Source organism: Symphalangus syndactylus, chromosome 18 (assembly GCF_028878055.3).
Source record: "Symphalangus syndactylus isolate Jambi chromosome 18, NHGRI_mSymSyn1-v2.1_pri, whole genome shotgun sequence".
Lineage (NCBI taxonomy): Eukaryota > Metazoa > Chordata > Mammalia > Primates > Hylobatidae > Symphalangus > Symphalangus syndactylus.
Genome location: NC_072440.2, coordinates 65919442 through 66056727, shown reverse-complemented (window position 1 = coordinate 66056727; position 137286 = coordinate 65919442). Strand labels below are relative to the sequence as shown.

The 137286-nt window shown below is 53.7% G+C and overlaps 7 protein-coding genes, 1 long non-coding RNA gene and 3 pseudogenes across 27 annotated transcripts; 5 read left to right on the top strand and 6 right to left on the bottom strand.

The window, feature by feature from the left end:
* Positions 1-12159: 12159 nt before the first annotated feature.
* LOC129467528 (uncharacterized) lies at positions 12160-23227 on the top strand (annotated as a pseudogene).
* A 958-nt stretch (positions 23228-24185) lies between these two features.
* Positions 24186-28724, bottom strand: LOC129467695 (tubulin alpha-3 chain-like; annotated as a pseudogene).
* A 5359-nt stretch (positions 28725-34083) lies between these two features.
* LRRC74B (leucine rich repeat containing 74B) lies at positions 34084-50147 on the bottom strand. Of its 6 annotated transcripts, none has more exons than XM_063623605.1 (10): positions 49880-50147; positions 48491-48633; positions 47973-48105; positions 46829-47032; positions 43397-43506; positions 42284-42399; positions 40734-40812; positions 38728-38823; positions 35376-35580; positions 34084-34201 (listed from the first exon to the last, which is right to left on the bottom strand). In XM_063623605.1, the coding sequence occupies exons 1-9, from the start codon at positions 50016-50018 to the stop codon at positions 35425-35427; spliced, it is 1176 nt and encodes a 391-aa protein (XP_063479675.1). In that variant the 5' UTR covers positions 50019-50147; the 3' UTR covers positions 34084-34201; positions 35376-35424. The 6 variants fall into 6 exon arrangements, 2 of the variants coding, with proteins under 2 accessions (XP_063479675.1, XP_063479674.1); XR_010117159.1 differs by lacking the exons at positions 34084-34201; positions 35376-35580 and adding exons at positions 39684-39831; positions 40232-40330 and having other exon boundaries at positions 38744-38823; XR_010117158.1 differs by lacking the exons at positions 34084-34201; positions 35376-35580 and adding exons at positions 39481-39831; positions 40232-40330 and having other exon boundaries at positions 38756-38823.
* A 699-nt stretch (positions 50148-50846) lies between these two features.
* LOC134731324 (P2X purinoceptor 6-like) lies at positions 50847-52376 on the top strand. The gene is made up of 2 exons (XM_063623621.1): positions 50847-51035; positions 51696-52376. Exons 1-2 carry the CDS (start codon positions 50950-50952, stop codon positions 52048-52050), a joined length of 441 nt encoding a protein of 146 aa, XP_063479691.1. The 5' UTR covers positions 50847-50949; the 3' UTR covers positions 52051-52376.
* A 1291-nt stretch (positions 52377-53667) lies between these two features.
* On the bottom strand, positions 53668-65139 carry LOC134733571 (uncharacterized). The gene is made up of 3 exons (XR_010117167.1): positions 65022-65139; positions 59107-59223; positions 53668-54321 (listed from the first exon to the last, which is right to left on the bottom strand). It is a non-coding gene; the product is annotated as an uncharacterized lncRNA (long non-coding RNA).
* SLC7A4 (solute carrier family 7 member 4) lies at positions 64662-67623 on the top strand. The gene is given in 6 exon segments (XM_063623582.1): positions 64662-65694; positions 66177-66734; positions 66737-66786; positions 67039-67147; positions 67253-67345; positions 67348-67623. Coding segments are annotated over 6 exon segments (1872 nt in total). The 5' UTR covers positions 64662-64712; the 3' UTR covers positions 67428-67623.
* Positions 67624-68466: 843 nt separating this feature from the next.
* P2RX6 (purinergic receptor P2X 6) lies at positions 68467-82970 on the bottom strand. Of its 9 annotated transcripts, none has more exons than XM_055252330.2 (12): positions 81877-82969; positions 81129-81279; positions 79155-79226; positions 74010-74085; positions 73726-73819; positions 73563-73643; positions 73341-73486; positions 73143-73232; positions 70580-70673; positions 70402-70467; positions 70149-70226; positions 68467-70058 (listed from the first exon to the last, which is right to left on the bottom strand). In XM_055252330.2, the coding sequence occupies exons 1-12, from the start codon at positions 82038-82040 to the stop codon at positions 69752-69754; spliced, it is 1419 nt and encodes a 472-aa protein (XP_055108305.2). In that variant the 5' UTR covers positions 82041-82969; the 3' UTR covers positions 68467-69751. The 9 variants fall into 9 exon arrangements, with proteins under 9 accessions (XP_055108305.2, XP_055108306.2, XP_055108309.2 ...); XM_055252331.2 differs by having other exon boundaries at positions 73143-73252; positions 73345-73486; positions 81877-82967; XM_055252334.2 differs by having other exon boundaries at positions 73143-73252; positions 73345-73486; positions 81955-82966.
* A 78-nt stretch (positions 82971-83048) lies between these two features.
* LOC129467687 (tubulin alpha-3 chain-like) lies at positions 83049-94793 on the top strand (annotated as a pseudogene).
* A 925-nt stretch (positions 94794-95718) lies between these two features.
* Positions 95719-98112, top strand: THAP7 (THAP domain containing 7). Of its 2 annotated transcripts, none has more exons than XM_055252355.2 (5): positions 95719-95796; positions 95971-96050; positions 96472-96627; positions 97096-97236; positions 97451-98112. In XM_055252355.2, the coding sequence occupies exons 2-5, from the start codon at positions 95971-95973 to the stop codon at positions 98001-98003; spliced, it is 930 nt and encodes a 309-aa protein (XP_055108330.1). In that variant the 5' UTR covers positions 95719-95796; the 3' UTR covers positions 98004-98112. The 2 variants fall into 2 exon arrangements, with proteins under 2 accessions (XP_055108330.1, XP_063479680.1); XM_063623610.1 differs by having other exon boundaries at positions 95764-95839.
* Positions 98113-98858: 746 nt separating this feature from the next.
* On the bottom strand, positions 98859-116572 carry LZTR1 (leucine zipper like post translational regulator 1). Its single transcript, XM_055252299.2, has 21 exons — positions 115361-116572; positions 114853-114915; positions 112026-112082; positions 110298-110377; positions 109763-109871; positions 109009-109092; positions 108205-108262; positions 107437-107576; positions 106135-106336; positions 105595-105750; positions 105056-105166; positions 104175-104267; positions 103910-104005; positions 103660-103825; positions 103203-103372; positions 102904-103060; positions 102057-102183; positions 101817-101966; positions 101100-101205; positions 100935-101015; positions 98859-100672 (listed from the first exon to the last, which is right to left on the bottom strand). The coding sequence occupies exons 1-21, from the start codon at positions 115558-115560 to the stop codon at positions 100556-100558; spliced, it is 2523 nt and encodes an 840-aa protein (XP_055108274.1). The 5' UTR covers positions 115561-116572; the 3' UTR covers positions 98859-100555.
* A 3-nt stretch (positions 116573-116575) lies between these two features.
* Positions 116576-133549, bottom strand: AIFM3 (apoptosis inducing factor mitochondria associated 3). 6 transcript variants are annotated; one of them, XM_055252306.2, is made up of 22 exons: positions 133528-133549; positions 132954-133325; positions 131611-131651; positions 130855-131091; positions 130177-130347; positions 124395-124608; positions 123739-123848; positions 123615-123659; positions 123290-123386; positions 123095-123207; positions 122133-122219; positions 121605-121696; positions 121373-121503; positions 121145-121260; positions 120973-121044; positions 120816-120879; positions 120136-120212; positions 119907-120024; positions 118541-118639; positions 118208-118283; positions 117798-117902; positions 116576-116941 (listed from the first exon to the last, which is right to left on the bottom strand). In XM_055252306.2, the coding sequence occupies exons 1-22, from the start codon at positions 133532-133534 to the stop codon at positions 116902-116904; spliced, it is 2484 nt and encodes an 827-aa protein (XP_055108281.2). In that variant the 5' UTR covers positions 133535-133549; the 3' UTR covers positions 116576-116901. The 6 variants fall into 6 exon arrangements, with proteins under 6 accessions (XP_055108281.2, XP_055108277.1, XP_055108278.1 ...); XM_055252302.2 differs by lacking the exons at positions 130855-131091; positions 131611-131651; positions 132954-133325; positions 133528-133549 and adding exons at positions 117165-117185; positions 124045-124154 and having other exon boundaries at positions 130177-130294; XM_055252303.2 differs by lacking the exons at positions 130855-131091; positions 131611-131651; positions 132954-133325; positions 133528-133549 and adding exons at positions 117165-117185; positions 124045-124154 and having other exon boundaries at positions 120136-120206; positions 130177-130294.
* Positions 133550-137286: the final 3737 nt, after the last annotated feature.

Here is a 137286-nt window from a genome sequence, read left to right as displayed (position 1 = left end):
TTTGGGAGGCCAAGGCGGGCAGATCACGAGGTCAGGAGATCGAGACCATCCTAGCTAACATGGTGAAACCCCATCTCCACTAAAAATATAAAAAATTAGCCGGGGATGGTGGCGGGCGCCTGTAGTCCCAGCTACTTGGGAGGCTGAGGCAGGAGAATGGCGTGAATCTGGGAGGCGGAGCTTGCAGTGAGCCGAGATTGCGCCACTGTACTCCAGCAAGACTCTGTCTCAAAAAATAAAATATAAAATAAAATAAAATAAATAAAATAAAATATAAAATGAAATGAAATGAAATATAAAACCCTGATATGGTTTGGCTCTGTCCTCACCCAAATCTCATCTCCAGTTGTAATTCATATAATCCCCATGTGTTGAGAGCGTGACCTGGTGGGAGGTGATTAGATTATGGGGGTGTTTCCCCCATACGGTTCTCATAATAGTGAGTGAGTTCTCACAAGATCTGATGGTTTTATAAGGGGCTCTTCTCCCTTAGCTCATTCATTCTCTCTCATCTGCCACCACGTAAGATGTGCCTCTTCTTCCACCATGACTGTAAGTTTCCTGAGGCCTCCCCAGCCCTGTGGAACTGTGAGTCAATTAAATCACTTTTCTTTATAAATTACCCAGTCTGGGGTCTTTATAGCAGTGTGAAAACTAATACAAACCCTAAAGACAAATGTATTTAAACCAAAGTAACTGTGACTAGACTAAATGCATTCATTCATCAAGTACAATAAAAAAATTTAGCACTGCTGCTTATAGTCACTAATAACACAATTTTAGGTGCAATTTCACATGCTTTCATAAATCTTCCAGTACAGTTCCCATAGTAAAGAGACAGGGTGCACGCCATTTTCATTTATTTGTAGGTGTATCGCACATCATACTTAAGACTATTTCACTTCACAAACTGTTTATATATATCATAACTGAACGACAGGTTAAAAAATTAACCTCAATGATGACAAAACTTAAAAATGAAAGAAAATTCCTGAAAACATATGCTAATTTAATGGCCTAAATACTATTTTCACTTAGAAGCTGTTAGAATAAGTAATGAGAATTGAAATATTAACTCAAAAAAAGATGGAGGCTCCAAACCGTCCTAAAATATTAACACATTTTTAAAGTAATAATATAATCACTCCATAAGTCAAAAGTAACTTCCTATTCTTTGCCGAATTTAAAACACCAGTGATTTGAAGAGAAGACTGAGGCCTAAAATTGTGCTAAATTGTAAAATACAGGAAAGAGTGTGCAGCTAATTTGCTTGTGAATATGTAATAGAATCGCTTTCACAGGATTGTTGCGTTAAATGCTACTTTATTTATGTATGTATTTATTTATTATTTATTTAAGACGGAGTCTCACTCTGTTGCCCAGGCTAGAGTGCAGTGGCACAATCTCGGCCCACTGCAACCTCTGCCTCCTGAGTTCAAGTGATTCTCCTACCTCAGCCTCCTGAGTAGCTGGGACTACAGGCGCCTGCCACCACATCCAGCTAACTTTTGTATTTTTGGCAGAGATTGAGTTTGACCATGTTGGCCAGGCTGGTCTCGAACTCCTGACCTCAAGTGATCTGCCCACCTCAGTCTCCTGGGATTACAGGTGGGAGCCACCACACCCAGCCATGTTAAACACTACTGTAAATGGATAGTCTAGGCCAGGCACGGTGGCTCACGCCTGTAATCCCAGCACTTTGGGAGGCCGAGGCGGGCAGATCATGAGGTCAGGAGATCGAGACCAACCTGGCTAACACGGTGAAACCCCATCTCTACTAAAAATACAAAAACAAAAACAAACAAACAAAAAAATTGCCCGGGCATGGTGGCAGGAGCCTGTGGTCCCAGCTACTGGGGAGGCTAAGGCAGGAGAATGGCATGAACCCAGGAGGCAGAGCTTGCAGTGAGCCGAGATTGCACCATTGCACTCCAGCCTGGGTGACAGAGTGAGACTCATCTCAAATAAATAAATAAATAAATAAATGAACAGTCTAAATAAACATACCTTTACCAGCAAGGAAAGTGAAAAATTAAGGCTTTTTTACACTATCTTCAACTATTAATACTACCCAAACTTAAAAGTCAAATAGAGGTTACAAGCCTGCAAAATATTACTTCTAACATCTTAACATATTGTTAGTTGCTTCCTCTCAACTCCATACTTACATTATATAGATGTATATTTTTCTATATCTCTATCTTAATTAAGCCCCCATCCCACCCCAACTAGACAGAATGCCAAAAATGGTTAGGGCCTTATCTGATTGGTTCACAGCTGTATACTGGGAAGCTAAAAATGCTTGGCACATGCTATAAATTAAATAAATATTTTTGAATGAACTAAGAACCCTGGCCTTCAAAGGCAACCCAAATTGTTTTCCCAAAGCATTAATAGATCATTGTTACCTCTGTAACAAGATTGATTATTATTATTATTATTATTATTATTATTATTATTATTATTTTGAGACAGAGTCTCACTCTGTTGCCCAGGCTGGAGTGCAGTGGCACGATCTGGGCTCACTGCAATCTCTGACTCCTGGGTTCAAGTGATTCTCCTGCCTCGGCCTCCCAAGTAGCGGGGATTACAGGCACCTGCCACCACACCTGGCTAATTTTTGTATTTTTAGTAGAGAGGGGGTTTTGCCATGTTGGCCAGGCTGGTCTCGAACCCCTGACCTCAGGTGATGTGCCTGCCCTGGCCTCCCAAAGTGCTGGGATTACAGGCATGAGCCACTGCACCTGGCCAGATTGACAATTATTAAGAAGAAATTGATGTCTTGTAGGCTATGAAAACATCATAGGATGTAATAGAAAGGATAACTGAGGCCAGGTGCAGTGACTCATGCCTGTAATCCCAGCACTTTGGGAGGCTGACGCAGGCTGATTGCTTGAGCACAGAGCTTGGGCAACAATGGTGAACCCTATCTCTACAAAAAAATTACAAAAGTTATCCCAGCATGGTAACCCACGTGCCTGTGGTCCCAACTAGTTGGGAGTCTAAGGTGGGAGGACTGCTTGAACCCAGGAGGCAGAGGTTGCAGTGAGCTGAGATGGCATGCTGTTGAAATCCAGCCTGGGTGACAGAGCAGAACTCTTGTCTTTAAAAAATAAATAAATAAATAAAATCAATGAATGTAAATACTTTATTAAACTATTATACAATTTAAATTTTTATTAGAAAAATGTATTATTCACATCCACAACTTCTTTTTTTTATTTTTTGAGATGGAGTCTTGCTCTGTCACCCAGGCTAGAGTGCAGTGGTGCAATCTCAGTTCACTGCAACCTCCGCCTCCCGGGTTCAACCGATTCTCCTGCCTCAGCCTCCAGAGTAGCTGGGATTACAGGCACCCGCCACTGCGCAAGGCTAATTTTTGTATTTTTAGTAGAGATGGGGTTTCACCATCTTGGCCAGGCTAGTCTCGAACTTCTGACCTTGTGATCCACCTGCCTCTGCCTCCCAAAGCACAACTTCTTAAAGTCCTTTTTAAATGAGTATATTCATAATAAATACACTAAATTCATTACTTAGGTTTCATAGGGGAAAAAAAACTATGAGAATCCTATTAACCCAAGCTATATCCTTATTATGCTTATTTCTTAAACATTTGCATGTTCAGATATGCTTGGTGAATACTGATCATTCATACCAATAGTGGTAAATTTCAGCATAATCTTTTTTTTTTTTTGAGACGGAGTCTTGCTCTCGTCGCCCAGGCTGGAGTGCAATGGCATGATCTCGGCTCACTGCAACCTCCACCTCCTGGGTTCAAGCGATTCTCCTGCCTCAGCCTCTTGAGTAACTGGGACTACAGGCGCCCGCCACCACACCAGGTTAATTTTTTTTAATATTTTTAGTAGAGACGGGGTTTCACCACGTTGGTCAAGCTGGTCTCGAACTCCTGACCTCGTGATCCGCCCACCTCAGCGTACCAAAGTGCTGGGATTACAGGCGTGAGCCACCACGCCCGGCCAATTTCAGCATACTCTGAAGTGACTGGAGGGGATAGTAAAACAGTCACAGATAGATTACATGAGCAGATATTTATTCTGGTACATGTAAACTTACTTATAAAGCAACATAAAATGAGCATTGCATAACAGTGATAACAAAATATAAACAAACAATTAAATGTTCATCCCTTCCCTGAAAAACAAAAGATAAAAGTGCTTCTTGTTTTATTAAAACGTAACATGATCTATTGTATCAAAAAGGTAAGACATTGATTTTACAAAATTATATTTCCAAATACAGATAAAATCTGGAACAGTTAATTCAGACTTTATTGAGCTAAAATGTGCAAAAACTCTGATAATGCTGAAGCTTCTTCAATTCACTGTACATAGGCTATCTTCTTAACACAAAAAAGCCTCTTAAGATTCAAAATAGTGTTTAATTATCTGAGCTTACGATTTATTGCACCACTCTCCAAATAACAAAAGTCCATACTGTAAAAGAAAAGTAAAACTAAAACTTTTCTGATTATTATGCCTTGAAATTCATTCCGTTAAAAAAAAAGTATAGCCAACATTGATTAGAAAAGTGGAGAAAAATTAGAAGTCCCTATGAAAATTACACTAAAAGACACAATTCTAAATTAAAATCAAATTTTCTATAAAAAATGCACATTAATTTTTAAGTTATTCAGGTTTAACAGATTTACTAAGCATAGAATTCATAGATCATTTGGTACTTCTGTTTGGACTCAATTGTTTGCAAAGTACCTCCAGAGAGAGTTGGGAAGGTAAGATAAATATAAAATTGTGACACTTTTCTCCACACCACAACAAAGGCGCTTAGATTTGTTTAACTCTAGAAGAAAAAGAGGAGAAACAATTCACAACTCCAAAACATTTTCCAAATAGATAACAAAACTATTTTTTTTTTTTTGAGACAGAGTCTCGTGTGATCTCCGGTGACTGCAACCTCCGCCTCCTGGGTTCAAGCAATTCTCCTGCCTCAGCCTCCCAAGTAGCTGGGATTACAAGTACATACCACCATGTCCGGCTAATTTTTGTATTTTTAGTAGAGACAGGGTCCCACCATGTTGGCCAGGCTGGTCTTGAACTCCTGGCCTCAAGTGATCAGCCTGCCTCGGCCTCCCAAAGTGCTGGGATTACAGGTGTGAGCCACCGCACCCGGCCAGATAACAAAACTATTAAACTACTTAGATGTGTTATTAGTGAATCAAAGTGCAAGTGATGACAGCATTAGCATCAAATGTACTTGAAAACTTGATTTCAATGTTTTAAATGTTTTCAGTGACAACTAGTTTTTTTTAAGGTGGTGAATGTGAAACAAATACTTAAAATTTTTAGGCTGGGCACAGTGGCTCACACCTGTAATCCCAGCACTTTGGGAGGCCAAGGCGGGTGGATCACGAGGTCAAGAGATTGAGACCATACTGGCCATCATGGTGAAATGCTGTCTCTACTAAAAATACAAAAATTAGCTGCGCACGGTGGCGGGCACCTATAGTCCCAGCTACTCGGGAGGCTGAGGCAGGAGAATCACTTCAACCCGGGAGGTGGAGGTTGCAGTGAGCCGAGATTGCGCCACTGCACTCCAGCCTGGTGACAGAGCGAGACACTGTCTCAAAAAAAAAAAAAAAAAAAGAATTTTCCATGCATTGCCCCTAACCCCATGAAATTAAATTGTAATTTCCCTGTTTAACATGATATAAAACTGTTTCGAATAACAGTGAAATAGAAGCATGAATTTAGATATGTACCAAACCCTATGTGATGTACCAATCTGTACACAGTATTTTTTATAACACTTGCATGACTGGATCTTGTTTTTCATTGCTTAATAGAATTCTGAGAAACTACTTTTCACAACACGCATTTAAACTACCACTTAACTCCATGGGGACATACAAATACATAATTTTTTTTTTTTGAGACAGAGTTTTAAAAAATCTGTATGTTAACTGAATTTTGGCATCTTCTTGGTCTTTTCTAAAAAATGCAAGGAGGGTTAAATAACTGCTGTTCTTAAGATTTGTAGCTTGCTCACCATCGACACTTGTGTGGTTGAGTGTGACTGACTTTGCGTTAGGAAGGAGGGCAGGCCATAATGCAGTGCAGCTGGAGAGGCCCATGGCACGGTGCAGCCTTTACTTAAAAGGATCATGGCTGGGCGCGGTGGCTCACGCTTGTAATCCCAGCACTTTGGGAGGCCGAGGCAGGCGGATCACGAGGTCAGGAGACCGAGACCACGGTGAAACCCCCTCACTACTAAAAATATTTAAAAAAATTTTTTTTTTTTAGTCCCAGCTACTCGGGAGGCTGGGGCAGAAGAATGGCGTGAACTTGGGAGGCGGAGCTTGCAGTGAGCGGAGATCGCACCACGGCACTCCAGCCCGGGCATGGTGGCGGGCGCCTGTAATCCCAGCTACTCGGAGAGGCTGAGGCAGGAGAATGACGTGAACCCGGGAGGAGGAGCTTGCAGTGAGCGGAGATGGCGCCACTGCACTCCAGCCTGAGTGACAGAGCGAGACTCCGTCTCAAAAAAAAAAAAAAAAAAAAAAGGATCTACTTCCAGCGCCCTCTCCACAGACTTGCCTTGGCCTCATAGAGCGGTACTGCCAAGACCAAGGGAGAGGTCAGGCTCCTCCAGCGGCTGCAGAACCGCTAGGTGGTTTGACAGTGAGTCACCAGAAGAGCTTTTTTTTTTTTTTTAACACAATCAGAGTATTATTTATACAGGCAAATATACACATAGACAATGTTATATTTGATTCATATTTGAATTTTGAAACAAATTATCTTTTTTAAAAATCTATCTAAATATTTTTTTTCTTTAACTTTTAAGTTCTGGGGTACCTGTGCATGGTGTGCAGGTTTGTTACATGAGCTTTGTGTCTTAAACTGTGACGTGTATTAGCACCTATGCTGAGATTTGATCTAAGCTCTCCTTGGCTGGGAAATTGAGCGTGTTGGTTACTGAGGAAAAATTAAACAATAAAACGCCCTGTATCTCATCACAGCAGCGGGTATGCTCTGCCTAGAGCAAACCTACTGGATGTGACTACAATGTGCTACAAAGTGTGAGATGGCATTTTCTATGCAGGATGTATGTTTTCCAGGGTGCAGAGATGAAAGAAAGCAAATCAGTACTTTAAGCAGACGGACCCACCTCTTTCAGCACCATCCCTGCGAGTGAGTCTCATCAGAGGGATGGGGGAAGGGAAGGGAGAGCAGCTCCTCCAAGGCCTGTCCCAGGGTGACTGGGGCTCCAGATGTATCTCAGTACAGACCCTGGATCCAGCCCTCATCAGCCAAGCTCAATTTACTATGGGCTGCGATGGAACAGAGAGCTTTTTAAATTTAAAAAATATATATATATATAGTTACATATAAAAGGCATAGATCTAAGTGTACAGTTTGAGTTTTAACAAATGTCTACACCTGTGTAACCAGCACCACAGTCAATATAGAGTATTTCTGCCCCCTAGAAAGTTCCCTCTTTTCTCTTTTCAGAATCCCTCCTTTCCAGGGCCGGGCGCAGTGGCTCACGCCTGTAATCCCAGCACTTTGGGAGACCGAGGTGGGCGGATCACAAGGTCAGGAGATCGAGACCATCCTGGCTAACACGGTGAAACCCCGTATCTACTAAGAATACAAAAAAATTAGCCGGGCGTGGTGGCGGGTGCCTGTAGTCCCAGCTACGCGGGAGGCCGGGGCAGAAGAATGGCGTGAACTTGGGAGGCGGAGCTTGCAGTGAGCGGAGATCGCACCACAGCACTCCAGCCCGGGTGACAGAGTGAGACTCCATCTCAAAAAAAAAATAAATAAAATAAAAAATAAAAAATAAACCTCTAAGTGATAAACGGGTTATGGGTTATTTGATGATGTAAAGTTGTTTAGTAAAAAGGCCTTTTACAAGTAAAGCCAAGGCTGGGCGTGGTGGCTCACGCCTGTAATCCCAGCACTCTGGGAGGCCGAGTCAGGTGGATCACTTGAAGTCAGGAGTTCAAGACCAGCCTGGCCAACACAGTGAAACCCCGTCTCTACTAAAAAAAAAATACAAAAATTAGCCGGGTGTAGTGGTGCGTGCCTGTAATCCCAGCTACTCAGGAGGCTGAGGCAGGAGGATCACTTGAACCCGGAAGGCAGGGGTTGCAGTGAGCCGAGATTGTGCCACTGCACTCCAGCCTGGGTGACAGAGTGAGACTCTGTCTCAAAAAAAAAGTAAAGCCAGATTGCATTCACTGCATACTGTGATTGCCTGTCCACCTGTAGCATGAACTGTGAGCAGAGCCCAGACCAAACACAGCTCTGCAGCCATGGCCATGCTTTCCAGAGTGCAGTTAGGAGAGAGAAAGAGGCACATCAGGGCAGGGATGACTGAGGGAAAATGAAAGAGTGAGAGAGAAAATTGTTTTATTTTGAGACAGTGTATTGCTCTGTGGCCCAGGCTGAAGTGCAGTGGCACAATCTCGGCTCACTGCAACCCCCGCCTTCCGGGTTCAAGTGATCCTCCTGCCTCAGCCTCCTGAGTAGCTGGGATTACAGGCACGCACCACTACATCATGGCTCACTGCAACCTCAGCCTCCTGGGCTCAAGTGATCTTCCTGCCTCAGCCGCCCAAGTAGCTTGGACTATAGGCATGTGCCATCATGCCTGGCTAACTTTTCTTATTTTTTGTACAAACAGGGTCTCACTATGTTGCTCAGGCTGGTCTCAAATTCCTGGGCTCAACTGACCCTCCTACCTCAGTCTCTCAAGTAGCTGGAACTACAGGCAAAGTCACTGCACCCAGCTGTCGGCATCATGTTTAATACTTAAAAGTGCAAACCTAGCTGCCCCCAGCACACCAGTGCGTCTCCATTTTTCACTGATGATAGTTATGATTACTAGAACAGCTTCATATCTGCATAAGGATTTACAGGTCATGAACATTCTGAGGTATATCCTTCTCGCTTTCTCCTCATACCCTTGGGAAGGAAAGAGAATAACATTTGAATGAATTAGTCTTGTATGAGAAAACCAGAGCTCAGAGGCTGAATAAATCCAAGGTCCTTCAGTGTAATAAGAAGGCAAAGTCAAGCTGAAGGAGTCTAACCCTGAGTCTGGTGTTACTTCCATCACATGCTCCTAAAAAAACACCACTAGAGAGCTTCAAGTCAGTAGAAACAACAGTCAAGTCCCTCAGCCATAAAACTATGGCCACAATGACACTCACACAGGCAGCTGATATTTACCAGTAGAAAGCTGGGCTGCTGCAGGTGAGGAAACGCCGTAGCAGCCTCCAGTGGAGAGTCGAAAATAGTAAACCACTGTGGCCTTCTTAGTAAACCACTGTGGAAAAAACAAAGACGAAATCTCAACATCTACAACACAACAGAATCTTTTTATTTTTCAGAGACAAGGTCTCACTCTGTCACCCAGGCTAGAGTGCAGTGGCACAATCATAGCTCACTGCAACCTCAAACTCCTGGGCTCAAGCGATCCTCCCACCTCAGCCTCCTGAGCAGCTAGGATTACAAGTGTACACCAACACACCTGGCAAATTTTCTGTTTTTGTAGAGATGGGGTCTCACTATGTTGCCCAGGCTGGTCTAGAATTCCTGGCCTCAGGCAATCCTCCCACCTCAGCCTCCCAAAGTGCTGGGAGTACAGGTGTAAGCCACTGTACCTGGCCCTAACAAAATATTAGATAGTTTCACAATGCCCAGGAAAACATTCGTGTAACTCAATACACACACTGCACTGCCAATTCCCATGTTTTATTTTTTATTTTTATTTTTTTTAGAGACAGAGTCTTGTTCTGTTACCCAGGCTAGAATGCCGTGGCATGATCAGAGCTCACTGCAACCTCAAACTCCTGAGCTCACGTGATCTTCCTGCCTCAGCCTCCCAAGTAGCTGCAATGCAATGGCATGATCATGGCTCACTGCAGCCTCAATCTGGGCTAAAGTGATCCTCCCACCTCAGCCTCCTTAGTAGCTGGGACTACAAGCGCATGCCACCATGCCCAGCTAATTATGTGTGTGTGTGTGTGTGTGTGTGTGTGTAGAGATGAGGTGTTGCTGTGTTCCCTAGGCTGATCTCGAACTCCTAGGCTCAAGCAATCCTCCCGCCTCAGCCTCCCAAAATGCTAGGATTGCAGGCATGAGTCACTGTGCCTGACTAGCAATTCCCATGTTTTATAGAAACACCATTCTCATGCAGCCCACAGTGGCCAGCTTCAGAGCCAAGTTTGTGGTGGTGAATCCTTGGTAATGCTTGTACAGCACGTGCTGTATGCCAGGACATACTCTGCTCTAAGGAGCAGGAGAGCTCTAAGGGCTTTCCATCTATTTCCTCATTTCATCCTCAGTGGTAGGCAGAATTCTAAAGATAGCCGCCCAAGATTCCTGTCCCCTGGTTGTTCAGTCAAATACTCATCTAGGTACTGCTATGAAGGCATTCTGCAGATACAATTAAAGTCCTAAGTTAGTGGACCTTAAGTTACAGACTAGTCTCCAGCTGACAGCCAGTAAGGAAACAGAGACCTTAGTTCTACAACTCCAAGGAACTGGATTCTGCAGTTCCTTGGAGTTGTAGAACTAAGGTCTCTGTTTCCTTACTGGCTGTCAGCTGGAGACTAGTCTGCAACTTAAATAAGCCTGGAAGCAGCTTCTTCCCTAGAGCTTCCAGGTAAGAGCAAAGCTGCCAACACCTTGATTTCAGCCTTGTGATGCGCAGCCGGGCCTGCCTGGACTTCAGACTACATAACTGTGAGATAATAAATGGGTACTGATTTAAGCTGCTAAATTTGTCAAACAAGAATAGAAAAACCACCATCTTCAAGTGCAGATGTAACGAAAGTACAGGTCAGTACAGATGAGGGAGAGGCAGAAAGGGAATAAGTCACTTACCCCCACCCAGCTAGTAAATACAAAGACCTAACAAATCTCTCAGAGATAAGGGCAAATCCCCTCCATATTATTGGGTTTTGTTGTTTAGTGAGAAGAAAGAGAAAGCCTTTTAAAAGTAAAGCCAGATTTACTCTATGTAAATCTGTCCTCTACATAATGAATGGAGGGGAAGTGCAAGCTCCACCGAGGGAGCCTTTGAATGATGATCGGAAAACTAGGATCAGCTCTCCAGATTCCTACCTCTCCGTCCACCCAGGTCAGAAATGAAAAATGCTAAACCTAGACTGCGCAGAGAGGAAGTCTCCCAAGTCCCACTGGTGGGCTAGTGACAGCTTTCCTGGCCCAGCTCTGCCCATCGCACAAGTAAAGGCACAGGGGTGGCGCCTGGCAGTCTATGCGGAGGAAGAAAGGCTGGGTGTAAGGAGGGCGCGTAGGCAGTTGGGAGGGGTAAAAGGAGACAGGAATCTCTGCCACTTGGCAATAAGAACACCTCTCAGGTTTTTTCCATTCTTAACCTACCAAGTTTAGTGTTAAGGAAAACTTAAAACACTTCAGTCCTGACGCACTTGGTCAAGAAAACACTGTGCACTACTCCAAAATGATCAAAGCAGCACAAAACGGGAACTGTTTAAGTGCAGTTTTCTCTGCTCTGAAGTGAGAGCATCTCTGCTCAGAGGAAGCTTTCATAGACAGCGATTAAAAGACTGAGGCCCAGAGGAACTTCCGGGAAATTTCCGAGAGGAAATTCAAACCCGGGAGTTTCCAAGAGAGGTCGATGTCTCCCTCACCCATTCTCTGACCCTGCCATGGCCACGCTCCCGCATCACACCCCTCTGCCATGCACCGAGCGTCCGCTTCATCTGGCCTCCTCAACACACACTTTCTTCATGAGCTGCTTCGGAACCCGTTTTGGGGTTTCCTCCGAGAGCGACAGCTCTCAGGCTACGCCAGTCATTCCAAGTAAATCCTGTCACTGCCAAAACCTCCCCTGAGCAGCAGCAGCAGCCCAATTGTCCTGTTAATTGGGAATCGGGAGGCACCTTCCTATCACAGATGAGGAAACCGAGGCTTGGAGAAGTCAAGCATCCAGTGCGAAGGGTCGAGCTGGGACCCACACCTGGCTCATCCTCCCACAGCACCTGTTGAGCCCAAGGCTCAACTTCAACACGAAGCTCTCCTTCCCTCAATTCCTTCAACGAATGTTAACTTTCAACGAGCACCTACCGAAACAGAATGTACAAGCCGCGCGGGAAGGTGGCACAAAGGCATGGCCCAGGAGGGCGTCATGAGGACTCAACTGGAGCCCTCGCCTCCCAAGCCCGCCTGGTTGGGGCAGAGTGGCCGGGGCCGGCCTGAGTCCCAGGACTCGCGGAGGAACGGAGACGGCCTCGGCAAAGGCTTGGGGAAGCCGCTGGGCCGGGGCGCGGGACCGTCTCACGCGCGTCCCCCGCCACACAGCTGTGGGACCCATAGTGTTGCCCGCCTCTGAGCTGGAAGCCGCTATTCGGCCACCCGGTGCCGAAATGTCATCATCAAGCTGCGCGGGGCGTCACGCGGATAAAGCGCCTCTGCCTCTTTAGGACGCTACATCAAAAGGCGCGTGTGCAAAGCGAAGGCCGGCCTGGTGGCGGAGGGGAGGTGGCGAGGGAGGAGTGTGAGGGGGTGGTCCGCCACTGAACGCGCCTGCGTAGTGGCGGCCTCTGCGCCCCTTACCGTAAAGCTCGTGCACGTTCTCTCCAGCAAGGAGTGCGCGTGCGCGTAAGCAGAGTGGTTGGTGCCGCCTTGGAGCGCCCCCTAGTGGGGCACCGGCGCGGATAAGACAATTGCACGCTTTCTTGCAAGAGGCATTTATTGAGCGCTCAATGTATGCCTGGCACTGGGCTGGGTGTTGCCACCTAAGCGAGTATGACCAATACTCGGCCAGGACCTCTATCAGGGAGGCTCTGCCCACCAAGGATTGGGCCCCTGCGGTCATTCACGGCCGCCCGGGAGGCCGGGCACTGGCGCTGCAGGGAGAAGGCGGCGGGCGCGGCTGCTAGGGGGCAAGGTGGGAGCGCGGCCAGGGCGCAGGGCCTGGGCCGGGGCCCGCAGCACCCCCGGGGCTGGAGGCTGCCCGGCAGAAGCTCTCACTGCGGCGGAAGAAGGCGCTGAGCACTGAGATGGAGCTGTAAGAGCTGGCGCAGGCGGCGGGCGGCGCCATCGACCCCGACCTGTTCAAGTGAGCGGGACGGGTGGGGGCCGTGTGCCCCCCGACGCCCCCACCTGTGCTCTCGCTGTCAGCCCAGCCTCGCTGATCGGGAGAAGCCTCCCGCCCTTGTCGGGTCTTCAGGGAGGGGCCCGGGTCCGCGCTGGGCAGGGAGGGCTCACCGGCCCGGCGTCTGTCCCCGCCAGGACCCTGGTGGACCTGCTGAAGTTGAACGTGGCCCCCGTGGCCGTCTTCCAGATGCTCAAGTCGATGTGTGCCGTGCAGAGGCTGGCGAGCGAGCCCCAGGACTCTGCGGCCGTGTCTCTGCTCACGTCGAGCGTGCCCGAAGTCAGAGCCGGGCCCGTTGTCCCTGCCCCAGTGGTCGGGGGGCGGGGCGCAGAGGGGCAGGCGCAGTACAGCGGCAGCATGGCCCGGAGTGACCACGCCTGTCTTTCGGTCTCAGCCCAGCACCTGCAGGGCTCATCCGTGGGCTCTGCTCCCTGGCTTCGCTGTTATCCTTAGGAGGCATGTCCAGGCCAGGTGGACGCAGAGTGCATGCCCCACGGTGCTCCAGGTGGGCTAGGGCTCCTCCGCCTCAGCCTCTCCCCACCTCTTCACTCATGCTTCCATTCCACAAAGTCAGGAATCAAGACGACTTTGGGCTAGGCGCAGGGGCTCATGCCTGTAATCCAAGCACTTTGGGAGGCCAAGGGGGGAAAGTCGTTTGAGGCCATGAGTTTGAGACCAGTCTGGGTGACAGAGTGAGACCCTGCCTGTGAAAAAAAAAGAAAAAAAAATATATATATATATATATTTTTTTTTTTGAAATGGAGTCTTGCTTTGTTGCCAGGCTGGAGTGCAGTGGTGCTATCTCGGCTCACTGCAACCTCCGCCTCCCGAGTTCAAGTGATTCTCCTGCCTCAGCCTCCCACGTAGCTGGGACTACAGGCATGCGCCACCACGCCCAGCTAATTTTTTTCGTATTTTTAGCAGAGACGGGGTTTCATCATGTTGGCCAGGATGGTCTCGATATCTTGACCTCATGATCTGCTCGCCTCGGCCTCCCAAAGTGCTGGGATTACAGGTGCGAGCCACCACGCCCAGCACCCCCAAAAAAATTTTTTTAAAAGACAGTTTTGGGCCAGCAGCAGTGGCTCACGCCTGTAATCCCAGTACTTTGGGAGGCTGAGGCAGGCGTATCATTTGAGGTCAAGAGTTTGAGACCGGCCTGGCCAAAATGGTAAAACCCTGTCTTTACTAAAAATACAAAAATTAGCTGGGCATGGTGGCACACACCTGTAATCCCAGCTACTCTGGAGGCTGAGGCAAGAGAATCGGTTGAATCCAGGAGGCGGAGGTTGCAGTGAGCTAAGATCACACCATTAAACTCCAGCCTGGGTGACAGTGAGACTCCTCTCGAAAAAAAAACAACAGCACAGTTTTGGTCCTGTCTTGTGGCATTACAGCCTCCAGGAAAGTGCCGAGGGAGCAGGGCAGGCAGAGGTCTTCCTGCCACCGCCTGCCTGTACCCCACTTGGGCCCAGGTCCTGTGCAGGGGCTTGGCCAGCCCTGGCCAGCTTCCCTCTGAGGATTGCAGGACAGGAGTCAGAGGCAGAACTCCCAGGGTACAGAGGCCTGCGGGGCCTGAAGGGCCTCCTCTCTCTCCAGCATGGTGACTGGGGCTGAGCAGATGCTGAGGCCGAGAGTGCGTCATGGTGGAGCCTTGGTCCCTGCTTATCCTCCCCACATGTTGCTTCTGCTCCCGACAGCTCCCTCTGTGCAATGCAGTAAAACCTCCCAGGCCACTGGAAGGAGGCCCAGAGCTTGCTCCCCACCTGGAAGCATGAGTACACCCACACAGGCATCCTGAGAAGGGGCAGAAAGCCGGCTGCCCCCATGGGGGCAGGGCCTGGGCATCCCGTCCCCCTGCCCTGAGAGGCCTCAGGCACCTGTGCACAGGCCTCACTGACCCCGTGCTGTGTCTGCTCTCTTTATGTCTCTCTCTGACCTCCAGAGGCCTCTTTTCTCTCTGCCAGGAACAATAACCCCACTGCGAACCCCTCTTTTCCTTGGGCCCTTGGCCTGCGGCCTCTCCGGTTCTGCCCCACAGCCCGGCTGCCACACATTCACCTTTCTCTCCAGCCCCTACCCCGCCCCATTCCCTCCGCCTCTCTTGCTGCCTGTTCTTTCTCAGGTCGTGTTTATTGGCTTATCTCTGGGGGTTGGTGCTCTCCCTTGTTTTCATGGAAAGTGCCTGGCCCCAGGAGGCAGAAAAACCTGTAAGCTGCAAGGGCAGGACCACGTAGGCCATCGCTGCCCTGTGGCTTAGTGACAGGGCACAATTTCTGGCTCTGTTTATTAGAGACATGGTATGGCCCACAGTTGGGCTGGCATCTGGGGACAGGATCAACATCCCACACCGCAGAGGTGAACTGTAGTGAGTGAGACTTGTGCCCTGTAAAGAATTCCGCCCACCCCAGAGGAGGACAGCAGGCCGAGGGGTGGTGTGCTGTGCCGGAGAGCACAGCCCCAGGCGTGACAAACACCTCGGCCTCCTAGAAGCTGTCCCCTACCCGGACAGGAAGTCTGGAGGCTGAAACAGAGGCTCCCGCCTTCTCCGAGCCTCCTGGGCAGCACCACACAGATGCCGTGTGCTGGTCCCGTGGCCACACTCCAGCACTCAGCCCCCTTGCCCGCCTCACTCCTGAGTTGGGGCCACCTTCCAGGTGTCACTAGGTGTGATGAAATCAGGGTCCCAGAGCCAGGGGCCTGTGAGAGCCCACGGGGCTCTGGTTGCACCTCCTGTACGCTCCTCCCCACAGTGCCCACCTCACTGCCACCCAGAGCTCAGGCCCAAGGGAGGGTGAGGAGGGGCTGAGGGACAAGCCGGGGTAGGGATGCACGGACTGCAGGCTGAGATGAGCAATTGAAGGGCAGGTTTCCACAGGGAGGAAGAAACTGGGAACAGAGTCCTTGTCATTCTAAGGGATGTTGCCACTCACTTGGGGATTCTGGGTGCCGGGCCCAGCTCTCAGTGCAGAGGGTGTGGCAGTGAAGTGAGATGGTCACACTCGGTCCAATGAGAGGTGGCGAGAAAAACCACCAGTGATGGAGGTAGGAGGAGGCTTCTGAGCAGGAGAGCAGTAAGGGTTACACAGGGCGGGACAGGAGGGGTCAGCAGGGCCCCGAAGGTGTGAGCTGGGGTGGTGGGAGGGGGTGGGCAAGGCAGAGTGCTGTCCAGGCGCTGGTGGGCCCAGAGCGGGAGGAAGGAGGTGGCAGGACACAGTCAAGATGTATTCGGGGGCCAGGCACAGTGGCTCATGCCTGTAATCCCAGCACTTTGGGAGACCAAGGCGAGCGGATGGCCTGAGGTCCAGAATTAGAGACCAGCCTGGCCAACATGGCAAAACCCCATCTCTACAAAAAAAAAAAAAAAATTAGCCAGGTGTTGTGGCATACGCCTATAATCCCAGCCACTCGGGAGGCTGAGGCATGAGAATCACTTGAACCTGGGAGGCAGAGGTTGCAGTGAGGTGAGATCACGCCACTGCACTCCAGCCTGGGAGACAGAGTGAGACTCCATCTCAAAAAAAAAAAAGATGTATGCGGGGGTCGTGGTGCTGGGAACACGGGCATAAAGGGGCCAGGAGGATCGGGGTGCCGTGTGAGCGAACGGGGGCTCCAAGAGAAGTGAGAGGATGCCCAAAACACGAGGACAGGAGCGGCCTGGCATGCTGGGCCCCTCAGGGTCTTTGCTCTTTGAGGGCTCTGTCCTGTAGGCTGGGTGGCAAAAGGCCAGGATATGAGGGCACAGAGGCCCTGGGGGGATGCCCTGTGGGGATAGAGGGAAACCTGGGGAGAAGGCAGAGGGGAGTGGGGCAGAGGTGGGGCCGCACCAGGAGGGTGCTGCGGAGTGAGAGGCAGAGCTCGCAGATGGGATGCCGAGAGCTCTCTGAGGCCCGCGTGTTGCAGCATCTGAACACGCGGAGCTCCGGCTGCCCCAGTAATGGCAGAATCTGGGGTAGAGAACATAAGGGGGGTTGTCGGAGTGATCCAGCTGGTGGGCATGGAGGCCATAGATTTCACACAGGACTTGGGTGTGGAGTTCTCCAGGCTGCGGGCCAGGCCCACTCGAGCCTGCCTCTGTGAACTGCAGCAGGCGCCCCAGCGTCTCTGGATTCCTGTCCCCCAGCCATCCAGACGGCCTGCGGGGACCACCACCACCAGGCTCACTCATACCCACAGGGAGGGGGAAACAGAAGACCACAGAAGAGAGGGGCTATGCTTGTCGTGGTGAGGGTCTGGAGTCATTGAGGGAAAACTAAATTCAGTCAAGCAGACCCTAAGTTTAGGGAAACTACACATTTTTAAAAGTTGTCCAGAGCATGTAAGATGACGTTTGGTATGTGGAAGCCGTGCGTCTCACATGAGCTGTGCTGCCTGATACCGGAACCATGAGCTACATATGGCTGGCATGGTCACTGCACTGCGTGTATTATGCACAGCAGGTGGCAAAGGACTGGTACGAAAGTGAATGCAGGACATGGTAGCTCATGGCTATAATCCCAATACTGGGAGGCAGAGGCAGGAGGATCACTTGAGGCCAGGAGTTCGAGACCAGCCTGAGCAACATAGTGAGATCCGGTGTCTACAGACAAAAGAACAAAAGTGAATGCAGGGCCAGGCACAGTGGCTCATACCTGTAATTTCAGCACTTTGGGAGGCTAAGGTGGGTGGATCACTTGAGCCCAGGAATTTGAGACCGACCTAGGCAATATGGTGAAATCCCATCTCTGTTTAAATAAAAAGGAAAAAAAAAGTGATTGCAACATTTCGTGAAAAACTTATGTACTGATTACATGTTGAAATGATAATATGTTGAATATTTTGGGTTAATTAAAATATATTATTTGAATTCTAATTTCACATTTTCTTTTACTTTAGTGGTTACTAGAAAATTTAAAATTGTGGCTGGGTGCGGTGGCTCATTCCTGTAATCCCAGCACTTTGGGAGGCTGAGGTGGGTGGATCACCTGAGGTCGGAAGTTCGAGACTAGCCTTACCAGCATGGTGAAACCCCATCTCTACTAAAAATACAAAATTAGCCGGGCATGGTGGCACATGCCTGTAGTCCCAGCTACTTGGGAAGGTGAAGTAGGAGAATCACTTGAGCCCGGGAGGTGGAGGTTGCAGTGAGCGGAGATTGTACCATTGCACTCCAGCCTGGACAACAAAAGTGAAACTCCGTCTCAAAAAAAAAAAAAAAAAAAAAAAAAATTGCATGTGTGGCTCATGCCCCTGACTTGGGGTTGCTGAAGGCATGTCATGAATGTGTTGGAGCAGCACTGTCCGACAGGAGTATTAGGCAAGCCACAGACTAAAGGGCCTGCCGTGCTGCCCCTGCCCCCGCCAGTGAGACACCACTGCTGATGCCACCTGCCCTGGCTGTGGCTGCTTCTCAAGCAGAGCCAGTGGTTATTTCCTTCCCTCTCAGTTCTCTCACCTCACCTCTGCCAGTTTTCCTTCCTAACACAAATGTTGGTCAGCCCATGTTGCCGCAAGTTCGCGCTGCCACTACAAAACAAGAAAGGCCACCCCTGGGGACCAGCAGGAAGGGACACATCCTCATTCCCCAACCAGCTCTGCCCAGATGGGAAATGGTGGGGAGTCGGGCTCACATAGGTCACACCAAAGGTAAACGGCAGAGGGCGTCCCAGCTTGGTCTGGCCCACTCCACAGCTTCAGGGATTCCCCAGATCATGAGAGGCTGACAGGCTGCTGCATTCTGGGGTTTGTTTTGTTAGGGGCTCACAAAATGCCGAGTGGCCACCAGCTGGTTTCAGAGTAGCAGGAGCACTGACCTTGAAGAGAATGAACCAGGCTGTTTTTGGTTTTGTTGTTGTTTTATTTTTATATTTTTAAGTTTTGTTAATCTAATTTTTTTTTTAGAGGTAGTCTCCCTCTGCCACCCAAGCTGGAGTGCAGTGGTGCAATCATGGCTCACTGCAGCCTCAGACTCCTGGGCTCAAGTGATCCTCCCACCTCAGCCTCCTGAGTAGCTGGGACTACAGGTGCAGGCCACCACGCCCGGCTTTTGTTTGTTTTTTGGGTTTGTTTTTTTTTAGAGATAGGGTTTCACTTTTTTGCCCAGGCTGGTCTCGAACTCTTGGCCTCAAGGGACCCTCCTGCCTCAGCCTCCCAAAGCACTGGAATTATAGCATGAAGTCTGTTTTAACATTCATTGGTCATTGACTATTTTTGGTGCATAGGAGGACCCACCAGGGACCAGGCCTGGGGACATCAGTCACCCCACCCTCCCACCCCAACCTGCAGCCACACTTGCTTCAACCCCACTGTCCAACCCATCTGACTCAGTAGCCCCTCCCAAGGGAGCAGAGCTAAAAAAAAAGCTGGTTTTCCCACTTCAAGATGCTGCAGGCCATTCTCTTCTGGGCCTCCTCATCCTTCATAAAGTGAGGAGGCCTGAACAGGGCTCCTCACTAACCCCAAGAGCACATGATTCCTGAAGGGTTCCAGAATTGTTTTCTTAACATCCATTATGGCTTAAAGTTATGTTAAGGGTTTGTCAGCCCCGTCAGATTTAAAGGCAAGCGTTATTAGTCAGGTGTGGCCACATGCTTGTAGTCCCACTACTCTGGAGGCTGAGGCAGGAGGATTGCTTGAGGCCATGAGTTCAAGGCTGCACTGAGCTGTGATTGCATCACTGCACTCCAGCTCAGGTGACAGAGCAAGACTCAGTCTCTAAAAACCAAAACAATTTAAAAAAAATTTCAAAACCCTTATTTCCTCCTTTCTGCTTCCCTCTCATCCTTGTTTCCAGAAGGGACCGAGTCATTACTGAGGGGAAGAGAGGAAGCTCAGATGGCGCCAAGCTGAAGGGAAGCCAGCTCTGAGTCAGACCCAGGTCTGCAGCCTGCCCTGCCGTGTGCTGTGGGGAGCTGGACATTAGTCACCCTGAGAGCACGTGGGCACCTAAACACCGCGGCTACAGACGATCTGACTCTGTCTGGCCTGGCCCGCAGAGGGACTGTGGCCTCAGAGGAGGATGCTGGCCCATTGTAGGAGCTGCTGCAGGGTGGTGGGGCTCATCTGCTCATGGGAGACGGGGTCCTTCCCCCTGACCAGTCAGTGGAGACTAAAATAATGGCAGTTTGTACCAAAGGAAATGCATGGTGGCCATTCTCTGCTTTGTGCCTTTTTCACGAGTCACTGGTAGACTGAGGTGGCCAAACTTCACCCATCACATGCTTCTGGCTGCACCCCTCCTTGGTTCTGGGCAACCCTGACTCCATCTTTCTTGAGTTGAGTGTGCCAAGCTGACAGAGTTCCAAGCCTGACACCACTATAACCTTCACCACCCACCGAGCAGCAAAGATCTCATTCTCTGAGGAAGAACTCCCCAGAAACTCTCACAAGGAGGACCATCCTATCCCTGCAGGGGTTTGGGGAGAATTTTCTTTTCAGTATTGGCGTGGAAAGGGAGCTGGAGTGTCCTCTGGAGTAGCCAAGATCCATGGCATCTCAGACACAGGAGCCTCCACTTGTTCAAGGTGACAAATGGTGAAACAGAAATGTCCTGGTGGATCCCTAAAACACCTGGTTGCATCTTTTCTCCAAGAGCGCAGTTTCCAGTTGCAGGCTATTTGACTAAACTTGGTAAGAGGCCAGGGAAGAACCAGGATTGAGGCTGAGTGTTCTGTTGGCTGAACCATCGTCTGGTCTCACCCCAAAAGTGGTGGCAGGAGAGCTCCCGCAAGGGACTGCCCCAGACCTTCCACTGAGAGCCAGTTGGGATGAGAGCCAGCTGGGATTCCAAAGGAAGAAGCACTTAATGCGAGGGTGGTCAGTCCAAAGCATGTGTTAGGGGAACTTCCATACACACAGGGCTGCAGTATGGCCTCATAAGGGACAGCAAGGAAGGAGGTTCTGCCTAGGCATGCTGCAGTGAGGGGGGTGGAGTGTGGAGTTTATATGAGGGTGCAAGGAATTTGGCTGGGGGTGGGGCCAGTTTCCACATGCTTCGCAACATGTCAGATCTTTTACTGTTTCGGGCAACAAACAACATGTTTATCAGTGTCTGGTAAGAAGCAAGGCCCCAGCTAGGGTTCAAGCCTGCAGGGGGAACACGCAGCTGACCAGGTCACAGAGCGGTCAAGGCATGCTCTCGGTCAGGACAAAGCTGGGGGGACAAGTTGGGGGACCCAACACTGTGAGTCAAGCAGGGGACACACGCCCTGGTTAGAGCCCATGGGGCAGACTCTACCAGGCCAGAGCAAAAGAGAGCCCTGGCCAAGGTACTCAACATGGGGGGCTGTGACCCCACGGGCAAGCCTTCTACCCAAGCACATTTGTCTCCTGGAGGGTCCTCTCGGTCTTGCTGATGCTGACGACACAAGTCCAGGGAAATCCATCCCATTAAAATAAAGCTCTGGCTCAAGTGTGGTTGCAGATCTATCTTCACAAAAAGGAGTAAGCAAATTACAAATCGAGGGAAATCTGAACCAGTGGTCTTCATCTGAGACTCTCTGGTGGTCAGAAGGAAAGTCTCAAGCATTCAGACCACAGGAGGAACCCAGTCATGGAATCCGGTAGCTAAACTCAAGAGCGAGAGGCTTTATTGCGGGATCTGGCCAGCAGCCCGCAATGCAACAGGGCTCTCTCTTTGCTCCTAGGCGGATCGGCAGGTTGAGAAATAATAGACACACACAAGATAGTGAAAGCTGGGTCCAGGGGCGTCACTGACTTCTGGCCCCACAGTGTCAATAATGCACTGGATATACCAGCATTTATTATTAAGTTTAGCGAGGGTGGGGGTAGGTTAGTGAGGGATTTAGGGTCATTTGATTATGAGGTGAGATGGTCACATGGGGATGAAGTAATTCTTTAACATAACATTTGTATGTAGAAGTACAGTACATTTGTATGTAGAAGTACAGTATACACAGATAAGAATTTACAACATAGTGTGTGCGTCAGTAATTTCTAACAGAGCCTTAGAACAGAAACACAGTCTTTCCATAACCTATGATTAGCAAGATATTAATCAGCAGTAACAATTGCAACAAAAGCTGGTTACAAACAATCCATGGAAATAGGACGTGAAGCTAGACAACTGGTTAGACCAGAAATTCTCAGAAGGGAGTATGTCTTCACCCTAAAGAGGCCTAGAAGAGCCACGGCAAGATGAGGGCGTTTATAGCCCTCTTATCCATATGGACAGGCGCCCCCCCCATGTGTCCATTTATAGGCTCTCCACAACGGTCGCATTCCATTCCCAGAGCTATGAACATCTGCTTTTCTGGGATAGGAATCTTGGTGATGTGAAACCTCCCTGACTGCACGTCCGTTCACAGGCTCTCTGCAGGGGGAAGCACATCACGCACTGTTGGCTCGTTCTGGCAGTCCAATCTGGCATTGTCTTTACACAGTCCTGCATGCTATTTTGTATTTACAATAATCAAGAGCATTTCATCTTTTATTCCACAGCAATAGTTTCAGGGGGTCTCCCTACAAGGCTTGACCACTGTTTGCAGAATACTCAGGTAGGTAGGAAACAATGTGAGAGCTTCCAAAATCAAAATCAGAAACCCAATTCCAGTACTTGGTGACTGCAGTGTTTCCTGCCTGTCACCGTCTGAGGCAGCTCAGATGTACAGTTCAGCGTGAACACACCTGGAGGATGAAGCGGCAAGTCCCTGCTGCTGCTGCTTGGCGCCATCAGGGCAGACCAGGTTCCTTGTCCAGGCCAAGTATGGACCAGCCTCGCTTACCCTTCCCTAAATGGACCCGTGGCCAAGGGCTTCTGGGGCATGAACTGCCTTTGGTGGTTGTGAGCCTCAGGACTGGGGACTGATACAGGGCTTTCAGCTTGAAGTGGCTTTGAGGGAAATATGCAGACACAAATGTTGCTCAAGGAGCACACTTCAGTAGGTGCTGCAGTTACGGGGCTCGTCCGTTCCTATTGGTTGTGCTTTGTGTCTCCTCAGGGAGAAACAAAGGCAGCACCTCCCTCTGGGGAGCGCCGGCCCTGTTGGAATGCAGCGGCCGCAAAGGATCCAGCCAGAGGACACCCCGCCAGCCCAGTGCTACCAGGCTGCCCAAGTGGGGCGGGCCTGGAAGAAGGCAGCAGGTGTGGGGCAGCACCTAAGACGGGCCAGAGACTTGTCACACCACTGTCCCCAGCAAAGGCTATGTGTTGTCTCCTTCAGTTGATAGTAAGTCTTTCTGAGATGCAGACGGTCTGGGTCATATGTTCTCTACTGTTTTTTGATGATATTACGGCACAAACTTAGAATGAGGTTTTTATGCACGTCCTGGTTGTGCCACAGCTGAACTAACCAGGTCACTTCATCTTGAGTCAACTTCCTGGAGCTGACTTTGGTTCTGAGAAAAGATACCTGGATTTCCAGGTCTTTTATAAACAGACGTTAACACGCTTCACTTGAAGTGAAAGGTGCAAGGTTTTCTACCAAGACAGTTGACACTGCTGAGGGGCAAGGTGACCGTGTGTGTGCATGGAGGGTAAACGCTGCCTTCCAGGTTACCATGGAGCAGTGGGGGGTCAGGATGGGTGTGTTGTGACCTTCTGTGGGTCACAAATGCTGTGGAGAACTCAGTAACACCTTCCCCCTTCTAAAATGTCCTGACCTTACACATTTGACCTACAGCTTTAGGGATTTCATGGACACGCCCCATTCACAGACCTCAGATTTAAACACTCTGCTTCTAGGCTCTTCTTTTTAGCCAGCACATCCCATTAATAGAAAAGCCCCCAAAATTGCAAATTCAGTTGAAACCCTGACTTAGCTTTCCTAGAATTTAGGAAACCTATCCACTCAACGCTTGGCTTGTTTCCCCTGCGTCAAGTCACTTCCGTGGCAGCTCCTTAAGTACGTACACTCCTGCTGCACCCCAACCCCATGCCAGCAGGGCAGGCTGGGACCCCACTGACTGTCCATGCAGGCTCTGGGGTCCCACTTGCTCCTGTAGGCAGAGCCAAGCAGCACGACACACAGAGGTCTTGGTTTTATAGAGAAACTTTAATTGCAAACAACTTGAAAGCAGCCATGCTGGGGGCGGCAGGAGAGAGCCCACCACACCTCCCCTCAGTATTCTTTGCCTTCTTCAGCGTGCGCTTCCACAGAATCCATGCCCACCTCTTCATAATCCTTCTCCAGAGCTGCCAGGTCCTTGCGAGCCTCAGAGGACTCCCCCTCCGCCATGCCTTCCCCCATGTACCATTGCACAAAGGCCTGCTTGGCATACATGAGATCAAACTTACGGTCCAGGCAGGCCCAGGCCTTGGTGATGGCTGGGATGTTGCTTAGCATGCACATGGCCCATTGCAACTTGGCCAGGTTTCCCCCAGGGACCACCGTCAGGGGCTGGTAGTTAATGCCCACCTGCCGGAGAAGGGGAAGAAAGCAGTCCGTGAAGCTTGTATCAAACCTAGAAATGGTGGCTACTTTTCCTCAAACAGAAGACCACCTGTAGGTGACCAGGAGAATGCTCAGTTCACCCCCACAAACCTCACTAAGCCCTTCTCTGTGCCAGACAGGGTGACGGTTCCAGACAAGGAATAAAGAGAAAGGAGCCTTGGAGGTGGCCACCCTGGCAGGATCCCAAGCTGCCCAAAGGGCTGTGTCCTAGCAACTGTGACATGTGATAGGTGCCCAGGTGAAGACTGTCTTCCCTCTGAAAATGTACACTACTTGTCTTCTTTATAGATTATTTACTCCAAAGGGTTTTACAAGGTAGTAATGAAATTCTGTAGCTAAACTTTTTCCACCCAGATAGATTGTGAGTACACAACTGTGATACCACGGGGAAGGTCATACCCCCTGCTGTCCACCAAACAAGCCACTGTGAAATATGCAAAGCTGACAGGTCAAAGATCACTTGAATGAAGCTGCCACAGCAGCAAGAGTAGTCCATGTGCTTGCTTGAGTAGGAAGTGACATTCCAAGGTGGGAACCAAAAGGGAAGCATTCCAAGTTTCAGAACTTGGGAATAACACATCCTGAGTAGTGCATGGGGTCAACTAGAGCAGGGGTCAGCAAACCTGTTCTATAAATGACAAGATCATACAAATTCTAGGCCTTACAGGCACATGGACTCTGTCACACCTACCCCACTCTGAGGCTGGACAGCAAAATCGATCTGCAGTGAAGGGGTGTGGTGGCTGTGTTCAGACAAAACCTTACTTACAAAATTGGGCGGCTAGTCCAGCAGCCATGCTAACCCCTGAAGGAGAGGAAGAGAAGCCCAGAGTAGGAATTCCCAGTTAGAGCTGACTGCAGTGGTCTCCCCAGAGGCAGTGGGTGTCTGAGCCAGAGGAGGCAGGGAAAGCAAAGCAGAGGACGCACAGGTCCAACAGAGGGAGAAGCGACAGGATTTAGTCACCAACTCCTGGAAAAGCTGAAAGGGGACAGCAAGGTTTCTTTCATGTGTCAGTGGAAGATGGGGACAGATTTTCTGTCTGAGGCAAACACAGGCCAAAATTACTAGGCTTCCCAAAAGAGAAATAAAGATGGTGCTGTTTTCGTCACAAAAAGATTCTTGATAGTCTTTCTTTAAATCAAACACTCCGAAAGACATTTAAATTGGATATAATTTCTACAGATGAACATTCTGACTGTGCCTTCATGGTCGACAACGAAGCCACCTATGACATATGTTGGCACAACCTGGACATACTTAGATGAAGCAAGACTTAGTGAGAGCAGTTTATAATAATGCCCAAGTTAAACTATATACACCATCCACATGATTCCCCAAAATGCCCATAAAATTTCTACGAAGTTCAACCTATCTTTTCCACACAAATTCTGCTGTCCAAGCAAGGCGCACCAAAACCCTCCAAAAAATACCTTATTCTTAAAAAAACACAAAAATCTCACCACAGATATATAGTGTGATGACTCACAAAGGAAGTTCAAAAGACACCACTGAATTAATTATCACTCTGGTTCATTGGTTTATGTCCATGAGCCTAGCCCATGGAACAGGGGCAGGGTGACAGTTCCAGACAAGCAACTGCAAAGGATGCAGGCCTTCGGGGGCAGCATCATTCTGCAGGTCTGCTACTTCCTGACGGCACAAGGACTCCACATTACCCAGTCCTCCCTTAAATCCAGTCAGGCACCAACCTGCAAACTGGTTGGTGTGCTTGCTCTTGATGGTGGCGATGGCCCCACTGACGTCTTTCGGGACCACATCCCCTTGGTACAACATGCAGCAGGCCATGTACTTGCCGTGGTGAGGGTCACACTTGACCATCTGATTGGCTGGCTTGAAACAGGCATTGGCAATGTCGGCCACGGACAGCTGCTCGTGGTAGACCTTCTCGGCTGAGATGATCAGGGCATAGGTGGCCACGGGGAGGTGGATGTGGGGGTACGACACCAGGTTGGTTTGGAATTCTCTCAAGCACACATTCAGGGCCCCATCAAATCACAAGGAGGCCATGATGGAGGACATGATCTGCCCAATCAGACGACTGAGGTTGGTGTACCTGGGACACTCGATGTCCAGGTTGTACCGACATGTCATAGGTGGCTTTGCTGTTGACTGTGAAGGCACAGTCAGAATGTTCCAGGGTCGTGTAGGTGGTCAGGATGGAGTTGTAGGACTGGGTCATGGCCGTGGAGACCTGGGGGCTGGGTAAATGGCAAACTCCAGCTTGGACTTCTTCCTGTAGTCCACCGAGAGCCACTCCATGAGCAGAGACACGAACCCAGAGCCGGTGCCACCCCCAAAGCTGTGGAAGATGAGGAAGCCCTGCAGTCCCGTGCACAGATCCGCCTGAGAGAAACCAGACAACGTGAGCCAATGCCCGTGGGAGCCACACCACCAACCTCCACCAAGCCGGGGCCACATCTCTTTGCCTCTGAGAGTTGATACGGATTCAGACCATCCATAATGAACTCGCATCACACTCTGAAGCAGAGAAAAGCAGACAATACATATCTATGCACAAATCACCACGCACACTTCATAGTAAGACGTTGCAGACTTAGTTGGACTCAAGATGCTGCTCTAAGTGTTGCGAAAATGACCTTCCCTTCACCATCCAAGGCCTAGTGTCCTGTGCGGGACAACGTCCACATGAAGCCTTCTCTTCTTACCAGTTTGCGGATCCGGTCCAGGATCAGGTCTCCTTGCCGATGGTGTAATGGCCTCTGGAGTAATTATTGGCTGCATCTTCCTTCCCACTGATCAGCTGCTCTGGGTGGAAGAGCTGCCTGTAGGTCCCTGTGTGCACTTCATCTACAAAGAGACCACATGTGCTGTGAGTCTTTAAGGCCTACTGTACACCAAGGTGAACACGTTCCAGGACTGTTCACTTCTACAAAGTACATGCTGTTCAAAGTACATGAGCTACATGTTGTAGGTCAACAGTGGCAGTGTCTGGTAGAAAATGTCTCTGTGATAACCAAACCACAAATGCAATTTAAGGCTCTAGGAAGTTAAAGTCAGCTCTGGTATAAATGTCAGCATAGGCCGGGCGCGGTGGCTCACACCTGTAATCCCAGCACTTTGGGAGGCCAAGGCAGGCAGATCACGAGGTCAGGAGATCGAGACCATCCTGGTTAACACGGTGAAAACCCATCTCTACTAAAAATACAAAAACAAAATTAGCCAGGCGTGGTGGCGGGCACCTGTAGTCCCAGCTACTTGGGAGGCTGAGGCAGGAGAATGGTGTGAACCCAGGAGGTGGAGGTTGCAGTGAGCCAAGATTGTGCCACTGCACTCTGGCCTGGGCGACAGAGCAAGACTCTTTCTCTAAATAAATAAATAAATAAATAAATGGCAGCATAAATAGTTCCCAATGAAGGGAAATAAGCTCTCGCACCGCCCCCCAACACTGGTAATTCTACAGGTACATACATCTTTCCTGCCCTGGGCTACTACATCAAAGGCTATAAGTTAAAAATCTCTTACAAACTGGACAGTCACCAGGTCAGTGTGACTTCTTAAGGGCAGTCCCATCAACCTGTGTGGCCTGGGTCCCACATGCTTTCAGGTGACATTGTCACCTCCTGCGGGACACTGAAAGGTACTGTCTCTTTGCAGCTCTCCTTGGAAACCACCTGGGACTTCTAATCTGGATGAAGGAAATGAATGTTCTGTACTTACCTTCTATGCCTAAGATGCACATCAAGACTCTCATGCACCAGCATGAGACAGTGCACAGCATTCAGGAGGGAATCAATGCCCCACACCCTGCAGGCAGGGCCACCTGGGCAGGGCTGAGGCAGCCACGAGGGAATCTCTCCACAGCCCATCTTACTGCTGGCAAAGCAGCTTTTCCCATACATCCTAAATTAGGAGCTGAGTCTCACATACACTAAACATGAAACTTTCAGTTTCTGCCCTAACGATGCCATGGGTATATGCTTGTCTATCCCATCCATTCTGCAGGGGGATTCACGGGAGCCCATGTGGGGTTTTACCAATGCTCTCCCACCCTCCCAGGAAAGCTGCCATCCAGTGCCCGAGGACCTATCAACTACAGTGGACTCCAGGTCCACAAACACTGCTCTGGGCACGTGCTTGCCAGCCCCAATCTCACTGAAGAACGTGTTGAAGGAGTCATCCCCACCACTGATGGTTTTGTCACTTGGCATTTGACCATCAGGCTGAATTCCATGTTCAAGGCAGTACAGTTCCCAGCAGGCATTGCCGATCTGGACACCCACCTGCCCCACGTGGATAGAGATACACTCACACTGTGAACCAGAACATAAATGTGAACCCATTCATTTTAAGACAATTTGAAACTCTACGGCATGCAAAATATTCTGTGGTGACAGAAAAAAAAAGGGAATGAGAACAAACTGTGTCTGCCTATCAGGGTTAAACCTATAAGGAAGAAGCTCTTAAAAGGGGAGAATAACAAACTAAAATAGAAGGGAGAAGGTAAATAGAAGGGAGAAGGCTGAGTGAGGTGGCTGACACCTGTAATCCCAGCCCTTTGGAAAGCCAAGGTGGGAGAATTGCTGGAGCCCAGGAGTTCAAAGCTACAGTGAGCTGTGATTGTGCCACTGCATTCCAGCCTGAGTGACAGAGCTCTTAAAAAAAAAAAAAAAAAAAAAGTAGCCGGGCGCGGTGGCTCACGCCTGTAATCCCAGCACTTTGGGAGGCTGAGGCGGGTGGATCACGAGGTCAGGAGATCGAGACCACGGTGAAACCCCGTCTCTACTAAAAATACAAAAAAATTAGCCGGGCATGGTGGCGGGCGCCTGTAGTCCCAGCTACTCAGAGAGGCTGAGGCAGGAGAATGGCGTGAACCCGGGAGGCGGAGCTTGTAGTGAGCCGAGATTGCGCCACTGCACTCCAGCCTGGGTGACAGAGCAAGACTCCGTCTCAAAAAAAAAAAAAAAAAAAAAAAAAAAGTTTATTATTGCCACATTTAAGACGTTCAGCCCTGGAGCGGAGATTCAAGTTGCTTTAAATATACACTCTTAATTAGCAGCAGTTACAAAATGCTGTTTTTATGTTATTTTATTTAATTTATATATATATATATATTTTTTTTTTTTTTTTGAGATGGAGTCTCGCTCTGTCACCCAGGCTGGAGTGCAGTGTCAGGATCTCGGCTGATTGCAACCTCTGCCTCCCGGGTTCAAGCAATTCTCCTGCCTCAGGCTCCTGAGTAGCTGGGAAAGGCACGTGCCACCATGTCTGGCTAATTTTTATATTTTTAGTAGAGACAAGGTTTCACCATGTTGGTCAGGCTGGTCTCGAGCTCCTGACCTCGTGATCCACCCGCGTCGGCCCCCAAAGTGTTGGGATTATAGGCGTGAGCCACCGTGCCCAGCCTATTTTATTATTTTTTGAGACAAGGCCTCACTCTGTTGCCCAGGCTGGAGTGCAGTAGTAAGATCATAGCTCACTGCAGCCCTGAACCTCCTCAGGCTCAGGTGATCCTCCCACCTCAGCCTCCCGAATAGCTGGGACTACAGGCATGTGCCACCATGCCCAGCTAATTTTTTTGTATTTTTTGTAGATACAGGGTTTCACCATGTTGTCAGGGTTGGTCTCAAACCCCTGGGCTGAGGCGACCTGCCTGCTTCAGCCTCCCAAAGTGCTGGGATTACAGGTGTGAACCACTGCACCTGGCCAGAGATGCTGTTTTTAAGACAAAAGAAGAAGCAGTTCCTAAGTGGTTTACCAAGAATTGCTCTTTTTTAAAAAATTGAGATGGGTCTCACTGAGGCTGGTCTTCAACTCCTGGCCTCAAACAATCCTATCACTTCAGCTTCCCTGGCCACAAGAATTTGTGTTAAAACAACATAAGCTATTGGTTGTCTATACATTATTCTTTTTATCATAAATTCTACAAACAAGAAGATAATGGGTTAAGCTAGTCAGGAACAAAATGCCTTTAAAAAATTGCCCCCTGGGCATGGATACGAAATATGTTGCTGAAGTCCCATATTCATTTCTTTTTCTTTTATTATAATTATTATTTTGTTTTTTGTTTTGTTTTGTTTTGTTTTTCTTTTTCTTTTTCTTTTTCTTTTTTTTTTTTTGAGACAGGGTCTTGCTCTGTCATCCAGGCTGGAGTGCGGTGGCATGATCTCGGCTCACTGCAACCTCCACCTCCTGGGCTCAAGCGATTCCCCTGCCTCAGCCTCCCAAGTAGCTGGGATTACAGGCATGCACCACCATACCTGGCTAATTTTTGTATTTTTAGAAAAGACAATGTTTTACCATGTTGGCCAGGCTAGTCTCGAACTCCTGACCTCAAGTGATTCGCCCACTTCAGCCTCCCAAACAGCTGGGATTACAGGAATGAGCCACTGCACCCAGCATATTATTATTACTTTGAGACAGGGTCTCGCGGTGTACCCAGGCTGGAATGCACTGGTATGGTCATAGCTCAGTGCAGCCTCAACCTCCCGACTTGGGACCACAGGTGTGTGCCACCATGCCCAGCTTTTTTTTTTTTTTTTTTTAAGTTTTTGAGGAGACAAGGATCTCCTGATGTTGCCCAGGCTGGTCTCAAAACTCCTGGACTAAAGTGATCCTCCCACCTTGGGCTCACCTTGGCCTCCTGAGTCTACAGGCATGAGCCACCATGCCCTGCCTGAAGTCCCATATTTATGTCTCCAGGCCTGATAAATTCTGCATACCTCACATAGCTCAAAGTGCTCTGAGCTATTTTTATTTTTCTCACTAAAGAAGAAAGAGGAGACAAATCCCTGCTCAGGAAAGTGCCAAGCTGGGACTCAATACTCATTTTGAAGGACTTTGGAACAATTATTTGATTCTTCCCTTTTTTTCTTTTTTAGACAGGATCTCACTATGTTGCTCAGGCTGGGCTCAAATTCCCAGGCTCAAATGATCCTCCTGCCTCAGCGTCCCTTGTAGGCTGGGCCTACAGGCAAGCATGCATCGCCATGTGCAGTTTGATCCTTCCATTCTTTTTTTTTTTTTTCGAGACAGGTTCTCACTCTGTCAACCAGGCTGGAGTGCAGTGGTGCAATCATGGCTCACTGCAGCTTCAAACTCCCAGGTTCGAGTGATCCTCCTACCTCAGCACCCCAGGTAGTTGGAACGACAGGCACATGCCACCATGCCCAGCTAATTTTTAAACGTTTTTTATAGAAAACGGGGGTCTCACTATGCTGCCCAGGCTGGTCTGGAACTCCTGGCTTCAAGTGATCCTCCCATCTTGGCCTCCCAAATTTCTGGGATTACAAGCATGTGCCAGTGTACTGAGCCTGATTCTTCCTTTTTTTTTTTTTTTTTTTTGAGACCAGGTCTTGCTCTGCCACCCAGACTGGAGTGCAGTGGCGTGAGCTCGGCTCACTGCAACCTCCGCCTTCTGTGTTCAAGCAACTCTCCTGCCTCAGCCTCCTGAGTGGTTGGGATTATAGGCGCCCACCAACACACCTGGCTAATTTTTGTATTTTTAGTAGAGATGGGGTTTCACCATGTTGGCCAGACTGGTCTTAAACTCCTAACCTCAAGTGATCTGCCCACCTCAGCCTCCCAAAGTGCTGGGATTACAGGTGTGAGTCACCATGCCCACCCTGATTCATTCATTCTTAAAAGATAGTCTTTACTTTCTTGAATATCCACTGTGTATTCACTTCTGGGAAAAGTACAGGAGGAGACATGCAGGCTTACCCCCAGCTCATCACTGGAATGCAGCACCCCATTCTGGCATCTCCCCAGAGGGTGGTCAAGCAGACCCTTAACTTTCCCTCCTGAGAAGAGAGCAGAGAAGAGAGAAGCAGCTCCCCCAGTGGGATAGAACACATGAGGTCCAGGAGTTGGGCCTTTTCTGTGGGCTTTGGGGGCCTCTGAACAGTGCGATCAGGTCTGCCCTTAGAAGGATGCTTTGGCACAAGAAGGAGGGGCAGGCAGGGAGTTCTGCAGAGGGCCAGAGAAACCAGAGGAGGCCACTGCCCCCACTGCCCCTTCTCCCCAGGAGGGTGAATCCTTCTGTATTGGTCAGCTCCAGGTGCCATAAAAAAATACCATCGACTGAGCGGCTTAAACAACAGACATTTATTTTCTCACAGTTCTGGAGGCTAAAAGTCCCAGAGGCCTCTCTTCCTGGCTTGCACGCAGCCACCTTCTCACCACGTCCTCCCACAGGGTAGGGGGAGGTAGCACCCAAGCTCTCTGGTCTCTTATAAGGACACTAATCCTATTGGATCAAGGCCCACCCTTATGCCCTCACTTAACCTTCACCATCTTCTTATAGGCCCTGGCCCACAATCACATTGGGAACTAAAGCTTCAGCGTCTAATATTGAGGGGGACACCATTCAGTCCATAGACCCCCCCTTCCTCAGGGCTCCAGCCACATCGTGCACAGAGCTCAGCTGTAGCCCGCATCACACGGTGCTCTTCAGTAGAGGCATGCATTGCTCAATGACTAGGATATGTTCTCAGAAATGCATCATCAGGCGATTTCGTTGACGTGAGAACATCATAGAGTGTGCTTAGACCAGGCTAGATGGTGCAGCCTACTGCACACCTAGGCCATATGGTACAGCATATTGCCCCTTGGCTACCGACCTGTACAGTAAGGATTTGCATATCTAAACACAGAAAAGCTATGGGGAAAATACGGTATTATAATCTTTTTTTTTTTTTTTTTTTTTGAGACAGAGTCTCACTCTGTCGCCCAGGCTGGAGTGCAGTGGCACAATCTTGGCTCACTGCAAGCTCCGCCTCCTGGGTTCACGCCATTCTCCTGCCTCAGCCTCCCACGTAGCTGGGGCTACAGGCGCCCACCACCACACCTGGCTAATTTTGTTTTTGTATTTTTAGTACAGATGGGGTTTTACCGTGTTAGCCAAGATGGTCTCGATCTCCTGACTGTGTGATCCGCTCGCCTCGGCCTCCCAAAGTGCTGGGATTACAGGCGTGAGCCACCATGCCTGGCCATATTTATACTTTTTTAATACCACTAGGCTCAACCCATATGATATTTTTTGCAACAGCTTTCTTGAGATGCAATTCACATACCACACAAATCACCCATTTAAAATGTAAAATTGAGTGGTTTTTAGCATATTCATAGAGTTGCACATCACCACAATCAATTTTAGAACATTTTTATTACCCCCCCCAAAGAAATCCACATCCTTTAGCTGTCAATCTCCAATCCCTCTATTTCTCTACGCCTAGGCAACTTATAATCTACTTTCTGTCTGTATAGATTTGTGTACTCCGGATGTTTCATAAAAATGCAATCATGCAACACGTGAGCTTGTGACTGGCTTCTTTCACTTAGCATCATGTTTTCTAGTTTCATCTGTTTTTAGCATGTTTCAGTACTTTTCCTTCTTTTCGAAACAGTTTTATTGAGATGTCATTCACATACCATACTGTTCATTCATTTAAAGTATATATAATTCAATTGCCTTTAGAATATGCACAGTTATGTAGCCATCACCACAATACATTTTAGAACATTGTTATCACCTCAAATTCCTTTTTATTGCCAAATAATATTCCACTGTACAGATATACCACATTGTATTTATCCACTGGTCGGCATTTTCACTCTTAGAATATTATAAATAATGTTGCTATGGAAATTCGTGCACAAGTTCTTGTGGGGACATATGTTTTCATTTCTTTTAAGTATATACCTAGGAATGCAATTAATGGGTTATATGGTAATTCTATGATTAAGCTTTTGAGGAACTGTCAGATAAGCCATGTGATTGATTGATTGATTTTTAAAGACAGGGTCTTATTGTATTGCCCCAGCTGGTCTCCCAGCTCCTGAACTCAAGCAATCCTCCTACCTCAGCCTCTGAATGGCTGGGACTACACGCACGTGCCACTGCACCCAGCTGCCATGTGATTTTTTGCTTCCCAATTTTCTCACTTAACATTAATCATGTGTATTTTCATGAATTGTTAAGTGTTCTTTGAGCATGTGGCTTTTAACATTTGCAGAGTTCCCAATTTTAGTTGGCCAATCCCCTGTTATTGGGGACACTTCCAGTTTTCATTATGATAAACAGCATTTCCATGCGCATTTTTTTTTTTTTTTTTTTTTTTGAGACAGAGTTTTGCTCTTGTTGCCCAGGCTAGAGTGCAATGGTGAGAACTGCAACCTCTGCCTCCAGGATTCAAGTGATTCTCCTGCCTCAGCCTCCTGAGTAGCAGGGATTACAGGTGTGCGCCATCACGCCTGGCTAATTTTGTATTTTTAGTAGAGCTGGCATTTCACCATGTTGGTCAGGCTGGTCTCGAACTCCAGACCTCAAGTGATCCACCCACCTCGGCCTCCAAAAGGGCTGGGATTACAGGTGTGAGCCACCGCGCCCGGCCCCATGAGCATCTTTAGGCATCAATCTTTTATGCATCTCTGGTTATTTCTCTAGAGCACATTAGTCAAATGATTGTATCAAAGGGCACAGGCAGTTTTGAGGCTCTCAGTGCATGATGATAAATTGCCTTCCAAAAAGGCTGTGCCCGTCTGTATTCTCAGAAGTAGAGTGTGCACCCCCCCCCTTATATTTTAATAGTTTCCTGAGGTCACCAGAACATGAACATGGGGAGGGCAGGGAGTTGCTTGGGCATCTTGGATACCATGCCCAGCTCAATGTGCAGTACTTAGTAGGGGTTTGTGTGACAGGAATGAGTGAGAGCACATGAAGGCCCAGATGAGTGCAGGGTCTGTGGGGCACAGAGGAGGGTACAGGTGTGTGGGCACCATGAAGGCCAGCTCCATAGGACTTAGCACACGGCTGACGTGGGGACTCGGTGCAGACACAAGTGGTAACAAGGCCTCGTGAGTCAAGAGCTCCTCACCCTGGAGGTCAAAGCAGCTGACTGGAGATGAGGAAGCCACACTCCGAGGTCACTTAGGGACAGACGCTGGCAGGGCTGATCTGAAGACTGGCAGCAACTCCTTTTTATACTCCACTCTGCAAGCGCCAGTCTTTATACAGAGTTCTGGAAGAATTCCCTTCACTGAGCTAGCAAGGCCATCAAACTCTGCGTTCACCTGGATATCCTGAGGAGACACCCATTACAAGGATGAACTTTGTTACTGAGAACTTGACCATTTTTCACTCACACACGCAAGGTCTCAGAGAAGCTCCTTCCGGCGGCTTCTCTCCTATGGATGACAATCTCATACCCGCAAACTAGTAAGATCCAGTAGAGAACGGGACAATGGGGGACGTTTAGAGGCCTGCTGTATTTATTTATGTAGAAATGGGATCGTACTCTGTCACCAGGCTGGAGTGCAGTGGCTCAATCATAGCTTGCTTCATCCCTGAGCTCCTGGACTCAAGCTATCTATCCTCTCGCTTAAGCCTCCAGAATAGCAGAGACTACAGGTGCCCACCACCACGCCCGGCTATGCTGTATTTCCAGATCTGGGGGCTGGTTACATAGACACCAATGCTGTTTGTGAAAATTCTCCAAGCTCTATGCTTAATCTTTGTGCATTTTTCAGCATAAATGTTGTTCCTCAATTAAAAACTAAAAAACAAGGGGTTGTGAAGAACAGAACCGGCACTGATTGAGTCCTTCTCTGTGCAAGGCCTTTCCCTTAGGTCTGTCATCTCAGCTTATGTTCATGATGGCCTTGCGGGGTAGGCGTTAGCCCTGTTTCACAAACACACAAGTCAGGGAAAGATTTTCCTTGAACTATAAGTCTCCAAAACTATTTCCCTCAAAGCTCAGAATAAAATCTGGGCTAGTCAGATTATACTAGTGATAACAGATAACAACAGTTAAGGAATAGAAAATAGAATATTCGATTCAGGCTAATTGTTTTTCTTTGCTTTTTTTGTTTTTTGGGATGGAGTCTCACTGTGTCACCCAGGCTGGAGTGGAGCGGCACGGTCTCGGCCCACTGCAACCTCCGCTTTCTGGTTCAAGCAATTCTCCTGCCTCAGCCTCCTGAGTAGCTGAGGTTACAGGTGGGCACCACCACATCCAGCTAATTTTTTTTCTTTCTTTTACAACACAGAGTTTCACTCTTGTTGCTCAGGCTGGAGTACAATGGTGTGATCTCGGCTCACTGTAGCCTCTGCCTCTGGATTCTCCTGGAGGTGATTCTCCTGCCTCAGCCTCCCAAGTAGCTGGGATTACAGGTGCATACCACTACGCCTGGCTAATTTTTGTATTTTTAGTAGAGACAGGGTTTCACCATGTTGGCCAGGCTGATCTTGGACTCCTGACCTCAGGTGATCTGCCTGCCTCGGCCTCCCAAAGTTCTGGGATTACAGGCGTGAGCCACCAACTCTGGCCAAATTTTTGTATTATTAGTAAAGACAGATTTTGCCATGTTGGCCAGGGTGGTCTCGAACTCCTGACCTCAGGTGATCCACCTGCCTTGGCATCCCGAGGTCCTGGGATTATAGTCGTGAACCATCATGCCCATCCCAGGCTAGTTATTGATCGTTTATGATTCTTTGACTCAGAATCTTGTCCAGGATCGCACATTGAAAGACACAGGATTTGGTCCCAAGCCTGAACTGATTCCAAAGCCCATGGCATTCCCACGAGACTAGGGGCTTCTGATAATGACCATACATTGTGACAAGTAAGTGTATATTCGGGCAGGATAATGCCATATGACATTCTATTTCTTTTAGAATGACAGATCCAGTGCTGCAGGAATTCTCAGAGCAGCAGGCAGATGGTTAAGGCAAGAACAGGCCGTTAGAAAGAAACGATAAGGACGTTTGACATCGGTTGTCCCAAACCTGAAGAATTGAAACTACACACACACATTTCTAGAAAGGCTTTGACTCAAGTCTGGGTTGAAAAAAATCAGGGTTAGAATCAGCACTGATTTGTAACTCAATTTTTTTGTTTCCTTCCCTTTTTTTTTTGAGACAGAGTCTGGCCCTGTTCCCCAGGCTGGAGTGCAGTGGGACAATCATAGCTCACTGAAGCCACAAACTCCTGGGATCAGGTGATCCTCCTGCTTCAGTCTTCTGAGCACCTGAAACTACGTGTATGTGCCACATGCCTGACTAATTTTTTAAAAAGCTTTTTGTAGAGATGGGGATCTTGCTGTGTTGCCCAGGATGGTCTTGAACTCTAGGCTTCAAGGGATCCTCCCACCTCAGCCTCCCAACGTGCTGAGATTATAGGTGTAAGCCACCTCACCTGGCACTTTTTCTACATTAAAAAATCAAAATTTGCCAGGCGCAATGGATCATGCCTGTAATCCCAGCACTTGGAGGGCCGAGGTGAGTGGATCACCTGAGGTCAGGAGTTCGAGACCAGCCTGGCCAACCTGGTGAAACCCCATCTCTACTAAAAAAAAATACCAAAAAAAAAAAAGGAAAAAATCAGCCGGGCGTGGTGGCACACACCTGTAATCCCGGCTACTCAGGAGGCTGAGGCAGAAGAATTGCCTGAACCTGGGAGCCGGAAGTTGCAGAGACCGAGATAGCACCACTGCACTCCAGCCTGGGTGACAGAGTGAGACTCTGTCTCAAAAAGAAAAAAATCAAAATTCACCCAAGACATGAGAGACCATGGCACAGGATCACTTGAGGTCAGAAGTCTGAAACCAGTCTGGGCAACATAGCAAGCCCCTATCTCTAAAAAATGTAGCCAGGTATGGTGACCTGTACCTGTACTTCCAGCTACTTGGGGAGCTTAGACAGGAGGACCACTTGAGCTAAGGAATTTGAGACTGCAGTGAGCTACGATCACACCACTGCACTGCAACTGGGTGACAGAGTGAGACCCTGACTCAAAAAAAAGGGGCAAAGTTGAATGAAAAGGGATCCTAATCTCTCTCACAGCCACTCAAGTGGACCTTCCAGCACCACAGTCCACCTGCAGACAGTCAGGGGAGGGGCAGAGGGCAGCCTTGCAGGTGCTGCGCCTGCAGATCTAAACCTCAGTGGATAGGGAGCATCGTGCCCAGACCTCCATTTATCCTCTCTCAGCCAATAAAGAACCCAGGCAGGGGCCCCAGGCAAGATCTCGTGGAACCACCAGTCCAGAGGGGGCAGAGCCGAGTGGTCCCGTGCCTGCACTCAAGTCCCATTGCAACACTGCTTCTGCCACGCCGTGTATCTGCGCAGGGCTCTTGATTTCTCTAACCCCTCACTTTCTTCTTCTAAAATTATGATACCTCACAGGGCTGCTGGGAGGAACAGAAATGAGGTTTATAAAATGCTCTTACTGAGAAATCCAGTAGTTCCAGGGCAGAGGCTGGATTGTCCTGGACAGACTTGAGGAGACCAAAGCAGCCTTCACTTCGGATGGGATTCCTGGACACCTGAGAAACACGCACACAAAGCTGTGAGAAGCCAGGTCCGGGAAGGCCAGAGAGCAACGTGAAAGGGAAGGAGGGGCTCCTTATCTCTGAGGACACAGCCACTATGGCCATACTGTCTCAGCTCAGAAGGTGTCTCCATCAGACAGTCAGACAGAATGCTCTGGTGAGGCTGCTGGGCCAGGGAAGAGAGGAAGGGAGAGGCCTCTGACTGATACAGACACACAAGACACACCCTTGCCTTTAACAACTTGCCTGCTGGGGAGAGGGGAGGGAAAGGAAGCATCAGGAAATGTGGTGTGATCAGCGCAGTGAGTGAGTGTGCACCAGCTCCCCTGGGAGGGAAAGGCTGGGAGAGGAGATGTATCTGGGCAGGGCTCAGCTGAGCTTCCCAGGTGAGGTGGCCGGAGCTAGACACTTCAGCAAGAACAGCAGAGGAACAAAGGCAGGGGTGAAAAATAGTACCGCGCGTGTGTGTGTGTGTGTGTGTGTGTGTACTCCAAGCTTGGGGTGAGAGCACTGAACTTGGAAGAGAGGGACTGGCAGAGCCCAGATCCCCTATGACATGCTATGTTACTTTTTTTTTTTTTGAGACAGAATCTTGCTCTGTCATCCAGACTGGAGTGCAGTGGTGAGATCTCAGTTCACTGCAACCTTCACCTCCTGGGTTCAAAGGATCCTCCTGCCTCAGCCTCCAGAGTAGCTGGGATTATAGGTGTGCATCACGTCTGGCTCATTTTTTTGTTTTCAGTAGAGACAGAGTTTCACCATGTTGGTCAGTCTGGGCTCAAACTCCTGACCTCAAGCAATCTGCCTGCCTCAGCCTCCCGAAGTGCTGGGATTATTGGCGTGAGCCACCACACCTAGGTCCGCACGACATGATGCACTCGAAGCTTGGGTTTATTCAGAGGGGATAAAACTCCAACAGTTTTAAAGCAGGGCATGTTTCTGGTCCTGGGTAGCAGCTGGGAAGAAAGAACTGCAGCCAGGAACCCCACAAGTTCACAGAAGCTAAGAGGGGAAGTCAGAAGAGGGAGGAGTCAGCAGGGTGAGCCCCTGCAGAAGGTGGGAAGGAGGGTGTGGAAAAGGGAGGGGCAGACAGGCTCTGGGTCCCAGCTGGTGACTTGGGAAGAAGGAAGAAGGAGCCCCCCACCAGGAGATGGCCCTTAGAGGGGGGTATGCGTTCAGGTTGGACTCTCACATTCCCACGTGACTTTGGGACATTTAGAGGACTGTCTATGAAGTGACTCGAAACGCGGGTCTATGCTTCAGAGAGGTCCAGGTTCCTGTGAGGCAGGGAGCATGGGAGGAGATCTATGGGAGAAGCCCAGGGAAGGCTAGGGTGGGGAGCTGAGGGCCGACAGAGCTGGGTGTCTGTACCCAGCTGGCAATAATCTCCCCCAGCACGTACCTGCTGTGGGCACAGTGGTCCCCTGGGGACCTGCTCCCCGCTTGCCTCCCTCCTGTGTCTGTCTTCTGCTCTCTGTCCTGCTCAGCACTCCCTCCCCACCTGCAAACCCAGGGGAAGGAACCCCAGCTGGGAACACCAGGCGTCAGGTTGGCCTGAGCAGTGGCCAACAGAACACCTGGGTGGGACCTGGGTCCCAGCAAGGCAAGAGGAAAGGCAAGGGAGAAGATGAGGGAGACACAAGGGGTGCCCAGCCACCTTCAGCAGAGCAGCACCTCAGCCCACAGAGGAGGAAAGGCAGCAAGAAGATGTGGGAGAGAGGCTGGGAGGGATGAAGGGGAGAAGAGGAGGGCCAGGCCCCAGATGCAGGGTGAGTGGCAAGGGAGCGAGCCAGTCTGTGTGCACCTGCCTGCTGCCCCTGGGTGGGGGCTGCTGGGGAGGGATCTGTGTGGACTGTTACAGGGCAGGTCTGTGCTGGGGTCTCAGTCATCAGGCTAGCACTCACTACGAGAATCCTCAGCGTCTGGTTGACCCGGAGGCCCAGGCCCAGGCTCAGGGCTCCCATCGCAGAGATGCGGTTGTTGCTGCAACAAAGACAACAGGCACATGCATTGTGCAACCTTCCAAGCAGCGGGGCAGAACCCACTTCCCCAGGGTGCCCACTGGAGCTGCCATTGCAGCCACCAGGTTGGGTCTCTCATTCCAGCCGTCCACTCACACCCCAGGAACCCTGGACAGGTCAACAGGTAAAAGGTGGAGATGACACCGTTCAGAGGAATCACGCAGCAAACACGCCTAAAACGTCCCTGTCCTGGTGGACACCAGCTGCCGCTCCTCTGAGCTCTGCAAGTGCTCCCACGTATTCTGCCCCAGCTGACGCCTCATGCCTATCACCACAACAACGCCTGTTCCAGAAAATCACCTAGCTTATGTTCAAGGCTTCTCCTCCTCCTGCTGTTCCCAAACTCCAGGCCTCAGCACCGACCGCCCTGGACCACTTTGTCTCCGGAGCCAGTCCCACTTCTCTTTGACTTCTCAGACCCCAGCTCTGGCTGCACCTCCATTTTCAGCCTCTGTGGCTGCCTCTAGTCTTAGCTCCCCCCATGGGGAGGAAAGGTGGGCAGGATTGAGTGGGGCCTTCTTGCCCACAGGGAGCTGCCCCTGGGGAGGGTCTCAGCCACAGCAGCCCATGACCTCCCTGTCCTCTGGCCCATGACCTCCCTGGCATCCGCCTCTTTTCTTCCCTCTGGGCTTGTGCCTCCTGGCTAGGCTGGGACACTGCCTGGCCTGGAGGAGCCCCTCACACAGGGCATGCTCCAGTAGCCATGTGCTGAGCAAAACAGGCACCGGGCCCACTTGTCAGGGTCCTGCCTTGCCCCACCCAGACTAGGCTCATTTTACTCGCTCTGTTACTCAGGCTGCAATGCAGCCTGAACTCCTGAATCCTAGGCTCAAGCAATCTTCCTGCCTCAGTCTCCCACGTACCAGGAATGATGGGTGTATGCCACCAGAAATGGACAATTTTTAGATTTTTCATAGAGATGGAGTCATGCTCTGTTGCCTAGCCTGATCTCAAAATCCTGTCCTTAATGGATCCTCCCGCCTCAGCCTTCCGAGGTGCTAGGATTACAGGTGTGAGCCACAGAACCTGGCCTTGGCTCGTCTTCTGCAAGGGAGGAAAGCTTGCATGGAGCACGGGCCACGCACCAGGCTCTGCCGGAGATGCTTTATACACCGTGTGCAATTCACAGCCATCCACCTGTGCTGTAGGAATCACAGGTCTCTATGTAACAATGAGGAACTCCCCATGACTGTAATTCCAGCACTTTGGGAGGCTGAGGTGGGAAGACTGCTTCAGCCCAAGAGTTCAAGGCCAGCGATGCTGTTTTAAATAAATTAATAAAATTATAAACTCTGGTGATGAGGATGACAGAGCTGCTCTAGGATTGTGGCTCAAGCCCCATCACGGGAATCCCCATCACGGGTAGACTGCGTGGTTCAGCAGCAAGATCACGGAGCCCAGGATTCCTGGGGTGTCCCCTCGGGGATCCTCACCTCATGTTGAGTTCCTCCAACACGTTGTTGGCCTTCAGAGCCTCACCCACCGCAGAGGCTCCAGGATCCCCAAAGCCATTGTATGAGATGTCTAGAACTTTAAGGAAGATGTTTGCCTAGAACACCAAAGAGTGAAGTCGTGGGACCCCATCTGACAGTGGAGCAAGCCAGGGTGCCACAGTCTCAGAGACCAGGAGCCCTGAGGTGCAAAGACAAGGGATAAAGGGCAGAAGGGGGAGGCTCCAAGGAAGGGTCAGGAAAGTGCCATGCAGACCCCCTGGTGGCTGCAGTTTGGATGATGGTGGTCAACAGAGCCCAGTGGCCCAGAGCGCAACAGGAAAGGAGTGGTGTAGACGTGAATGGCCCTCAGAGAGACTGGGAGGGGCGTGTGCAGAGCAGCAGCAGGCTCCAGAAACACTGATCAGACTCCACACCCACTTAATGGCTCTGGAGGGCAGGGATCCCAAGATCCAGTGAACAGCTGTTGGATGAAACCTGCCCAGGGTACTGTGATGGGGAGAAGGGTAGGTGATCTGGCAAGACAGAGTGTGACATGCCATCTTGTGGGGCAGGACCCCAAGGTCAGCCCCTGTATCAGGGCAAGACAGCAGCTGCCATGGCCTGAGGACCCCACAGGGTATCTGGCACTGGGGACATCGCAGACACCTTGTACCACCCTAGCACCAGCTTGAGCCACCCATTCCCGAGCCCTGTGAACCACAACATGGAAGGGAACAGGTGAGTGTTTAAGAGGCTGCACTGGCATCCAAGGGTGCAAGGTGTCATCTCAGGAAACCACCTGCATATGCCCAACAGTGAGCGTGTGTCACCGGACTGCACGGATGTCCCTTCCCAGCTGGGTGTCTATGGTGTCTGGGGAAGGTGCAAGACATTCAACAGTGACCCTTCAGGAAATGATGTGACAGTGAGCACAGCGTATTGTGGTCACTAAGTGAAGCCAGGAAAATTAAAATCACCTAAAGAAACGGTCTTTAAGCTGCGCTTAAAAGATCCAAGGTTCATTTCCGAGGAGCTGCAGAGACAGGGAGGTGGCCCCTGGGAGACAGGCCCCAGCAGACAGGCTGCAGGGCCGACTAGGTGGGAGCTTCATACCTCCAGTCCCCTGGCAAATGCCACAGCTCCTGGGCCCCGGAGGTGATTCCAGCTCACGTTAAGCTCGGTGAGTCCTGTGTTTTCTGCCAGGGCTGGTCCCAGTGTCTCCCCTTCAGAAACGCCAAGAGAGACATTCTGACTCACTCTCTTCACTCCTTCAAAAGATCACACTTAAGCCGGGGGCGGTGGCTCACGCATGTAATCCCAGCACTTTGGGAGGCCAAGGCGGGCGGATCACGAGGTCAGGAGATCGAGACCATCCTGGCTAACATGGTGAAACCCCGTCTCTACTAAAAATACAAAAAATTAGCCGGGCGAGGTGGCGGGCGCCTGTAGTCCCAGCTACTCGGAGAGGCTGAGGCAGGAGAATGGCGTGAACCCCGGGGGGCGGAGCCTGCAGTGAGCCGAGATCGCGCCACTGCACTCCAGCCCAGCCTGGGTGAAAGAGCGAGACTCCGTCTCAAAAAAAAAAAAAAAAAAAGATCACACTGATGCCCACTGCATGCCGAGCCTCTGCTGGGCAGGAGGGTCACAGACATGAAACTAACGTGGGCCTGCCGTGCCCTTAAGGAACTCACATTTCATGGGGGATATATAAATGCAAATGTATGGGATGTGAGCTATTCATTTAGACTGCAAAGGGGGAGGCGTGAGAATGGAGTGGTGGCCAACCTGTCTTGGGGACAGTCAGGAAAGAGGACAGAGGAGATAACTCAGGACTGAGGAATTCCCCAGGGGCGTGTGCATGCACAGTGGGGAGGAGACACAGGAAACTGCAAATGGCAGAGGCACCTGTGGAAATGCACGCAGGCTTGGAGCTGGGGCTGGGGAGGGGGAAGCCAGTGAGGTGAGGAAGGAGTAATGGGCACTTGAGAGATGCTGAGGGGCCTTGAGTGCCAAGCCAAGGGGCTTAGGCAGCACACACAAGTGGCAAGGAGTCAGGGAGGGCCTTAGGAAGTGATGAGGCTGGATTAGCATTTCAGCAAGTGGCAGGTGTCCAGGATAGACTGGGCTGGGTGGGGACAGAGGCAAGAGGCTGGGGGACCAGATGGGAGGCTGGTGCCATAGGCCAGGCAAGAGGTGACAGGGCTGGCACAGCTGTGGTAGAGAGGAGATGGGGGTGGTAGAGAAAGGAAGGTGAAAGCTAGGCAGTGGTGTGAGCCTGTGGTCTCAGCGACTCAGGAGGCTGAGGCAGAAGGATCTCTTGAGGCCAGGAGTTCAAGACCAGCCTGGGCAAAATAGCGAGACCTAGAGATGAAGGTGGAGCAACATGGCCGAACAGAACCCTACAGCGGTCATCCCACAACCCTCACAGGAACGCCAGAGTGAACATTTATTTATACACACAAGACAGCGCCTGCAGAAGAGCCAGAAACCAGCTGCACATCACAGTACCTGCTTTTAACATCATAATAGGGAAACAGGCACTAAAGAGGAAAGAAAGTATTTTTTGTTGTTGTTAAGACACGGTCTCACTCTGTTGCCCAACCCGGAGTGCAGTGGGACAATCACGGCTCACTGCAGCCTTGATATCTTGGGCTCAAGCGATTCTCCCACCTCAGCCTCCGACTACAGGCACATGCCACCACTTGGGGCTAATTTTTTTTTTTTTTTTTTTTTTTTTTTTTTTTTTTGAGACGGAGTCTCGCTCTGTTGCCTGGGGCTAATTTTTTTAATCATTTGTTGTCACCACTGGGGCTCCCTATGTTGCCCAGTTTGGTTTCTAACTCCTGGCCTCAAGCAATCTTCGCCCCTCAGCCTCCCGAAGTGGTGTTGGCATTACAGATAGCCACAGTGCCCTGCCAAGCCTCACTGTTTTTTTTTTTTTAGACCGAGTCTCCCTCTTTTGCCCAGGCCAGACTGCAGTGGCGCTATCTCGGCTCACTGCAAGCTCCGCCTCCCGGGTTCACGCCATTCTCCTGCCTCAGCCTCCCGAGTAGCTGGGACTACAGGCGCCCGCCACCACGCCCGGCTAATTTTTTGTATTTTTACTAGAGACGGGGTTTCACTGTGTTAGCCAGGATGGTCTCCATCTCCTGACCTCGTGATCCGCCCGCCTCAGCCTCCCAAAGTGCTGGGATTACAGGCGTGAGCCACCGCGCCCAGCCGCCTCACTTAATTTCACTGACTTCTTGCAATAATTTTCCTAGAAGGCAAACTGGTTCTCTGGCAGTTACATGCCAGGGGCAATTCTCACAGGCCAAGGCTGATGTCACCCCACTTGCTCTAAGCGGCTTGAGACAGAGGATTGCTTCTGAAAAGCAATTCTTGGCCAGGCGCGGTGACTCACACCTCTAATCACAGCACTTTGGGAGGCCGAGGCGGGCAGATCACGAGATCAGGGGTTCGAGACCAGCCTGACCAAAACGGTGAAACCCCATCTCTATTAAAAATGCAAAAATTAGCCAGGTGTAGTCACGCGCACCTGTAATCCCAGCTACTCAGGAGGCTGAGGCAGGAGAATCGCTTGAACCTGGGAGGCGGAGGCTGAAGTGAGCAGAAATCACACCATTGCACTCCAGCCTGGGCAACAGAGTGAAACTCCGTCTCAAAAAAAAAGGACAATTCTCCTGGGGCAACCATTAAAATACAGATTCACCAGCATTCCCCTAAGAGTTTGGTTCAGCAGGTCCAGGGTCAGCATCTGCATGCCTAACCCAGGGTCCCAGGTGATCCTTACTATTATTGGACCATTTGAGGAGAGGCAGGTAGAAGTGCAAACTCCTGGCAAAGCAGATAGCTCCTGAATATGCTCAGGGGCATGAGAGTGATGAGATCAAGGAATCCCAATCACATCTGCTACCTCACTTGGAACAAAATCTGCACTCTTTTTGCCACAGCCTACAGCCCTGCAGCCCCCTCTGTCCTCTCCACCCCACAGCCTGGCCACGCTTCCCTGGCTCCCTAGCCTAGTCACACTGCTGTCCGCCAGTCTGGGAAACAGGCCCGCATGCTCACTGTTCCTCTGCTTGAAATGCTCTCCCTCTGATCTTGCCATGGCTGACTCCTTCCTACTCTGCACATTTCAGCTTAAATGTCACCTCACAGAGGCCTCCCCAGCCACCTCTTTAAAGCAGGGGGTCCCCATTCTTCTCTAGAAGCATAAACTTTCTTTTGCAGTGCCAATAATTACTGAGAATGATGTTGTTAACATTGTTCCTTGAGGTCAGGAACTTGGTTTTGTTCAAGGTGGATCCCTGGTGGCTAAGTCAGTGCCCAGCACATACAGCAGCGGGCAATGAGATATTTGTGGAAGGAATTAAGAGTTCCGTGTGGCTGGACTGGAAGAGGAGTGGGGCAAGGTGGGGTGTGGGGAGCAGGAGCCAGAGCACATGCTCCCTGGCGATGTGCAGTGCGGTCCTGCCAACCCCCACCCACCCCTGCCCCAGGAAGCTGAGCTCTCACGGCCATGGTGCCCTGGGCAGGCGTTACCTGCTTGGTCATTCAGCTGGTTATAGCTCAGGTCCAGGGACTTCAGGTCTGTGTGCGCCAGGAGTTCGGCAAGGTACTGGGCTGCCTGCTCCTCCAGGCCATTCCCTGACAGCTGCATCTTCTGCATGGCCCGGTTTGCAGTGAGGGCGGCACAGAGGGCCTGGACTCCTGCCACTCCCAGCTGGTTCTCTGACAGGTCCACATCTGGGGGACAGAACCACTCCTCGGCCAGTGGGATGCAAAGCCAGGAACCCCCTCCTCCCTCTTCTGCCATCCCCCAAACCTCCAGGACTGAGGCTGAGGAAGGGGCCCTTATAGGTGAACTGTCCCGGGGTTGCATGGTGGCTCTGGCTCCCAATGTCTGGGTCCCCTCTGCCCCTGACCTCCCCCTCCCTGTGTGCCCATGAGCTTCTGTGTCAAGCGGTTAAAACCGCCTACCTCCTGGAACTGTAGAGACTGTTGTGGTGGGGGGCAGCCACCCCATCGATGATTGTCTGGCAGTGATATCACCACCCACTTCAGAAGCCCTCACAGCCCCATTGCCAGGATTGGCAATAATAGCCCACGTAGCCGTGCGTGGAGCACTTACATGGGTCACACACTCTTTGGATCACTTCAAGAGTGCATTTCACTTCATGCTCACCACAGCCCCAAGCCCATAAGGTCTTGTGGGGGCCATTTCACATATCAGAAACTGAAGCTCAGAGAGGTTAAGCTGCTTGCCCAGGTATCCAGCTCCCCAGTGGCAGAACTGGCATTTGGATCCAGCCCCACGAAACTCCCACATTGCCTACCTGCTTCTTACAATGCCCAACCCCCACCTCTCTGTGTGGAAGGACTCTCCCATCCTGCATTCAGGTACTGGGAGTCTCCCATGTGCTAGGTGAAGAGGGGGATGCTGGCCAGCAAGGGAGGGGAGTGATGGGGTGGGATGGATGAGGAAGAGACTTGTATCCAGCATTGGCTGCACAGCAGAGGGTCTAACTCCACCCCACATGCCCCCTCCTGTGATGAGGCCCCTCCTCTATCCACCAGCAACACCAGCAGGCCCCAGGTGACACAGCCCAGCTTTCGGGGGTGGAGGCACATCCCTGAGGAAAGGGAGGACTCATGCCTACCCACCTGCCCCAGACCCAGCACCTACCACGGATGCTGCTGCTTTTGCTCAGGGCACCTGCCAGGGCCAATGCACCCGCCCCACAGAGCCCATTGTCTCGAAGGTCCAGCCGCTTGACGTATGGATTGGAGCTCAACGAGGAAGCCAGAGCCCGGGCGCCCTGGGACAGACAGAGCAAACACACTGGCCACTATCCTGGCTCATGCTCCAGGGCTCAGCCCACTCCACGTCCTCCAGCTGGAAAGCCCTCCCCTTCCCACCTGTTTTAAGTGACACCTGCTTCTCCTTTTAGGCTCTGTGAAGGTTTCCCCCATCCCCCAGCTCTCCCTGACCCCACAGCGGGTTAGGAGGCTGCAGGATCCACAACACTTAACGCCACCTGTTACAGCCTCAATCCCATCTGTCTCCCAGATGTGGAGGGTAGGGCATGACTGACACAGGCAGAAGCTGAGGAGTGTAGGCGACAGACTTAGGGGCACTCCCATGGCTGCTGTCTCCCGAGGCCTCTTCCTGTAAGCCTGGACCCAGTGTCTCTCCAGTGGTACCTGGGGCCCCAGGCCACGGTGCTGGAGGTTCAGCTCTTGGGCGCTCCCTTGGCGCAGAAAGCAGGAGATGGGCACAATGCTATGGGCCCGGCAAGACCTCAGGTACAATGTGTCCCTGACCAGTTCTCTAAGCCCATGGGTGCCTGGTAGGAGACAGGGGGACGAATGTGGACCCCTGCACAGCTACAGCCACCTGTGTCCTCCCCTGCCCTGTGTCACTACCTGGCCTATGTTTTGCCTCTAGAAGCACTGCTTCCTGTGCTTCTTGGGACCACTGCTCCCATATGACAGATGAGGACATCAAGGCTCAGGCAACGCAAATCTTTTCCTTAAAGTCATACAGTTATGAAAAGAAAGTTGGACAACCTGGGCAACACAGCCAGACAAATTTTCTTTTTTTTTTTGTTTTCGAGACAGAGTCTTGCTCTGTCACCCAGGCTGGAATGCAGTGGCACCATCTCGGCTCACTGCAACCTCTGCCTCCCAGGTTCAAGCAATTCTCCCACCTCAGCCTCCCGAGTAGCTGGGATTACAGGCGCCCACCACCACACTGGGCTAATTTTTTGTATTTTCAGTAGAGACGGGGTTTCACCATGTTGGCCAGGCTGGTCTCGAACTCTTGACCTCAGGTGATCCGCCTGCCTGGGCCTCCCAAAGTGCTGTGATTACAGGCGTGAGCCACCCCACCCAGCCAAAACACTTTTATATTAGCCAGACATGGTGGTCCCCCGTAGTCCCAGCTACTTAGGAGGCTGAGGCAGAAGGCTCACTACAGTGCAGAGTTCAAGGCTGCAGTGAGCTATTATCCTGCCACTGCACTGAAGCCTGGGTGACAGAGCAAGACCCTGGCTCTAATAAATAAATAATTTATTTATATATTTATTTATTAATAAATATGAGCCCGAGCAACCCAATGTTGTTGTTTGTGGCTGGCCTGCGCTGAGCATCCCACAGCTATTGGTGGTAGCTAATCCTGCCAGAGTCAGGCCTCTGCCTGTCTGATGCCAAATTGCATGCTGTGTCTTTTAACCTGCATTGCAGACCACAAATGTTTTGTAAACATTTTACGGGAGAAAAAACCGAAATCGCTCTAAATTCTATACATCCATTAGCTTAGTTTTTCCTGTGGATTGGGAAAACCCGGCTCTGATTCCATTTCAGGGTGGGATAGCCCTTGGTGCGCTCACTGTCTGGCGGGATTTTGCATTTTTACCTGAAGCTTCTAGGAGCAATGAAGGGAGGGCAGGTGGCTGGAGGCGCCCCGCAGACGGGTACGTTCCCTGCTGGACAGGGGTCTCCTGCCCCCTTAGCCCCAGCCAGTGTCCCCCAACCCCTGCGGGACAAGACCCCCAAAGGGGAGGAGTCGGGCCTGCCCCCTCCCCCGAGCACCTTCCGTCTCCAGGTCGGAGTCCCAATTGGCCTCGGGACTCTGCTCGGCCTCGGGGACCCCTGAAAGACTTCCACAGGCCGCCGTCGCCTCTTCCTCCTGCTTTTCATCCTCCCCAGACCTCTCGCAGGAACCCCTCATGGTTACGACCCTCTCGCAGTCTCAGACACTGAGTCGGAGACAGCTTGGCCCCGCACCCAGAGCGAGGCCCGGGATTGTGGGCGGAGTCTGCGGCTGCGCTGACCAACCGAATGTGCCGTCCAGCGAGAGGCACCCCCCACAGCCAATAGCGACGCGCTCTCCCGCGGCGGTCGCCCCGGCAACCCGGTGTTGTCGGTTGCCGTAGAAACTGTGGCTGGCTTGTACTGAGGCTCCTCGCCCGGGCTGATAAACTGCATGCGCCACAGACCCTGCACCGGATTGGGCGCCTTGCGGCGTTTATCCCCATGCCTCCCCTAGGCGGTTCCAGCCTTGCCCCCCTTTCATGGAATGGGAAACATGTCTGGCTCCAGAGCTTGTGTTTTCTTCACTGAACTTGGGAACAGCTTTTCAGGAGGGCCTGGGGAACTTCGCAGAGCCAGGTCACCCTCTCACTCTGGCTCAGTTCTCTTGCATGCGCTGGCCTTTGCATAAGCTGTTCGCTCCCCTGGGAACCTCCATCCCCATCTTTGTCTGCTTGTTGAACTTCAGAATCTGCAAGCGTCAGCTCAGAAGTCACTTATTCCTGAAGCTTTACTCAGAGACCCCCCCCCCCCGGGGCTGTTGCTGCCCTCAGGCCGTCTTCTCACAGCACTGATAACAGCTGTCCTTCCCCATCCTCTCATGACGCCCACCCCACCGGAGGAAGTGGGCAAGGACAGGGCTGCTGTCTTCTGTGTGCCACCAGGGCCCAGCAAAGGGAACGTAGGGAGGGTAGGAGGTGCAGGGCAGCTGGGGTTAGGGGTTGAGGGCTGGGTGTTGGAGGCTGGATCCTGCTTTAGTGGAAGTGTCCCTTTAACAGCGGCTGGCCTGGCCTGGCTCGGGCCCTGCTTTGCCTCCTGTTCAGCTGTGGCTGCAGCTGCCATGCTGACTCATGTGCCCGCAGCTAGCAGGAGCTGGCAGCATGGGCTCCCCAGGGGCTACGGCAGGCTGGGGGCTTCTGGATTATAAGACGGAGAAGTATGTGATGACCAGGAACTGGCGGGTGGGCGCCCTGCAGAGGCTGCTGCAGCTTGGGATCGTGGTCTACTTGGTAGGGTAAGAGAGAAGAGCTTTTGGCCAGGCTGGAGGGGCAAGGGAAGAGGTGGGGGATGGGGCTTGGTCCTGCTGGGTTGAAGTTGAGGGTTGGGCTGTTTAGGGGCTGGAGAGGAAGGGGGCATAATGGGACGGGGTGGGAGGTAGGCAATACAAGACAGGAGAGCAAGAACAAGCTTTGTGTTTGTCCTGTGTGTCCAGCTGCCTCCTTCCCAGTCCCTCCCCATGGCCCCACGCAGGGGGCACTAGACATCGTCCTTAACATCTGTGAGAGCTGGAGCACTAGGCCCCCAGAGGGACCACCAGCTGTATCTCGGGTCAGGGGAGTCTATAAGCTGGGAGCTGGGTGTACTGAGGCTGGGGGTGGGTGCTGGCTGGTGAAGGTGATTGTCTGAGGGCACTGGCTCTCTGATGCATGTCTGGAGCTTCTGTCTTGTTCAGGGGGTCTGGAATGGGAAGTGGGGCCAGAGAGGATGCTGGACTGGGAGCCTGTAGGGTGTGGGGAGAGAACTGAGCATGTCGGGCCCAGCTCCGCCCCTGTCACTACACGCTGGGGACACACCACACTGCCCATCTTCTTCCCAGGTGGGCTCTCCTCACCAAAAAAGGCTACCAGGAGAGGGACCTGGACCCCCAGATTTCCATCACCACCAAACTCAAAGGGATTTCCGTGACTCAGATCAAGGAGCTTGGAAACTGGCTGTGGGATGTGGCCGACTTCGTGAAGCCGCCTCAGTTGGGGGCCCTGGTGTTGCTGATGGGAGCTCCTTTCCCTGCTGACAGCTTGAACACCCGCCATGCAGCCAGTGTGTGCGAGAGAGAAGCATGTGATGCCAAAGGCGGCTGCGGGTTCTCAGGAAGGGCTTCACAGAGGAGTGGCACCTGGACAGGACTTTCAGGGATGTGTAGGAGGTTTCTGGTAGAAAAAGGGACGGGTTGAGAAACCGGGCCAGAGAAACTGCATTTCCGAAGGCTGCCAACAGAAAAGAAGGGAGTGTTTGAGACTAATGGCTTGAGCTTGAGAGTGGTGTGGGAGGGGTGTCGGGGGGCCAGGGCCTGGAACTTCCTGTAACCCTGCTCCCTGACCTGGGGCACCTCGGTCAGATGCTCCTCCTCCACCCTTCTCAGCTGCATTTTCCTCTTCCCTCCACCCAGCTTATCCACAGCCTTAACTTCCACCCATCTCTGCTCTTCTGATACCCAGGGTGTATGTAGCCCCAGTGAACACTTGCCCAGAGCACAGCTGTCTTCCAGGTGCACACTCACATGTCCAAAGATCAATTATTTCCCTCTCCTGGCACGGCCTCTGTGACGTCGACTAGTCACGATGGCTGTGACATCCACTAGTGCCTCAGCCAGACCCATGACTCAGCCTCAACCCCTTCCTGTCCCTTCCAACATTTTTCACTGCTGCCCATGCCATGCCTGCATGAGACTATGGCCTCCTAGAGGGCCCTTAGATGCCCCTCTCGCCTCCTCCCTACTGCTTGGTGCACACCACGCAGCAGCCAAGCTGAACTTTCACACCAGGCATCGTGAGCCCCTGCAGCCCCTGCTTCTACCCTTAGGAGGCCCCCCGCCAATGATGGTGGCCACCCATCCCTCCTAATCCCAATGGCTACCACTCTCAGCACCCTCTGCACAGCCCTCACCTTCCCTTCCTGGGCATGCATTCCCCAAATTCAGTGTTCTCATGGGCAGCACTGGAGGGTCAGCCTCCCCTTCCAACATCCTTGGCCACCCTTTGACCACAAGCAGAGCTTTCTGTCTTCTCACCTGTGCCCTGCCATGCCGGTGCTGCTGTGTGTGGGATGGGAGACTCACCTCTTCTCCATCCTGGGCAGGTGCCGGGCCCAGCTCTCCCCTGGATCTTCAGTACTAGAAGCAGCAGGCTGTTGGAATATTCTGGTTGACCCCAGGCATGGTAGCTGCAGCCTATAGTCCTAGCTACTTGGGAGGCTGAGGCAGGAAGATCTCTTGAGCCCAGGAGTTAAAGGATGCAGTAAGGGTTGATGACACCACTGCACTCCAGCCTGGACGAGTAAAGTGAAACTCTGTGCGCCTGTAATCCCAGCTACTCAGGAGGCTGAGGCAGGAGAATCCCTTGAACCCAGGAGGCGGAGGTTGCAGTGAACCGAGATCATGCCACTGCACTCCAGCCTGGGTGACAGTGAGACTCTGTCTCAAAAAAAATAATAAAGAAGAAAGAAAATAAAAGATATTTTGGTTGAACAAATGAGAAAGAAACTTGTCTCAAGAGATGGACATGGGCACGAGGCTTCCTGGTCTCAGAAATGGCCAGAACCACTGCCAGCCTCCCATCTCTGCTTCAATCTGCCTTACGGGGTGACAGGGTTAATGACTTGATGGGGCCAACATCCCTTCCTTCATAAACCAGGCTGCCGGCTTCTGGCCTTTCCAGTCAATGCAAGCCCAGCCAGGCCAACCTTGAGACTTGCCTCCTAGGGAGAGAACATGTTCTTCTTGGTGACCAGCTTCCTTGTGACGCCAGCCCAAGTTCAGGGCAGATGCCCAGAGGTGAGTTTGCCCAGGATCCTCCCAGCGGGCCCCTCGTTCCTCTGCCAGCCCCAGGTGGCCACCCGTGGCTGAAGGCTCAGCATATGCTTAGTGTCCCCCAGGCACTGGGCTACATCTTTGTGTGAATCATTTCGTTCAGTCTTCACATATCCCCTGCCTGGCAGGAAGTCCTGTGATCCCCATTTCAGAGGAGAAGACTGAGGCTCAGTGAGGTTGAATCACTTAAGGCCTCCCAGCCTGTGGGTGACAGAAACCTGAGCTCTGGGCAGCAGCAGTTCCAGTGAGGTCCCAGGCCCCTCCCATCCTGGTCCTGCCTCTGGGTTCTCTCCAGGTTGTTAGTGTGACACCAGGAGCTGGGCACATGCTCAGGGAGGCTCCAATAGCAAGAGCCAAGCAGTGGCATGATCATGGCTCTCTGCAGCCTCAAACTCCCAAGTGAGCCTCCTACGTCACCCTCCAGAATAGCTGGGACAACAAGCATGGGCCACCACACCCAGAGAATTGTATTATGTTATGTAGATAGGGGGTCTCACTATGTTGCCCAGGCTGCTCCCAAACTCCTGGGCTCAATCGATCCTCCTCCCTCAGCCTCCCAAAGTGCTGGGATTACAGGTATGAACCACCATGGCCAGCCCAGGACATGTTTCTTGAGAGACACAGATATCTTTTGTTCCTGTGTAGTAAGAAACCAAAGTTAGATAAGCTTATACTTATGTTCAGTAATCAATGTTTCTGTATTATATCTTATTTGGAAGTGATCTAGACATTCAACAAATAACCATCTTTTAATTTAACTTAGTTTGACTTTAAGGGTTTAGGTTACCAAAAAGATTTTGGAATTTTTTTTTTTTTGAGACAGAGTATGCTTTTGTCACCCAGGCTGGAGTGCAGTGGTGCAATCTCGGCTCACAGCAGCCTCTGCCTCCTGGGTTCAAGCTATCCTCCCGCCTCAGCCTCCTCAGTAACTAGGATCACAGGCACCTGCCACCACGCCTGGCTAATTTTTGTATTTTTAGTAGAGTCGGGGTTTCACCATGTTGGCCAGGCTGTTCTCAAACTCCTGACCTCAGGTGATCCATCCTCCTCGACCTCCCAAAGTGCTGGGATTACAGGCGTGAGCCACCATGCCCGGCCAGAAATTATTATTCTTATTATTGTTATTATTATTAGACAATAATAGTTGGAGTTGGCTGGAGTGCAGTAGCAGAATCATGGCTCACTGCAGCCTCAAACTCCTGGAAATTAAGTAGACATATATATATATATATATATATATATATATTTTTTTTTTTTTTTTTTTTTTTTTGAGACGGAGTCTCGCTCTGTCGCCCAGGCTGGAGTGCAGTAGCAGAATCTCGGCTCACTGCAAGCTCCGCCTCCCGGGTTCACGCCATTCTCCTGCCTCAGCCTCTCCGAGTAGCTGGGACTACAGGCACCAGTCACTGAGCCCGGCTAATTTTTTGTACTTTTAGTAGATTCGGGGTTTCATCGTGGTCTCGATCTCCTGACCTTGTGATCCGCCCACCTCGGCCTCCCAAAGTGCTGGGATTACAAGCATGAGCCACCGCGCCCGGCCAAGTAGACATATTTTATAAAATATAATCATTATTTAAAGTAGACATATTTTATAAAATATAATCATTATTTAAAGTAGACATTTTTAAAGTAGACATATTTTATAAAATATAATCATTATTTAAAGTAGACATATTTTATAAAATATAATCATTATTTAAATAGCATATCTAGCAATGAGTCAGTCAAAAATAAAAATTAAAACAATAAAAAATTATTTATAGCTGGGCACAGTGGCTCCCGCCTGTAATCCCAGCACTTTGGGAGGCCAGGACAGGAGGATTGCTTGAGGCCCAGAATTTGAGACCAGCCTGGGCAACATAGCAAGACTCCACTCTACAAGAAAATTTTTCTAAAAGTTTGCCAGGCATCACCCCAGCTACTCAGGATACTGAGGCAAGAGGAGTTCAAGGCTGCAGTGAGCTACAGTCCCACTACTATACTTTAGCCTGGGCAATGGAGCAACATCCAGTCTCAAAAAATAATAATAATAACTTATTTACAAATTTTTTCCCACTTGCATTTATATAAGTTTAGTTTATTTAATAATTATATTTGAATTGTGAAAACTTCATGAAACGTTAGACAAAGCTAGTTATTATCTTAAGTTTTATTTTGCTGGCAATTTTTATGACATATATTAGGCAAATATAAAACATTATTGAAGTAAAGCACCTAAATGTTAAACATTCAACACGTTTTTTTAATCTCAGATGAGCATACTAGGGGTTGTTCTAGTTAATTCCTCAGACACTTTTTTTTTTTTTTTTTTTTGAGTGGAGCCTAGCTCTGTTGCACAGGCCGGAGTGCAGTGCAATGGTGTGATCTTGGCTCACTGCAACCTCTGCCTCCCGAGTGGTTCCAGTAATGCTCTCCTGCCTCAGCCTCCCAAGTAGCTGGGATTACAGGTGCATGCCACCACACCTGGCTAATTTTTTTATATATATTTTTAGTACAGACAGGGTTTCACCATGTTGGCCAGGCTGGTTTAGAACTCCCAACCTCAAGCGATCCGCCCACCTTGACCTTCCAAAGTTCTAGGATTACAGGTATGAGCCACTGCACCCAGCCCAATTCCTCAGATACTTAAGTTTGTTTTTGTTTTTGTTTTTGCTTTTGTTTTTGTTTTGAGATGGAGTCTGGCTCTGTCGCCCAGGCTGGAGTGCAATGGCGTGATCTCAGCTCACTGCAACCTCAGCCTCCCGGGTTCAAGGGATTCTCCTTTCTCAGCCTTCTGAGTAGCTGAGACTACAAGTGTGCACCACCACGCCTGGCTAATTTTTGTATGTTAGTAGAGATGGGGTTTCAACATTTTGGCCAGGATGGTTTCGATCTCTTGATCTCGTGATCCACCCACCTTGGCCTCCCAAAGTGCTGGGATTACAAGCATGAGCCACCGTGCCTGGCCTATATTTCTTTGTGTCTTCTTTTTAATTTGATCTTTCTCTAGTTACCAATACCACAGTTGCTTAGGATGAAAGCACCCTTTTTTGTGTGTGGGTGGGGGCGGTTTAGAGATGGGGTCTCACTGTGTTGCCCAGGCTGGAATGCAGTAGTGGCAAGATCATAGCTCACTGCGGCTCAACCTCCTGGGCTCAAGCGATCTTCCCACCTCAGTCTCCCACAATGTTCAGATTACAGGTGTGAGCCACCACACCTGGCCAATAGCTCTCTTTAATAAAAATACTTTCAGGCTGGGCACAGTGGCTCACGCCTGTAATCCCAGCACTTTGGGAGGCCAAGGCAGGCAGATCACGAGGTCAGGAGTTCGATACCAACCTGGCCAACATGGTGAAACCCCGTCTCTACTAAAAATACAAAAAATTAACCAGGCATGGTGGCAGATGCCTGTAATACCAGCTACTCAGGAGGCTGAGGCAGGAGAATCACTTGAATCTGGGAAACAGAGGTTGCAGTGAGCCGAGACTGCACGACTGCACCACTGCACTCCAGCTCAGGCAACAGAGCGAGACTCTGTCTCAAAAAAAAAAAAAAAAAAGCTTTTCGATTCAAAAGTCCAAATCTTCAATGTTATAACTACTTTAATTGTGACTCAAAACCAATAAGCCTTTTTATGGCTTAAAATCAGTATGCCTTTTCTGGCTTAACTGGAGAAACAGAAGCGCATCCCAAACAAGCTGGAAAAGATGCAATCCCCCTCAAGATCCAAAGTCTTCCTCAAGATAGCCTAAGCAAGCAAATATCCTAATTGTTATCAAGGCAATGAAAGCTGAGACAAGTAGGACAAACTCCTCTGAGAGCTGGAACCATTGGACAGAAACACTGTGTTTCTGATTCCTGGGCAGCTGGCTAGCAGCCTAACAAGGACTTGTCCCCGCAACCCCCCGCAGCTGGCAGAAACCAAAGAGAATATTTTCATTGGTCACAGAGCCATGTTCTCAAGACATAAAACAAGATATGATAAACCACACAACAGAAACATGGAAAACAAGCCTTATTTCTGGGAGGCTGTGGGTCAATAGCCACTATGTATGCAGAGCCAAATATCAAATTCAGAAGTGTGAAAAAGTGTGAAATCAAATAATTCTTTTTTTTTTTTTGTGAGGCAAGGTCTCCCTCTGTCACCCAGGCTGGAGTGCAGTGCTGCAATCATGGCTCACTACAGCCTCAAACTCCCAGGATCAAGCAATCCTCCTGCCTCAGCCTCCTGAGTAGCTGGGACTACAGGTGCCCACCACCATGCCGGGCTAATTTTTGTATATTTAGTAGAGATGGGGTTTTGCTGTGTTGGCCAGGCTGGTCTCAAACTCCTTTCTTAAGTTATCCAGCGACCTCAGCCTCCCAAAGTGCTGGGATTACAGGTGTGAGCCACCACCAAGCTATTGGAACTTTACATTATTATGAGCCTCAGGAGGAATGTGGCCATGTGGCCAGAGGCATGCAGCATGCAGTTGCAACTTCTGCTTTTTCCTGTAAATGGTTAGAAATGACTGAGCAGCATCAGAGATAAGATGCCCTCAGAGCTTGACTTCTTCTCACGGAATGTTGAAACAATTTTCCTTGGAATGTAGCAAGCTGTACTAATGGAATCTAATATACTGGATTTGCACAGAAGATGTTGCAATCCTGCTGACACTTTTTCTGCCTCTATGAGTGAAACTTTAGCTTCCCCACTTTGGAGCAATGACCCCAACCCTTTGGAAGCTGTTTCCTGGGTGTCCATCCTCAAGCTTTGCACTAGAATAAAAATCATATTTCCTTTCTTATTTTTCTTTTTTTTTTTTTTTTGGAGACTAGGTCTGTGTCACCCAGACTGGAATGCAGTGATGCAATTATAGCTCACTGCAGCCTCAAACTCCTGGGCTCAAGTGATCCTTCCACCTTGGCCTCCAAAAGTGCTGGGATTACAAGCATAAGCCAACGTGCCTAGCTGATATTTTCTGAATCTCATTATTTAAGGTTGACACAAGAGTCATAACTCAAATAATCAATTCTTACCATGCTTTTCTCCTGCCAGTTTGAATTTAGAAAGGGACAAGGAAAAATTTGACTCTTTCAACCAGGCACTACAGACAGAGATCCAGAAGAGTTCACTTTGTGCTGGGTGCGGTGGATCACGCCTGTAATCCTAGGACTTTGGGAGGCTGAGGCGGGCGGATCATGAGGTGAGGAGATTGAGACCATCCTGGCTAACACGGTGAAACCCCGTCTCTACCAAAAATACAAAAAAAAATTAGCTGGCCATGGTGGTGGGCACCTGTAGTCCCAGCTATGTGGGAGGCTGAGGCAGGAGAATGGCATGAACCCGGGAGGCGGAGCTTGCAGTGAGCCGAGATGGCGCCACTGCACTCCAGCCTGGGCTACAGAGCAAGACTCCATCTCAAAAAAAAAAAAAAGAGTTCACTTTGGTAAGAATTCCTACCTGTGCCTGCTTTTATTTGTTCTCCCAGGATCCCATCTTTAGGCTTGAGAGGATCCCATCCTTGTCACCAGAAACTGTAGGGGTGGCGAAACTCCACTTCCATCCCTAGAGTCTCAGCTGGGCCCAAGAATTAAATTGACATAGGACAGGTTAACAGGAGAAAAGCACACAAATTTATTTATATGCTATTCTACATCTGATTTCTGTTCTTTAATCTTGCTAACAGAGTCCCTAAGGCTAGCCATTACATTTACTTATAAATAAGGGGTGCTGGAGTGCAGTGGCAAGATCATAGCTCATTGCAGCCTCAAACTCTTGGGCTCAAGCTATCCTCCCACCTCAGCCTCCCGAGTAGCTGGAACTGCAGGCACATGCCACCCACCACACGGGTCTAATTAAAAAAAAAAAAAAATTGTTGAACCAGGATCTCACTGTATTGCCCAGACTGGTCTTGAACTCCTGGACTCAAGCAAGCCCCCCTCGGCCTCCCAAAGCACTGGGATCACAGGAGTGAGCCACCACACAGTCCCACAAATTTATTGGGTACAAGTTTTACATGGGTTGGGAACCCTCATAAGGACATATGAAGACCCAAAGAAGAAGTTAGAGTCTGTTACTTATACACTGAATTGGACAAAGAATAATAAGTTATGAAGAAGCAACTAAATTATGTAGGGAGGCTTAAAAGATAACAGTGTTTTAACAAGGTCTGTACAGAATTCTCTCATTTCAACTTCTCATCCTTGAAGATAAGAACGTTGCATCTTTCACATGGCAACTTCATCTCCTGCATTTTAGAAATAGCACAGGCCGGGTGGGGTGGCTCACGCTTGTAATCCCAGCACATTGGGGAGGTTGAAGCAGGTGGATCACTTGAGGAAACAAGTTTGAGACTAACCTGGCCAACATGGGAAAACCCCATCTCTACTAAAAATACAAAAATTAGGGCTGGGCGCGGTGGCTCACGCTTGTAATCCTAGCACTTTGGGAGGCCGAGGCGGGCGGATCACGAGGTCAGGAGATCGAGACCACAGTGAAACCCCGTCTCTACTAAAAATACAAAAAAAAATTAGCCGGGCGTGGTGGCGGGCGCCTGTAGTCCCAGCTACTCGGAGAGGCTGAGGCAGGAGAATGGCGTGAACCCGGGAGGTGGAGCTTGCAGTGAGCCGAGATTGCGCCACTGCACTCCAGCCTGGGCGACAGAGCGAGACTCCGTCTCAAAAAAAAAAAAAAAAAAAATACAAAAATTAGCCTGGTGTGACGGTGCACGCCTGTAGTCCCAGCCTTTCGGGAGGCTGAGACATGAGAATTGCTTGAACCCTGGAGGCAGAGGCTGCAGTGAGCCAAGATCATGCCACTTCACTCCAGCCTGGGTGACAGAGTGAGACTCTGTCTCAAAAATAAAAATAAAATGAAAAATTAAAACGAGCTATTCAGCCATGAAAAGTCACAGAGGAATCTCAAATGCATATTATTAAGGGAAAGAAGTCAGCCTGAAAAAGCAATATACTCTATAATCCCAACTATATAAGATTCTGCAAAGGTAAGACTAGACTATGGAGACAGGAAAAAGATAGGTGGTTGCCAGGTGTTAGCAGGGAGGGACAGGCAGAGCACAGAGGGTTTTTAGGGCAATGAAACTACTCTGTATGATACCATAATGGTGTGTATATGTGTCATTACACATTTGTCCAAACCCATAGAATGTACAACTGGAAGAGTGAACCCTAATGTAAACTATGGACTTTGGGTGATAATGATGTGTCAATGTAGGTTAATCGATTGTAACAAATATGCCCCTTTGGTGCTGGATGTCAGTAGTGGGAGAGGGGGCTACACATGTGTGGGGGCAGAAGTATATGGGAACTGTACTTTCTGCTCAATATTGCTGTGAACCTAAAACTGCTCTGAAAACTCATCTTTTTTTTTTTTTAGATACAGGGTCTTGCTGTGTTGCCCAGGCTGGAGTGAAGAGGCTATTCACAGGTATGATCAAGCCCACTACAGCCTTGAGCCTCCTAGGCTCAAGCCATCCTCCCAACTCAGCTTCCTGAGTAACTGGGACTACAGGTGTGTCCCACCATTCCCAGCTAATAAAGTCTATTTTAAAAAAATCACTTGACCATAAACATAAGTGTTTATTTGTGGACTGTCAATTCTATTCCGTTCATCTATGTGTCTACTCTTATGTCACCACCACAACCTTGATTACAGTCATTTTGCAACCAGTTTAGAAATCAGGAATTGTAAGTCCTCCAAAACTTTTTCAAAAGTATTTTGGCTATTCTGGATCCCTTGCATTTCCACATGAATTTTGATGATTTTTGCAAAACAGGCAGTTGAGATTTCAATAGGAATTGCACTGAATCTATGCAACCCCTGAATCTGTAGACCAGTTTGGGGAATACTGCCATTTTATATTTAAAGTCTTACAGTCTATGAACATGGGATGTCTTTCCATTTATTTATGTTGTCTTTAATTTCTGTCTTTTCTTTTTTTTTTTTTTTTTTTTTTGAGACAGGGTCTCACTGTGTCACCCAAGCTGGAGTGCAGTGGCACAAACATGCCTCACTGCAACCTCAACCTCCCAGGCTCAAGCAATCCTTCCACCTCAACACCACCCCCTAGTCCCAGTAGCTGAGACCACAGGCGCATGCCACCATGCCCAGATAATTTTTTTTACCTTTTCGTAGAGGTGAGGTCTCCCTATGTTACCCAGGCAAAATACCCAAGTATTTTGGCTATTCTGGATCCCTTGTATTTCCATATGAATTTTTTTTTTTTTTTTTTTTTTGAGACAGAGTCTCGCTCTGTCACCCAGGCTGGAGTGCAGTGGCGCCATCTCAGCTCATTGCAACCTCCGCCTCCCGGGTTCAAGTGATTCTCCTGCCTCAGCCTCCCAAGTAGCCGCGATTACAGGCGCCCACCACATATTTTAATTTATTTATTTAGTAGTTTTGGAGACAGGGTCTTGCTTTGCCACCTAGGCTGGAGTGCAGTGACAGGATCATAGCTCACTGCAGCCTCAGACTCCTGGGTTCAAGGGATCCTCTCGCCTCAGCCTCCCAAAGTGACGGGATTACAGGTGTGAGCCACTGGGCCCAGCCAAATACTGTATTTTGGATCGACATTTGGTTGAAAAATATCTATGTATTAGTAAACCTGTGTTGTTCAAGAGTCCACTGTGTTTTGCTGGGGATTTGTACATCTATATTCATTAGGGATTTTGGTCTGTGGTTTTCTTTTCTTGTGATGTCTTTGCTGAGTTTAGTGTCAGGGTAATCCTGGCCTTGTAGAATGAGTTAGAAAGTTTTTGTTTCCTGGTGGTTTATCTTCACTGCATCACTGTGGGGTTGCTCTGTGTAACTGTCTCACTCAGTAGTGAGTGAAATATCCCTGGAAATGTACAATTTACTGCATCAGCCCTGCTTAGTCTCACATATCTGTTGTATGTTGGTGCCTGTGGCAGAGGGTGTGGTGTCACACCTTCTCCAGGTAGATAAAAAGTCAACACTCCAAAACACTGGACACCAGCAATAAGGCGGTCATTGGTAAGGCCTTGGGGGAGCTCCCATTACAAATTTGCCTAACCCTCTGGCCTGAAGTGCCTAGACTTTTGTGGTGACATTTCAGGACAAGGGGCGTCCGCTCAGGCAACACAGGGATGGGGTAAGGAAGCTACCATCCCACTGGAAGTGGGAGCCACCTGAGAAGTTCCTCAAGACAATACCAGCCAAATATTAGAAGGTATTGGCATTCTGGCTGAGGCAGAATGTTCCAAATTGGCACCATCTTGTCTGGGAATCCATCATCCTGTCACCAGCCCAATAGGCTGGATAGGCTGCAGATGCTCCTAAGATCCCATTCTACAAACCACATATAAGCCTGAACACATGTCTAGTATAGCGTTCTGGGGAGGCCAGGCGCCATGGTTCGTGGATGTAATCACAGCCTTTTGGGAGGCCAAGGCAAGAAAATCACTTGAGTCCAGGAGTTCGAGACCAGCCCGGGCAACATAGTGAGACCCAGTCTCTAAAAAAATTAAAATTAAAAAATTAGCCAGGCCTGTTGCTGCATAGCTGCCTGCCTGGGGCATGGGGCGCTGGAATGCAGTACTCAGGACACAGTGGCTGTCGCTAATAAACACAAGTGGGTATCTGCTATTGGGGTCCCATAGGGCCCTCCCGGCCTGCCAGAGGCGCCTAGGCTAGGAAGGGCTGCCACTGGGGTCTGAGGAGCTCCTGTCCCCCACAGGAGGGCTGCAGGCTGGTCCCAGAAGCTGCTTGCTCCCTTGCAGGACGTGGTAGCTGCAGGCTCAAAACAGCCAGTGTGCGTTCCTTCAATTCGCAGAACTCTCTCAAAAGGCTGCAGTCTCTTGCCAACCTGTGAGGGTGGCTCACTGCCACCCCATTGTAAAAGTAGAGATCAGGGACTGCCCCAGGCCACTCTGCCAGACCCACGTCTTCATCTAACTCACTGTGCCTGAAGCTCACATGACGGTGCTGTGGGGCCTGTCTGGGGCCCAGCTGGGTGGGGTTCATCTACTGGGGTGAGGGATCAAGAAGGGTGTCCGCTGCAGTGGAAAGAAGGTGGGCTGAGGAATTTCAGACGTGGCCCTTAACCTCCCGGAAGTGACCTAGGCTAGTCACTTAGCCGGCAGTCTGACCTCCATCTGTGACTGAGTCACAGTCACAGGGCTTCCCTAGACCCCGGTGAGCTCCGGTAATGACCTTGCGAGGACGGGCAGGGTGGGCAGGGTGAAATATCTGGGTGTGTGGCAGCGGGTGGGGCCGCGCGGGGGGCCTGTGGTGGGGGCGGGCCCTGGGCTGGGCGTCAGCAAATGGGGCAGGCTCAGTGCTCAGAGCGGAGGCAGCGGCGGCGGCAGCAGGTGGGTTGCAGCAGATCCTACGGGGACGGGGACTGGGAGGGGCTCAGGCCCAGGAGCAGACGAAGGCGCAGGTGTCCAGGGACGTGGGCGCAGAGGAGCTGGCTCTGGCAGCAGCGGTGTGTCGGGCATGGGGAGGTGTGTGGGCCCAGGGGGCCCCTGCACTCCGCCTGGCGCGCCGATACTCCAGCCTGGCCACGGGGGCGGGGGCGGGGGTGTATGTAGCCGCCACTGTCTCTCTGTGGCCAGGTGGCTGCCGGGGCCACGCCTGCCCCGACGCAGAGCCACGGCTCCTGTTCCCGTCCGGCTCCACTCTGGGGAAGCCTCGGTTTCACCTGGCTCTGGGACCCCACCACTGAGCCATTCCCAGCCTCTCTCCCTGCTCCCCCTGGAGCTGCTCCCTCCCCACCCCTCAGGGCCACCGAGCAGGTGAGCAGTTGGGGCCTCACCAGGCCTCCTTTGCTGCCTGGGATGCAGACAGGGCCTCCAGGCTTCCTATGACCTCCTGCCCACAGGCTCTGACACCTGCCCCATTCCAGCTCTCCAGCAGGCCCCTGGTGAGGGTGTCCAGGTCCCCAGGTCAGGGACGGAGAGAGGACTGGGGGTGGTTGGACCAGGAGGGATGGAAGGCCGGCCAGGCCCTGGCTGGGCATCCTGTCATTCCCCTCTGGCCCTAGCAGGTTCCAGTAGCTGGCTCGGTGCTCTTCTCGGCCACCTGCCATGGCCTGGGGGCTGCCCAGCATTGCTAGCCTGGCACGCTTATGCCAGAAGCTGAACCGCCTGAAGCCGCTGGAGGACTCCACCATGTATAGGTTACTGTGGCCCTACCTGTCCACACTGGACCTGACTTTTCTGGGCGTGGGTGGCATGATGGGCTTGGGCCTCTACGTGCTCACAGGTGCTGTGGCCAAGGAGGTGGCTGGCCCTGCTGTGCTCTTGTCCTTCGGTGTGGCCGCTGTGGCCTCCCTGCTGGCAGCCCTATGCTATGCAGAATTTGGGGCACGTGTGCCACTCACGGGCTCTGCCTACCTGTTCACCTACGTATCCATGGGCGAGCTGTGGGCCTTCCTCATCGGCTGGAATGTTCTCCTCGAATACATCATCGGTGGCGCCGCCGTGGCCCGTGCCTGGAGTGGCTACCTGGACTCTATGTTCAGCCACTGCATCCAAAGCTTCACTGAGACCCACATGGGTTCCTGGCAGGTGCCCCTCCTGGGCCACCACCTGGACTTCTTGGCTGCTGGCATCATCCTCCTGTCTTCTGCCTTTGTCTCCTGTGGAGCCGGTGTCTCCTCCTGGCTCAATCACACCTTCTCGGCCATCAGCCTGCTTGTCATCCTCTTCATTATCATCCTGGGCTTCATCCTGGCCCAGCCTCACAACTGGAGCGCTGAGGAAGGCGGCTTTGCACCCTTTGGCTTCTCCGGTGTCGTGGCCGGCACTGCCTACTGCTTCTATGCTTTCATGGGCTTTGACATCGTTGCCGCCTCCAGTGAGGAGGCCCAGAACCCAAAGCGGTCCGTGCCTCTGGCCATCGCCATCTCGCTTGCCATTGCAGCTGGTGCCTACATCCTTGTCTCCACCGTGCTAACCCTCATGGTGCCCTGGCACAGCCTGGACCCCTACTCAGGGATTGCAGATGCCTTCTACCAGCGGGGCTGCAGGTGAGCTGGCTTCATCGTGGCAGCTGGCTCCATCTGCGGTGAGAGACTCTTCCTGGGCAGGGTGGCAGGGAAAAGAGCAAGGGGGGCCCTGTCCTCAGATTCTTGGGGAATGCACCTTCACCTGAGGCTGTTTTACCAGTTGCATAACGGGGCAAGGAAAGTGCTAATTATGAGAAACTCTTCACTTCAAAAAAAGTTTCTTCAGAAACTTTTTGGAAGGGACCGCCCCACACATGGTCCATAGCATGTTAGTTCTGGGCATGTCCTTATAAATTATTTCCTAGGCAGAGGGACTCAGCCCTCATCAGATGCTCCAGGTGGGCCTGCGACCTAACCCAGATGTCCTGTTCTTGGGCAAAGCACTGACAATCTATTACACCTACACACACTCATGCTTACTCTGAGAGCCCAGACAAGCTCAAGCCCATGTTCCCAAGGAGCCACCCATGCACCGACCCCTAGCAGAGGCCCCTGGTGGGCTTCTCCGCCATGCTGACCCTCCCCACTCTCTCTGCTACAGCCATGAACAGCGTCCTGCTCAACCTCCTCTTCTCCCTGCCACGCATTGTCTATGCCATGACCGCCGATGGGCTCTTCTTCCAGGTGTTTGCCCATGTGCACCCCCGGACACAGGTGCCTGTGGCGGGCACCCTGGTGTTTGGGCTCCTCATGGCCTTCCTGGCACTGCTGCTGGACCTGGAGTCACTGGTTCAGCTCCTGTCCCTTGGAACACTCCTGGCCTACACCTTCGTGGCCACCAGCATCATTGTGCTGTGCTTCCAGAAGTCTTCCCCACCCAGCTCCCCAGGCCCAGCCAGCCCCGGCCCCCTGACCAAGCAGCATAGCTCCTTCTCAGACCACCTACAGCTGGCGGGCACTGCGCACACCACCGTCCCTGAGCCAGGGGAGCTGAAGCCAGCCCTGAGGCCCTACCTGGGCTTCTTGGATGGGTACAGCCCTGGAGCAGTGGTGACTTGGGCGCTTGGCTCTATGTTGGCCTTAGCCATCACCATAGGCTGCGTGCTCGTCTTTGGGAACTCGACCCTGCAGCTCCCACAATGGGGTTACATCCTGCTGCTCCTGCTCACCAGCAACAGTATCGGGAAGACTTATTTCAGATACCTCCCCTAGCCAACACCCACTCGCGCTCAGCCCAGGCAGCTGCCTCCCCTTCCCCCGCTGCCATCCCAGAATGAACAACGCTCACGGGGCTGGGGAGGACGGCACATCCATCCTGCACCCCTTTCTGCATAGTGAGTGAGCATGTCTCCACAATCTCCTGAAAGGGAGAAAGGCTCTATGGATTCCCAAGAAAGTGAGCCCTGGGCTGGCAGATCTTTCCTGCAGCCCGGCCCAGCCCTGCCCTGCCTCTGCCTCCACAGATCCCCATGGTTCCCCTGATTCCAGCCCTGAGCATCCTCCTCAACATCTGCTTCATGCTGATACTGAGCTATCTGACTTGGGTGTGCTTCTCCATCTGGCTGCTGATGGGTGAGTGGGGGCCAGGCTGGGACCAGGGTCAGGAGGAGGGCAAAGAGGACAGGAAGGGCTGGAACCTGTACCTCAGGCTCATGCCCTGCCTCCTGCCCTGTCTAGGACTTGCAGTGTATTTTGGCTACGGCATCCAGCACAGCAAGGAGAACCAGCGGGAGCTGCCAGGGCCGAACTCCACACACGACGTGGTATTCCCAGGGGCAGCCTGGAAGAGACAGTGCAGGCTGTGCAGCCCCCCAGCCAGGCACCAGCACAGGACCCTGACCCTATGGAGTAGCTGGTCAGCCCACACTTGCCCCGCCCTCCCACACCTGCTTGGGAGGCCAGAGAGGCCAGACAAGCCAGGAGCCCCTTCTGTTGTGGGCAGCCTGGGTTTGCAGGCCTGCGCAGGCTGGGGAGTCCTCAGGACCTTAGGACCTTCATCCAGGGGCTGAGCTTCGGGTCTTCAGGAGTGGGCCTTGGCCGGTGCTGGTGCCGTGGACTCTGCCCAGAGCCTTCTTGTTTATGATCAGCCCCAGCTACCTGGGCAGTTGTGGTGGGGTGGATGGGAAGGCCCATAGCCCAAGGGATCCATTATAATAATTGCTTGGCCAGCCATGTGGCCTGCTGGCATATCCACTGTGGCATTCTTTGTGGCACCGAGTCTTCACCTGCCCCAGGGAACCAGGCAGTTGTCTCCAATCCATATCAAAGATGCTGGGGCTCTCCAAAGAGTAGGTGCCATTCCTGGGACCACCCTGAGTCAGGGACACAAGTGGGCCTGGATCCAGGTGCCCAGCGAAGAGGGGAGCCACACATACCAGGCAAGGAGGGTTCCATGACAGCCATGGGGTCAGGCTCCCCATGTCTGCTAGGTGGCAGATCCAGGGAGCAGAGCTTGGGCCCCAAGGAGGCTGCCTAGAAAGGGCAGCAGGGTTCTGAGCGTGGCATGCGCCTGAGGCCTGCCTGGCACAGGCACTCCCACAGGGACACATGCGTCCCTGCAGGCACTACCCTGGGGTGCACGCCTGTGCGCAGACTGAGGCAACAGCTGTTTCTGAGCTCGGGCCCAGGCTGCGGCTCTCTTGCTGTCTTTGCCCACTCTTCAAGGGCTTTGAGGTGAAAAGAGTGTGGCCCTCATGCTCCTCCATGGGTGCACAAGTGCCCAGGCCTGTTCCATTGCCTTCTAGCCCACCTGGTAGCTGCAGGGCCTCAGTCTTCGGGGGTAGGGTCCCCAAGTCCACCCTACACTGCCCCACTGGTCTCCCCATGGCTGTGCCATGTCTACCATAGACCCCCCCAACTTTCCAGTCATGCCTGTAAGGACTACACAGGAAGAGGGTGGCTTTGCTGGCTTTACTCCGTGACTTTGTCCAGCCATGACATCAGCTTTCTCTGGGCCCCAAGAAGAATCAGGTGCATGTGCCCCCCCTTGGATACCCAGGCCTTAGGGGCCACGCTCTCCCACCTTAGCCCTTCAGGCCCACCTCCCCATGGACATGGCTCTGGGGATTGAGAGGCAGCAGGGACCCTAGGCATTTTACTGAGGCTCCAGGTGGCAGATGATTCCAGATGTCAGCCCAGTCTCAACCCCACCCCTGGCCCTCCACAGCACGCCCTGATCACCAGGTACCCACAGTGGAAAGCAGCCCCTTGCCTCCCTGGGATGGACACTTGGAATTCCCTGCCCCGGCCTGCCCCACCCTGGGACCAAGAAGAGAATTCCAGCTGCAAAACCTGGCCAGCCTGAGGGAGATCTCAGTGTTGTTGTTTGGAACCATTCTTTCCAGCCACTCCACCCAGCCTGGGATCAGAGTCAGGGCCTCCCTCGAGCAGCTGCCCCGACAGCTTCCTAGGTATGACTTGGACTGAAGTGAATTTCAGTTGTACAGCCTCCCACAGCCTCCCACCCCCAGGGCTCTCAGGAAGCCTGGAGGAAAGATTCCAAGGGGTTGGGCGGGGGAGTCACTGAGGAGGGATATAGAAGGTCCTGAAGAACCCAGTGATCACCAACTTAGCCCTGCCACCCTCTGCTCTCTCTCCCAGCCCTCCGTGGCAAAAGGGCTACCACTGGAAAGCAGCCAGTCCTCATAAACTGAGCAGGTGTGGGCCCAAGATACATGCTCTGCCCTTGCCTGGGGCATAGAGGGGTGGATTATCTGCCTACTCCACCCCATTCCCTAGATTAGGACTCTCCTGGGGCATCACAGCACCAGAGAAGCTGGAACAATCCCCCTCCCCCATCACTCCTCTTTGTACCTTGCCTTTTTGGCTCCAGCTGCACAGCCCCATGTAGGACCAATGGGAGGGTGGGGTCTCTACCTATGATGGGGGTGCAGATGGGGGAGGAGGGCCAGGACCCAGGCAGCAGGAGGGTCTGTGCTGACAACTGGTAAGCATACCTCTGCTAGGAACACTGGGGACAGAGAGACCTCCAGGCCCAGACGCAGCAGAAGCCCCTGCCACATGCAGTCGCAGCCCTGCAATACAGGTGCCTGCTGGGCTCTCCCAGTCTCCACGGGTCAGGTTCTGTTGCCGTCTCAAAACACAGCCGACTTCTGTGGCTCCCCGAGGCAGCACCCTGCCAAGGTGGGAGTCAGGGGAGGGACTGTCTGCTGGGGTTCAAGGGTGGAATTCTACCCCCAATCCTCCATGCTGGGGCCGCATCCTTGAGATCCCCAGGCAAGGCTCCACCCTTCCCAGCCCCCAACTCTCAACCAGCAGGGAACGGCTACAGGCTTCCGGAATGGGTTGGCAAGTGGGTGTCAGAACTTGGACAGGGCCATCCTGGTGTCTGTGTCTGACTCCCAGCAGCAGTGGCCGTGGGTGCAGGTGCTGAGCTCTGTCTAAGGCACTCGGCCAGTCGGGCTTGGGATGCAAGGGCCAGCTCGCTCCACACAGAGTTGGCGGTTGCCTTCGGGGCCTTTGCCTGCAGACGAGGACAGCAGGTCAGGGATCCAGCCAACATCTTCCAAAGTGTGGCAGAACCCAGAGTCCAAGCAGAGTGACCTCAGCTCACCTCCTCATACTTTGTCCTCCAGTAGAAATGGGCTTCTCTATCCACATACAGCAGCAGCAGGTCACAGAAAAAGGTGACCTGGGAGAGGCAGGGCCAACCCATGTTCCAGCCCCCGAGCCTGCTCTCCTGCCACCTCCCCAGTCTGCACCCCGAGACTCAATGTGCAGGCACTGGAAGCTCCAGCATGCGTTGGACACACCCTAGTCAGAGGCACTCACAGCAGCCTGCAGGTGCCCACAGTGATCACACTCACCACGCCCAGCCAAGCTGCCCCGGTGCCCAGTGTGACAGCCGTGGGGATGAGCCCGAACTTCCCTGCCTGAGAGAGATCTGAGCTGAACCTCTCAGCCCACGACTGTCGGCCTCATGCCTCCTCCAGCCCCGTCTGCCTGCCCCATCCCATCCCCGGCCTGACCCCTACCTGTGCCTACCTGCCCAGTGACGAGGATGTCGAAGCGGATTCCATAGAGCTTGAGCAGAGTTCGGGCCTCCACACCCGATTGCTCCCACCAGTGAGTGGCTGTCCTGTGGGCAGGAAAGAAGGCTCTGGTGACCTGCTTTGCCCACCCCCAGGTGGGCTGGCCCTGCCAGGCCTCTGTCCAGCTTGTCAATTGACTCTATAAACCCCCAGCCCAAGCCTGAGTCCTGGGTCTCAGCCCTGTGTAATTGGTGAGAAAACAGAAAAAGCAAAGGAAGACCTGTCCCTCAGAAGTTCCCTGCCTGCTGAGAGGACGAGGGACAGAGGAGTCCCTAAACAGACCCAGCAGCGGGGGATGTGAAGGGGCAGGCTCAGGGCTGAGGGATTCCAGAGATGGGAACTCACTCTTCCCTGGGAACTGGGGTAGGCTTCCTGGAGGAAACATGAGGCTGGGCCTGGAGGAACATACACACAGGTGGTTTGCCAGCACAGAGGTCGGGGGAACAAGATGTGGGTGGGAGCCAGCCCCACATGGTTTCGAAGGGCTGGGGAGGTTGGGGAAGCCAGATCAGATGGGGTGCAGTGAGCTATGTTGAGGGGCATCATCCCCAGGCCTGGTGGCCGTGTGTGCCTGCCTGCATGACGAGGTGACACTCGGTGGCAGAAGGATCCAACAGATCTGTTTAGAAGACTCAAAGACATGATAATAAATGCAATTTATGAACCTTGAGGCCAGGCGCGGTGGCTCACACCTGTAATCCCAGCACTATGGGAGGCTGAGGCAGGTGGATCACCTGAGGTCAGGAGTTCGAGACCAGCCTGACCAACATGGTGAAACCCCATCTCTAGTAAAAACACAAAAATTAGCTGGGTGGGGTGGTGTGCACCTGTAATCACAGCTACTCGGGAGGCTGAGGCAGGAGAATTGCTTGAACCCGAGAGGCAAAGATTGCAGTGAGCCGAGATCAGGCCACTGCACTCCAGTCTGGGCAACAAGAGCAAAACTTCATCTAAAAAAAAAAAAAAAAAGGCCGGGCGCGGTGGCACACGCTTGTAATCCCAGCACTTTGGGAGGCCGAGGCGGGCGGATCACGAGGTCAGGAGATCGAGACCATGGTGAAACCCCGTCTCTACTAAAAGTACAAAAAAATTAGCTGGGCGTGGTGGCGGGTGCCTGTAGTCCCAGCTACTCGGAGAGGCTGAGGCAGGAGAATGGCGTGAACCCGGGAGGTGGAGCTTGCAGTGAGCCGAGATTGCGCCACTGCACTCCAGCCTGGGCGACAGAGCGAGACTCCGTCTCAAAAAAAAAAAAAAAAAAAAACAGGCATGGTGGCTCATGCCTGTAATCCCAGCACTTTGGGAGGCCGAAGTGGGCGGATCACCTGAGGTCAGAAGTTAGAGACCAGCCTGGCCAACATGGCAAAACACCATCTCTACTAAAAATACAAAAATTAGTTGGGCGTGGTGGTGCATGCCTGTCATCCCAGCTACTCCGGAGGCAGAGGCTGAAAATCACCTGAACCCAGGAGGCAGAGGTTGCAGTGAGCCAAGACCATGCCATTGCACTCCAGCCTGGACCACAAAAGAGTGAAAACTCCATTTTAAAAAAAAAAAAAAAAAAAAAGGTCGGGCATGGTGGCTCATGCCTGTAATCCCAGCACTTTGGGAGGCTGAGGCAGGTGGATCACGAGGTCAAGAGATCGAGACCATCCTGGCCAACATGGTGAAACCCCGTCTCTACTAAAATACAAAAATTAGCCGGGCATGGTGGCACGCACCTGTAGTCCCAGCTACTTGGGAGGCTGAGGCAGGAGAATGGTGTGAACCTGGGAAGTGGAACTTGCAGTGAGGTGAGATCCCACCACTGCACTCCAGCCTGGGCGACAGAGTGAGACTCCGTCTCAAAAAAAAAAAAAAAAAAAAGTTTAGTAAAGGGAGGCCAGCCACGGTGGCTTACATCTGTAATCCTAGCCCTTTGGGAGGCTGAGGTGGGTGGATCACCTGAGGTCAGGGGTTTGAGACCAGCCTGGCCAACATCGTGAAAACGCATTTCTCCCAAGATATAAAAATTAGCTGGGAGTGGTGGCAGGCACCTGTAATTCCAGCTACTCAGGAGGCTGAGGAAGGAGAATCGGTTGAACCCAGGAAGCGGGGGTTACAATGAGCCGAGATCGGGCCACTGCACTCCAGCCTGGGTGACAGAATGAGATTCTGTCTTGAAAAAAAAAAAAAAAAACAAGCTGAAGGGGAGAAGGAGAAAGTAAAAATGAAACACCCCATTGCTGTGGAGGGGAGATAATAGAAGCGGGGTAGGGTGGAGGAAGGGTTGGCAGTGAGGAGCCTGAGCTGGACAGGGGCCTGGGACAGATGGGGTGGAGGGCTCAGGACTTGGGGGAGCAGGATGGAGCTTGTGCTGGAGGATATGGGGTTGAGAACAGCTCTCTCCTCCTCTTGGGACCCCCTTGCACATGTAGTGGAATATCTAGAGGGCTGGGCCTGGGTGTGGTCTGTCCTGGCCGCCACAGGGAGAGGGCGATGGGCACAGCAGCTGGGCACTGGGAGCAGTGAGGCCTCACCTGAAGTTGTAGCTCTTCTCCTGCAGCTGGAAGGAGTAGTTAGGCCGGCAGCCAGAGTCCCCGGTGTCCAGGTCACAATCCCAGTGAACCCTGATGCCCACAGAGCCACCCTGCACATAGCACATAGCTGTTCCACCGGTAGGTGGGCCCGGGACCCTCTCCCAGAGCCCTCTAGGAACCCTGCCCCCAACTCGGGACCCACCAGCAACGCCAGGTCCTCGAAGGTCCCTCCAGCCTTGGCCACGAGGTCCCCAATGCAGAACACAGGACAGTAGGGGCTGAATTGTGGTTCATAGCGGCAGTGCTTAAAATAGGTGGGGTCCCAGGTCTCCAAGGCATTGGACCTGGGAGGAGTGGGAGAGGTCAGAAGAGGTAGGGGACAAGGAGGGTCTTGGGGCAGATGAGACCCACTCTGCTTACTTAGAGAAGTTGAACTTGCTGAAGGTGACCGTGTTTTTGATGAACAGTGTGAAGTTCTGGGCCTGGGCCAGCAGGGGCCTCCTGCAGGTGGAAGGGAGGTGATGGCCTCTGCCAGGCCTGGGGCCCTGTGCCAGTGGGGGTGGGGGATTGTGGGGACACTTACGAGGGCACAATGCCACTCTCCACTGGGCACCAACTCCAGATCTCGCAGGTCCTGTGGGTCCCATTGAACACCACACACTGGCCTGTTTTTACGCCTAGAAAACAAAAGATGAACTCCAGACCTTCAAATCTCCACAGGCCTGGGGAGGGCTTCAGCCAGGGGGTTGTTGGCAGAAAGAGAGATGCAGGGACAGAGGCGAGCAGGGCCTGCACTCGGGAGCCACCCAGGATCCCAGCCCGGTTCCCACCCTGCTGGGGGCACTGGAAGACAAAGCCCACAGTTACCGTGGCTGTGCGTGCCTCTCTCCCCTTCGGGGCAGTCCTCATCGGCCCAGCAGTTAGCCAGTGGGACGGACGGGTGCTGAGGTGGGAGAGAGAGCAGTCACCAATGGCACAGGGGATGTCTCCCCTCCACAGCCCAGTCTCAAAGGCAAGGAGGTTCAAGGTGGAAAGGACAGGCCCCCTTCCCACCTTAAACCTCCTCACCACCCCGCCGCCAGAGTACCCTGAGTGTGGGGCCACACAGGAAAGCTGGAGGGGGCAAATAAAAGGAGGTGGTCAGAGGAGGGAGTGGAGCAATGCTCTGGCCAGATGAAGGTACAGTGCTGTATTTCAAAGACAAAGGGAGACCCCTTTCCTCCTTTTTCTTTTTTTTTTTTTTTTTTTTTTCGAGACGGCGTCTCGCTCTGTCGCCCAGGCTGGAGTGCAGTGGTGCAATCTCGGCTCACTGCAAGCTCCGCCTCCTGGGTTCACGCCATTCTCTTGCCTCAGCCTCTCCGAGTAGCTGGGACTACAGGCGCCCGCCACCACGCCCAGCTAATTTTTTGTATTTTTAGTAGAGACGGGGTTTCACCGTGGTCTCGATCTCCTGACCTCGTGATCCGCCCGCCTCGGCCTCCCAAAGTGCTGGGATTACAAGCGTGAGCCACCGCGCCCGGCCTTCCTCCTTTTTCAAAAAGTTTATTTTTAGTGATGCGGTCTCACTCTGTTGTCCAGGCTGTAGTGCAATGGTATGATCATGGCTCACTACAGCCTCGCCCTCCCGGGCTTAAGCAATCCTCTCACCTCAGTATTCCCAGTAGCTGGGACTACAGACACACACCACTGTGCCTGGCTGATTTTTTAATATTTTTTTTTGTAGAGATGGAGTCTTGCTATGTTGACCAGGCTGGTTTTAAACTCCTGGCCTCAAGCAATCCTTCTGTCTCAGCCTCCCAGAGTGCTGGGATTACAGGCATGAGACAACGCACCCTGCCCCTTCCCTCCTGACAGTTCTGTCCCTGGTGGACGCGGAAGTGATTCTTCCAGGTCTAGCTCCTCTGGTCCAATTTGGATGACAGATCAGGGAAGGTGAAGATACCTTGGGAAGGTGAGTTTTTGATACCCGGCATGGGGACATGGCTGACAAAGATCAGGGCCCTAGAGTCACAGGGGCGTGGGTATTGAAGCAGGACGGCACTCTCCCAGGCACAGTCCTGCCCCAGCTGAGGATGGACACGGCTGCCCTGGGCACTCAGCTCAGGGGCAGCAGGAGGAACACCAGCACCAGGGGTGCAAGGAAGGCTGAGGGCCTCTGAGAAGCCAGAAAGAGGCGGTGGGACTTTCTGAAAGACAGGGTCGTCATGATTGGGTGGAGATCGGTGCAGAGCCACATGCTCTGCTTTTTTGTCCCTACCTATGTCCTGTGTCTGCCTCTCCTCTTCACCCCAGCTGGGCTACCATCTCCTCCAACTAGACGCCACAGTGACCACCAGTGGGGCCCCCACGTCTCCCCCTACCCTCATCCACCTATGCCCAGCAGCCCAAGTGGTGCATTCCAATGTGCAGGAGATTGAGCTCCCTGCCTCTGAGCCCACGTGTGGCTCTCTTCTGTTCCTCTAATCAAGTTTAGCTCCTGCCAGGCACGGTGGCTCACGCCTGTAATCCTAGCACTTTGAGAGTCCAAAGCGGGCGGATTGCCTGAGCCCAGGAGTTCGAGACCAGCCTGGGCAACAAAGCAAGACCTCATCGCTACAGGAAAAAAAAAGAAAAGAAAACAAACAAACAAAAAGTTTAGCTCCTTAGTGGGGCTTACAGGGGCCCCTGAAACCCTGAACTACCTTCTTCCCACCCCAGTCCAAATCTTCACTTCAGCTCCACTCAGTGGCAGGTAGCCCTAAAGGCACCTCACCTCACACAGCTCAGGGTCTTTATCCACCAAGCCCCGTCTGTGTGAACATCCTGCTTCAACCAAATCCACCTGCTCGCCAGCTTCTCCTCACCTTTTTCTTAAGATTCTGCTTGGCCTGGCACACCTGTAATCCCAACATTTTGGGAAGCCGAGGTGGGCGGATTACCTGAGGTCAGGAGTTCGAGACCAGCCCGGCCAACATGACAAAACCCTGTCTCTATTAAAAATACAAAAATTAGCCAAATGTGGTGGTGTGTGCCTGTAGTCCCACCTACTTGGGAGGCTGAGGCAGAAGAATCGCTTGAACCAAGAAGGCGGAGGTTGCAGTGAGCCGAGATCACACCACTGCACTCCAGCCTGGGCGACAGAGCGAGACTCCGTCTCAACAAAAACAAACAAACAAAAAAAAAGATTCTGCTCAAGTGCAGCCCTAGGTCCCCCACCTACAGCCTCTGTCCCATCATAGGACCTGCCACCTTGGCTGGACTGTCCATGCAGGTGGTCCTTGAAGTATGGGAGATGGAGTTTTGTGAATTTAGCATAGCTAGCCCTCTGGCCCAGTGGGGAGGCTCAGCGGTATCTGCTGAGGGAGGTGACACTATAAGAAGCATGGTGCATGTAAGGGAGGGATCAGGCACCAGGACCCTGAGAGGAGCTGGCAGAACTCTGGCCTTCTGGGAAAGCCAGGTTGTCAGATCCGATAATTACGACCCAGCCCTGACATTTCATGGGAAGAGCCAGAGTGTGGTTGCAGACAAAGAGGAATTGCACAGATTCTGAAAAACACAGACCCACGGATCCAGCCAAATTTCAGAACAGTCTACAAACTGAACATTAAATAGACACCTGAGCATTAAGAAAGAGAAGGACATTGTGTGGGTTCACTAAGAGTAAGCGCATCCTGCTGGGCACAGTGGCTCATGTTGGGAATAGGCCCCCAAAATCTGGCCATAAACTGGCCCCAAAACTGGCCGTAAACAAAATCTCTGCAGCACTGTGACATGTTTGTGATGGCCACGACACCCACGCTGGAAGGTTGTGGGTTTACCGGAATGAGGGCAAGGAACACCTCGCCCACCCAGGGCGGAAAACCGCTTAAAGGCATTCTTAAACCACAAACAATAGCATGAGCGATCTGTGCCTTAAGGACATGCTCCTGCTGCAGATAACCAGCCAGAGCCCATCCCTGTTTCCCATAAGGAATACTTATAGTTAATCTATAATCTATAGAAACAATGCTTATCACTGGCTTGCTGTCAATAAATATGTGGGTAAATCTGTTTGAGGCTCTCAGCTCTGTAGGCTATGATACCCCTGATTCCCCACTCCACACCTCTATATTTCTGTGTGTGTGTCAATTCCTTTAGCACCGCTGGGTTTGGGTCTCCTCGACCAAGCTGATCTCAGCAGGCTCACGCCTATAATCCCAACAGGGAGAGGCCGAGGCTGGTGGATCATCTGAGGCCAGGAGTTCGAGACCAGCCTGGCCAACATGGTGAAACCCCGTCTCTACTTAAAATACAAAAATTAGCTGGGCGTGGTGGCGGGCACCTGTAATCTCAGCTACTCAGGGGCTGAGCAGGAGAATTGCTTGAACCTGGGAGGCGGAGGTTGCAGTGAGCTGAGATCACGCCATTGAACTCCAGCCTGGGGGACAAGAGCAAGACTCCATCTTAAAAAAAAAAAAAAGAAAGAAAAAAAGAGTAAGCAATCCTTTGTGCATAGTTCCAACTACGGACATGGGATGTCTCCAGCAACTGTGCTAGGACCAGCCACCAGGGCTCAGGGGACAGGTGTCTGCACAATGACCCTCCAGCCCGGGAGGCAGGTAAATGATGGATTTGCTTAAAGATGTCACTGTGGAGGTAAACTTTTAGGACTATGTCCTGAGTCACAATAGTTCAAACAAAATTCACAGCTGGAGAGAATGAGCGTGCTCTGTGGCAGATGCAGGATCCCAGGGACATCCCCGGGCAAGGGGAGGTGAAATGTCTGGGGGAGAATCAGCATTTCTGGATCAGAAATGAAGAAGGACAAAGTGGGGGACTCTGGCTTGACCACGGTTGATGTAAAAACTATCTAGAAATCAGGCTGGGCGTGGTGGCTCACGCCTGTAATCCGAGCACTTTGGGAGGCAGAGGCAGATGGATCACGAGGTCAGGAGATGGAGACCATCCTGGCTAACCCGGTGAAACCCCGTCTCCACTAAAAATACAAAAAAAAAAAAAAAAAAAAATTAGCTGGGCGTGGTGGCAGGCGCCTGTAGTGCCAGCTATTCTGGAGGCTGAGGCAGGAGAATGGTGTGAACCTGGGAGGCAGAGCTTGCAGTGACCCGATATCGCGCCACTGCACTCCAGCCTGGGTGACAGAGCGAAACTCCATCTCAAAAATAAAACAAAAAGCCGGGCGCGGTGGCTCACGCTTGTAATCCCAGCACTTTGGGAGGCCGAGGCGGGCGGATCACGAGGTCAGGAGATCGAGACCACGGTGAAACCCCGTCTCTACTAAAAATACAAAAAAATTAGCCAGGCGTGGTGGCGGGCGCCTGTAGTCCCAGCTACTCGGAGAGGCTGAGGCAGGAGAATGGCGTGAACCCGGGAGGCGGAGCTTGCAGTGAGCCGAGATTGCGCCACTGCACTCCAGCCTGGGCAACAGAGCAAGACTCCATCTCAAAAATAATAATAATAATAATAATAAAACAAAAAAACTATCCAGAAATCATAAGCAATCCTGAATTCACCATGAGCAACAGTGTGCTGTGTTAGCCCACAAAGATGAAAGCTGCCTCAGGACATATTAATAGAGGCTGGGCACAGAGAAGGGAAGGTGATATTCCAGCTTGGCTCTTGCTATTACAGCCTCCCTGAGCATGTGCCCAGCTCTGAGTGTCACACTATCAACCTGGAGAGTACCCGGAGGCAGGACCAGGATGGGGAGGGCCTGGACACCTCATGGGAACTGCTGCTGCCCAGAGCTCAGGGTCCTGTCACCCACAGGCCTGGAGGCCTTAAGAAAGTGACTCAACCTCACTGAGCTTCAGTCTTCTCCTCTGAAATGGGGATCACAGGACTTCCTACCACGCAGGGGATATGTGAAGACTGAACATAATGATTCATGAAAAGATGAAGCCCAGTGCCTGGGGGACACTGAGCACATGCTGAGCCTTCAGCCACCTGGGAAGGATAAAGGGAAACACGGGTGGCCACTGGGGGCTGGCAGAGGAACAAGGGGCCCGCAGGGAGGATCCTGGGCAAACTCACCTCTGGGCATCTGCCCTGAACTTGGGCTGGCGTCACAAGGAAGTTGGTCACCAAGAAGAACACGTTCTCTCCCTAGGAGGCAAGTCTCAAGGTTGGCCTGGCTGGGCTTGCGTTGACTGGAAAGACCAGAAGCTAGCAGCCTGGTTTATGACGGAAGGGATGTTGGCCCCATCAAGTCATTAACCCTGTCCCCCCGTAAGGCAGATTGAAGCAGAGATGGGAGGCTGGCAGCGGTTCTGGCCATTTTTGAGACCAGGAAGCCTTGTGCCCGTGTCCATCTCTTGAGACAAGTTTCTTTCTTGTCTCAACCAAAATTTGTGTGTGTGCGTGTGTGCGTATGTGTGTATTTAGAGACAGGATTACACTTCGTCGCCCAGGCTGGAGTGTAGTGTTGTGATCAGTGCTCACTGCAACCTCTAACTCCTGGGCTCAAGAGGTCCCCCTGCCTCAACCACCCAAGTAGCTGGGACTACATGCTCCAGCTACCGCGCCTAGCTTCAACCAGAATATTCCAACAGCCTGCTGCTTCTAGTACTGAAGATCCAGGGGAGAGCTGGGCCCGGCACCTGCCTAGGATGGAGAAGAGGTGAGTCTCCCATCCGACACACAGCAGCACTGGCATGGCAGGGGCCAAAGGAGAAGAGGGAAAGCTGTGTCTGTGGTCAACAGGTGGCCGAGGACGTTGGAAAGAAAGGCTGACCCTCTAGTGCTGCTCGTGAGAGCACTGTGAATTTGGGGAACGTATGCCCAGGAAGGGAAGGTGAGGGCTGGCCAGAGGGTGCTGGGAGTGGCAGCCATTAGGATTGGGAGGAAAGTGTGGACACCGTCATGGGCAGGGTTGGGGGAATTCCTGAGGGTAGAAGCAGGGGCTGCAGGCTCTCATGATGCCTGGTGTGAAAGTTCAGCTTGGCTGCTGTGTGGTGTGCACCGAGCAGTAGGGAGGAGGCGAGAGGGGCATCTAAGGGCCCTCTAGGAGGCTATACTCATGCATGGCATGGCATGGGTAGTGGTGAAAAATCTTGGAAGGGACAGGAAGGGGTCAAGGCTGAGTCACGAGTCTGACTGAGGCACTAGTGGATGTCACAGCCATCGTGACTAGTGGACGTCACAGAGGCCATGCCAGGAGAGGGAAATAATTGATCTTTGGACATGTGGGTGTGCACCTGGAAGACAGCTGTGCTCTGGGCAGGTGATCGATCACTGGGAATACACCCTGGGCATCAGAAGAACAGAAGTGGCAGTTGAGGCTGGCGATGAGCTGGGTGGAGGGAGGAGGAAAACGCAGCCAAGAAGAGGGGAGGAGCAGCACCTGACCGCAGTGCTCCAGGTCAGGGAGCAGGGCTACATGAAGTTCCATGCCCCAGCACCTCACACCACTCTCAAGCTCAAGCCATTAGTCCCGGATACTCCCTTCTTTTCTGTTGGCAGTCTTTGGAAATGCAGTTTCTGTGGCCTGGCTTCTTTTTTTTTTGAGACGGAGTCTCGCTTTGTCGCCCAGGCTAGAGTGCAGTGGTGCGATCTCGGCTCACTGCAAGCTCCGCCTCCCAGGTTCATGCCATTCTTCTGCCCCAGCCTCCCAGTAGCTGGGACTACAGGTGCCCACCACCATGCCCGGCCAATTTTTTGTATTTTTAATAGAGATAGGGTTTCACCGTGTTAGCCAGGATACTCTCAATATCCTGACCTCGTGATCCACCTGCCTCAGCCTCCCAAAGTGCTGGAATTACAGATGTGAGCCACCGCGCCCAACCCTAGCCTGGCTTCTCGACTGGCCCCTTTTTCCACCCCGAAACATCCTACACATCCCTGAAAGTCCTGTCCAGGCGCCACTCCTCTGTGAAGCCCTTCCTGAGAACCTGCAGCCATCTCTGGCATCACATGCTTCTCTCTCGCATGCACTGGCTGCATGGCGGGTGTTCAAGCTGTCAGTGGGCAAAGGACTTGCCCCCCCATCAGCAATACCAGGGCCCCCACCTGAGGCGGCTTCACGAAGTCGGCCACATCCCACAGCCGGTTTCCAAGCTCCTTGATCTGAGTCACAGAAACCCCTTTGAGTTTGGTGATGATGGAAATCTGGGGTTCCAGGTCCCGCTCCTGGTAGCCTTTTTTGGCAAGGAGAGCCCACCTGGGGAGGAGAAGTTGGGCAGTGTGGTGTGTCCCCAGCGTGTAGTGACAGGGGCGGAGCTGGGCCCTACATGCTCAGTTCTCTCCCCACACCCTACAGGCTCCCAGCCCAACGTCAAAGGCCCCACCTCCTCTCTGGCCTCGCTTCCCACTCCAGACCCCCTGAATGAGACAGAAGCTCCAGCCATGCATCAGAGAGCCAGTACCCTCAAACAATCAGCTTCACCAGCCAGCACCCACCCCCAACCTGACTAGATCCAGCTTCCCCCTTACAGACTCTCCTGACTGGAGATACAGCTGGTGGTCTCTCTGGGGACCTAGTGCTCCAGCTCTCAAAGATGTTAAGGACTATGTCCTGTGCCCCCTGGGTGGGGGCCTGGGAAGGAGGCAAGTGGGCACACAGGACAAACACACAGCTTGTTCTTGCTCTCCTGTCTTGTATCGCCTAGCTCTCCCTGCCTGCCCCCCGTCCCAATCTGCCCCCTTCCCCTCCAGCCCCTAAACAGCCCAACCCTCAACTTCAACCCAGCAGGACCAAGCCCCATCCCCCATCTCTTCCCTTGCCCCTCCAGCCTGGCCAAAAGCTCTTCTCTCTTACCCTACCACATAGACCACGATCCCAAGCTGCAGCAGCCTCTGCAGGGCGCCCACCCGCCAGTTCCTGGTCATCACATACTTCTCCGTCTTATAATCCAGAAGCCCCCAGCCTGTCGTAGCCCCTGGGGAGCCCATGCTGCCAGCTCCTGCTAGCTGCGGGCACATGAGTCAGCATGGCAGCTGCAGCCACAGCTGAACAGGAGGCAAAGCAGGGCCCGAGCCAGGCCAGGCCAGCCGCTGTTAAAGGGACACTTCCACTAAAGCAGGATCCAGCCTCCAACACCCAGCCCTCAACCCCTAACCCCAGCTGCCCTGCACCTCCCACCCTCCCTACATTCCCTTTGCTGGGCCCTGGCACACAGAGAACAGCAGCAGCTCTGCCCCTGCCCTCTGGCCTCATTTCCTGGGGTGGGAGTGGAGGTGGTGGGAGGGTGGGGACGGACAGCTGTCAACAGTGCTGTGAGAGGACGGCCTGAGGGCAGCAGCAGCAGGGCGGGGAGGGTGTTGAGCAAAGCTTCCGGAAGAAGTGACCTCTAAGCTGACCCTTGCAGATTTCTGAAGTCCGACAAGCAGACAAAGATGGGGATGGAGGTTCCTGGTGCAGGGAGCAGCGTATGCAAAGACCAGAGCATGCAAGATAACTAAGAGGCACAGAGTGAGAGGGTGACCCCCAGGCCCTCCTGAAAAGCTGTCCCCCGCCACCTTCCCCAGTGCAGTGAGGACAACACAAGTCCTGGAGTCAGGCGTGTTGCCCAGTCCACGAAAGGGGGGCGATGCTGGAACCCCCTAGGAAGGCAGGGAAAATGCCCACAAGGCGCCCAGACCAGTGCATGGCCCGTGGCTCCTGCAGTTTATCCTCTCAGGGGAGGAGCCTCAGCGCAGGTGAGTCACGGTTTCTACGGCAACCAACAGCACTGGGTTGCCGGGGCGACCGCCGCGGGGGAGCGCGTCGCTAATTGCAGTGGCCGACGCCAGTCGATGGACGCCACACTGGATTGGTCAGCGCAGCCGCAGACTCCGCCCACATCCCCCGGGCAGCGCTCTAGGTGAGGCGCCAAGCGGTCTCCGCCTCAGGGTCTGAGGCTGCGAAAGGGGCGTAACAATGAGTGGTTCCTGCGAGAGGTCTGGGCAGGATGAAAAGCAGGAGGAAGAGGCGACGGCGGCCTGTGGACGTCTTGCAGGGGTCCCCGAGGCCAAGCAGGGTCCCAAGGCTGATTCGGACTCCGACCTAGAGACGGAAGGTGCTCGGGGCAGGGGCCAGGCCCGTCTCCTCCCCTTGGGGGCTTCTCCCGCAGGGGTTGTGGGAGGTGGTCTGGGACCGAGGAAGCAGGAGACCCCTGTCCAGCAGGGCACGTAGCCCTCTGCGGGGCGTCTCCAGCCCCCTGCCCTCCCCTCGAAGCTCCTGGCGGCATCAGGAACTTTACCATGAGAAGGCGCTTCTAGGAGGTTAAAATGGAAAATCCCGCCAGACAGTGCACCAAAGGCTGTCCCGCCCTGAAATGCAATCAGAGCTAGGTTTTCCCAATCCACAGGTAAAACTAATCTAATGGATGTATAGAATTTAGAACTACTTCCGTTTTTTTCCCTGGGGAAAATATTCACAAAACATTTGTGGTCTGCCATCAGGTTAAAAGACACAGTGTGCAATTTGGCATCAGACAGGTAGAGGCCTGACTCTGGTGGGATTAGCTACCACTAGCTGTGGGACTTTATGTATTTATTTATTAGAGCCAGGGTCTTGCTCTGTCACCCAGGTTTCAGTGCATTGGCAGGATCATAGCTCACTGCATCCTTGAACTCTGCATTCCGGTGAGCCTCCTGCCTCAGTCTCCTGAGTCGCTGAGACTACAGGGGGCCACCACATCTGGCTAATTTAAATAATTTTTTATCTCGCTATGTTGCCCAGGTTGTCCAGCTTTCTTCTGACAGCTGTATGACTTTAAGGAAAATATCTGCGTTGCCTTAGCCTCGATGTTCTCATTTGTCATATGGGGGCAGTGGTCCTAAGGAGCATAGGAAGCAGTGCTTCTAGAGGCAAAAAATAGGCCAGGTAGTGATGCAGGGCAGGGGAGGAGGCAGGTGGTTATAGCCATGCAGGGGTTCACATTCATCCCCCCGTCTCCTACCAGGCACCCATGGACTTGGAGAACTGGGCGGGGACACCCTCTACCTGAGGTCTTGCCGGATCCATAGCGTTGTGCCCGTCTTCTGCTTTCTGTACCAAGGGAGCGCCCCAGAGCTGAACCTGCTGCACGGTGGCCTGGGGCCCCAGGTACCACTGGAAGGACACTGGGTCCAGACTTACAAGGAGAGGCCCCAGGAGACAACAGCCATGGGAGTGCCCCCGAGTCTGTCCCCTATACTCCCCAGCTTCTGCCTGTGCCAGGCATGCCCTACCCTCGACATCTGGGAGACAGATGGGATTGATGCTATGACAGACGGCGTTAAGGGTTGGGGAGCCTTCAGGCTTCTAACCTGCTGGGGCCTCTGGGAGAGGTGGGGGTGGGGGAGACCTAGGTGGGGCCTAAAAGGAGAAGCAGGTGTCCCTCAAGCAGGTGGAAAGGGGGTTACTTTCCAGGTGGAGGACGTGGAGCGGTCTGAGCCCTGGACCATGAGCCAGGATAGTGACCAGTGTGTTTGCTCTGTCTGTCCCAGGGGACTGGGCTCTGGCTTCCTCATTGAGCTCCAATCTATATGTCAAGTGGCTGAACTTTTGGGACAGTGGGCTCTATAGGACAGGTACAGAGGCCCTGGCAGGTGCCCTGAGCAAAAGCAGCAGCATCTGCGGTAGGTGCTGGGCCTGGGGCAAGTGGGTAGGCGTGAGTCCTCCCTTTCCTCAGGGATGTGCCTCCACCCCCGAAAGCTGGGCTGTGTCACCTGGGGCCTGCTGGTGTTGCTGGTGGATAGAGGAGGGGCCTCATCACAGGAGGGGGTATGTGGGGTGGAGTTAGACCCTCTGCTGTGCAGTCAATGCTGGATACAAGTCTCTTCCTCATCTACCCCACCCCACCACTCTCCTTCCTTGCTGGCTGGCAACCATTCTCCTGCCCTGCCCTGCACATGGGAGACTCCCAGTGCCTGAATGCAGGGTGGAAAGTCCTGCAATAGAGAGAGTTCAAGAAAGGGGTGGGCAAGGTGGGAGTTCATTGAAGCTGAATCCAAATGCTGGCTCTGCCACTGAGAAAATGGGGTGACCTATGAAAGCAGCTCAGTTTCCAATCTGTGAAATGGCCCCCACAAGACCTCATAGGCTTGGGGCTGTGGTGAGCATGAAGTGAAATGCACTGCTGAAGTGATCAGCAGAGTGTGTGACCCATGTAAGTGCTCCATGCACAGCCACCTGGGCTATTATTGCCAATCCTGGGAATGGGGCTGTGAGGGCTTCTAAAGTGGGTGGTGATATCACTGCCAGACACAATCATCGATGGGGTGCCACAGCAGTCTCTACAATACCAGGAGGTAGGCGGTTTTAACCGCTTGACACAGAAGCTCGTGGGCACACAGGGAGGGGAAGGTCAGGGGCCAGAAGGGACCCGGCCATTGGGAGCCAGAGCCACCATGCAACCCCGGGACAGTTAACCTGTAAGGCCCCTTCCTCAGCCTCAGACCTGGAGGTTTGGGGGATGGCAGAAGAGGGAGGAGGGGGGGTGGTACCTGGCTTTGCATCCCACTGGCTAAGGAGTGGCTCCATCCCCCAGATGTGGACCTGTTGGAGAACCAGCTGGGAGTGGCAGGAGTCCAGGCCCTCTGTGCCGCCCTCACTGTGAACCAGGCCATGCGGAAGATGCAGCTGTCAAGGAATGGCCTGGAGGAGCAGGCAGCCCAGTACCTTGCCGAACTCCTGGCCCACACAGACCTGAAGTCCCTGGACCTGAGCTATAACCAGCTGAATGACCAAGCAGGTAACGCCTGCCCAGGGCACCATGGCCGTGAGAGCTCAGCTTCCTGGGGCAGGGGTGGGTGGGGGTTGGCAGGACCGCACTGCACATCGCCAGGGAGCATGTGCTCTGGCTCCTGCTCCCCACACCCCACCTTGCCCCACTCCTCTTCCAGTCCAGCCACACGGAACTCTTAATTCCTTCCACAAATATCTCATTGCCCGCTGCTGTATGTGCTGGGCACTGACTTAGCCACCAGGGATCCACCTTGAACAAAACCAAGTTCCTGACCTCAAGGAACAATGTTAACAACATCATTCTCAGTAATTATTGGCACTGCAAAAGAAAGTTTATGCTTCTAGAGAAGAATGGGGACCCCCTGCTTTAAAGAGGTGGCTGGGGAGGCCTCTGTGAGGTGACATTTAAGCTGAAATGTGCAGAGTAGGAAGGAGTCAGCCATGGCAAGATCAGAGGGAGAGCATTTCAAGCAGAGGAACAGTGAGCATGCGGGCCTGTTTCCCAGACTGGCGGACAGCAGTGTGACTAGGCTAGGGAGCCAGGGAAGCGTGGCCAGCCTGTGAGGTGGAGAGGACAGAGGGGGCTGCAGGGCTGTAGGCCGTGGCAAAAAGGGTAAAGATTTTGTTCCAGGTGAGGTAGAAGACATGGTTGGGATTCCTTGGTCTCATCACTCTCATGTCCCTGAGTGTTTGCTTTGCCAGGAATATACACTTCTACCTGCCTCCTCAAATGGTCTAATAATAGTAAGGATCAGCTGGGACCCTGGGTTAGGCATGCAGATGCTGACCCTGGACCTGCTGAACCAAACTCTTAGGGGAATGCTGGTGAATCTGTATTGTAATGGATGCCCCAGGAGAACTCTTTTCGGCAGCGTTTCATAAGCTCTCATCTGGATCAAGCAGCTTAGAGGGAGTGGGGTGGCACCAGACTTGGCCTTTGAGAATTGGCCCTGGAGTGTAACTGCCAGAGAAGCAGTTTGCCTTCTAAAAAAATTACTACTGGGAGTCAGTGAAATTAAAAGACAGGCTTATTTCAGACTTTGACAAACTGAATATAGGTGTCTCTTTGGACCTGCACAGTAAAAGGGCAAGTGCCAGAGAGGCAACCGGGATGGAGGGCCTGGAAGCTAAGGTGCTATGAAGGCTTCACAAACAGACACATGTACATGAGGGAGGTGGGTGGGGACTGGAAATCGACAGGCCCAGCAAGGCCATTTTTTTTCTCCAAGAGATCTGTGGGAGGGCCCGACTCCCTTGAGAGGTGAAGGAGCTTGGATCTGTGCCTCCCCACTTGATCCATGGCAATGGTAGCACCTACCACATAGGACGGTTGCAAGGGTCACACAGAACAAGCATTAGCAGTTGCAGGGGTGTGTGGAAGAAAGAATCTTCCTACCCTTGAGCTGTTCAGCAAAAACAGGGCCTCCCCACAAAGTGGGGGATTACTGTCTGACCCTGCCAGCCCTAGAAGTGTCTGAGTAAAGAGGAAAGCACATGTATTTGAGTACCTGTATTATGAAATCCAGTGCTGGGCGCTGAGTCTAGTTCTCAGGTAGAGGGGGCAATGCCCTGAGTTGCTTCTGTGCAGGGAGCTCTCCATGGTGCTAAACAAGTGTCTGTAGCCACCGGTGCCAGGCCAGCAGGCTGGCTGAGCGCTCTGGTTAGTCCATCCATTTTTCTTCTGTGTATTTCTTCACACCAGCCTTCCTGGACCTCTGCAACGTCTTACTATGAAGTGTGCGTGGTGATTTGTGCATAGATATGTATTGTCTGCTTTTCTCTGCTTCAGAGTGTAATGCGTGTTCATTATGGATGGTCTGAATCCGTATCAACTCTCAGAGGCAAAGAGATTTGGCCCCGGCTTGGTGGAGGTTGGTGGTGTGGCTCCCACGGGCATTGGCTCACGTTGTCTGGTTTCTCTCAGGCGGATCTGTGCACGGGACTGCAGGGCTTCCTCATCTTCCACAGCTTTGGGGGTGGCACCGGCTCTGGGTTCGTGTCTCTGCTAATGGAGTGGCTCTCCGTGGACTACAGGAAGAAGTCCAAGCTGGAGTTTGCCATTTACCCAGCCCCCAGGTCTCCACGGCCATGACCCAGTCCTACAACTCCATCCTGACCACCTACACGACCCTGGAACATTCTGACTGTGCCTTCACAGTCAACAGCAAAGCCACCTATGACATGTCGGTACAACCTGGACATCGAGTGTCCCAGGTACACCAACCTCAGTCGTCTGATTGGGCAGATCGTGTCCTCCATCATGGCCTCCCTGTGATTCGATGGGGCCCTGACTGTGTACTTGACAGAATTCCAAACCAACCTGGTGCTGTACCCCCACATCCACCTCCCCCTGGCCACCTACGCCCTGATCATCTCAGCCAAGAAGGTCTACCACGAGCAGCTGTCCGTGGCCGAGATCGCCAGTGCCCGCTTCGAGCCAGCCAATCAGATGGTCAAATGTGACCCTCGCCATGGCAAGTACACAGCCTGCTGCATGTTGTACAGAGGGGATGTGGTCCTGAAAGATGTCAGTGCGGCTGTCGCCACCATCAAGAGCAAGCACACCAACCAGTTTGTGGACTGGTGTCTGATTGGATTTAAGGTAGGACTGGGTGATGTGGAGTCCTTGTGCTGTCAGGAAGCAGCAGACCTGCAGAATAATGCTGCCCCTGAAGGCCTACATCCTTTGTGAAGACAACCCCTTTTCACGTCAGCTAGGTTGCAAGGAGAGTAATTTTAGTAACTTACTTCCTACCTCCTTATACTTTACCAAATACTTTATGTTCCCTCATATCTTACCGCTACCCTTTAAAGTTCATGGGGCAATATTACCAGCATCTTACACTTTAGAAAACAGAGGCCGAGGCTGGGCGCGGTGGCTCATACCTGTAATCCCAGCACTTTGAGAGGCCGAGGTGGGCGGATCACGAGGTCAGGAGATTGAGACCATCCTAGCTAACACGGTGAAACCCCGGCTCTACTAAAAAATACAAAAAATTAGCTGGGCGTGGTGGTGGACACCTGTGGTCCCAGCTACTCGGGAGGCTGAGGCAGGAGAATGGCATGAACCTGGGAGGCAGAGCTTGCAGTGAGTCAAGATCGCACCACTGCACTCCAGCCTGGGCGACAGAGCGAGACTACGTCTCAAAAAAAAAAAAAAAAAAAAAAAAGAAAGAAAAAAGAAAAGAATACAAAGGCTGAGATAGCTTTAGGTGTCTGAAGCCTCACAGGCAGCAAGTGATGCAGAGAGAAATCAGAGATTATCTGACTGCAGGTCCTGGTCTGTCCTCCACATTACTCCACTGCTCACTTTAGTAATTTGTCAGGATCTATGTTATCATTTTTTGTGTTATAAATAGTGGTTTTTACACTTTACATCATCTTGGTCACCTGTTGTCACTGAATTTTGGGCAACACTAATATTTCCGTAAAGATTTTTAAATACATTGTGCAGTGTTTACCGTGAAGACCAAAGGCAGGTCTTTGCCCTTTCTCCAAACCAAGCAGAGACCTCTGCCTCACACACAATCAGCCTGATGATTTGGTGCTCCTTTAGCTATGCTTACAGTCAATTGTCTACCAAGAGAAAAGTACCATGTATTTGGAAGCCAAATAACAGAATGTCAGGCTCGAAGATCTGTTGTGATGACTAGGCTAAATGCCTCACCACACCTGTGTTGGTCAACTTTGTGCCCTATGGTTAGTTAAGAGCCCTTATCTACAGTGGTTTCCCACATTAGGCAAAGCTATAGATCCCACATTTATAAGTCTCAATGAGTTCTAAGGTGTTTGAGGAGTTGCAAGTTCCAGGATCATTCCAGATTGAAATGATATGAGAAAGTCACAGGTATGTGTCTTCTTTTTCCCACCCGGAATGGCCATAACTTGCCTCTGAATGCACATAACTTCTTTAATCTGTCTGGCCCTCTCTCAGCCACTTTACAGCACCTTGACACAGATCATCTCTATTTTTCATCTCATGTTGATGTAAATCATCTTTAAGTTGACAGATTTAAAGTGATTCATAGAACAGGGTAAAATCGGCCAGGCTCAGTGACACATGCCTGTAATCCCAGCACTTTGAGAAGCCAAGGTGGGAAGATCACTTGAACCCAGGAGTTCAAGACCAGCCTGGGCAACATAGTGCGACCCTGTCTCTACAAAAGATAAAAATTATCCGGGTGTGGTTGTGCATGCCTGCAGTCATAGCTAATGGGGAGGCGGAGGTGGGAGGATCGCTTGAGACAGGGAGGCAGAGATTGCAATGAGCCAAGATCACCACTGCACTCCAACCTAGGCAACAGAGCATGACTCTCTCAAAAAAAAAAAGGAAAAAGAAGGGTAAAATCTACAACAGTTACACCAACCTGGAATGTTCATTACATGTTACATAGGAGGATTACAGACCTTAGATGTTAGATGTTACAGGTAGGAGGTGAAACCTTCCATTCTGTATCTTAATTATTAAGCCTTTCAACTTGAGTAGAGAAATTTTTCTTTCAATTGGTGTTACTTTTGGAAGGTGAAGACATCCTTAGCTGGCAGGCACTGTGGGAGATGCTATGCTCTGCAGAGGTTTCCTGTTGTAACTAAGTCTTGTGAGACAGTAGGGAGGCTAGTCTGTAGGGAGATAAAAGTCACAGCCTCTCCTGTCCCCTCAGAAGATAGTCCAGCCCCACATCGACCTTGTTGAATTCTCTTTGCTCTAAGTTCCTTTTTGTCAGTTTTAGTGTGACTTACCATACATTCTTTTTTGTTTGTTTGGAGACAGAGTTTCACTCTTGTCACCCAGGCTGGAGTGCAGTGATATGATCTCGGCTCACTGCAACCTCTGCCTCTCCGGTTCAAGCAATTCTCCTGACTCAGCCTCCTGAGTAGCTGGGATTACAGGGGCCCACCACCATGCCCGGCTAATTTTTTTTTTTTTTTTTTGAGACGGAGTCTCACTCTGTCGCCCAGGCTGGAGTGCAGTGGCATGATCTCACTCACTGCAAGCACCGCCTCCTGGGTTCACGCCATTCTCCTGCTTCAGCCTCCCGAGTAGCTGGGACTACAGGCGCCCACCATCATGCCTGGCTAATGTTTTTTATTTTTATTTTATTTTATTTATTTATTTATTTATTTATTTATTTTGAGACGGAGTCTCGCTCTGTCGCCCAGGCTGGAGTGCAGTGGCGCAATCTCGGCTCACTGCAAGCTCTGCCTCCTGGGTTCACGCCATTCTCCTGCCTCAGCCTCTCCGAGTAGCTGGGACTACAGGCGCCCGCCACCACGCCCGGCTAATTTTTTTGTATTTTTAGTAGAGACGGGGTTTCACCGTGGTCTCGATCTCCTGACCGCGTGATCCGCCCGCCTCGGCCTCCCAAAGTGCTGGGATTACAAGCGTGAGCCTTAATTTTTTAGTAGAGCCGGGGTTTCACCGTGTTACCAGGATGGTCTCGATCTCCTGACCTCGTGATCCGCCCACCTCAGCCTCCCAAAGTGCTGGGATTACAGGCATGAGCCACCACGCCTGGCCAATTTTTTGTATTTTTAGTAGAGATGGGGTTTCGCCATGTTGGGCAGGCTGGTCTTGAACTCCTGACCTCAGGTGATCCACCCGCCTTGGCCTCCCAAAGTGCTGGGATTATAGGGGTGAGCCACCACACCCAGCCAACCATACGTTCTTTAACAACCATTTGCTTTTTTTTTTTTTTTTTGAGATGGAGTCTCGCCCTGTCACCCAGGCTGGAGTACAATGGAACACACTGCAACCTCCACCTCCCAGGTTCAAGCAATTCTCCTGCCTCAGCCTCTCAAGCAGCTGGAATTACAGGCATGCGTTACCACGCCTGGCTAATTTTTGTATTTTTAGTAGAGACAAGGTTTCACCATGTTGGTTGGCTAAGCTGGTCTCGAGCTCCTGAACTCAAGTGATCCACCCACCTTGGCCTCCCAAAGTGCTGGAATTATAGGCATGAGTCACTGCACCCAGCCTCAGACACGCTATTTTCAAAGAGTCTTTTCCATGCTTAAAAACGTTTGGGGGCTGGGCCGAGTGGCTCATGCCTGTAATCCCAACACTTTGGGAGGCTGAGGTCGGTGGATCGCCTGGGCTCAGGAGTTCGAGACCAGCCTAGGCAACATGGTGAAACCTCATCTCTACCAAAAATACAAAAAATTAGCCGGGCATGATGCCACGCACCTATAGCTACTTGGATGGCTGTGGTGGGAGGATCACTTGAGCCTAGGAGGCAGAGGTTGCAGTGAGCCAAGATTGCACCACTGCACTCCAGGTTGGGTGACCAAGTGAGACCCTCTCTCACCAAAAAAAAAAAAAAAAAAAAGCTTGAGTCCAGGAGTTCAGGATCTGTTGGGGGAACATGGTGAAACCCCATCTCTACACAAAATACAAAAAATTAGCCGGGTGTGATGGCACACACCTATAGTTCCAGCTACTTGGGAGGATAAGGTAGGCGGATCACCTGAGCCTGGGAGGCAGATGTTGCAGTGAGCCATGACTGCGCCACTGCACTCCAGCCTGGGTGACAGAACAAGACCCTTAGAAAAAAACAAAAAGAACATTTGGGTTTTTTTATTATAAAAGTACTTATGCTGGCCAGGCACAGTGTCTCACACCTGTAATCCATTGGGTCGATGGCCTGAGCCCAGGACTTTGAGACAAGCCTGGACAACATGGCAAAACCCTGTCTCTACAAAAAATAAAAAATTAGCTGGGCATGGTGGCACATTTCCTGTAGTGCTATAGCTACTCAGGAAGCTGAGACAGGAGGACTGCTTAAGCCCGGGAGGTTGAGGCTGCAGTGAGCCAAGATGGCACCACTGTACTTCCCTGTAACCTGGGCAACATAGCAAAACCCTATCTCAAAAAAAAAAAAAAAGCTGGGTGCAGTCAGTGGCTCACGCCTATAATCCCAGAATTTTGGGAGGCCGAGGTAGGTGGATCACCTGAGGTCAGGAGCTCGAGACCAGCCTGGCCAACATGGTGAAACCCTATCTCTACTAAAAATACAAAAATTAGCCAGGCATGTTGGCGGTTGCCTGTAATTCCAGCTACTCTGGAGGCTGAGGCAGGAGGTGGAGGTTACAGTGAGCCGAGATTGTGCCACTGCACTCCAGCCTGAATGACAGAGCAAGACTCCATCTCAAAAAAAAAAAAAAAAACAACAAAAACTTGATATGGGCTGGGCACGGTGGCGCACACCTGTAATCCCAGCACTTTGGGAGGCTGATGCGGGCGGATCACTTTAGGCGGGAAAATCGCTTGAACCCAGGAGGCAGAGGTTGCAGTCAGCCGAGATCACACCACTGCACTCAAGGCTAGGTGACAGCGTGAGACCCTGTTTTGTCTCAAAAAACAAAACAAAACCTGATATGTGGCAAAATACTAAAAGAATGCAGAAGACTGAAAAGCTGAAGTCCTCTTCTTCCCCAGAGCTGCTCTGTCCTTCGAAAAATGTTCTGTACATATTCAAGGCATATTAATCTCTTGTTATACAGGTGATGTTGACAGTGGCCAGGAGACATGTATGTCCCTTTCCTGTAGGTGACAGACCCAATCACTGCACACAGGTGGTCACAGTAAACAGAAAGCTGGCAGCACTCCCACTTGGAAGGGCTGATTGGCTTGGTCTTAAGAGTTGTGGGAGGACACTCCCTGATCAGGGTACGAACCCTTCTCTCTGCCCCTTCCAACTCCTGTGGAGTCTGTCTGTATCTAGTTGGTGCTAACTGCTACGTGCTTGGCAGGGCAGGGCAGGGTCACCACCTCAGCAGGCGTTTGTCCTCCTCCAGCATGATGCTACCCTAGCTGCCCAAAGCTCTAGCCTGTGTATGTTATTACATAGATTTTTTTACACATAAATACATAGACTTCAAGTCACTTTTCTTTTTACGAAGTATACAATACACCTTGGATGTATTTATATCCCAAGACAGGGTTCTCATTCTTTTTCATGTGTTTTACTGTATGGGTAATATGGGTAATAATTTTTTTTTTTTTCCGAGACAGAGTCTCGCTCTGTAGCCCAGGCTGGAGTGCAGTGGCGAAATCTCGGCTCACTGAAATCTCCGTCTTCCGGGCTCCATCTTACATGCTTGTAATCCCAGCTACTCAGGACGCTGAGGGAGAATTGCTTGAACCTGGGAGGGGGAGGTTGCAGTGAGCCGAGATTGCACCACTGCACTCCAGCCTGGGCAACAGAGCTAGACCCTGTCTCAACCACAACAAAAAAAAAAAGAAGAAGGAGAAGGAGGAAAAAGGAGAAGAAAAAAAGAAAAAAGTCGTCAAAGGATATTAATTGTCCATAGATAACAGATAATGCCAAAAAATATAAAACCAATTCTTAAACACAGTGTTGGAACTGGTCCACAGCTCTAATTTTTAATGAGCTCCCATTTCTGAGGCCAATATAAACTTCATTCTATGCTGCCCATCTCTGAGAGGTGGGCATTAACTATCAGCCCCCCACGGTGGTCCCTGTGGGAGACCGGGCCAAAGTGCAGCGGGTGGTGTGCATGCTGAGCAACACCACGGCTCAGCATGCACAGCTCTGCCAAAAGGCAGAGGAAACTGCTTTTCTTCTCGAGGCCTCCGTTGCCTCGTCTGTGCCCGGGCGGTAGTGCTTACCCGGCGGGGTCGCAGGGAGGTCTCGTGGCGGCGTGTGTTGGATCATGGAGGCCTGGGCCTGCCTGGACCATAAGTTCGGCTAAGTGCGCCTTAGCGCACCGGTACGTGGGGGAGGGCATGGCAGTGGGGGAATTCTCCGAGGCCTGCGAGGATCTGGCAGCTCTGGAGGATTATGAAGAGGTGGGCATAGATGCCGTGGAAACTGAGGCTGAAGAAGGCGAAGAATAGTGAGGGGAGGGTGCGGCAGGCAACCATCCCTCTGTATTCCCCACCATAACGCTAGGAGAGCTAATTACCTATTAAAATTTCTGTACTGCAAATCAGCCGGGGGTGGTGGCGGGCGCCGGTAGTCCCCAGCTACTTGGGAGGCTGAGGCAGCCGAAAGGCGTGAACCCGGGAGGCGGAGCTTGCAGTGAGCCGAGATCGCGCCACTGCACTCCAGCCTGGGCGACAGAGCGAGACTCCGGTCTCAAAAAAATAATAAAACAAAAAATAAGGCCGGGCGCGGTGGCTCATGCTTGTAATCCCAGCACTTTGGGAGGCCGAGGCGGGCGGATCACGAGGTCAGAAGATCGAGACCACGGTGAAACCCCGTCTCTACTAAAAATACAAAAAAATTAGCCGGGCGTGGTGGCGGGCGCCTGTAGTCCCAGCTACTCGGAGAGGCTGAGGCAGGAGAATGGCGTGAACCCGGGAGGCGGAGCTTGCAGTGAGCCGAGATTGCGTCACTGCACTCCAGCCTGGGCGACAGAGCGAGACTCCGTCTCAAAAAAAATAAAAAAAAAAAATATATATTTCTGTATTGCGATATTGTCTTTCTCCTGTGTTGTACTTTGAGAGATTCCTCCTCCAGATAACCCTCCCTGAAGTCCACCTCCCCGGTACGAGAGTGAGTGCGGGCTCTGGTTTTTGTCGGGTTCTTTCGTGCAAGCGTCCCAGGCCCCGTTTTCTTCCTTCAGTCAGAGGTCTTCCCGAGGCGAGCTGCCGCCCCTGCGGCTTTCGAGGCTCCCAGGACACTGCAGCTTTCCGCTCCCGCGCCGACCCGTACACTGGGGCCGCTCCATCGTGTCGGGGTGTTTACGGAGAAGAGTGGGGCCTGAACGGACGAAAGAGAAGCCCACGTGGGCGACAATACTGGTAGTCCAGGGAGCTGCGACGATGCGGGCTCGACAGAGACTCGCACACTCGAGCCGCTTCCTGACCCAGCTCGCTAGGACCTCGCCTCGCCCCGCCACGCCCCGCCCCTCCCCTCCCCGTCCCTCCCCTCCCCTCCCCGCCCCTCCCCGCCCCTCCGGGCCCCTCCGGCGGAGCACCTCCGGCTCTCCAGTCTCTATGGTACCAACTTCCGGCGCGCGCTACCCCTCGCGAGACTTCGGCGGCGCAGCAATGGCCAGACCGTGAGTGCAGCTGACAGAAGTCAAGAGAATCGGCTGGGACAGGGTTGGGGCGACAACGGGCCGGGGGGGACCCGACAGGCCAGAGCCCCTTGGGGAGGAGCGGCGGCTGGAGGCGCGAGGCTCCTCTGGATTCCCGGAGAGCCGCTTGCAACTTAATTCCCGCCTCTTTCCCAGATGCCGCGTCACTGCTCCGCCGCCGGCTGCTGCACACGGGACACGCGCGAGACGCGCAACCGCGGCATCTCCTTCCACAGGTCAGCGCGCGTGCGCCGCGGGCTCACGTGCGCATGCGCTAGTTGTTGCTCGCCTCGGGTCGCAACTGCGTAGAGGCTTCGCGCCTTTCTCCGATACTGAGGAGGCTTGAACCTGTGGGTGGGAGGTGAAGCGGGACGGTCCCGGCGGGACCGAGTGCAGTCGGGAAGGGGAGGACGGGAAGTCTAGCCGGCTTGGACCTGCCCCACTCTGTTACCTGCCAGATGACGCTAAGGAAACTGGTTTTCTTCTCGAGGCCTCCGTTGCCTCGTCTGTGCCCGGGCGGTGGTGCTTACCCGGCGGGGATCGCAGGGAGGTCTCGTGGCGGCGCGCGTTGGGTCTGCGTTTCCCCTCTGGGGAGCTTGGGCAGCATGAGCCCAGGGCTGTGGACAGCCTGGTGCTCACGGGTTTGTGGCTCCACAGACTTCCCAAGAAGGACAACCCGAGGCGAGGCTTGTGGCTGGCCAACTGCCAGCGGCTGGACCCCAGCGGCCAGGGCCTGTGGGACCCGGCATCTGAGTACATCTACTTCTGCTCCAAACACTTTGAGGAGAACTGCTTTGAGCTGGTGGGAATCAGGTGGGCCTCCCTGCCCGCCGACGCTGGGGTAGGATGTGGGGCTTCCGGCGGACTGGGACAGCTGCGGGTCCTGGAAGTCCCTTGAGCAGCCTGCGTCCAAGGGGGCTGTTTCCTCCTCCCAGCTCTGCACAGTGAAACCCACCCCCAGGATCACTGTGCCTGTGACACAAGGGGAAAACAGGAGCCTTTCCAGAGAGTATTTTTCAGAGCCCCAGTCTTGCCCGCAAGTCCACAAATCAAAGAATTCTTTCTGGCTGGTCAGCCCAGCTCGGCTTGTGCAGGCTTTCCACACACCTGGACTTTGAGGAGTCCTGCAGGGAAGCGATTGGTGTAGCTCTAACTTGGCATTCCCCAGACGTATTGTTTCCACGATGCCTTCCAGCCTCCCACGGCGCTGGTGCTGGGGGCAGATTGGCCTGGGGAGACAGCACTTGCTCTCCAGCTCATCTGGGTTGCTTTTCCCCACAGCGGATATCACAGGCTAAAGGAGGGGGCAGTCCCCACCATATTTGAGTCTTTCTCCAAGTTGCGCCGGACAACCAAGACCAAAGGACACAGTTATCCACCTGGCCCCCCTGAAGTCAGCCGGCTCAGACGATGCAGGAAGCGGTATGTGGTATGGGTGGGGGTTGCCCCACTCCCACCCCTAGGCTGAGGGACTGGGCCCTAGGGGTGTCTGCCAGCAGTCTCGCTGGACAGGGTTCTTGCTGCACAGAACCTGTGGATAGGGTTTGGGTGTTAAGGGTGGATCAGGTGGGCTGGTGGAGTGGGGTCTGGCAAGCCCTCAGCCTAGCCCATCAGTCTCTCTCTTCCCCCTTACCAGCTGCAACGAGGGCCGAGGGCCCACAACTCCATTTTCTCCACCTCCACCTGCTGATGTCACCTGCTTTCCTGTGGAAGAGGCCTCAGCACCTGCCACTTTGCCAGCCTCCCCAGCTGGGAGGCTGGAGCCTGGCCTTAGCAGCCCCTTTTCAGACCTACTGGGCCCCCTGGGTGCCCAGGCAGATGAAGCAGGCTGCAGTGCCCAGCCTTCACCAGAGCGGCAGCCCTCCCCTCTCGAACCACGGCCAGTCTCCCCCTCAGCCTATATGCTGCGCCTGCCCCCACCTGCCGGAGCCTACATCCAGAATGAACACAGCTACCAGGTGGGTAGCGCCTTACTCTGGAAGCGGCGAGCTGAGGCAGCCCTTGATGCCCTTGACAAGGCCCAGCGCCAGCTGCAGGCCTGCAAGCGGCGGGAGCAGCGGCTGCGGCTGAGACTGACCAAGCTGCAGCAGGAGCGGGCACGGGAGAAGCGGGCACAGGCAGATGCCCGCCAGACTCTGAAGGAGCATGTGCAGGACTTTGCCATGCAGCTGAGCAGCAGCATGGCCTAAGGGAGGGGCCGCTGGACTGACTGAGGGGCTGCCCAGCAAGACTGCAGCCTCTTCCTCCCTCAGATCCCACCAGACCCACCAGGTGCCGTAATAAAGCGGATTCTAGACAGAGGGCCTGCTGTCTGGCTCAGCTGGGGGCTGGAGCCCCTCTGAGTACTAAGCTTGCTGCCCCAGACAGTGGCTGCAGCTCCCAAAGGGCTCAGTCCAAGCTCTTTGCCAAGGAGAACAGGGAGCCTGGCTGTCATCCCTCAGAGCTACTGGTAGACAGGTGGCAGTCAGCCCTGCTAGTGCAGCTCCGTGCCCCACAGAGTTCTCTGAAGGGGCAGGATGGTGTGAATGAGTAGGGGCCAGGAAGACAGCTCCAGGTGCCCTTTCCATAGGATCTGAAACAGCCCTGACTTAAACCAGCCAGCCCCTTTGAGAACACTTCTAAAACCCAGTCTAGATTCGGTTCTCAAGCAGGATCATGACAGGCTTCTGTCCACAGACCCCATCAGCCTGGTGGGTAGGCAGGACAACCCTCTCCCTGCCCCCTTCACTACCATCTCTATTTGAAAAACGGGGATGATGATGACAATCATCAACCTCCTGGGGCATGTCAGCAGGTAGTAAAGCCCCAACAAGCTAATCCCTGGAAATCTAGGAAGGGGTGGCCAGAACATGGAGACAAGCACTCAGGTCCTGGCCTCAGCATCCTTTTGCTTCAACTCCCAGGAACCTGGAAGGCCTTGCTGCAGCTGCAATTCTCAAACAGCTCCGTGTGTGGGGTGACTTACTGCAAGTATGGCCTCTCCCTGCCAAGGAGCACAACTGAACTCATTCTGGTCCCAGAAACTGCCACACAATTTTGTAAAATTTGCTTTTTAGGGCCCTTGGCATGTAATTTCATTTATTCATATAAGTCTAGAAGAGACAGTTCAGGGTTCAGTGACAAGGGTCAGCAGATAGCAGGGTTGCAGACTAGTTCAAGGAGGCTTCTGGGTCAGCCCCTCCAGGAGAGGGATTTGGAGGAGGCTGCCCTGTGGGTGTGGCAGGAGCCACATCTTGTGGAAACTCGGTAGGTGGGTGTGTGGCCCCACTCTGAGTGAATGCACCTGGCCCAAATGGCTGGCCGCCCCAGCCTGCACTCCACTTCCAGGTGCTGACATATCCTCCCCACCCATGGTCCTGGGCCTGCTGTGTCCTCACCTTAAGGGCCTCCTGGCTCAGCCTCTGCCCCAGTTCTTGCTCTCTCCTCCCTTGTTCCCAGCTCATCTTGCACCAGGCCACTTCCTAGCCTGCAGGCTGCCTATGGATCTGCCTCTGTTAGCTAAGCAACTTGCCACTCAGGGCCCCCTACCCACGTGCATACAGCCAAAGGGGAGCAGGTCACTTCCCCAAGGTGAGCTGTGGCTTCATGGCAGCCACGACAAAAAAGGGGTCCTGGAATCCTGTTCCTGGTAAGGGAGCGCTGGCTCCCAGCACCAGAGTGGATCCACATGGGGCCCTCACTGGGGCAAGAGGGCAGCCCTCCTTTCACAGGAGCCAAGAGCATAGTGCAGGGGCAAGGCAGGGCAGAAGGGGCAGGAGCCCACCCTAGGCCTCCAGGATTCCCCTGGGAGGGGCCGGCCTGGAGGCCTTCGCAGGCCTTCCCAATGTGACCAGGTGACCCCAGGTGGTGGCAGGAGTTGACAGCATGGATAGAGACAGGTAAGACCAACTGACCTACGTCTGGGGGTCTGCTAAGCCATGGGCTGCTCAAGGGGCTGAAGCCAGCAGTGGTGGCCAGGCCAGCAAGGTGTGTGTGGTAGGTAGCACTGCTGTGGCTTTAATGGAGGCTTGTCTGTGATAGAATACTCAGCAAGGGACATGGGGGACTTTGCTGGCTTCTTCCCGGCTGAGCCCTGACATGCACACAGGTGAACTGGGATCCTTCAGCCCCTGTGAAAACCAGGCCTGGCCCAGCACGACCGACCTGGGAGCTGACCTCAGGGCCCTTGGCTCCAAAATTCACCTCAAGTCAGGTGAGACCCATACATCATGGGTCCCCACTCACAAGTTCCAGGTGGGAAGAGGAGCCCCTTACATGGATCTCAGTGAGGGTGGGCAGGACAGGAGCAGCCCAGGCAGATTCGCTGGTGCAGCGCAAGTCTGCTAAGCCTCCTCCCGCATGTTGGAGCCTTGGTGACAGGCCCCAGTGCCTGAGTCTACAACACGCCCAGGCCACAGGAGCCAGGCCAAGCCCCACTGGGTGGGAGGCCCAAGGTCTCTAACCACTTCCGGGTAGTGAGCCCATCACTAAGCCGTGACCTCGCATCCACACCACACCAGGAGAGGGTGATGACGGGAGGGGGTCTGCTTCATCATCCGCTCCCTGTGGGACCTGTGTCTTCAGTGAATTGAGGAGTTTGGGGCCCCACATCCCCTTAGCTCTCTTTGGAGGCTCTGGGCACCCTGACCCTTGGCCTGGCAGGTGCACCCACTCTGCCATAGGCATGCGCATAGCCGGTAGTCTTCTCAGGCAGGGCAGGCAGGCACGTCGATTCTTCACAACGGGGAGGCGCCACAGGGCCTCAGATGTCGGCACCCAGCTCCGCACACTGCTTGTCTGAGATGTGGGAGGCCAGGGAGTCTATGATGTCCAGCAGCAACTGCTGGCTCAGCGACCGCAGCGTAGGCAGCTTGGAGACCTGCAAGGCAAGCAGGCCAGGAGATGGGACCAGATCCACCTAAGGGCCATGGTGGGCAGTGGAGCCCTCTGGGGCCCACCCTGCTCAGAGCTCAGGCTGGTCTCAAGGATGAAGCAAGGTGTGGCCAGTGATGGGCTACTCTGCTTCTCTCACCTCCAGGACCCACCACTGCAGGGGACCACAGAGCCTGGGCACCCTCCCTGCCTGGGCATGGCCACTGCCAAGGGGAAGCGAGTCCTGATGGGGAGGCCAGAGCCCTGACCTTGGTGAACTGGTGCACGATGATGTGCAGGCAGTGCCGCTTCATGTCCAGCGCCTGCGTTTTGTCAGCTGCTTCCAGGATCTGCAATGGCAGAGACCTTGAGGCGCTGCCCCTTTCACCCACTCAGTGGGAGCTGCAGCCGTGGGCACGGGGCTGGGGGGCTACCTGCAGCACGTTCTGCACCGTCACGTTCATCTCCAGGTTCTGCTTGCAGTACGCCTGCAGCCGGTTGTTGTAGAAGCCGTAGTAGTAGGGGGCCGCAAACAAGTAGCTGGGGACTGGTTAAGGAGCTGACCAAAGGAAGCTGGTCCACCCGCACCCTCCCAGGGAAGGACAGGAAAGGGCGCAGCTGGAGCCCCAAGCCCACCAGGGGCCAGGCTCCAATCCAGCCCACACGCCAGCATGCTCTCTAAATGGATTCTGAACTACTTAGTGGGTCAAAGGCCCCATTCAGGATCCAAAGAAAACCATGAATCCCCTCCCCAGAAAAATATTGTCTGCGCATCTGTAGCGCTGTTCCATGGCCTTGCAGGCCTAACAGGCATCCTGACCCTCCATGTTCAGACCCCTACTGAAGTGATATAAGAGGAGTAGCTCCATGTCTGTGCTCAACTGTCACACAAAGCAATGACCCACTCCATCCTCTGCGCAGTTGTGAGGGTCAGGAACCCACTGGTTCCTCCTGGCTGCACACCCCTCCCTGCCAGCTGCCAACTGCTTCAGAGAGCACCAGGCCCAGCCCCAGGCACCAGCAAATCCTCTGGAGGGAGGCGCTGGGCCCAGATCGCCTAGCTGGGGCAGGAGAGCGGGCCTCAAAGCCACCCGAAGTGGGTGCCAGGACCCTTGGTGGGGACCTGGGAGTTCCTTGGGGAGTGAGGATGCAGCGAGTCCTCGGGCGGCATGTTGACCTCGCCGTAGTAGATGTAGCGCAGCATGGACTCGAAGGCCTGCCTGCTGGGCACCATCTCCCCGATGGAGATGTTCACCTGCCCGTCCTCGGGCATGAAGGACCGGAACATGGCTTCAAAGTAGCTGCAGACAACGAGCAGCAGGCACCCAGCTGTCAGCAGAATGAAGACACCATCCAGGCCCACCCTCCCCTCCTGTCCAGTCCCCACCCACCTGGAGCGGGCAGCCAGGATAGCCTTGTGGGCTGGCCGTGGGTGTCCATCCAGCAACAGAGTGATGTCACAGAATTCCGCGCCCGCTCCCTCCAGGTATGCCTTCATGTCCTGGATCAGAGACGTGCCTGGGGGTAGGAGGGTCCCTGAGCAGGTACAGCCTGGGATTCTGGCCTTGGGACCCCACGGCACTACCTTCCTGCATATCTGCCCATGTTGCTGCCCTGAACAAAACTTCACCCAGGCAGAAGGCTTCACTCTGGCCCTGAGGCACCATCAGCCACATTCTGTCCTCCCTCGGTGCCCTGGCCGACTCAAGCACTATGCCCCACGCACAGCCCACCACCCAGCGTCTCATCTTCCACCCAGCTTGCTGTACCCCCTCGCTGCCCTCATGATCAAACCCCTCCAGGCCCACGGCATGGCCTCTGGTGCCCGCAGACGTCACCAAGAGCCAGCAACCGGGGTCAGCACAAGCCCCAGGGAGAGCTGGGGGAATGAAGGGGCCTGTGACATTACAAGCAAAGAGAAGTCCAGAGACTGATTACTGTGACCCTGGGCCATCAGACCTGACATCCCAGCCCGAAAGAGGTGCCCCATGTCCACCCCCAGAAATTGGCTCAGGAAATCCCAGCTCACCAGGACACAGCCCACTGTGGCAAACCCCATGGGTCGGGGGCTTCTGCCTCCATCTGTTTCCTCCCTGTACCCAGGAGAGCACTCTGGGGTCCCATGGCTCCCACCCCCACCCCGAGGGCCTGGCAGGTGCTCTCCATGGCTCCCAATCTCCTGCCGCAGATGAACACCATCCCTCCCAGCCCCCAGGGAAGGGGAACGGGGCTCCCTACCAATGTCCACTGGCTGGTCTGAGGGAGTGCGAGGGGGCGGCTGCTGCTTCCGCCGCACAATCTCCACGATCAGTGGAGAGGAGAGGCGCTCGAACTCCTTCATCATGATCACCTGGTTGAAGTGGGACTCCTTTACCACGAAGTTCAGGCAGTGCTCCTGGGGCAGACAGGCACAGGCAGGCAGGCAGAGTCAAGCCAGGGCCCCAGGCTGGGCGAGGGGCTCACAGTGGTGGGCAGGGAGGGGGCCTAAGCCTGAGCACACCCCACCCGACCCTGATCGCGCTGACCCCACCCCACACCTTGAGTTGGCTCAGCTGCAGCCGGGCGGCACTCTCACACACGACCAGCACGTTCTGCAGGTCCACGGAGGCCTCGATGTACTGGCGGCACAGCTGCTCCAGGCGACACAACTGGAAGCTCAGTGCCAATTTGTACACATCCATGATGAGCAGCACATCCTCCACGTGGCCTGCGCCCCAGAGCCCCCGAATCTCAGGGAGCCGGAGAGGGGAGGGCAGAGCACAGGGCGCAGGGCTCCCCCAATGGAAGAGTGTGGGTTGGGGCCACTAGGTAGGAACAAGGCCTCGGGGGACTCAGATGGCATCCAGCTGCAGTGATCATGGGTAATGAGGGTGACCCTGCAGCCTCTGAGCCTCGGGGCCCATCAGTAAGGCAGGGCTGGCAGCACCCACCTTTTGGCTCCGCTGCCCACGCCCCAGCCCACACCAATCCTGCTCCACCCCCACCCAGGCGGACCTTTCCGTGGGTATTTGATCTTGTCGGTGTAGAGGAACTGCATGAGCACCTCGAAGGGCCGGGCCTCAGCCTCCCGGATGGCCACATGCAACAGGGGCGCCCGGGCCCCACCAGCAGCCACGCCGGAGGCCTCCCTGGGAACTGGGGCGGCCTCCTGCTCCAGCTTCTGTGGGGAGAAGGGAGCTCAAGGGCACCCCAGTGGACACCAGGCATGGCTGCCAGGTTAGGGCAGGGCGGTTAGGTACCTCACCTGGGCCAGCCGCTCCCGCGCCTGCGTGATCTTCCTGCGAAGCCAGCGGCTCCGCGCTGTGACAATGGCTACGTGGCCCTGCACGCACTCCTCCTTCTGCATAAAGAATGATGCACTGGCAGAGGGCACAGGACCCTCGCCACAGAGAACAGAGACCCAGCCGGCCAGGGTCAGCACCACCAGGCAAGCAGCTGTTTTTCTGGGGGGCAAAGTTCCCATTGCCTGGGCACAGCAGGCAGAGCAGGGCGCGAGGACAGGCACCCACCTCACCCAGCACGAACTCCACGTCACAGAACTGGCGGCTCTCCCACAGCCGCCCGTAGTCCTCATGCAGTGTACATTTAGGATAACAGGAGAACTGCAAGAGAGGCCCAGTGAGGCTAGATGTTGAGGACAGCAGGGTGGCCCCAGTGTGGCTGCGCAGGCCGACCCTGAGGTCCCCATCTGGCCCATGCTGACCCTCAGGGCCCAGGAGGCAGATGGGCCTGGCTGAAGAGAGGAAGCAGCCACCACCCCACCCTGAAAATACAGCCTGGCTCCTGCAACTGTCCATGGCCGGCTCCACAGCAGGAAAGGGCTCCCCCGCCTCTCTCGCCTTTGGCTGGGCCCCAGGTCTCAGCAGAGCTCTGCCATCTCCACTCTGCCTGGACCTGCATCCTCAGGCTGGCCCCCACCAGCACATCCCAACCTCTCCAGGAAGCCAGCCCTGACCTCACTGTGGCTGAGTCCCTGCCCTGACCACCTGCTCCTCCAGGCCTGGGAAGGGTCTGTCAACGCAAGCCACTGTCAGCCCTGGCTCTGCCCTGGGCCAGGCTATGATGCCTGTGAGGCTCTGGTGCTGAGCCCCGCTTGGCCTGGCTCCCTCCACTGACTCTGCCGTGGGCCCCAGCGCCATCTGCCTGCCCCACTGCATGAAGGCTGCCCACTTTAGTACCACCTCAGCCCACCCTCAGCCCACAGGGCTCCTCCCAAGGCTTCCATCCTGCCAGGTGTGGCCCTGCAACAGCCTGGATAAGCCCTGCCCCTCCCCCCGACTTGGCCTCAGTTTCTCATCACGGGGGATCCGTCCACCCAGCCGGCCCTACAGGCCCACAGGCCCCACACCTGGAACCTATACATCTCCCTACAGGCCCACAGGCCCCACACCTGGAACCTGTACATCTCCCCACTGCGGATGTTGTTGTCCACTGTGCCCCCGAAGATGTACATGGCGTCTGAGATGACAGCAGCTGCGTGGAAGAGCCTCCCGCTGGGCAGCTGGGGGACAAGAAGGCAGGGTGGAATTGGGGGGAGCGGAGCTTCCACAGTGGGGCTTGTGCAGCCAGGTAAGGGCAAGGATGCAGCACCTCATGGCCATGAAGGGCCAGGGGGCAGGGTCCCCAAGGGATGAGGGCCCCTGGGTGCAATGACAGACACAGGCGGGACCTGGTACCCATGTAGGCGAGTGGGGCATGACGGGCCATGGAGACCCTCAGAGTGGGTAGGGCACTTGAGCCAGTGTGTGGCACCCACCCCAGAAAGCTGCAGCCTAGCCAGCAGGGTGAGGGCTCCTGGCCCTGCACCTCCTTTGTGGTGTGACCCCAAGCAAGTATTTCTCGGGGCCTCAGTCTCCCCATGTGTGAGGGGTTGATCACAGGACCTGCTTCAGGGGGTGATGCAGTCTTAATGAGGATCCCAGCCTGTACCTCCGAGGCGGGCTGGGCGGGCTGCTTGGCTGAGGTGGTGCCAAAGTCCAGGCCAAACACATCTCGGGACTTCTTGAAGCCACCCCGCTCCTCAGAGGTCAGGGTGGGCACCTCCTCGGAAGCACAGGCTCGCTCAGGCACTTCAGCCCCACCGACCTGAAGAGGAGAGACACGTGGGCATGAGACCACTTGGCAAGGGCCAGGTAGGTGCCCAGAGACCCCCACCATCCTGGCCTTGAGAGTGGGTTCTGAAAGAAGGAAGAGCTGCATGGCTGTGGGCTTCCCAGGAAAGGTCTGCAGCACAGCAGCCCCATGCAGCCATGATGGGGTGTGAAGTGTTAACTACCTGCAGGCTGTGGGGTGAAGCTGGGGCTGGAGGCCGGGGCAGGTGTCCAGGGCTGAGGCCCAGGTGTCCTGGCCTTGTTCCTGGTAGCTGTCTGGAACCCCAGGGGGCCCCAAAGCTGTGAGGAGCTGGGGGGGAGCAGGGTAGGGGCCACTGGTGTGCAGCCGGCAGGTCAGGACACCCCTGGGCACCCTCACCTCACTGTCAGAGCTGGGCTGGACGACCTCCCAGGTCTGGAAGTCCACGTCATAGCAGTGCAGCTCGTTGGGCAGCGTGTTGTCGGCTGCACCCCCAAACACATAGAGGTGGCGGTCAAAGGCCACCATGGTATGCCCGTAGCGCCGCTGCGGGGGTGGTGGAGAGCCCCGGAGCAGGTGTTCAGTTGGGATGCGTGTCCACCTGGGGGTACACAACAGTGAACCAATGCTGGGACAGGGGCTCCTGCTCACCCTCGGGGCCTCCCCACAGCAGGCCCTCACTGGGAGGTCCCCCTGCATCCCCTACGGTGACTAGCCCAGGGTCCAGAGGGAGGGCCTAGACACCTGCGCTGAGCACCCCTCACCCCATCCAGCACTGGCACCAGCCCTGCCTGGCTCCATGTGGCCCACCGCGGGGTCCTGCCAGAGCTCCCCCTCTCCCCATGGAGCAGGCAGCAGTGATGGGCAGGAGGGTGGCATCTGACCCGCCAGGCAGTCCTGCTCTCTGGGGAGTAAAGTTGTGCAGAGACCATTGCAAGTCACTGTGTTCATGCTGCCCAGTCAGACCATCCCTACAGCTGAGTCCCCATCCTGGGAGCTGCCTGCACCCCACATCCTGATGCTGCTCCAGCACTTTCCACCTCCCAGGCTTCCCAGTACCTCCCAGCAAGTCCTCTCTTTTGCTAAGTTAGCTGAAGACTTCAGAACAGATCGTGGCCTGGCAGGTCTATGCCATCTGGCTCCATGCTGAGCCCCAGGCCCTCGACAGTTTCCCTCATCCTGGGGCTCCCTGCCCTTCCTCCCACGCACCTGTGGCCTCCAGGGAGGCTCCCAAGTCCCTTCCCAAATCCCCTGTACCTGCAGCTCACACTCCTTGTGCCCTCTCCTTCAGCCCCATTGCAGGGATCAAGGGCTGGCCAGCAGCCAGGGGCAGCATGGGCCAGAACTCTCAGGACCTGCAGGCCCCTCTGGTCTTCTGCCATCATTTGAGATCTATGCAGGCCACATTTGTTACTGGTGGCACTGACCAAGCCATTCACGGGGAAGGGAATGTCCTTCACATTCAGAGGGACGCCTAGCCAGGGGCCTCCTCACCAGGCCCTATCTTGCTAAGCTGTAGCCATATCCTGGGGACCTGCCAGGGGCACCGCACATCCCCGCTCTGGACTGTAACCTCCTGCTGTTTGCAGAGCTCAGAAGGACGGTTACCACGGCCACCAGGTGCAAGGGGCATTCTTCACATTCAGAAGGATTCGGGGGCACTGACCATCCTTCCTCCACCCCACTGGCCAGAGTACTCACGTCTTGTCCTTGAATTCAAACTGGAAGAGGTTGTTGGTTATTTTGGCTCCGCTTTGCCCAGAGAATACAAACATCTTGTCCCGGCACACAGCCACGGGGAAGTTGCAGCAAGACGGGGGGATCTCGCCACTCTGGGCCACCTGCAGGGGGAGAGGACAGCTCGGCCCCAGCCTCACAGGGCCTGCTCACATTTCACCACACTCGACTGCTGAGATGGGACTGCTTCTATTCTTGAAACTTCCCCAGATGAGGGTTTACAGATTCACTTGTCTTGGAACAGCTCATAGCCCTGTCTCATCCACTTCACGGGGCCCACTTGTGAACAGCTGGGGTTAAAATCGTCAGGGTTAAATCATCAGGGGCTAAACTCATGTTTTTCATGCCCAGAAGACTGAAAAAAAAATTTTTTTAATGAATAAATAAATAAATTCCATGTTTCTAAAGGGGAAAGCAAGCCCAGGAGGAGCTCCAGGGAGCAGGACACTGGATAGCAGACGGCCCTCACTGCACTGAAATAAAGGGTGCATTAAAGCAAAACCACATCCCTCACACACGTGGCGCTCTGCCCATCCAAAGCACCAAGCCTCGAATCACTGTGCAGCCACAGTGAGGAACTGGTCGTGAAGGCCCGCAGGTCGCCAGGGAGGAGAGCGAGGCTCAGGTCGGGGCTGGGCTTTGCAAGGGGAATAAAGCAGCCTCGACCCCCAGCCTGGCTCCCCCTGCCTCCCACCTCCCTCCACCTGCACCCTGGCTCCCTGCGCCCCTCACCTCCTCCCAGCAGGTGAGCTCTCGGTCCTGGAGGCCAATTGTCCACATGTCATTCAACCTGTATTAGGACAGATCAGTGAGGACCCCTTGGGTCTGGTGGTCAGGGTGGGCCTAGTCCTGGCTGGAAGGGATGGCTGCAGGGAGGAGCCCCACCCCCACACAGGGTAGGAGACTTGTGTGGCCATGAGGCGGGAACTTCAGTGTGGGGTGGCAGGCACTGCCTCAAATCCCTGCCGTGCCAGGCCCCCTGCCCGGCCCAGACAGAACAAGTACTCTCATGCATGACATCAGCGCAGTGCGGCAGCGCCAGCTCCTCACTCAGTGTCCCTTCTGGGTGGGGAGATGACACAGATATCCCAGACGCCACCACCATCAATGCATTGTTAGGAGTTTCTATGATGCTGAAGTTTTGGGAAACCAGCATATGCTACTTTTGTAATCAGAAAAAGAGAGCAAAGCCAACTTTCTAAAATAAGGAGGAAAAGGCCTTGGCCTGGGCAAGAACCAGGGCTGGGCCTGAGCCCGGGCACCGCCCACCCGCACACCGACTCAGCTCCGCAGGGCGACTCCTGGCTGAGGATCCTCATCCGAGCTATTCAGCCACGGGGCTCCACCCAGTGGCCCTCACCTCCATCTGCCCATCCTCCTCTTTCCCCATCCCCCTCCCAAGAAACCCCCAGACAGAGTGGCACTCAAAATCCACCAGGCAGAGCTCTCCCAGCCTAAGCCCTCAAATGCCAGGACAACCTGCTCCGGGTCTCAGTGCAGTCGGAGGTGGGGTGCACAGGCCAGACCACCACCCACCTGGCGTTGCCGTCATAGCCAGCAAAGATCCACAGCTTGTCACTGTACACCGTGGCCCCGTGGGCTGACCTAGCGACTGGCAACCTGGAGTGTGAGGGAAGAGGGGAGGGAGTGAGGCCGCCCAGCACGGACATGAGCCTCCCAGCCCCACGTGGTCAGTGCAGGGGCCACAGCCAGGCTGCATGGCCACATCCACCCGACACTGGGGCTTCAGGGCCTCCACAAGGCACTAGGAATAAACAACAGCCCCAGAGGCCGACTAGTGGCTTGAAGAGGAATTCAGACAGCCACAGAGGCACAGAACCTTTTCCTAGGTGCCACCAAAATATCAAAGGGGGTGCTCAAAAAGCAGGACCCCAGAAGCGCCACCAGCAGTACATTGGATCTTTTTGAAAATTTTTTTATGACAAGGTCTTGTTCTGTCTCCCAGGCTGGAGTGCAGTGGGGCACACATGGTTCACTGCAGCCTTGAACTCCTGGGCTCAAGTGATCTTCCCACCTCGGCTTCCCAAAGTGCTAGGACTACAGGTATGCGCCACCACGCCTGGCCCATTTGGGTCTCTTCTGAAAGGAGGGAATCTAAGGGCTGGGAGCAGGCCATGCACAGCTGCACCGGGGGATATTCCACCAATCCCAAGCTCCCTGCCACTGCGTGCCCTCAGGGTCCTCATCTGGGAGGCAAAAGGAGGCAGATCCCAGGTCCAATGCCACCCAGGACCCAGCCTGTCCCAAATGTTTCTGCAAAGTTTCTCACCGTCCTTCAATTTTCCACTCCGTCCACTGGCCAGTTGCAAACTTGTATTCAAAGAGGTCATTTTTATTCTTCAAGTTAGAATTGGAATAAATGTCCCCAGTGTAACCCCCTGAGTAAAGAGTGTGAGAAACCGTTAAACCCAAAGGGCAGTCTTGAAGATTTCAAACCCTGGAAGGTGGAGCAGAATCTGGCCCCACTGAAAATGCATAAGCAAGGACTCCCTCCACAAGCCCCGGAAGGACCTACTGCTTGTCTGCCTCTGTGCTGGGCTCTGGGGACACAGAGATGAGCAGGACACTGTTCCCAACCATAGCCCAGTAACACAGAAAGACACCCAACCCTGTGAGCTCAGGGCCATTAGGGCAAGGGGTCCCAGATCCAGCACAGAATTCAGAAGACTGGCAGACAAAGCCACGGGTGGAGAGAGAGCCCCTGCTATACACAGCACCAGCACGAATGCCCCAGGCCTGCAGAAGGGCAGGGTGTCTGTGGGCCTTGGGGCGACACAGCCCCTGGGAGGCAAGAGGCTGCTTACCAAAGACAAACATGCTGCTCCCATAGACGACGGCCGAGTGGTGGTAACGGGGGGCCGGTGGGGTCCCAGTGGTAAAGGCCCTGGGGTGGGCACAGGGGTAGTGAGAGTTAGCCGGGGTCACCCATGAGGTCCACACCCCCACAGGGTGGCCCTGCATCCCTGTGCTGCCTTTCTTTTTTCTTTTTTTTTTTTTGAGACGGAGTCTCGCTCTGTCGCCCAGGCTGGAGTGCAGTGGCTCAACCTCCGCCTCCTGGGTTCAAGCGATTGTCCTGCCTCAGCCTCCTGAGTAGCTGGGATTACAGGCACCCACCATCATGCCCAGCTAATTTTTTGTATTTTTGTAGAGACAGGGTTTCACCATGTTGGCCAGGCTGGTCTTGAAGTTCTGACCTCAGGTGATCCGCCCGCCTCGGCCTCCCAAAGTGCTGGGATTACAGGCATGAGCCACCGCGCCCGGCTACGTTTCACTTTTGTGTTTTGAAGGTGATACCTGTCTCATCATAGAAACTTAAAAAAAAAAATCACCAATAAGGAAAAAACAAAATAGGCACTAAAGCTCATGCAAATTCCCATTACCAGAAAACCTCTGGCAACACCTTGAGGTCTTCCCTGCACACCTCTCCTGTGCATACTTAGGCTTCCATGGAATTCTTTAAAATGGAATCAAATGGTAGATATTTTGTAAATTGCTTATTCAACTCACAGAATGTGACCAGGTCCTCATGCTACTCCAGGACCATCCACACTCCTGCTCTCAGCAGCAGTGCAGCGTCTTATAGCACGGGGTCCATCAATTTCATTTAATACCTATCTATCTAACCATCATCTATCTACCTATCTAATCTATCATCTATCAATCATCTAATCTATATAATCTATAGATCCATCATCTATCCACCTATCATCTATCATCTATCTATATAATCTATCCATCATCTACCTGTCATCTATCATCTACCTATCATCTATCATCTGTCATCTATCTACCCATCATTTATCTATCTATCTATCTATCTATCTATCTATCTATCTATCTATCTAATCTACCTACCTATCATCTATCAATCTGTCATCTATCATCCATCCACTATCTGTCATCTATCTGTCTAATCTACCTATCATCTATCTACCTATTTATCTATTATCTATCTATCTATCTATCTATCTATCTATCTATCATCTCTCTTTGTCTTTCTATCATCTATCTTTCTATCTATCTATCTATCTATCTATCTATCTATCTATCTATCATCTGTCTATCTATCTTCCTAGACGGAGTCTCACTTTGTTGCCCAGCTGGTCTTGAACTCCTAGGTTTTTTCTGAGTTTTATACTTAAGCAATTTTTGACAAATAATTGTGAAGCCTTCAGAATGATTTTTTAAATTAATTTGTAACTACTAGCCATCTTACAAAATCAAGTGTGAGAGAAATGACATAGCAACTTCTGTACCCATACTAGCACCAGCCTCGAGGTAGAGGTGGACAGTCCAGAAGGGAGCCGCCCTGTGTGCCCAGCTTGGCAGCTGCAGGTGCTGGGTGGTTACTTGATCTCCTCAGCCCTGATAGGGTGGCTCTGGACGTGGCATCCCTGGGGCCGTAGTTATCTCCTCCTGGAAGCTTCTTTCTAGCTTCCCATATGAGAGAGACTCTGCTAGCAACTGAGACCCAGCACTGTGCCACTGTGTTCTAGGAGGAAAGCAGAGCCCTGGAGCACGGGGCCACCCACCTGCACCAGGAGCAGTCTTTCACATCGAACCGCAGGAGGTCATTGAGCATGGTCTTCCTGAAAGGCAGCCGAAAGAGAGGGCGGCATTAGCCAGGTCTGCTCTGCAGGGACCCCAGAGATGGGCACTGCATGTAGCCAGGGTAGAGTAGGGGGCCGTTGTGGGCTGGGTCACTAACATAGCCAGGCAACCAGCTGATGCCCAAGAACAAGAGTGGTGACCACAAAGGAGGCTCCCCAACTAATATGGGCACCAGGGCTGCCACACAGGCAGCCACCAGCCTGCTGGGGGTCAGGACCAAAGCATGAATATGGCCACCAGGAGCCCAACCAGCAGCTGACATGAAGGCATGAAATGGCCCAAAGGCCAGAGCCACCCTCACACCTCACCCTAGCCTCCAGAACCCCTATTCACATGTCCCAATCCCCTTCCTCTGTGGCTGTAACCCACAATGCAAGCGCTTGCCCATGCCTCAGGGGAGGCCCTTTGCTTCTCTCTGATCTTCCTGCCACTTCTTTAAAAAAAAAAAAATAGAGACAATGGGCTGGGCTCAGTGGCTCGCGCCTGTAATCCCAGCACTTTGGGAGGCCTGGGCGGGCGGATCACTTGAGGTCAGGAGTTTGAGACCAGCCTGGCCAACATGGTGAAACCCTGTCTCTACTAAAAGTACAAAAAATTAGCCTGGCATGGTGGCAGGCGCCTGTAATCCCAGCTACTCAGGAGGCTGCGGCAGAATCGCTTGAACCTGGGAGGCAGAGGTTGCAGTGAGCCAAGATGGCACCACTGCACACCAGCCTGGGAGACAGAGCAAGACTCTGTCTCAAAAAAAAAAAAATAATAATAGAAACGAAGTCTTGTTTTCCTGCCCAGGCTCGTCGTGAATGCCTGGCCTCAAGTGATCTTCCCACCTCAGCCTCCCAAAGTGCTGGGATTACAGGTGTGAGCCACTGCACCTGGCCCCTGCCACTTCTTTGTTGCAAAAGCCAATGTAATAATCATGTTAAAGATACAATCAAATAGAAAACAAATTCACTGGCCACTGCACCACCTAACACTACCAGCCGGCATATTACTACCCAGTCCTTGGGAAGAAGGGCAAACTGACAGGAGCCCAGCGCCCCCTCACACCCAGCCTGTGCTGGGTGCCCCGTGCACCATCTCACTTAGTCTGCAGCAGTGGGTGTTCTCTCACCTCCATTTCACAGATAGCAACAAAGCCTAGTGGCTCAAAGGCTGTGTCTGAGGCCATGCAGCCAGGAAGCCAGGAGCCTAGAAGCTGGTGGTGACTGTGATACCGCCCCTCCCTCCCTTTCTTGCCCCAGGTGCCACAGGAGGCCATCTTTCTTTGTATTCAGACAGTCTTTATAAAGTTAAGACTAGCATGAGACAAATTTGTATCCTATTTCTTTGTCACACTGCAGCAAAAATCCTTCTGCTTATTGCTACACAGGTGTCACACAAACTACCTGCTAAGGACACTCTTGAGGATGAAGGTCCTCCATTTCCCACTTGCTGCCTTGTACTAGACACCAAAACATTTTCTGGTTTGGAGGGTTCTCATTAAGGCTCCAGTAAACGCCTGTGGGTAGGCATCTCTTCTTCATTTCATTCCTTCATTTGACAAACATTTATTGAGTTTTCTAGATGCTAGGACACAATGGTAAAAGGAGCACAGGCCCTGCCTTGACTGAAGAGATGGATAATAACCAACATCTGTGTGCCTCAGGAACAAATGAAGATGGTAAGAGGTATGGAGGGGAAGCAATGGTCTCCAGTTGGTCCAGATGGCCAAGGAAGGCCTCAGTCACAAGAAACATCAGAGGAGGGGCAAGAAGGTGGGAGGAGAGAATGGGCAGTGCAAGGGCCTGAGCAGGGGGGCACTTGGTACAATCCAAACATAGCAAGGCAGCCTGTGCAGCCCCAGTGCAGTGAGGGACCGAGGGCAGAGGAGCAGCAGACTGTCACGAGGACTTGGGCTTTTACTCAGAGAGGCAGGGAGGCATCACAGGAGGATGAGCCAAGGAGGAGCACACTCTGACTTGCATTTGTAAATGGGCCCCGCCGGCTACTCCTGGGGAAACAGAGTGGGAGGAAGACAGGCTTGAAGCCAGGGGACCATGCCCAAGGAGGCTCTTCTGCCCAGTCTGCAGATCCTGGTGGGGTCCAGACTACCCCACCATCCTCAAGCCAGCCCCCAAGGAGGCCTGCAGGACCAAGGCTGCAGAGCCAGTAAGAGGCCAGCCCTTCCAGGGCTTCATGCCAGTTGCCAGGGCTGAGAGGCAGGGCTAGGACACATGGACACAACTGGTCATGTGCAGATACTCCACCCTCTGCGTAAGGAAACCAGCCACAACTTAACTGGAGACAGTTTATGTGAAAAGAGGTGTGCGCACCAACAAAACATCACGTTGTTGCCTGATGTTTGCAGCAATGTGGGAAAACCCTCATAAATAGTGAAAAATGCATGAAATAAATAAAACTGTGTCCTCCATACCGATGAGGCCCAGGGAAAGAAAAGTGCCTTGCAGGCCTGGCCGCAAGGGTGGTTGTGTTTCTTTCAAGGCTGCGTCTACTCAGAAGAGGGACATTTCCACATACTGAGCATGTGCCACCCACTGGAAGCTGTGCTGAGGACCATGAGTGCACGATCTCATTTAATCCTCACCGCAACCAGGGAGGTGAGTGCAAGGTATCTCACAGGTGGGGAAACTGAAGCTTAGAGGCACCAGCTAACATCCGAAAGGGCAGTAATGGAGCTGGACAGGCCCAGTCCCTGACCACAGTACTTCTCCCTACCTGGTCCAAACACTGATGCTCAGACTCACTCACCCATTGTCTCCACCAAATACATAAATGGCATCTTTATAGGCCACCACTGTGTGCTTGCTGCGCCTGGAAAGAAAGGAGTGGAGGGCGGTAAGGACAGGACCCTCCTGGGGGTCACCCAAGTTATGGGACTAAACAGGAGAGCTGCCGCGGAAGTTAGATATCACCTCTCAACTGCTAAGATTCATCATCTTCTAAGATAACACCAATCACCCTGCAAGTGAGGACCCCTGACACGGCTCCAGGACTCTCTGGACTCCTCACCCCACCTGAGAGCACCTGGGACCCCAGCCCAATATCCACAAACACAACTTAGTTCTAATACCCTGTCCCGGGACATCGGGCTCTGGGAATCCTCTCCCCTGCCCTGAACAGCGTCCTGTACAGCACCATCCACCTCATTACCAGATCCTACCCCAGGACACCACGCCCCGGCCTCGCCACTGGACCCGCCCTGGGACCCTCGCAGATCGCCCTTCCTGTCCTCAGGACCCCACGAAGCCCACCGTACCGGGCACCCACGAACTCGTCGCAGGGCGGGAGGCGCCGCCAGCGATGCACCGTTTCGAAGGGCCCGAAGTTGAGCGTCAGGTACTCGACACTGTCCGAGCAGCTGTGGTCGAAGTCCACGCTCGGGGCTACCTTGGACCGCGCGCCGCCTGCCAGGGCCCCAGCCCCGATCTGGCCCCCCGTGCTGCCCGGTCCAGCCATCCCGGGTCCACGCCGGATCGGCCGCGCTGTCCGCCCAACTTGCGGCCACCGCCCCGGGCCGGCTGGAGGAACCACATTTCCCGGCGAGCCCTGCGCTGAAGGCGCGGCACTTCCGGCCAGCGCCGCACTTGCGCCCTCCCGCTCTTCCCGACAAGCCTAGCGCTTGCTAAGACACCGGGGGCGAGCGCGGGACCCGGTTGGCGACCGCGCGGCGAGCGTGGGACCTTCTGGGGAGCGTTTCAGGCTATGTACTGGCGCCGCGTTGTCCCTTCCAGTGAATGCAGTGTCTCGTCCCTAGCCCCGTGGCGACTGCTCTTCCCGGCGCCTCCCAGGCCCACGCAGTCCGACGACCCGCGGCGGGCTCGCAGTTCCCGGCATGCCCTGGGTCTGCGCGTGGCTCTGGCCTGGATCGTCTGCCGCTGCCGGGATCCCACATGGAGGGTTCCGAGCTCGCAGCGGCCTCTGCAGGCGGCTCAACGCCCCCTTTCCTGCTAGCGCCCTCAGCCCTGACTCCCCGCAACTCCCCTCTCCCTTTGGCTTTCTTACTGACTGAGAGGCAGCCCGGCGAGGAGCCTCTGGATTCTTATTCCTACTTAGCAGGGCCTCAGCTGCTTCACCTCTGACATGGGGATTGAGAATGCTCCGGCTATGAAAAGCATGGGGTCTGTCTCAGGACACAGCTCCCACAGCCCTAAGTGGGCAAATGCCCCAAAGTGTCAAGCATGAGCCGCCTCTGAAGGAGCATTTACTATCTCAAGACCTTTGGGCATGTTGTCCCTTCTACCTGGAATACTCTTCCTTCAAAATTCAGAGTCAAAAGCAAAAAGCGTTCGCTGATCGCAGAGGGGGAGAGGGATGTGGGAGGGCTTGGGGCGCAGAATTAGTTGCTACCTCCTCTGGGCGTTCACAGGCCAAATTTCCTTGGTGTGGCACCTAGCATTCTGTGATTGTGCCTGTTTCCCTGTGGTCTGGTCCTGTGCCTATTGGCCCAATTACACTGGGAGTCATACAGATCTGCAAATGTGTGCGTTTTAATTTTACGGTAATATCTAACATGTTGCAGGGTTCTTCAGGGGACCAGTCCCAATAGAGGGAGAAGAGGCAGGGCCTGTCCTGCCTCCAGTGCCAGCTGTCAGTGGCAGCAGAGGCCTTGAGGGTTGAGCATCTTCTGGATCCAGCAGAGGCCTCCCAGGAGGGGAGCCAGGTGGCTGAAGGCAAGCACTGGGAGGGCTCAGGTTCTACCCTGGGGGATCCTGGGACTGGAGATTGGCACCTGCCCCCAAGGCTTGGCCTCTGCCCCTGGTGCCCCCCTTTGCCTGCCCAAGTCTACTGCATGTGAGCTCAGGATCCTTTACCCGTAAGCCAAGACATGTCGCCAGTCCTGCAGGAATGAGGGGAGGAGGGGTCAAGAGAGAAGAAAACAGGCTGTCCACTCTGGGCACCCTGAACAGCTGGCCCTTGAGGACAGCAGGGGGTCTGTTCTGTGCCAGACCCTAGTGCCCAGCAGGGAGGTGTACTTGGACAGATGGAGATAGACCATTGGGTGGAGGGTCTGGGCAGACATGGGAAAGGCTCAGAACGGTCAACATGAAGGACACACGTACTTGCTGTGCAGCACAAACAGCCTTCACGAAGGCAAGAGAGAGAAACAGAGAGAAGGCCAAGGAGAGAGCATGTCATTTATCATGTCCCCTTCTGGTCCTCCATTGTTTCCAGCCTGAAGCCTGCCCCTGTCTCATAGCCTCCAGGCTGTCCCCAGTCCCTGGGAGTTCTCTCCCAGAGGGTGAATCTCATTGACACCACACCAGGATGAGGGAACTGGCTGGTGTTGAGTGAAACCTAGAACCACCCCCCACTATCTCTGTGGAGAGCATACCCAGGGCATCAGTAGCTGCATTTCCCACCTAGCTTCTGCCAGGCTCAGCACAGCCATGTCCAGTTAGGTGTCCCAGGCCTGGTGATTGCCCATGCATTGGGCCCTGACCCCTCCCCACAGCACTGGCCCTGCCTGGGGACACACATCCCTATCCCTTCCATCCACCATGAACACATAACCAGCCTGCTCCCAAACCATGATCCTTGCCCCACACCTCCCTGTAGTCCTGTAAGCCTCAGGTGATGCAAACCAAGAGGGGAAAGGCCCTGGAGGGTTGTGGGGGCGGCTGGCTGTCATGGGCACCTTAGCCAGTCCTCCAGGGAACTACTCCCACCCCCAGGCTTCCCACACCCACACTCACTCCACCTCCCGCTTCCGGATGGCACGGCCTGAGGCCAGCACCTCAGCGACCTTGGACACAATGGGATCGTAGTTCATGCTGGCCACGGCGATCACCTCGTCGCCTCTGCAAGGAGAGGATGGCCAAGCCTGAGGACTGCGAGGCAGCAGCCCCTTTTTGAAAACCCTGATGCACTCCTGTCCATCTGGGGCCCAGGGAAGGACCTACCCCAGGGCAACAGGAATGGCCTGAGCACCCAGCCCTCCCTGCGGCTTGACCATGTACAAGCTTCGGGCTTTCCTAAGGAGGCTCCAGCACTCCTCAGCGGGGCTCAGGGCTAGGCTCTTGTTCTGGGATTTTGCCTGGGATGAATCCCCCTTCCCGACTGAGCTCCCGCTGCTTCGCGCCAAGCTGCACCCCGGTGCTCTCACTTAGTGTAAAAAGCCACAAACTTCAGCTCCTCCAGATCCCCCTGGATGATGACGTCGTCGAAGCCTTCTCCGTAGCCTGTGGGCCGGGCAGGTGGGTGGCACCCACGTGAGCCGGGGGAGGGAACGAGACGTCACAGGATCCCCTCCTAGCCCCGCCCAGGCCCTGCTCCATACGTCCTTTTAGGTAGTTCCTAGCCTCACCGCCAGCGAGTTCTTGCCGGCCTCCTCCTAGTGCGGTCATAGCCCTGCCCCTAGGCTGCCAGCCCCGCCCCACACTCAAGCCCCGCCCCCGAACGCCCTCGGCCCCGCCCCCATCCGAGGCCCCGGGGTTACCCGCGTAGCGCAGGCTCTTGCCAAACATGGCGGTCCAGAGGTAGGGCACAGTGCTCATCTCCGCCTCCTGCGCCAACATGTTCTGGGCTGCCACGCGCCCTGCGGGACCCAGGGCCGTGAGAACCGTGACTCTCGCTCTTACCACTCCCACACTACCTGCTGCTGATGCTGTGGGGACCGCGACACGTGTGGCTACTCCTCCTGGTCTCCCCAGAGGTCAAGAGACATCATTGTTCAGCCCACTGCTCACTTGCACCTGCAACTGACTGGTGCAGGGGAACACCTGCCTCAAAGCTAGCCACTTGATTGCTTCCTTAGAGAATCTGAATAAAGTGCCCCGACTCTGGAAGGTCTGCTTCTTGGGGTTGGGGGAGTACTCCACCATTTCAGCTGTGCACACAGACACCTAATCAGACATATCAGGTCTGAAGAGGGAGGAAAATGGGGCATAAGTACACAGGGAAGTGCAGATGACAGCCACACACAAAGCCCCAAAGAGACCCGTGTGGATGGCTCCCCAGTTCCTATGAGGCCCCAGTAGACCCCTGTAGTTGGATGTACTTCAAAGTCCCCTAAACTCTCCCAGTTAAATCCTAATTATACTTGGCTGATAAGTAGCCTTGGTTACTTACAACCTAGCAACAACTTTAGACTTTGGACTTGAATAGAAATTGGTACCAGAAGTGGGGTTTCAAGCAGCAGACCCTCAGCTGTAAAGGCAGAGGGAAGGGGAGATGGGTGCAGAGAAGTCCCTTGTCCCAGTCTGGGAGTCTGGCAGTCCTCTCTCTGAGGCAGTGAGGCAACTAACATGATGGCACCTGCAGCTTAGGGGCCCAGACCAGATGTGCACAGTGGATGAGGCTTGGGGGACTTGGTGGCCAGCAGACATCAGGAGGGGAAAGCTATTCCTCAGAAAGCACAGTGCCTCCACTGAGCCCAGGTCTCTGGGCTCAGATGGCACCTCGGGACCTGCATGAGGCTGAACTGAGTTCACAGAGATACTTGAGTGGCCCAAGGGAAATAGAGGCATAAAGTAGGAAGGTGATCCACTAAATGCCTCGCTCCCTCCCCAGGGTAACTGCACAGGTTGATCAGGAATTCTACAGAATATATGTCCTTGAAGACAAAAAAGGGAGAGACTACCAGAAGGAAAACTGAGACTGAGGAGCTATGGCTGGCTCAGTGGGGTGTTGCTCTCTGTGTTGGTTGGATCGCCAGGATGAGGCTGGCCAGAGAATCCACATCAGAGCTTTGATGCCTAACACAGTGTCCAGAACCCAAGGTCAGCAACTGAGGCATGAGCATGGGGACACTGAGACCCTGAGACTCCCTCCCACCCCTCCATGTGCCTCGGGACTGGCCATACCCTGAGCATGAGCCATCTGCCAATGTGGAATGTTCACTTTCCGGTTGTTCCTCCAGGCAAGGGGGAAGGTGACGGCGTCGCCAGCTGCAAACACGCCTGGGACATTGGTCTGCATCATCTGCAGAGAGAGGGCCCAGAGCTCCATGGGTGTGACAGGGGCCCTGACCTGAACCTCCTGCCACTCCCAGCCCAGCAACGGGCCCTCCCCACCCAGTGCCATCCACCCCACCTTGTTGACAGGGATGAAGCCTCGGGAATCCAGACCGATGCCGCTTTGCCTCAGGAAGCCTGTGGCGGGCACTGCACCTGACAGGACGGAAGCCTGTATCCACTCCCCTGTCCCTCCCTTCTGCGTAGTCACTCTCCACACCCCACACCACGCGCTTGATGTGCCAGCCCTGGACTGATCCTCCAGGGCTGTCCACCTGAAGCCTTCATGCACCCTGGCCCCCACTACCCGGGATCCCACAGACCTGGTGCCTCCCGCAAGACCTCAGATATCACCTTCTCCAAGAAGTGCTCCATGAGGCCCTTAAGTGGAGGGACAGCATGCCATACCTCCTCAGCCTCTGCAGGCGCTACCACCTCCCATCTTGGCCCCTACCCAAATTGGCACCTCAGCTGGAGCAGGAGCCAGTTCGAGTCTTGCCTATGTCAACTCTCACAGAGTATGGAGATGAGTGTTACTGGGCAGCAGGCACTGGGAGCATCCTCTGTGCCAGGCCTGGGCTGAGCCCGGTACACACCTTCCCCAACAGCTCCGTAAAGTGGGGGCGGTTGGGGGTCCCCATTTGACAGATGTGGTGGAAACTGAGGCTCTGGGAGGGGAAGGGACTAGCCCAAGGTCACATGTGAGCATGTACAGACGGCTGGGCTGGTTTGTGCCTGCCTGCCCACACACCAACTCACCAATGCCCACCACGCAGACGTCAGCCCGCACGACCTTGCTGCTCTTCAGCACAACCTCCTTCAGCTGTGGGGAGTGGGTGGGTAAACAGGTGGACCCAGCTCCCAGGCTCAGGGGACAGAGGACAGAAAGCAGCAGGGAGAAGGGAGAAGGGCCCACCTTTCCCTCCTGGCCCCGCAGCTCCGACACCTCCGTCTGCATGTAGAACTTCACTCGGTTGTTCTCAAACATCTGTCAGGGCAAGTGGGCAGGTGGGCGGTGGATGAGAGCCCAGCCAGGGGCCAGGCTGGGCCCCAGGGCTCCAAGGCACTGGGTGCTGGGGTGGGCTCACCTTCATGAGGGCACGACCCACGCGCTCCCCCAGGAACCTCCTGAAGGGTGTCTCCTCCAGCTCCACCACAGACACAGAGTGGGCCTTCTCCGTCAGGTAAGCGGCCACCTCCATCCCTGGTGATGGGCAGGGGGTGGCAGGCTGACACCTGCACCTTCTTCGACCAGAACTTCCCTGGGACTGGCCATGACGACCTGACCACTATCCCCACTGCCCACTACCTCTCACCCAGGAAGCCGGCTCCCACGACGACCACATTGCGGCCTCGGGCCAGCCTCACCACGCGATTGGCATCCTCTGGCGTCCGGATGGTGAACACGTTCTCCACTTCTTTGCCTTTGCAGCTCAGAGTCTTGGGGCTGAGACATGGCAGTGTCAGTGAGGGCCTCCTGGCAGCCCCAGCCCCATCTAGGCCAGTGCCTTGCCCAGTGTCCAATGAGTAAAAAGGAGACCCTCCCACCTGCTCCCTGGCGCCAGCAGCAGCTTGCTGTACTCCAGCTTGAAGCCATCCTTGAACACGACCTTCTTATTTCTCACGTCCACTGTGACCACCTGCAACCCCCACCGGGCAGAGCATGAGCTTGAGCATGGGGCTGGGCCTTGCCACCCAGTCCCCGGTCCTGCAGTACACCCACAGCCCAGCCACAGCCTCTGAGAATCTCCCATTAAAACAGATCCTGCCACCTGGGCTTCATTCTTTAAGCTTCAGACATCACCTTCCCCTCAAACCTCTCCTTACCCTCCCAAGTCCCACCAGTCTCTCCTATCCAGCCCTGATCATTCATCTCCGCACACCCTGGGGCTCTGTGTGTCCCCACGACCCGTCGGGAAAAAGCTCCTTGCTGTCTCCCAAGCCTGGAGCACCTCCCAGGTGCCTGGGCAGTGGGGCCAGGAAGGTAGAGCACCAAGACCCCACCCCAGAGGCCCACACAACGTCACGGTTCCCACCTTCCCTCCTCAGGCCTGTTTCCCACCCTTGACCCTGTACCTGAGCCTCGGTGAGCACCTCGATGCCATAGGCTCGGAAAAACTCCTTGGGCCTCAGGGCCAGCTGCTCAGGCTGTGTGTCCAGGGACTGCGGGGGAGAGCCAGCTTGAGAGGAGCCAGTTTACAGCAGAAGACACTGGGGCCCAGGGAAGGTGGGGCCAGCCCCAGTCACATAGGGGCTGCAGGACAGAACTCAGTAAACCCAGATCTGGCCGGGCGCAGTGACTCATGCCTGTAATCCAACACTTTGGGAGGCTGAGACAGGAGGATCGCTTGAACCCAGGAGTTCAAGACCAGCCTGGGCAACATGACAAAACCTCATTTCTACAAAAAATACAAAATATTAGCCAGGCGTGGTGGTGCGCGCCTGTAGTCCTAGCTACCCGGGAGGCTGAGGTGGGAGGATCGTTTGAGCCTGGGAGGTGGAGGTCGACGCTGCAGTGAGCCATAAGACAGGCACTGCTCTCCAGCCTGAGTGACAGAGCAAGACCCTGTCTCAAAAAAAGAAAAGCCAGGTGCAGTGGCTCACACCTGTAATCCTAGCACCTTGGGAGGCTGAGGTGGGTGGATGGGCTGAGCTCAGGAGTTCAAGACTGGTCTGGGCAATATGGTGAAACCCCATCTCTACTAAAAATACAAAAAATTAGCCAGGCATGGTGGTGGTGCACACCTGTAATCCCAGCTACTCCGAAGGCTGAAGCATGAGAATCCCTTGAACCCAGGAGGTGGAAGTTGCAGTGAGCCGAGAAGGCGCCACTGCATTCCAGCCTGGGCGACAGAGTGAGACCCTGTCTCAAAACAACAACAACAACAAATTTAGATCTTTTGGGGGTACCACAGACAGGCCTGGCATAAGCACGGAGGGCAGCTGGCCAGACCCCAGTGGGGGTGACAAGCAAGGCTTGAAGTGGGCTTAACTGGGACCCAGAGGGATAGGGTCCCTACTTACCCCACCCCCCCTACCTTGCTGAGCTTGGGACGGTCATAGGGAAGGTGCCGGTCTAGCGTGCACAGGACGATCCGATCGGAGAAGCCCTCCTGCCGCAGTGTCTCTGCACACACCAGGCCAGCTGCACCTGATGGGAGGGGCCCATGGGCCGAGGACCACTTCTCACCAATCCCATCTCCCACCCTGCCCCTCATGACCCCACTACAAACCTGCACCCACAATGAGCACATTGGTGCTACTGCTGTACCCAGCACTTGGAGAGATACACTTGGCCATCACCTTGGTCCTTCGCTGCAGCTGTAGGGCCTGTGGGTGCCAAGAGGGTGGAGGGTCATTGCCATCCTCCGCATGCCATCATTTTGGCAGGCAGGTCCTGGCGCTCCAGCCCAGCCTCATCCCTACCACAACCCCTCACTCTGCTCCAGTGACACGTGCCAAGCTCCTCCCACCACAGGGCTTTGCACGTGGCATTCTCTGGGCCAAGATGACCTCCCGGCTCCTCCCTTCTGCCTGAGCCCCGAGCTATCCCCTCACCTGCTTGCTGGCCCGGACGTACACCTTCTCCTTCTCAATCTTCACCTGCAAGGGCTGCATTGCTCAGGACCAGCCCCGAACCCCACACCCCCAGGTTCCCACCCCACCGCACTCCTTGTCCCACCTGGAACTTGTGCAGACTGTCCAGGCCGGGGAAGTCCTCCAGGTCCCCAGTGCTGATGTTGAAGCAGGCGCCGTGCCAGGGGCAGCGCACCCGACCACGGGACAGAACGCCTGGGAAGGAGAGGTGCTAGGCTGGGCTCACCAGCAGGGGTTGCTTCCCAAGGATCTCAGTGCCCCGGCAACTGCAGGTCCCTCCCCACAGCCCAGGAGACTTCACTAGTAGATGAAGATCCTGGGGTCTAGGGAGGAGCCAAGCTGGCATGGGGCCTGGAAGGTTACCCCTCAAGCCTCCCACCTGACAGCTCACCTTTCACCAGGGGTGCGCCGTAGTGCGGACACTTATGGCCCAGGGCGTGGAACTCCCCATTGTCCTTCACCAGCAACACCTTCCCCCAGCCCAGCTCCACTTCCCGCATCCTGGGGAACCGCAGCACTCAGAGGTCAGGCCAGACACCAGGCACAACCTCCTGGCAGCTCCTCCCAGTGTCCAGCCTTCTGGGGAGCAGGCCCAGACCAGTAGAAGCCACAGAGGCAGTGACCAGGGCAGCAGCTGGTCATAGCCCCTTCAGGCCAACCCCAACCCCCGGCTATGGCCTGTACCTCACCCTCCCACCTTGGGACCCCTGATCCCCCCTCCCAGGCAGGCCCAGAACCCACTGGCCATTCTCGAGGTCCTTGACGTGGCAGACAGCAGCCTCCACGCAATCCTGAGGGCTGGGGTAGGGGTGAGGGGTGGACAGGCGCTCCTCCGTGTGGAAGTGGCGGGCTGTGCCGTTGCCCTGGTAGGCCCGGGGGCTGCCCTTCCCACTGGCCGACAGCTCCTCCTTGCCTCGCTCCTTCTCAGGCAGCACCACCTCAATCTTGAGCTCCACTGTGGACAAGGCAGCGCCTTGAGCCCCCCACCTCAGCCAACTTCCTCCCCCATCCCTCAAGCTGGGTGCAGAGGCCAGCTCCTCAGGGTGCTGGGAGGCTCAGCCCTGCCTGGCAACCTCCCCAGAATTCCCTCTGCATCACCAGCAAAGAGCCTTAAACCTGGCACGAAGCAGAGGAGGGGCAAGGATGGGTGGGGGTGCACCTGGGTCTGCTTGAATTCGTTTCTGCATGTCTCTTTTTTTTTTTTTTTTTTTTTGAGACAGGGTCTCACTCTGTCGCCCAGGCTGTAGTGCAGTCATGCAATCTCGGCTCACTGTAGCCTCTGCCTCCTGGATTCAAGTGATTCTCCCATCTCAGCCTCCCAAGTAGCTGGGACTACATGTGCATACCACCAAGCCAGAGGTGTGGCGTGACAGGATTGGTAGAGACAGGGTTTTGCCATGTTGGCCAGGCTGGTCTCAAACTCCTGACCTCAAGTGATCTGCCCGCCTCAGCCTCCCAAAGTGCTAGGATTACAGGCTTGAGCCACCGCACCCCGCCTCCTTTTTCAATTACAGTATTAGTGAGAGGGACACAGAGCTGAGTTCCTTCGACCCTGCAGTTCTTCTCCTGGCTGCAGAAACCTCTGTGGCAGAAAGAACCCTGAGGCCCTAAAGTCCTGCATCTTCCGATGGACAATGACGACGTCCCTGACATCTCAGGGTATGACTCATGTGCACACAGGAATTCAAAAGTGGCAGCAGCTCAGTCCCCAGCCAGTGAATCTGGGTGACAGGAAGTCAAGGGTTCATTGTTCTAGTCTTACAACTTTCCCATATATTTGAATTTTTTTTCAAATATTAAAAAAATGTACACAGCATAATTCACAGCATAATTTCAACTTCTTTTTTGAGATGGAGTTTCGCTGTTGTTGCTCAGGCTAGAGTGCAATGGTGCGATCTTGGCTCACCGCAACTTCCGCCTCCCAGGTTCAAGCGATTCTCCTGCCTCAACCTCCTGAGCGGCTGGGATTACACGCATGTGCCACCACACCTGACTAATTTTTGTATTTTTAGTAGAGACAGGGCTCCATGTTGGTCAGGCTGGTCTCGAACTGCTGACCTCAGGTGATCCACCCGCTGCGGCCTCCCAAAATGCTGGGATTACAGGCGTGGGCCACCACACCCGGCCCGATTTCAACTTCTTAAAATAGCTCTTCTCACCAATTTGAGAATCCTTCATCACTAACCAGGTGCTGGGTTTTCAGTGTCCTCGTGTGCCCTGGGGGTGAATCTGAGCATGGGAATGCATGTGGATGGTACAGAGGGGGCACACCTCCACCCCCCACAGCCTCCGTACAGAGCCACTTCCCCAGCGCATCCACGGGGCCAGCTCTAGTGGGGAGTGAGCCAGAGATTGCCATTTTCTTCTTTATACTTTTCCACATTTTCCAAATTCCCTGTGACGTGCCTGGGATATTTTTCTAATTAGAAAGGAACAATAAACAGAATTTTTAGCAGCAATAATCCGGCCTCCCAGGCTGCTGCTGCAGGGAGGAAGCTGAGTGATGGACACTAAGCCCCTGGCACAGCATGGGCCCGATGCTGGAGCAGGAGGTACCTCTCTCACTTCCCAAGGCACCAGCACCTCTGGGTTTTACCTCTCATCCCTTCCACCTCAGAACTGACACTCCAGAAACCAAGCACCCAGAGAGGCTGCCGAGATGCACCTCCAGGCCTTTGCCTGAGCTGTCCCTTGGGCTGGGGCTGCCATCCTTCCTATCTACCCAGATAAGGCTCAGGAGTTGCCTCTCCTGGCTGCCCAGCTCCTGCATATCCATCATCTCATGCTCTGCTAAATCCTCCACCCTGGCCAGGTCCCCTCCCCAGCCCCAAGTCCCAGCCCTCAGCTCAGGCCCAGGCATAGCAGGGGACGGGGCAAAGAAAAGGTCAGTTCCTTGACCCCAGCCCAGCAGGGAGGATGCAGAGCACAGAGCTGCACTGAGGCCGTTCTATCAGGTGGGGGGTTATGGGTGGGGCTTTCATTCCATTTTCTATACTTTATGTAATGGTGTTAGAATGTTTTTGGAAGAATTAAAAAGAGAAATACTTTGGACTTAGCTGACACCAGCTGTGTAAGCTGTGGGAGCTCACAAATAGCCTGGCAGGGGGGCCAGATAACGCCAAGCCAGGCTGCTCTCATCCTCCACCTCCTCCCAGAAGGCTCCAAGCCCGCTCACTGATGCAGTCTAACGGAAGCCATTAAGTCAGGGGCCCTTTGGAAAGGTAGAGGGGAGGGGCGTCTCTGCTCACCCACAAAACTTGATCAGCCCCAGCTCCGTGACTTCTGGCTGCCCATAAGAACTGCCTTAGCCCCTTTGGGCCTTAAGATGCCTTTATTATAAAACGGAGAGAAGGCCAGGTGCGGTGGCTCTTTGGGAGGCCAGGGCAGGAGGATTGCTTGAGTCCAGGAGTTCAAGACCAGCCTGGGCAACAGGGTGTCTCTACAAAAAATTTAAAAATTTGCCTGTTGGCCGGGAATGATGGCTCATGCCTGTAATCCCAGCACTTTGAGAGGCCGAGGCGGGCAGATCACTTGAGGTCAGGAGTTCGAGACCAGCCTGGCTAACATGGCAAAACCCAGTCTCTACTAAAAATATAAAAATTAGCCAGGCATGGTGGCATGCGCTTATAATCCCAGCTACTTGGGAGCCTGAGGCAGGAAAATCGCTCGAACCTGGGAGGCGGAGGTTGCAGTGAGCCAAGATCATGCCATTGCACTCCAGCCTGGGTGAGGGAGTGAGATTGTCTCTCAAAAAATAAAAAAATTTAAAAAATAAATAAAATTGCCAGTCGTGGTGGTGCAGGCCTGTAGTCCCTGCTACTCAGGAGGTGGGAGGATCACTTGAGCCCAGGAGTTCTAGGCTGCTGCGAGCTATGATTATGCGACTTTACTCCAACTTGGGCAACAGAATGAGACCCCATCTCAAAAAATGAAAATAAAACAGAGAGAACAGCAAATGCCTACCTCATTGGTGACAGTGAATGCTGAAGGAAATAATGTATGTAACCCATAGTAGAAGCTCAATAGATGGAGTTGGGCAGCAGTGTTTTACCAGTTAGCTCTGAGCCTCCTAGCAGCCATGGTGAGGATGGAAAGCCTTTAGGTATCACCTAATAAAAGGCAGGTGAACAGATGCTAAGAGAGCTGCACTTCCTCCTAGCTCTGAGCTAGGTGAGGGACTGGCCTGATATCTTCTTATCAAGAACTCAGACAGGACACACAGGAGCACAGAAGGGACCCAGGAAGCAGGTGCTAATGCACACGGAGCCACAGAATCGAGTGGAGCAAGATGGAAAGTGAGGGATTTGCACAGAGGTCTTCTACTTGCTCTAGTCTCTTTGTGGCCCCTTAAGACCCCAGCTGAACCCTCATGCCCCAAATGCTGTCACTCCCATATCTGGAAATTCCCTGAGCCTCATGCCTGACCTGCCCAGCATGGGCACCTGGGGCCTGAGCCTCTGGCTACGGCCCCACGGGGGAGGCCTGGCAGCACAGAGCCCAGCTCAGAGAAGGGATAACAGATAATATTCCTGGGGAGGCCGAGACGGGCAGATCACAAGGTCAGGAGATACAGACCATCCTGGCTAACACGGTGAAACTCCGTCTCTACTAAAAATACAATAAAATAGCCAGGCGTGGTGGGGGGTGCCTGTAGTCCCAGCTACTTGGGAGGCTGAGGCAGGCGTGAACCTGGGAGGCGGAGCTTGCAGTGAACCAAGATCGCTCCACTGCACTCCAGCCTGGGAGAAGGAACGAGACTCTGTCTTAAAAAAAAAATTCTGCGGCCGGGCGCGGTGGCTCACGCTTGTAATCCCAGCACTTTGGGAGGCCGAGGCGGGCGGATCACGAGGTCAGGAGATCGAGACCACGGTGAAACCCCGTCTCTACTAAAAAAATACAAAAAAATTAGCCGGGCGTGGTGGCGGGCGCCTGTAGTCCCAGCTACTCGGAGAGGCTGAGGCAGGAGAATGGCGTGAACCCGGGAGGCAGAGCTTGCAGTGAGCCGAGATTGTGCCACTGCACTCCAGCCTGGGCGACAGAGCGAGACTCCGTCTCAAAAAAAAAAAAAAAAAAAAAATTCTGCAAGTGCTTCTGGTGTGCCAGGCCCTCATGCTAGGCACAACAGCCCCCTACTTTACAATGAGGATGCAGAGGCTCAGAGAGGTGAAATCACCTGCCCAAGGCCACACAGCCGGGAAGGGGCAGGGCTGGATTTGCCTAAGTTCTTAGCATTGCCTTTGGTGAGAGTGGCCACCCCCGACACTGGAAGTCCTGGGGCCACGGGTCCCAGGCACGCCAGCCATTTGGGGTCCTTTAAAAGAACCTGCAGGTGGCATCTTCTGCCAGGGCCTCCTGCCAGCCCAGCGATGCCACAGACGCCTGGTATGAGGCCAGCTGGCATCATCCCACCCACTTCTAGGGGGAGACAATGGACATCATCTGCCCAAGGCACATTTTGAGGCAGAGAGGCATCCAGCCCAGGCCTAGATGTCCACAGCACAGGAGCGGGGGCAGGAAGAGTGGCTTCCTGGAGCAGAGGCAAGTGGGTCCCTCTGCCTGTTGGGTCATCACAGCCCTCCTCCCTCCCCCAAGTTCTCCCTTAGACCCAGGAAGCGGAGAAAAGCCTCACAAGTTCCAAGGTAACGGAGCTGATGGGTATCAGGTAAGGGGAGCTGGGGTGAGCTGGCTGGGGTGAGCTGGCCAGGGCAGCGTGGCCTGGTGGGGTGAGTGGAGCACTGGCTGCGCTCTTGAGGTCTCTCTAAGCCTCAGTTTCTCCATCTGTGACAAAGCTGCACACTCCTGCCTCCCCAGGTGTTGTGAGGAGAGAAGAGGGAAAGTGGGGGGCCAGAGGGAGAGCTCCGCAGACATGAGTCTTCAGTGGAGAAAAGACCCAGGCCTCCCCCAGCACCCCAGGACACTCCCACTTCTGGCTGGAGTAGCTCAGGCTAGGTTGGGTGGCGATTTCTTGTATAAATGGGGAGGTGTGCCCAGAAAGGCCAAGAAGGCAGCCCGAGACCACACAGGGGATCAGAGGAGGCAAAGAGAGCCAGGATCTGCCCACTACACCCTCACAGCAACTCTAAGAGGTCAGGGTGGCCAGGCCCTCTCTTTTGCAGAGAGAAAAACAGAGGCTCAGAGGGGCAGCTTGCATGCCCTAGGTCAGAGAGTGGCTGAGGGTGTCCCCATTCCCCCCTTCCCTGGCCCTGGGGGCATAGCCCCTTCCCCAACCCTGCAACAGGAGGAACCCTGCCTTTCCTTTTCCAAGAAGCGTCCTGCTGTTATTCCCACCACCAACACTCAAAGCCCCAAAGAAAAAGGGGCACCCACTGGAGCAGGGGCCAGCCGGGGGAACTGCTCCAGGCCCCCTACCCCCTCCTGGCTTCAGCGTATTAACATTCCGAGCGGGCTCCGGCCTAGCCTGACCTACTTCAGAGGCCGGCCGAGTGCAGAGGGGGAGGGGGGGAAGGGGGAGGAAGAGGCAAGGAGGGAGGAGGAAGGATGGAGACAAGAAGACAGGAGGTACCTGGTTTTGGTTTGGAGAAGCAGCCACCCATGGCGAGTGGCCTGAGGATGGCCGGCAGGCAGGAGCACAGATGGGGAGCTGTCGGAGGCCTAGGGCGCTCCCCATGGGGCTGGACCCCCTGCAGGCCTTATCCACGCTGGAGCCACCATTCTGCTGGAGCTGCTCCAGGACCTGCAGGGGAGACTGGAGCCATCAGGGCCGGGGCGTGTGGGCAGGTAGAGACACAGAGGGACGGAGAGAGACAGTGGGAGCTTCGGAAAGAGTCTTACATTTGAGCTGGGAACCATGGCATGTAGGTGAGCCTGATCCCAGAGCATGGGGCCCTGGAGGTCACCTCCCCTTTGAAGCCCTCCAAGCTCAGCTCCCTCACTCGTCCAGTGGAGTCCCTCTGCCCCAACCTCGGCCACCCATCGTCCAGCCCCGCGGCTGCCTTGCCTAGGAAATCCTTCCTGATTTCTGCTGCCTCCTCATGCCCCCCTTCCCCTCTCCAAATCCCACAGCCTGAGAGCTCTGGGACCCTCCATTCTCCCGGGAGACCACTATGCCTAGGCTCAAAGAGTGGGTCACCTTGGGCAAGCCAAGGCCCTTCTCATCCTTGGTCTTCTCCCTCCTACAATGGGGGTGACATCAGGCTCCCCCTAGCCCAGCCCCACCCTGGCTAGCACTCCGGACACCCACCTCCTCACAGGGCAGCCACTGCTCCGTGTTCCAGGCCCAGCAGTGGACTGAGGCTGCCGGGCCTTGGAAGGCCAGGCAGGGAGGGCAGGGGTCCAGGAGGCGGCCCAGCCTCCACCCTCCTCCCAGCTCAAGCTGTGGCCAGGAGGGGCTGGGGGGGAGGTGTGGGGCTGGGCCAGTCCACTGGTCACCAGGGAAACCCTGCTCTGTGGTGAACAGAAGTGGGCGGCCAGCCCGGGCCTGATGGGGTTAGGGGAAAGGGAAGCCAGGCACACAGCCCTGCCACACCTGTGCCCAGCAGCCATAAGCTCCCCCTACCCCCACTCCAGCCCTTCACAAATGCCCACCAGGCCTGTGGGCAGTCATACCCAACAGCATATGGGGAAAGCAAGGGGTCAAGTTCCCATCAAGGTCAAGCAGCAGGTGTATCCCTGTGGCCTCCCACCTCACCCTCCCACCTTAATCAGTTTTAAGGTGGGCAGGGGCCCAGAAGGCCCCCATATCACCCTAAGGCCCTGCAAGGTGCCCTGGGGGAGGGGACACCTGCACAGCAGAGAGATCACTGTAGCCAGGTGCCTTCCAGGCTACAGGGTGGGCCTTCCGGAAGATGCAGCCTACAGGTGGACTTTGGAAGGCCCAGGGCACAGCCATAACTGCCTTGTTTGCAAATGACCTCCCCACAGTCCATCCCACTGCCATCCTCCAGTTTCCTCTGGAAGTTCTTCCTGAAATCTCACTTGAGGTGGGGCTGAGACCTACCTGGTCTGGCCCAGATACCAGGAAGGGCCGTGGGTGGGTGCCTGAGAGCGAGGAGTGGAAACAAAGGCCAGGTTGGAGAGGGACCATTGGTGCCTGGCCCCTGCGCCTGTCGGCCCTCTAGGTGCCCATTACAGGGGAGGAGGCGGTGGCTCCCAAAGCCACTGGGGTGTGCCTTGGCTCTTTCCCCCACTTGTCATCAAAGAAGGTCTGTAAAACTCAACTGCCACCTGCCCCACCTGCCCCTTCCCTGGGCACTAGGCAGTCCCTTCCCGGGTCCTGGTTTCAGCCCTGGCTCAGCCCTGCCCACTTCCTTCCTGGCTGACCTCAGGCCTCACCTGATGGGCCACAGATCCGAGAAAAGGTCAGACCTGGTCTTGCCACTGGGGACCTGCCCAGGCTGTGCCGTCCCTTCCCGAGTACCCAGGGACCTGAATCCCCCAGGGCCTGGGCCAGGAAGGAGACTGGGTGGGGCCCCTGTGCCTTCAGCCTACTGTGTGCTAGATCGGCTTGGAGCCCAGTCACGCCACTCAAAGGCAAAGGTCCTTGCCAGGGGCAGGGCAGGAGGGGCCCCCAGGTTTATTCAGAGTGCCAGAGTGCTATTCCTTGCCCATGAGCTGCCCACTGCAGAAAAGTTCTAGCAGAGCCCAGTGCTAACCACCCAGCAGGAGTCTGTGTCTGTCCCAGAGACCCCAGGACCTGTGAGGCGGGACTGGATTACCCCCATCTCACAGAGCAGCCCCTGCTCCACCTGACCCTCCCAGGGCTCCTGGCGCCCCCGGGGTGCAGGCTGGGCAGGGTCCTCTCCTCACTCCTCCATCTCTCGCTCACCCGCCCCCACTGCCTCATCCCAAGGGCTCCTGCCCAGATCGGACTCCCAATGGCTTCCAGGAGTCCTAGGGGTGGCATCTGATCCCAGTCCTGCCTTCGAGTGTGGGGGCTCCGCGCTCTCCCCTCCCCCACGGAGCTCAGGCGCAAGCCTCGGTCCACTCTCCCCGCCTCTGCACGTGCAGTTTCCTCTCTCTGGGAAGCCGATGCCAGCAGCCTCGCCGGCTCCGTCCCGGTGCCCCCGCCAGACCTTGCAGCCCGAGAAGGAGGACTAACACACAGTGGGGCCCCGCGGCGAGCCGGGAAGGGGCCGTTGTGGGACGAGAGAAGGACGAGGTGCGCTTCGGCCCCCAGCCAGTGCCTCTGGCCCCGCTTGCCAACCCCCAACCCCTAACGTGCCGGGCCCGGGTCCGAGACTTGCGAGCTCAAGCGCTGGCCCCCGGCGCCCGGGCGAAGAGGCGGGGAGGCGGGCGGGGACCGGGGTTCCGGGGACCAGGGTCCTCGGGGCGGGCGCTCACCTGGGGCTCGGCGCGGGCCTGGGCTCGGGAACCGCTTGGGGCCGCGGGCGAGGGGGGGCGGGGAGGCGCGGGCGGGGCGGGGCTGGCGCTGCGGCTGCACTGCGGCCGGGGAGCCTGCGGCGCCCAGCACCGCCCCGCCGGGCCGGAGCAGGTGGGGGGCGGCCGGGGGACAGGGGCAGGCCGAGGCCCTCGGCGTCCGGACCTGAGTCGCGGGGCGTAGGGAGGCAGCCAGGGGCCGCTCTGGCCGGGGGAGCCCCGGGCCCGAGTATGGGTCTCCGGGGATCCTCGCGACCTTCCAGGGATGCCCAGCTGGGGCGCGGGCAGGGTCTGATTCTTTTTTCCTTTTCTTTCTTTCCAAAGTCTCAGAACCATCTGTGGGCGGGGTGGGGGAACTTGAATCACTCTGAGAAACCTCCGCAAGAAAGAAAACCCCAATCAAACCTTGCTGCCCATAGCTCCCTTCACTGGTTGGGGGAGTTCAGGTTCACGGGTGTCCTAGGTTCCTCCCGGCTCTCTCTCCACACATACCAGAGTCTGTTTTCAATTATATTTTATTACATTTTCTTTTTCTCACCTGTCATTTACCAGAACTCCTTGGGTCTCCAGAAATCACAGTGCACCCTGATGTTGTGCCTCTTCCTCCAGGAGGCCCTCCCTTACCAGCCTCCCCTCTATTAGGGCTGATTATTCTGGTTCCTAACACTTGGGTGTTTCATTGTCCTTAATGTGTGGATCTCTGCGTTGTAGGTAGACCTTGTCTTTCAAGCAGGCTGGAGCACAGAGGCTGTGTAGTTTCCTCCCCTGTCTGGGCCTTGCTCTCCTCTCCTGTAAGGAGGACAATAATGACAGCAGTAAAGTCCCCTGTGCCAGGCCCAGCCAGCCTTCCCAGGCCATCCTCTGGGACTATTTATGCCCCACCCCACCCAGGGGGCAAGTTCAAGCCCCCACCACCACCACCCTCCTACAATTTTACAGATAGGAAATGCAGCCCAAGGAGTCCTGGTCTTGTTCAGGGTCAGGAACAGGCCCTGCATGGGTCACACTGGGGGCAGGTGGTGGGGTGACCAGGCCTGGAGGGCACATGTGGCTCAGTTCAGGCAAGTTCTCTCAGCTCATGTGTTGCTTCCACAGTGGGACCGTTGCCACTGCCACAGGAGAGTCCCATCACAGGGCGGATGGCAGTGCTTGGGCCTGGTGCCCTTGGTCTCCAACCAGCCTGCCCCCATTTCATACACGTGGTGATCTTGCTGCCCCACCCACCTTCAGAATCTCCTCTAGCCAGGAAGACAGTGTGCCTCATAATAACTACGGCTGTGATTTTGCATGCATTTATTTCCTTACCCATCACAACAGCCTGAGAAGGAAGGTTCTCTTTGTATTATCTCCATTTCACAAACAGAGAAACTGAGGTTCAGTGAGGTTAGGGACTCTCCAGGGCCACACAGCTGCTAAGCGGCAGAGCAGCCCTGGGCAGGCTGGCCTCCCAGGTGGAGGGCTAGAAGCAGGAGGGGAGAGGCCTACCAGGCTCATGCAAGGCCACAGGGCCTACAGTGCACAATTCAAGTCCTATTCTGTGACCGTGGCAATCAGTGAGTGTACCCCTCTGTTCCAGCCTCCCTGGGACACCAGGGGTAACTGAAATATTCTCCCAGACTGCTGCCAGGACACCATGACAGGCATAGAGCCAGGCACGGGGGTGCTCGGGAAGTGGGGTTGGGGCTGCTGAGTTTGAGGTGCCAGAGATAAAGCTGGGGAAACAGGTCAGTGTGGGGGCTGAGGCCAGCAACTTGGGGAGATACCCTGACACAAGGCAAGTGCAGGCCTGACCTGGGGCAAGTCTATTGTGGCTCCCTTGGCCCCAGGCACTGTGCTTGAGGTTCCTGCTGCCCCATGCTGGGGCAGAAATCACAAGATCTTCATAGAGCAAAAGCTAAAACCAAGGGCAGGCTGGAGGTGCTGCCTCTCTCGAAGGGCCCTCAGGCTTAGGGAAGATGCATGTGGACCAGGGGCCCCAGGAAGACCCAGGAGGGGTCTGAGCCCCAGGCAGCCTGAGGTCCTGATCTTGCCCCAAGGATGTTTCTGGAAAGGCGATAATATTCCAGCAGCTTTGACAGTACCAAATGGGGCACATGGCTGCGGTGAGACGACCTAGAGCAGCTCAGGCCCATCAGACACCCCAAAGGCAGCAGGAGATAGCCAAGGTTAGAGAAGCAGTGAGTGTGGGGAGGATAATTCCACAGCTTGGGAGAGAGGTGGATCCCTAGGCAACCCCAGCCCTGGAGCACCCCACCACGCAGCAAGCTTGTCCCTCTCCTCCTTACAGCTACCCTCTACTGTCAGGTTCTCCTGTTCCCCACTCCCCTCACCCTAGGGTCTCCAAGCAGGGTGTGCAGGTATTTTAGGTAAGAAAGTGGCCGGGCGTAGCAGCTCACGCCTATAATCCCAACACTTTGGGGGGCTGAAGCAGGAGGATCACTGCCTGGGCAACATGGCAAAACTGTCTCTACAAAAAACAAACAAAACAACACTTTAGCTTGGTGTGGTGGTGCAAGCCTGTAGTCCCAGCCACTTGGGAGGCTGAGGTGGGAGGATGGCTTGGGCCTGGGCAGTCAAGGCTGCAGTGAGCCATGATTCTGCCACTACATCCAGCCTGGGTGACAAAGTGAGACCCTGTCTCAAAAAAAGAAAAAAAAAAAAAGGCCGGGTGCAGTGGCTCACACCTGTAATCCCAGTATTTTGGGAGACCAAGGTAGGAGGATTACTTCAGGTCAGGGATTCGAGACCAGCCTGGCCAACAAGGTGAAACTCCATCTCTACTAAAAATACAAAAATTAGCTGGGTGTGGTGGCACGCACCTGTAATCCCGGCTACTCAGGAGGCTGAGGCAGGAGAATCGCTTGAACCCAGGAGGCAGAGGTTGCAGTGAGCCGAGGTTGCGCCACTGCAGAGTGAGATAGCAGAGTGAGACTCCGTCAAAAAAAAAAAAAAAAAAAAAAAAAAAAAGAGAAAGAAAAGAAAAGAGAGGAAGGGGAGGGGAGGGGAGGCGAGGGGAGGGGAGGGAAGGGGAGAAGGGGAGAAGGGGAAGGAAAAAAAAAAAACTGAGCTTCAGTATCTAACATTGTGATTGACACTGTCGCCCCCTGGAGTCCAATCTGAGAATCAGCAGGATTATCCTTGAGTCTTAGGGTTCTGAAGGCAGAGACCAAGACTAGGGGCCTTTTCCCTGCAGGCTGAGGTGGATTTCCAGATGCAGAGACCTCAACTTAATTAACTGATCCCCAGGAAACATTGAAGGACTGATATAGCACAGCCAACATGAGCCAAGGGCAGCTGTGTGGAGGGGCAAGCTGATGCAGTGGTGCCCACAGATGCACAGTGATTCATTCATATGGAAGCATAGGTTGGGGGATTCCCCAGGTCAAAGAACTGGGGTCCAACCCCATCGCCCATGCTTGTTCCTGCCCCTCTGCCTTGCCCTGGCTACTGCAGCCCAGCCTCTTCTCAGCCCAGGTCTGTCTACACAGGCCTGACCACTGTATGCCCAGCACCCACTGGATTCTCTGGGGTTGTTCAACTCTGTCCAAAGTCAGCTCCAGCCCATTGACCTATTCAGTTCAGACTAGGCCCTCCTCAAATGGCTGGCTTTGCAGCGCACACTGTCCTGTTTATTTATTTATTTATTTATTTATTTTGAGACGGAGTCTTGCTCTGTCCCCCAGGCTGGAGTACAGTGGCACGATCTTGGCTCACTGCAAGCTCCGCCTCCTGGGTTCACGCCATTCTCCTGCCTCAGCCTCCCGAGTAGCTGGGACTACAGGCGCCCGCCATCATGTCCGGCTGTTTTTTTTTGTATTTTTAGTAAAGACAGGGTTTCACCGTGTGAGCCAGGATGGTATCGATCTCCTGACCTTGTGATCTGCCCACCTTAGCCTCCCAAACTGCTGGGATTACAGGTATGAGCCACTGCGCCCGGCCTTTTTTTTTTTTTTTGAGATGGAGTTTCACTCTTTTTGCCCAGGCTGGAGTGCAATGGCATGATCTGGGGTCACCGTAACCTCTGCCTCCCAGGTTCAAGCAATTCTCCTGCCTCAGCCTCCCGAGTAGCTGGGATTACAGGCGTGCACCACCATGCCTGGCTAATTTTGTATTTTTAGTAGAGATACGGTTTTTCCATGCTGGTCAGGCTGGTCTTGAACTCCCGACCCCAAGTGATCTGCTTGCCTTGGCCTCCCAAAGTGCTGGGATTACAGGCGTGAGCCACCACGCCTGGTGAGGGATAGCCAGTCTTAATCCCTGTTCTCATGGAGGGAGGTGGCAGGAGCTGAGGGCAGAT

Excerpts from the sequence above, each read along its gene's own strand:
- LRRC74B (XM_063623604.1), bottom strand. The coding sequence starts at position 50,018 with ATGAGGGGTTCCTGCGAGAGGTCTGGGGAGGATGAAAAGCAGGAGGAA. Across the intron at positions 48,634-49,879 it reads CTCCGACCTGGAGACGGAAG|GCACCCATGGGCTTAGAGAA; the intron begins GTGCTCGGGGGA and ends GTCTCCTACCAG. Across the intron at positions 38,824-40,733 it reads AGACGCTGAGGATTCTCGTA|GTGTCCAGGAATCCCATCCG; the intron begins GTGAGTGCTAGC and ends CGTGTTTCTCAG.
- LOC134731324 (XM_063623621.1), top strand. The coding sequence starts at position 50,950 with ATGTGCCCGCAGCTAGCAGGAGCTGGCAGCATGGGCTCCCCAGGGGCT. Across the intron at positions 51,036-51,695 it reads CTGGATTATAAGACGGAGAA|GTGGGCTCTCCTCACCAAAA; the intron begins GTATGTGATGAC and ends TCTTCTTCCCAG.
- P2RX6 (XM_055252330.2), bottom strand. The coding sequence starts at position 82,040 with ATGTGCCCGCAGCTAGCAGGAGCTGGCAGCATGGGCTCCCCAGGGGCT. Across the intron at positions 73,820-74,009 it reads GAGAGGCACGCACAGCCACG|GCGTAAAAACAGGCCAGTGT; the intron begins GTAACTGTGGGC and ends TTTGTTTTCTAG. Across the intron at positions 70,059-70,148 it reads GGAGGACAAAGTATGAGGAG|GCAAAGGCCCCGAAGGCAAC; the intron begins GTGAGCTGAGGT and ends CCTCGTCTGCAG.
- THAP7 (XM_055252355.2), top strand. The coding sequence starts at position 95,971 with ATGCCGCGTCACTGCTCCGCCGCCGGCTGCTGCACACGGGACACGCGC. Across the intron at positions 96,051-96,471 it reads CGCGGCATCTCCTTCCACAG|ACTTCCCAAGAAGGACAACC; the intron begins GTCAGCGCGCGT and ends GTGGCTCCACAG. Across the intron at positions 97,237-97,450 it reads CTCAGACGATGCAGGAAGCG|CTGCAACGAGGGCCGAGGGC; the intron begins GTATGTGGTATG and ends CCCCCTTACCAG.
- LZTR1 (XM_055252299.2), bottom strand. The coding sequence starts at position 115,560 with ATGGCTGGACCGGGCAGCACGGGGGGCCAGATCGGGGCTGGGGCCCTG. Across the intron at positions 107,577-108,204 it reads AGCTCACCTGCTGGGAGGAG|GTGGCCCAGAGTGGCGAGAT; the intron begins GTGAGGGGCGCA and ends CTCCCCCTGCAG. Across the intron at positions 103,061-103,202 it reads TGCAGCTGAGCCAACTCAAG|GAGCACTGCCTGAACTTCGT; the intron begins GTGTGGGGTGGG and ends TGTCTGCCCCAG.
- AIFM3 (XM_055252306.2), bottom strand. Across the intron at positions 120,880-120,972 it reads TGCGGGGCCAGGAGGGAAAG|CTGAAGGAGGTTGTGCTGAA; the intron begins GTGGGCCCTTCT and ends CACTCCCCACAG. Across the intron at positions 120,213-120,815 it reads CGTCTGCGTGGTGGGCATTG|GTGCAGTGCCCGCCACAGGC; the intron begins GTGAGTTGGTGT and ends CCGTCCTGTCAG.